Genomic DNA, 142,641 nt, shown 5'->3' with positions numbered 1-142,641 from the left:
ATGCTGAAAGAAAACTTGACTCAAATGTGTACACATCCTCAAAGCAAGAAGATGATTTTCCAATGCAAGAGTTACAGGTGTTGCAGTCACAGGCATCTCTTGAGTCATCAACCCAAAGAGTATCTGAGGGGAAAGTTAATGCTCAAGAAACAACTTACAAGGTGACAAAGGCAGATGACAGATATTCTCAGAGTGTAATCAGAAGTAATTCCTGTCTTGAAGATCAAGTTGTTGGAATTGCTCTGCAAGGGTCAGAAAAAGAAGAAAGCATAGTTGGTTCAGTGACTCAACTTAACCAGCAAGTTAGCCAAATCAATAATGCTGCAACCCTTGATCTTAAGAAGACAACTAATTTAATACAAACTCCACCAATAAGGTTAAATACTAAAGATGTAAACCAGCAGCACTCGCTTATACGGAAGGTACATGAAGCCAAGGTCCAGGAGCAGCATGATCAAATAGTTAACGCCTCATCCCAGATTCAAATTCCAAATCATGCTTTAGGGCACGGCCATCAGGCACCGCTTCCTAACACACAGGTCCTTTTAGATTCTGCCTGTGATTTACAGATTCTTCAGCAGTCAATCCTTCAAGCAGGTTTAGGACAAGTAAAGGCGTCTTTACAAGTCCAGCGTGTTCAGAGCCCCCAACAAATAGTGCATCCTTTTCTTCAGATGGATGGTCATATTATTCCAAGCAATGGCGATCATTCTCAGCAGCAACTCCATCCTCAAAATTCTGAAATTATGAAAATAGACATGTCTGAATCTTCAAAACCATTACAACAACATCTAACAACAAAGGGCCATTTTAGTGAAACAAATCAACATGAGTCAAAGAATCAGTTTGTTTCTCTTGGATCAATGTGTTTCCCTGAGGCAATGCTTCTCAGTGATGAAAGAAATATTTTATCAAATGTAGATGATATCCTAGCAGCTACCGCAGCAGCTTGTGGGGTTACACCTTCCGATTTTTCTAAATCAGCTTCAAATGAAACTATGCAGGCTGTTGAAGGTGGTGATTCTAAATCTCATTTTCAGCAGTCATTAGATGTCAGGCATGTGACTTCAGACTTTAACTCCATCACAACTACAGTAGGAAAGCCACAGAATATAAATGATATTTCCTTAAATGGAAATCAGGTTACTGTAAACCTTTCACCAATACCTACCCTTCAGTCAAAAGTAACTCTTGAACAACAGCGCATTGAAACACCTGGTCAAAATATGCCAACCAAACCAAATTCAGCAGTAGCTGGAGCAAGTCACGAAGTCCAGGAGCAGAGTTCTGGCCCATTCAAGAAACAGTCTGCTACCAATCATGAATCTGAAGAAGACAGTGAAGTTCCTGTTGATAGCACGTTAAACAGTAACAGAAACCAAGAGTTTGCTTCTAGCAGTAGAAGTTTAAGTGGAGAGAGTGCTGCATCGGAGAGTGAGTTCACCTTAGGCGGTGATGACAGTGGTGTGTCAGTGAACCCACCTCGGAGTGCACTTGCACTGTTGTCCATGGCCCAGCCTGGGGATGTAATCAGTGTCAAGACTGAAGAAGAAAACCAAGACTTAACACATTTTAACCTTCAAAAGAAAAAGGCTAAAGGAAAAGGACAAAATAAAGAGGAAGAGAGCAGTAATCAGAAACAGCTGAAAAGACCTTCCCATAGCAAACGCCAGAATCCGAGAGGAACAGATCTATATTTACCATACACATCTCCCTCCTCAGAAAGCTGCCATGATGGTTATCAGCATCAGGAGAAAATGAGACAGAAGATCAAAGAGGTAGAGGAAAAACAGCCAGAAGTCAAAACAGGATTTATTGCTTCTTTCTTAGATTTTCTGAAATCTGGACCTAAACAGCAGTTTTCCACTCTGGCTGTCCGAATGCCTAACAGGACCAAACGACCAGGGACCCAGATTGGTCGTACATTTTGCCCACCACCACTTCCAAAGAGCTCATTGTCTACAATACCCTTGCCTATAGTGTCTGAAACTGGAGCTAACAGTCCATCAGAAAAAGCTGACAACGAACTTAAAAACATGGAACATTTATCTTCATTTTCATCTGATGAAGAGGATCCTGGAGTATGCAATAATGATATGTATAAAAGTATCTCTACTCCCTTAACTGCTTTGGATGCTACTTCTGATAAAAAGAAGAAAACAGGTAAAGTGTTAAAATTTAGATTCACAACTATGACTTTTCTATTTTTAAGTTTTATAGCCTAAAGCAGATCTGCAAATGAATTTTCAGTATAAAATGTGTATTATGTCTTGTCTATAGGAAAGTTCTGGATTTCAGGCTCAATGATTCTAGCTTTTCTTGACTTTTTGCCATGGATAGCTCAATTTACACAGTATGTTATCCAGGTGCCTCTGGTCTGAGATATTTGGAAGTAGGTAGGGATATGAGGCATTGTATTCTGGGCCCAATTGTAAACCTATCATATTTCTCGGGTTGCCAATTTTACTCACCTATTAACATTTTACTATTAAATATGGTTATATTTTGTGCAACATTTACATTAATACAATCAAGATAAAATTTTTAGATTTTATGCTGGCTCCAACTATCTAAATATTTGGGTATGTGTTGGTTAACAGAGGAAATGTTTTAATAAGCATTGCCTTATATAAATAATTAACATGTAACTATAAAAGTTACTATTTTAAGGAACATGCCAAGGAAAATTTATAGCAATTATATAGCTACCACCTACCAGAGGAACTGGTAGCAATATTGTGAGATATGCATCATTAATTCCAATTATACAGTTAATGAAGCTGAGACGAAATGAATTGTGTTACTCCTTACACCTAGCAAATGGCAGAACTGGAATCTGAACCCAGCCATTTCTGACCTAGGGCTTCTCTGCTATGCTTGTTGCTATAAGTCAGTGAAGTTTTTTGAGTTAAACTTTGTTTTGCAATGTACTTCTCAACTTCTTTCTGGACTTGAGACTACCTTTAAGTACTAAAGTGATACAAAACAACTGGTATCCCGAATAATCTAGCATAAATGTCCGAAAATACGTTTCTAAAGAATTTTCATTCTTTAGGGAAATTGGCCTAAGGGAAAGTTAGTCTTAGATCCAAGACCTATGGATGTCCAAATTCAGAATGCTTGCCAATTATTATTATATTGCCTCTTGTGTGCCCAGAACAAGCCTTTTTAAAAATCTCTCTTCTAAAATTTGAATCTTAATCTAGTTTCTTCCAGATAATTATTAACTCCTTTTAGTTACAATCATCATTACCACAGTTCTTACTGTTAGGTCTTTGAAGATCTGTTTGTCTTTGTGTTTCTTGTTTCCTCATCTGCAAGAAGTTACTGCTTGATCTGTTACAACAGACTTCTCATTAGAATCTTTGTCTCCAGCCTGTGGAGTCCATCTTCCATATTGTCACCAGTTTTGTCTTTATAGAAAAAGAAAATTGAGTGTTACTTGTGCTTCAAAGCACATTTGTGCTTCATGGGGGAAAAGATCACAGGAAAAAATTTTCCCTTTTCCTTTTTTACTCTCTCTTTCCTTCTGTGACAACTGAATTTCTCATTGTTTCTTCAACATATGACCTACTTTCACAGTTGTGAGTCTTTGAACAGACTTTTTTCTACCTAAACTGCTCTGTTCTCCATAGTTTATTTAAAGTTTTATTTATTTATTTGTAATGCAGAGTTAGAGAGAGAGAATGAGAGAGACCTTCCTTCTGCTGGTTCACTCCCTAAAATGGTCGCAGTGGGGCTGCATCAGGCACAAATCAGGAGCTTCTTCCTGGTCTCCCACATAGGTGCAGGGAACATAGTACTTGGGCCATCTTCCACCGCTTTCCCAGGCATATTAGCAGAGAACTGGTTTGGAAGTGGAGCATCCAGACTTGAACGAGAACCCATATAGTATAATGGCATAGCAGGTAGCAGCTTAGCCCAATATGCCACAGCACCAGCCCCTTTATTTTTTAATCCAGCTGATTAAAGACTACTATCAATGTCATTTTGGGTATGTTGCTCCAGGGAGAATTGATGTTCAGTTGCCACAACCTTTAAATGTTATGAAGACATTCACTTTTGTGTATAATTTCACTTACATTTGTATAAATTTCATTAAATAATGAGTTTCTTTAGGTCAGTAGTGAACAGTTATGGTAAAAAAATTTGGGCTTTGAGGCTGGTGCTATGGCACAGTGGGTTTAGCTACTGTTTGCAGTGCTGGCATCCCATGGGGTTGCTGGTTGGAGTCCTGGCTGCTCCACTTCCAATGCAGCCTCCTGCTAATGTGTCTGGGAAAACAGATGAAGATGACCCAAGTGTTTAGGCCTCTGCACTCACATGGGAGACCCAGATGAAACTCCTGGCTGTGGCCATTTTGATTAGCCATTTGATTAGCCAATGGATAGACGCTCTCTCTTTCTTTGCCTCTTCCTCTCTGTAACTCTGCCTTTCAAATAAATAAATAAATAATTTTAAAAATTTTGTGGCTTTGTAGAGGCAGGTGTTGGCACAGTCTTTAAGATGCTACGTGGTGGTGTGGGCATTCTGGTGCAGTAGGTTAAGCTAGCTCTTGTGACATCCACATCCCATATGAGCACTGGTTCAAATCCCGGTTGCTCCAATTCCAATCCAGCTCCCTACTAATGTGCCTGGGAAGGCAGAGGGTCCCACCCATGTGAAAACTCAGATGAAGCTCCTGGTTCCTGGCTTCAGTCTGTCCCAGCCCAAGCCATGGCAGCCATTTAGTGAGTGAACCAGTGGATGGAATATCAATCTCTTTCTCTCTCTCTCTCTCTCTCTCTCTCTCTCTCTGTCTCTCTCTGTGTCTCATTCTACCTTCCAGATAAATAAATAAATCTTAAAAACGAATCGGTTTGGTTTCATTCACAGTGAGTGGTGAATTTCTTCAAAATGGAGGTGAAACTAAAGGGGAGCACTCAGCTTCCACGTAAGGGTACCATAGGTGTATAAGGCAAACTCTTGATGATACAGATGACCGAAATTCAGATCTCAAAAATGGAAGAAAACCAAAAAATCTTCTTTCTTTTCCATTTGTTTGAGCTCTATGGATAAAATACACTTGGAAAATGTTGAAAGCTTAAAAAATGTGGGCCACAAATATAAGAGTCCTACAGTCTGTTTTCTGTGTTTTTTGAAGAGCTTTTATTTTGAAATTTAAAGCTTAGGTTTTGATTTTATTTTGAGCTTGTAGCTCCTTGGAGTAGATGTAGTGCTACAGCCTGGCCCAGCCTTGGCTGTTGCAGGCATTTGGGGAATGGACCAGAAGATGGAGGATCTCTGTCTTTCTGTCACTCTGCTTTCAAGTAGGTGAAAACAAACAAACAAACATTTTAAAATGTTGTAGCTCTTTGCCTCTGAAATACATTTGGAGTTATGGGATGCTATAAGAATTTAGCATCTTCTTCCAAAATGGATATTTGGTTATTTAATCACTGTTTATTATTCAATCTATTTCTCTACTGTGTGACTGAAATGTTATCTTTGGTAATTAAATTCTCACTTATTGGAATGTGTATGGATTCTGTTCTTTTCCATTTGTCTAGTTATCTGTTCTGTATTTGACAGTGTAATTTGTAGTATATTAAGTCTTCCATAACTTTTTTAAAGATTTATTTTACTTATTTGAAAGGCAGAGAGAGAGAGAGAGAGAGAGAGAGAACTTCCATTTGCTGGATCACTATCCAAATGGCCACAATGGCCAGGGCTGGGCCAGACTGAAACCAGAAGCCTGGAGCTTCTTCTGGGTCTCCTACATGGGTGCAGGGGCCCAAGGAATCAGGCCATCTTTCGTGGCTTTTCCATGAGTCTTAGCAGGGAGCTGGATGGGAGGTGGAGCATCCAGGACTCGAACTGGCACCCATATGGGATGCCAGCATTGTAGGCAACAGCTTAACCTGCTAAGCCCCTGTAATTGTGTGTGTGTGTGTGTGTGTGTTTTAAGATTTATTTATTAAGATTTATTTATTTGAAAGAGAAAGAGGGAAAGATACAGAGAGAACCTTCCATCTGCTGGTTCACTCCCCAAATAGACACAATGGCCATGGCTGGGCCAGGCTGAAGCCAGGAGCCCAAAGCTTCTTCCAGGCCTCCAATGTGGGTGCAGGGTCCCAAGCACTTGGACCGTCTTCAGCTTTTCCAGGTGCAATAGCAAGGAGCTGGATTGAAAGTGGAGTAGCCAGATCTCAAACTGGTACCCATATGGGATGCCACAATGCTGGCATACCCTCTCTGTAACTCTGCCTTTTAGTGGTTCTTTTTTGTTATTGTTCTTGGATTTCTTTCCAGATAGATTTAGAATCAGCATGTTTGATTCTGTTAACCATCTCTGGAGGGTTATTATAAAATTTAGAATTTAATAGATGGACTATTAATGGTATATGAATAAGGTGTAGGGAAACTGAAAGCATTGCCTTAAACCTAGTAGCAGCTGGTGGGGGGGTGGGGTGTGTAGAGGTATCTTCCCTCTGCTGGTTCCCTTCCCAGATGTCCCACGGCAGCCAGGGCTGGGCTATAGCCAGGATCTGAGGAGTCAGTCTGCTACATGAGTAGCAAGGACCTAAGTACCGGAGCCGTCCCCTGCTTCCTTCTAGCAATAAGCTGGAATGGAAAACAACCAGCACTTGAACTCAAGCACATTGATAGGGCTTCACAAGCTACAGGACCAGATGCCTGCCCCTAATTTCTACTTTAGTCTTAATTCTTTCCCCTATCTCCTTTGGGCTTAATTTAATATTTTCTTTCTGGCTTCTTGAGTTTAGTACTTAGTTTATTTTTGTGTTTTCTGACTAATATAGCCTTTAATCTCTTAAGTTTCCCTTTTTTGTACCACACTGCTGCCATATCCCACTGGTTTTAGTGCTCTTAATTGTTCTAAATGGCTTTTCATTGATTTTATTTTCTTTTTAGCCTGAGAGTTATAAAGAATGACCAGGTTTTTGTTTTTTGTTTGTTTGTTTGTTTTTCTGGCCCTGTTGTATTGTGTCCAGGTAATATGTCCACTTTTTGAAATTTAGGGAAATTTTGTTAGTGATTTGGTAAATGGTCACATTTTTGCTTTTTAAGATTTATTTATTTGAAAGGCAGCGCGGGGACTGGTGCTGTTGTGTAGTAGGTTAGGCCTCTACCTGCTGTGCCAGTATCCTATATGAACACAGTTCGAGTCCTGGCAGCTCCACACCAATGGCCTGGGAAAGCATCAGAGGATGGCCCATGTGCTTGGGCTCCTGCACCCATATGGAACACCCAGAAGAAGCTCCTGGCTTGCTATCAGCCCAACTCTGGCCATTGCGGCCATCTGGGGAGTGAACCAGTGGATGGAAGATCTCTCAGTCTCTGTCTCTCCCCTTCTCTCTCTATAACTCTGCCTTTTGAATAAATCTTGAAAGAAATAAAAAGAGAGGAAGGAAGGGTGGGAGGGCGAGAGTGAGGTGGGGAGGAAGAGAGAGAAGGAAGGGAGGGAGGGAGAATGGGAGGGAAGGAGGGTGAAAGAGATAGGGAGAGACAGATAAAGAGATCTTCTGTCCACTGGTTTACTTTCCAAATGGCTGCAATAGCCAGGGGTGGCCCAGGTCAAAACCAGGAGTCAGGAACTCCATCCTGGTCTCTCTCGTGGGTGGCAGGGGCCCTCACACCTGGGCCATCTTCCACTGCCTTAGACAGCATTAGCAAGGACCTGGATCAGAAGTGGAGCATCTGGAACTCGCACTGGTACTTGGATATGGGATAATCAAATTGCAAGCCATGTTTTAACCTGCTGCGTCATAGTGCAGGCCCCAGTGGTCAATTTTTATAAATACTCCATGAGTATCTAATTGCTAATAGATTTTATTTGCTAATTTTTAGACCCTTTATATCTTTTCCTTTGTTAGTGTAATATGTGACATTTGGTTACATAAGAAAATGTTATGTGCATTTTGGAGGTATATAACATACCTGAAATTTACTTTACAGTACCCCAGCAAATATAAAAGGCAAGATAGATGAAATAAGAGTATCACAATGTGTGTGGTTGTTAGTGCTGATAGTGGAACGTGAGGGTTGTTATTCTCTACTTTTTGTATATTTAAAATTTTATAATTATAAAAAGGTTTTAAAAATTCTCTTTATTCCTTATTTATTTTTAGATTGCTTGATCTGTTGATTCCTGAGAAAGGTGTGTTAAAGTTTCCCACTATATTTTGTTTTTTTTCTAATACTGTTTACTTGACACTTTTGAACTCATGAAAATAAATGCATAATATTTTCATAAAGTTAAATTTCCTTGTAGAGTAATAAAGTTTCTCTTTTTCCCATTTAATGGTTTCTGGTTCTAATATTGCCTTACTAATTTTGTTGTTAGCATTATTTTAGTATATTTTCCTTATCTGCTATTTCGGAACATACTTTCTTGTGAAATAATAGCATGAAAAAAAATTCATGAAGAAAAATATGGAAAATTTCCATGAATTTGAAAATACACAATTATTTAAGCCATATTCCCTGACCATAATATAGTGATTTCGTAAGAGAAGGAAGAAAAAAAAAAAAAACACAAAGAAAACACATTCTAAATAAAAGGAAACAAAAAATGAAAAAATAAACCAAATTATTCCAAAATTATTGGAATGGATAATGCAGCCTTATATTGGAATCATTGGGATATGGCCAGAGTATAGTACAAAGAAGAAAATTTGGGGCATTAAATGCCATTCATTGGATAGCAAGAAAGTACAGAATTAAATCGAGTATTAAATTAATGCCAACTTAAAACCTTTAGAGCTAACTACTAACTAACTTGGTAGTAATCACTTCCTTTTCTTTTATAATTTTATCATCTGTGTATGCATTTCTAAACACTAAACTTTAGTTCGGTGGGTTTTAAAACTTCTTCTCAAGGGTATCATGTAGTAGGTTTTTTCTTTTTTTTTTTTTTTTAAGATTTTATTTATTTATTTGAAAGTTAGAGTTACAGACAGTGAGAGATAGAGACAAAGAGAAAGGTCTTCCTTTTGTTGGTTCACTCCCCAAATGGCTGCAATGGCTGGAGCATGCCGATCTGGAGCCAGGAGCCAGGAGCTTCTTCCGGGTTTCCCACGCGGGTGCAGGGGCTCAAGGACGTGGGCCATCCTCCACTGCTTTCCCAGGCCATAGCAGAGAGCTGGATTGGAAGAGAAGCAGCTGGGACTAGAACCGGCGCCCACATGGGATGTCAGCACTGCAGGCAGAAGATTAACCTACTGTGCCACGGCGCTGGCCTGGATATCATGTAGTATTGATACATTTTCCCTCTGCTAATTTGGAAGCTATACATTCTTTTAAATAAACATTTGCTTAGTAACTTTTTATCTGGAAAGTTTTCATACACAAAGGTAGAGATTGTTGTAATGAAACCAACTCAAGCATTATACAGATTTAATAACCCTCAGTGCATGGTCAGTTTTCTGTCATTCATGTCTCTTTCTGCTCTCATATCCCCTGATTATTTTAATGAAATATTTTCTGTTCTTTCCCTGGTCATGATAGAAATTATAATATTCATTTTCATTTTCTAAAAGTCTGTCTTCCTCTTCCTGGGTAGTATGGATTTTTGAATGCTGGAACTCCATTAACATTTGTTTAGATTTACTTATATATTTACCACTCTATCCATTTAAAAGGCAGAGTTCCAAAGAGTGGGGGAGAGACAAGAGAGAGAGACTTTCCATCTGCTGGTTCAATCTCAAATGGCCCCAATGGCCAGGGCTGGACCAGGCTGAAGCCAGGAGCCATGAAGCTTCCTCTGGGTCTCCCATGTGGGTGCAGGGGCCCCAGCACTTGGGCCATCTGCTGCTTTCTCAGGTGCATTAGCAGGGAGCTTGGTGTGAAGTAAAGCAGCGGGGACCTGAACTGGGTTGCCTGGCATCGCAGGAAGTGGCTTAACCTGCTATCTGCTACAGTGCTGGCCCCATCAGCCCTTTATTCATCCTTGTACCTCATATCTTCTCTTTCGGCTTATTTTGTGTCCGACTGAAGTCTGCCCTTTAGTTTCCTTATCTGAGGGTCTCCTGATGGTGCTATTTCTTTTAAATAGCCAGATACCCTGTAATTAACTGCATATACGTTCATAGTACTCACATCTGCCTGTTATATTGATCCCTTAATCATTACATAGTGCCCTTCTTTGTCTCTTCTAACAGTTTTTGTGTTAAAGTCTGTTTTGTCTGATATTAGGATGGCTATACCAGCTCTTTTTTGGTTTCATGGAATGTCTTTCCACCCTTTTACTTTCAGTCTGCTTGTATCTTTGTTGGTGAGATGTGTTTCTTGTGGGAAGCAGATAGGTGGCTCTTGTTTTTTCAATCCATTTGGCCAGTCTGTATCTTGTAACTGTAGAGTTGAGGCCATTTACATTCAAGTTGACTATTGATAAGTAACAGCTTGGCCCTGCCATTTTCCCATGAATATTCTTATTTACTTTGGATTTCTTTTATACTTTTACTGGGGGATTTTCTGCCTTCATGTTCTTTCATGATGATGGCTTGCTTTCTGTCTGTGTAGCATGTCCTTTAGCATCTTTTGTAAGGCTGGATGAGTGGTGACGAATTCTTTCAATTTCTGTTTGCTATTGAAGGTCTTTATTTCACCTTCATTCATAAATGAGAGCTTTGCAGAATACAGTATTCTGGGTTGACAGTTTTATTTTTTTCTCTTATGACTTGGACTGTATCTTGCCATTCCCTTCCCACCTGTATGGTTTCTGATGAGAAGTCAGCTGTGAGTCTAATTGGAGATTCCTCTGAAAATAATCTGGTGTTTCTGTTGTGCACATTTTATAATCTTTATGATTTACTGTGGAAAGTTTGACTACAAGGTGACATGGTGAAGATCTTTACTGGTCATGTCTGTTTGGAGTTCTATTGCTTCCTCTACTTGAACATTCCTTTCTCCAAATTAGGGAAGTATTGGGTCGTTTGATAGTATCCCATAGATATCCAAGACTGTTTTCCACTTTATTCAAGGTTTATTTATTTATTTATTTTTGGTCTGATGGAATGATCCAGAGATTTGTCATCTTATTCAGATATTCTTTCGTCTACCTCACCAAGTCTGTTTTTAAGGCTTTCCACTGAATTTTTTATTGGATCTATTGAATTCTTCATTTCTAATATTTTGATTTCTCTTTAAAATCTCAATATCATGGGAAAAATTTTCATTTATATCATGTATGGTTTTCTGTAGTTCATGGATTTGCTTTTGAGTAATCCTGTGATTATTTTTTTGAATTCCATTTCCAGTATTTGCTCAATATCTTCATCCTCACATTCTAATATTGAAATGTTATTATGTTTCTTTGTGGGGGGTCATGGTATCTTCCTTATTCTTGTTTCTTGGATTTCTGCATCTATTTTAGGCATTTGTAGAATTAATTGTGTTTTTTTATTCCTCTGATGGCTTTCATCTTTATCTGCGCCTCTGTGCCTTAGTGGAATTTCTGCACTTTTGGTGTGGTGGGTGTGGCAGGCAGCTCTGGTCAGTGAGTATTCAGGGTAACACCCAAGTTGGATGTGGTAGTCCTCTGGTTGACAGGATGGAGAGGAATGGTCACCTCTGTTGGTGCAACCACCCCGTTACTTCCAAGCTGAGGAATGCCCAGGTGTTAGCCCCCAGTGTGTTCAACACGCATCCACTGCACAAATGAACTGCACAAATGATCTGCACAGTCCTTCCTGTGAGCACAGTTCCCTCTGCTCTGAGCTGCTGTATGCAGCTGGATCTCAAGAGTGTTCAGCAGCACTCGCTGGTTGTCCAAAAACCGAAAAACCTCATGCATAATATTTTCTCCTTCTCAGCACGGGCCTCTCATTGTCAAGGAATGCGAGAGGGACCACTCTGCCCTGCTAGCCTGTGTCCCCAGGGAGATTGAGGTTTTCCCAGAGCCACTGCCATAGTGTGTTTTGTCCCACTGTATCGAGCCCAATCCTCCCAGCCAGACTCAAAGTCAGTGGGGAATGCAGGTTTTTCTCTCTGGTGAAATCCCTGGATCACAGGCACACACAATACCTGCTGGCCGCAGCCCTGCTCGCTTCATGGTTGTGCTGTGTGTACAAGAGTCCCTGAAAGTGGCACTTGCCTTCCGCAGGGATGACTCCCTCTCCCCGCCTGTTCGTTGCCAGGTAGGTGTAGCTGGCATGGTGGTTACCCCTGTTGGCTGCGTGGAGAGTGTCCCCAATAGTTGGTGGGTATGCACGCGCACAAGAGCTGGAGCAGCTGCTACCTACTTATGTCAAAAAATTGTGCCAGCCCTCCCACGCTGGCCATGGTCACTGTTGATGAGGGGATAAGGGGAGAGATAGATTGCACTGCTTTTTTATTTTTTTCCCCTCAGGGTTTGCAATGCCCTACTGCCCTGAGGGATCCAGGCCAGGCTCAAAAATAGTGCAGTCCGCTAGGCTTTCCCTCCAGCTCTGACTTCAGTTTGTTTGCCAAAGGTGCTTTTCGCAGATCCAAGCTGCTGAGGCCTTTATTGTTTCCTCGCTCGTTGCTGCCAGTCTGCACTGCCACACAGGTCTGGGCCGTTTCCACTGCTTTTGCAGGACCTCCCACCGCAGTTTCCCCTACAGCTTTGCCTTGAGAGTGGGCTTTCCCCACTTTTTGTTCTATTAATTTTGCTGAGCCTGGATCAGACTGCCATCTTGGAACCCCCTGTATTTCATTTTAATTTTAATTTATCTAATGATATGTTGAGTGGTCTTTAAGGTTTTTATTGATCATGTCTTCTATCTTCTTTGGAAAAATGTCCTGATCCTTTACTCAGTTTCAAAAGTGGGTAATCTCTTTATAATACTGACTATAAGAAATCTTTGTATATTCTTGATACAGGTCTCTGGAAGATACAAGATTTTTAAATAAACATGTCCCATTCTACAGATTATCTTGGCACTTTCTTGATTGCATCAGTTGCAACAAAACGTTTTCGTTTTTGATGGAGTCCAGTTTACTTTTCTTCTGTTACTTATGCCTTTGGTGGCATATCTAAAACTGTGACTTATCCCAAGGTCACAAGATTTAAAACCATTTTGGGGCCAGCACCATGGCATGTTAAGCACCATGGTTAAGCCTCTGCCTGCAGCACCAGTATCCTATACTGGTGCCAGTTTGAGCCCCAGCTGCTTCATTTCCACCCAGCTCCCTGCTAATAGCCTGGAAAAGCAGCAGAAGATGGTCCAAGTGTTTCAGCCCCTGCACACACTTGCGAGACCCAGAAGAAGCTCTGGCTTTGGATCAGCCCAGCCCTGGCCATTTTGGCCATTTCAAGAGTGAACCAGTGGATGGAAGACCTTTCTGTCTGTCTTTCTCTCTCTTTCTCTCTCTCTCTGTAATTCTGCCTCTCAGATAAATAAATAAATCTTTAATGCTATGTTTTCTTATAGTTTTAGCCTTTACATTTTATATCTATAATCCGGTTTCAGTTAATTTTTGTGTAGAATCTAAGTTTGGGCTCTAACTTCATTGTTTTATAGGCAGCTGTCCATTATCTCAGCACATTTGTTGGTAAAACTGTTCTATTCCCATTGAATGGTTTTCGCACCTTTTATAAAACAGTAATTTGATTACAAATATAGAAATTTACTTATAGACTTTCATTCTCTATTAATCTATGTATATCTGTGTCAGTATCACAGTATCATCTTGATCACTATAGTATTATATACAGTAAATTTTGAAATTGAGAAGTGTGAGTCTTCCAACTTTGTTCTTTTTTCAAGATTGTTGTGCCTACTCTGGGTCTCTCATTTCCATGTGAATCTTAGGATCAATTTGTCATTTAATGAGAATATGTGCCTAGAACTTTTGTAGTGACTGGGTTGGAACTGTAGACCAATTTGGGAAGTATTACCATCTTAACAGTATTGAATCTTCTGTCCATGAACATAGGATATTTTTCCAGTTATATTAACATTCTTTAATTTCTTTGAGCAATGTCTTCAGGTTTTTACAGTATAAGTTTTGTGCTTCTATTGTTAAATTTATTCCTAAGTATTTTTTAATTTCTAATGCTATTGTAAATTGGATTGTGTTCCTAATTTCATTTTTGGATTTTTCACTGCAAGCATATTTTTTATATTTATATTGTACCCTGCAGTCTTGCTAAACTCTTGTATTCCAATAGCTCTCTAGTAGATTTCATAGCACTTTTTTATATATAAGATCACATCATGTGCAAATAATTTTACTTTCTTCAGACGACCTTCCTAGGAGGAAAGCATCCAGTTTTTCACTATTAAATATGATGTAAGCTGTGAGTATTTTCTAGATGTCCTTGATGAGGTTTGAATTAAGTTCCCATTTATATTTATGTTGTTGAATTATTTTATCTTGAAAGGGTACTGATTTTGCCAAATGCTTTTTCTGTACCTGTTGTGATGATCCTGTGGTTTTATACTTTGTTGTGTTAATATAATATAGCACATTAATTTTCAGATATTAAAATTACCTTGCATTGTTAAGATAAATCCCACTTGGTCATTTTTATGATTCTTTTTATATGTTGGTAGGTTTACTTATATTTTCTTGAGGATTTTTGTCTTCCTATTAAAAATTTTTGATGTGTAATTTTCTCATGACATGTTTATCTGGTTTTGGTATTGAAATAATACTAGCCTCATAGACTACTCCTATTTTTGGAGTTTATAAAGTACTATCATTCTTATTTAACCATTCATAGAATTTACTTGTGAAGCCATTGGACCTGTACTTCTCTTTATGGGATGCTTTTTGATTACTTAATTCTGTTTACTTGATACAAGTCTATTTACATTTTCCATTTCTCCCTAAGTCCTTTTTTGTAATTTGTATCTTAGAATTTGTCCATTTTTTCAAGTTACTGTTGTCATGTAGTTTTTCACAGTATTGTTTTATAATCCTCTCTATTTTGGAAGCTTCTAGTACTGTTTCAGAATATTTGGAGAGTGCTTTCCTTTCCTATATCTGCTCAACTTGTCTCTCTCTCTCTCTCTCTCTCTCTCTCTCTCTCTCTTTTTTTTCTTAGATTTATTTGAAAGGTAGAGATACAGAAAGAGAGGGAGAGAGATCTTCCATCCACTGGCTCACTCCCCAAATGGCCAGGCCTGAGCCAGACCTCCTTCAGGTTTCCCACATGGGTGCAGCAGCCCAAGCACTTGGGCCATCTTCCACTGCCTTCCCAGGTGCATTAGCAGTGAGCTGGATCCCAAGTGGAGCAGCTGGGACTCAAATCTATACCCACATGGGATGCCGACACTGCAGATGGAGGCTTAACCTGCGCCACAGCTCTGGCCCCTCAACTTTTCGTGTTTTAATAATTACTCACCATTAGTTTGCTGACCCTTATAATCTTTTTTATATCTCCATTTTTTGAAAAAATGTTTGTTCTATTGGAGCTATAGGGAAAGGTATGTAGACAGATGTTTGCAGTCTACTTGTCACCGAAGTTCAATTCTCACATCTTTTGAGTCTTGGAAATTAACAGCCATTTTAATTTCTTCCTGTGGTTTTGACTGTTTCAATCAATTTGATTGTAAAAATTAAAAATATTTTTAAGATTTTATTTATTTGAAAGGCAGAGTTGCAGAGAGGCAGAGGGGGACAGAGAGAGAGAGAGAGAGACAGAGGAGAGAGAGAAAAAAAGAGAGAGATGTCTTCCATCCACTGGTTCACTCCCTAGGTGGCCTCAACAGCTGGAGCTGTCCTGATCCAAAGCCAGGAGCCAGGTACTTCCAGGTTTCCCACGTGGTGGCAGGGGCCTAAGGACTTGGGCCATCTTCCACTGCTTTCCTGGGCCATAGCAGAGAGCTGGAAGTGAAGCAGCTGGGACTCGAACCAGCGCCCAGATGGGATGTCAGCACTGCAGGTGGCAGCTTTACCCAGTGTTCCATAGCGCTCTACCCAATAATCAAATCTTTTTAAGCTGTTGAGATTTTACTCAAAATAAGTAAATGTCTATTTGTATTTCTGATTTGTATTTGCTTACTTTATTTTCAGAAACCCTACAAATGGGAACTACTAGCCCAACTGCCAATACTACTGGTACTGCTACTAATTCATCCACCACTGTGGGTACAGGTAAACAAGAATCTCTCCACTCTACTTCTTCTGCAATAAATATCCTGGAGAATACAAGCACTATGGATCCCTCCAAGTCCATTGAAGTTGATGGGCTTCCTTCAGACCAGTTTGCAAAAGGACAAGACACTGTTGCCATAGAAGGTTTCACTGACGAAGAAAACGTTGAAAGTGGAGGAGAAGGCCAATACAGAGAGCGTGATGAATTTGTGGTAAAGATAGAAGACATAGAGACTTTTAAGGTGATGTGAATATTCTCAGGTGTGAAGTTCCTATGACAGCCTTCATGTTGACTTCAGCAGCATGTATCTAGCTTGTATTACAAAAAGTTCTATTTTATAATTATCCTACAATATAAGTATTTGGTAACATCAATCCAGTAGATGTTTTGAAACAAGAAGTAATTGAAAATAATTTTAACTTTGTCTTAATTTTGTGTATTTCCAACTAGTCAGTTGCATTTGGGTATTAGTAATTACAGAAGTTTTGAAATGTGAATTCTTTGGGGGCCAGTGCCATGGCTCACTAGGTTAATCTTCTGCCTGCAGTGCCGGCATCCCATGTGGGTGCCGGGTTCTAGACCCAGTTGCTCCTCTTCCACTCCAGCTCTCTGCCATGGCCCACGAGGGAACTGGAGGATGGCCCAGGTGCTTGGGTGCCTGCACCGCATGGGAGACCAGGAAGAAGCACCTGGTTCCTGGCTTCGGATCGGTGTAGCTCTGGCCATAGCGGCCATTTGGGGAGTGAACCATTGGAAGGAAGACCTTTATCTCTCTCTATCTCACTGTCTAACTCTACCTGTCAAATTAAAAAAAAAAAAAAAGGAAATGTGAATGAAAGGCTCATAATTAGGAGGTAGGAAAAAATGATCTTTATAAAATTTAAAAATGTAAAGAATTAAAGTCAGACTGTTATGTAAGGTAGAATTAGACTTACTTTCGTAATTTCAAATTATAGAACCAGTAGTAGAATGTTGTAATTTCATACAAAGTTTCAGCTGTATTTAACTTAATCTATTTTCAAGTTCTTGTTTGCTTGCTTTTGCCCTTTTTTCCAATTAGGGTAGAGAGAAGGCATTTAAAATTACACTGAAGAACATAACATTCAAATTATCTGTTCCTACCATTCACAAGTAATTACTACTAATACCTTAACATTTTTTTCTGATCTTCTAAAATATATGCATACTCATAAAATTGCTTTAATCACAAATGAAAAAAGCATTAGCAAATCATTTTCCAGTAGTTTATCCTTACAAAAGGGTAATTGGCTACTTTGTGTGTTAATGAGCTCACTGTTTCTGGAAGAATTTAAACAGACTATGGCAACCTAACTAGCTTTTAGGGATCATTAGAAAAGTTCGCCTAGAGGTAAGAGATAAATTGGGCTGTGTAGATCTTTAAGATTTCATTTAGCTCTAAGAGCCTATTAATCTAAAATATAATGCTAGTTTTTATAAGTATAATTAATTCTCCTTATTACAGGAGGCTTTAAAAACAGGAAAAGAACCCCCAGCTATTTGGAAAGTACAAAAAGCTTTATTACAGAAATTTGTTCCTGAAATTCGAGATGGACAAAGAGAATTTGCTGCCACAAATAGTGTAAGTAAAATAATTGTTTACATTAGTCTTTCTATATTTTGACAGTGATCCTGAGGACATACAGAATGACTTAAATGAATTACAGAGTACATAATACTCAGACAGTCTGATTTTAAAATAATAGGTAATACCAGCTATTTAAGATTTAATTACTTTATACTGTTACTTTTTTTATATAAAGGAAAAGTGTTCCAATGAACTGACTCAGGTTCATTTATTCTACTAGTCAGATATTCTGATTTTCCAGGAGAATCACAAAAATTACTCTTTGATACTTAGATAGATAGCTGTTCAGTAGCTTTGAATAAGTATCTGTCGAATGAGATTGCTTCTATGTATTGTGTGGGCTTATAGTCAGAAATAAGTCGGGGATCATTTTAATTCAGGGTGAAATTAACCTGACTAGAACTATATTTTAGAAAAGGATGGCTATGTAAAAGTGGAGCAATAAAGTAACATGTACAGATTATATAATTATGTAATTCAAAGTATTTCTTTCCATAGTATCTTGGTTATTTTGGTGATGCAAAGACTAAATACAAAAGGATATATGTGAAGTTCATTGAAAATGCAAACAAAAAGGAATATGTCAGAGTGTGTTCCAAAAAGCCAAGAAATAAACCTTCACAAACTATCAGGTATTCGATTTTGTATGTAATATTTTTGTATATGTAAAGGCTTACTATTGTCAGTGTCATTGTACAAAGAATTGTATCAGTTGAAGAGCCCAGGGTTGTGTTGTTTGCTTGTTTAGTAAATACAAGTCTGAAAATTCAGTGCCTGGTGCAGTGACTCCTCTTAAAGGAACATGATGTGAACTATGGAGACTGTGACTGTCCATGACAGGATAAGATTCCCTTTTATTTCCCTGAGTCCTTTTGGTGTCATCCTAACAAATTAGTGAAAAAAACCCTGAATTTTAGAATTTAAAGTTTTGAGTCCAGCTCTTCATGACATAGAGAAGATAATTTTTCTAAAGCCCTGTTTTTCATCCATTAGAGAGAAATACAAATGCAGTGTAATGTTTAAAATGAGATAATTTTTAAACAGAAATGATGAGACTTGTACATCACTAGAAAAGTGTACAAAAGAACAATCATTTATTAGTGTGACTGGGTTGTCTACAGCATGAATCTAGACAAGTGACCTGACCCGGGGATCTGCATGGGAGAGCAAGTGTGACCCTAGATATTTTCAATCTAATACTGGACAAGCCTAGTTTAATTAAGACTCCACCTGTTAGAAGCAGCTCACATTATTTTTCGTGATGGGATTTTACCCACTCAGATCTTCAGACACTTTAGAACAAATCTTGAGTGGCTCAAGATAAGATGTCTCTGGATTTCTACATCAAAACCTGGAACCATCAGAGCTTATAAGCACTTCGGAGGGCCATTCTGATGTGACTGAAAAGGGTTTATCACCTCTTACTTCCCTAAGCCCACAGATCATGTGTTGTACAGCCTCTATACTCTCTGGAAAATGAGTCCATAAAGGAAGAAGAGGAATGTGAGAGAGAGCTGAATATTGAATGCCAGTGGTTAAAGAATATATTTCCAGAAAATGTTAGAAAAATCACTATTGGGATATATAGTGCTTCATTTTGGAAGTCCCTTATGATAGTAATTAAACTTTTCTTTCCCAGTGATTCTATTTTATTTTAGTTTGACAGGATTTCAGTATGTTAATGAAGTTTGTTTATAACATTGCAGAACTGTTCAGGCTAAGCCAAGTAGTAGCAGTAAAGCTTCTGATCCTCCAACAACAAAAACTACAACTACAAAAGCCCCTTCCATGAAACCCAAAGTTAAACAGCCAAAAGTAAAGGCTGAGCCGCCACCAAAGAAAAGGAAGAAATGGAAAGAAGAGTTTTCATCATCCCAGTCTGACTCATCTCCTGAGGTCCATTCTAATAGTAGTGATGATGAGGGTGAGTTCTCTATGAAATGCCGACCTTGATCACTTTGGATCGTCTACATGAATGGAGAGGAGCAGTGGTGCTGACAATTCAGTTTAGTTTTCAGGGGATTTATCTACCTAATGAGTTCTGATTAGGCTTTATGAGAATACGTTCACATGCCTAAACATCAGCTGTAACAGAGTTGGCCCACACATACAGCCTTTTAAAATGAAAAAGCAAAATTCACCTCTGTGACTTCACCTCTTTAGATCAGAAAGTGTTAGAAGAGATTTGTATTTTGAAATTTTGGAGTCTGTGTTTATGTAAGAAGAAAAGAGTAAACAAGCCTAAGAAGCAGCAACTCAAACTGTAATTAATACAGCATAGTAACAAAATAATGGATTCTAATGTATATATTTAATATGTAATACTGTACTTGCACTCTGCCACTAGCCAGCTTTGTACCCTAGAGTAAGGGAGACAGCAATTCTGTTCCTTGTTTTTCTTTTTTACGAAATGAGAAGTTTGTAATAGATCATGAGTTGTCATGTCTTTTGATCTTCGAATCCTTTACAATTTTAAAAACTGTTGAACAGCATAGAAAGCAGTTATGTATCTGTTAAATAGAAATTAAAAGTGAGATAGTTGTAAAGTACAAGAATATGCCAGTACATATTCCATTAGCCTTCAAAGCATGGTATGTGATACATGCAAGAAATTCCAAGCAGTTCAGTAATCAAGTGCTTCAGAGTTTGACGAACTCTGACTGACCTGTGGCTCTCACCTATTTTTGTAAATAATGTTCTTTTGGCACAGAGTCTCATAATTTCATTTATATATTTCTGTCTAGTTGTTTTCCCACTACAGAGGCACATTTGAGTAGTTGCTACAAAAATCATGTGACAAATAAAGTCTGAAATAGTCACCATCTTGCTCTTTCCAGAAAAAGCTTGTTAACTGTACCCTATTATTCTGGAGCATAAAATTGAAGATGGGAAAAAAAAACTAAAGTATTGGGGGTGATCGGCGCTGTGACACAGTAGGTTAATCCTCCACCTGCAGCACCAGCATATCATAGGGGCACCAGTTCTGGTCCCAGCTGCTCTTCTTTTTTTTTTTTTTTTTTTTTTTTTGACAGAGTGGACAGTGAGAGAGACAGACAGAGAGAAAGGTCTTCCTTTTCCGTTGGTTCACCCTGCAATGGCCGCTGATCCGAAGCCCGGAGCCAAGTACTTCTCCTGCTCTCCCATGCAGGTGCAGGGCCCAAGCACTTGGGCCATCCTCCACTGCACTCCCGGGCCACAGCAGAAAGCTGGCCTGGAAGAGGAGCAACCAGGACAGAATCTGGTGCCCCGACTGGAACTAGAACCCGGTGTGCCGGTGCTGCAGGCAGAGGATTAGCCTGTTGAGCCCCGGCGCTGGCCAGCTGCTCTTCTTCTAATCCAGCTCTATGCTATGGTCTGGAAAAGCAGTAGAAAATGGCCCAAGTCCTTGGGCCCCTGCACCCACGTTGGAGACTCAGAAGAAGCTCCTGGCTCCTGGCTTTGGTCGGCGCAGCTCCGGCTCTTGCAGCCAACTGGGGAGTGAACCATCAGATGGAAGACCTCTCTCTCTCTCTCTCTCTCTGCCTCTCCTCTCTTTGTGTAACTCTGGCTTTCAAATAAATAAATAAATCTTAAAAAAACAAAAAGTATACACAGCAGTTACGATGTTATTGAAGTGCCTGGGTTTGAGTCCCTCCTCGACTTCCAATTCAGCCTCCTGCTAGTGCACAGCCCAGGAAGCAGCAAGTGATGGCTCAAGCACTTGGGACCCTGACACACATGTGGGTGATCCAGATTGAGTTCCTGGCTTCCTGGCTTTGACCCCACTCAGACCTGGTTGTTGCTGGCATTTGGAGAGAGAATCAGCAGATGGAAGATCTCTGTGTGTATCTCTCTTGTCTCTGTCTATCTCCCTCCCTCTTTCTTTTTTCTCTCTTTTTGCCTTTCAAATAAATAAAAACTATACTCACTGGGGTGTGGGCATTTGTCTAATGGTTGAGATACCAGTTGGGATGCCCACATCTCATTATTGGAGTGCCTGGATTCAAGTCTTGGCTCTGCTCCCAATTCCAGCTTCTTCTCACCATGTATCCTCGCAGGTAAGAGGTAATGGTACAAACAGCTAGGTCCCTGGCATGCATGTGGGAAACCTGCATTGCATTCTCAGCTCCCAACTTTGGCCTGGTCCAGCCCCAGTCTTTGTGGGCATTTGGGAAATAAACCTGCAGATGGGGAAGCTTGTCTCTCTCTTTCTCTCTGCCCCTCCATCTATGTGTGTTTCTCTCTGTCTCTCAACTAAATAATTGTTAAAAGTATGCACACCAGAATTTGTATGGAAATTTGGTGCTACTTAAGTAGGTATTAAAGGCCTTATTTAATTTTTGCAGTTAGCAGTCCTGCCTACTGCTTTAGAGTAGAAGTAGAGCAGCTGGGACACAAGCTGATACCCACACGGATGCCAGAACTGCAGGTGGCGGCTCTACCTCCCATACCACGGCACCGGCCCCATTTTTTTTTTTAAAGATTAATTAATTTATTTGAAAGGTGGAATTACAGAGTGGGAGAGGCAGAGAGAGAAGGAGAGAGAGGTCTTCATCCTCTGGTTCATTCCCCAAATAGCCACAACGGCTGGCGCTGAGCTGATCCAAAGCCAGGAGCTTCTTTCAGGTCTCTCACATGAGTGTAGGAGCCTAAGCACTTGGACTATCTTTTGCTGCTTTCGCAGATGCATAAGCCAAGAGCTGGAACAGAATTGGAGCACCTGGGACTTAAACCGTGCCCATATGGGGTGCCAGCACTGTAGACGGCAGCTTAACCCGGTATGCCACAGTGCCGACCCCAATAAATTTTTCTTTATTGGTAGCCTGAGTCACTGGAAGGTGTCAACAGTAGTTAAAGTATTTTTAATGCTCTTTAAAAGGCAAATAAATATTGATAATAAACAAAGATTTCTAGGCTGGCAGTTTTCAAACTTTCTGTTTGAAGTCCTTATAGTCTTCAGATGTATTGAGAGTTCCAAGTACTTTTCTTTATGTGGGCTAAATCTATAACTATTTACCAAATAACAATCAAAACAGATTATAAAATTATCTATTTAAGATGAATCCATTCTTTAGTTTTTTAGGAAACTGGTACCATCTCAAGTATTAAAGTGATCATGTGGATAGGATTAAGTGTCAAAGGGATTAAATAAATAATAAGACCAAGTTTCTGGTAATAACAATAGATAGAATTAAAAAGAAGTGAATGTTCCAACACGGGAAGCAGTCCGCACTGCAGACTCCTAGAATGGCAGTTGCTTTAAGTAGCACTCTAACCTCAGAATCAGCCCTTAAGGCATCCTGGTCTAGCTGAAAAGCCCATGAGCCCATGAGAGCATTTCAGGCATGGAAAGCCAAGATACTGTGGCAAAAAATGTCCTATATGAAGAAACTCTGAGGGTGAGACCCCAGTAGAAAGAACTGGTCATCAAAGAAGGAGGTACTTTTCTCTGAAGGGAGGAGAGAACTTCTACTTATCTTATGACCTTTTCTAAATATTCTCAGAATTTGTGGCTTCAAAAGGCTCCCATAGCCTAGACAGCTATGTCAAGAGCCTCAGGTGTTCACTGACATCATACATAAGAGTGTTATTTGTTAACAACAGGAGTCACTGTGTACTAATTTCTCATGCAGGATCTGTCCTCAGTGAGTTGTATTATGAGAGTTAACAGTAAAAGTTGTTCTCAAAGATTTATTTCATTTTAATGTATTTAGTGGAACATATTATTATATCTCACAAGTTTTATTTTTTTAAAGATTTATTCATTCTGAATAATACTAATGTATAGTATGTTTATACTACTTATTCTTTCGTCTGTTGATAGAAACTTGGATTTCTTCTACCTTTAGGCTATTGAGAATTATCTGTTGTAGTGAACATTGACAGGCAAGCATGTAAATGTCCATTTTTAGCTCTTTTGGATATATATCTAGTTGAATTATTTAGCTCTTTGAGGAACCACTATGCTGTTTTTCATAGTGGTTGAACAATTTTATATTTCTACCAGCAATGCATGAGGATTCTAATTTCTCCACATCCTTGCTAACATTTGTTATTTTAGTTTTTAAAAAATACTTCATTATAACCACTCTATTCTGCATGATGTGGTATCTCATTGTGGTTTTGATTTGCATTTCCTGAATGACTTAATAATGATTTTTTAACATTTTCCATGTGCTTTCTGGCTTTTTGTTATCTTTGGAAAAAACTATTCAAATGCATTTCCAGTTTTTGATTGGATTGTTTGTTCTTTTGTTGTTAATTGTAGAAATTCATTATGTGTTCTGGATATTAAATCTTTATCAGATACATGATTCTTTTAAAGATTTATTTATTTATTTGAAAGGCAGTTACAGAGAGGCAGAGAGAGAAAGGGAGAAAGGGAGGTCCTTCATCTGCTGGCTTATTCCCCAAATGGCCGAAGTGGCCAGAACTGAGCCAATTCAAAGCCACGAGCTGGGAGCTTCTTCTGGGTTTCCCATGTGTTTGCAGAGGCCCAAGGACTTGGACCATCTTCTACTGCTTTCCCAGGCTACAGCAGAGAGCTGGATCAGAAGAGGAGCAGCCAGGACTTGAACTGGCTCCCATATGGGATGCCAGTATTGAAGGTGGTGGCTTTACCTGCTGCATTACAGCACTGGCCCCCCAGATACATGATTTTGAAATTACTTTTTTTCATTCTTTAGGTTGCCCCTTACTTACTTTAAAAAAAAAAAGATTTGTTCATTTATTTGAAACACAGAGTTAACAGAGAGAGAGAGAGAGAGAGAGAGAGGTTTCCCATCTGCTGGTTTACTCCCCAGATGGCTGCAATAGCCGGAGCTGGACTGATCTGAAGCCAGGAGCCAGGAGCTTCTTCCAGGTCTCCCACATGAGTGCAGGGACTCAAGGACTTGGGTCATCATCTACTGCTTTCCCAAGCCATAGCAGATTGCTGGATCGGAAGTGGAGCAGCCAGGACTCAAACCAGTGCCCATATGGGATGCCAGTATTGCAGGTGGCAGCTTTACCTACTACACCATTGTGCTGGCCCCTTCACTTTCTTATATACACAGAAGTTTTAAATTCTGATGAAGTGCAGTATTTTTTGCTTATGCTTTTGTGGTCATAGAATATAATGGCAGATCCAAGATCATGAAGATTTATCCCTATATTTTCTTTTCTTTTTTTTAAAAGATGTATTTATTTACTTGAGAGGCATAGTTACAGAGAGAGACAGACAGAGAAGACATGAACTAGCGTCCATTTGGGATGCCAGTGCTGCAGGTGGATGTTTAACCTACTCTGCCACTGTGCTGACCCCATCCCTCTATTTTCTTTGAAGGGTTTTATGGTTTTTAGCTCTTATTTTCAGGTCATATGTTTCATTGTACAGTATCAAAAAACAACATTATTGCCACCGCTGATCTCATCAGTAAAGTTGGGAAACTATCAAGCTCATGAGGGAAGGGGGAATAACAGTTTTCCAGAGTTCTAATTTTGAACTTAAAACATTAGATTTTACTATTGGCAATAAGTATTGTAAGATGTTTTCCTTGAGGTGACAGGTTCACTTCACTGATTTTAAAGAATGTCTGGAGTATACCCAAGTCTGAATAGACATAGTGTATCTGGAAGTCATTCCTTAAAATAAAAGAGGTAGTTAGTTCAACTAGGAAAAGTACATGGATGTCTTCCTGGTGGTAATCATAACTCTACTGGTTTCATCACATGTGAAAAAGACATCCCAAGAATAGAGATTTGGATTAGGTGTTTATAAAGAGTAGAGACTTAATGGAGATCATTTTACTACCTCATCAAGGTCTGTCTTTATATTTTTAAATTTATGTACATTTATTTGCAGGTTAAAGAAACACAAAGCTTGCATTTCCATCTGCTGGTCCACTCCCCAGATGCCCATAACAGCTGGGGCTGAGCCAGGCCACAGCCAGGAGCCTGGAACTCAATCCCGATCTCCCATGTCAGAGACCTGAGTACTTAAGCTGCCTCTCCAGTACATGCTGCCTTTCAGGGTGTGCATTAGCAGGAACCTAGATTGGAATTGAAGCCAGGATTTGAACTTAGGCACTGTGATATTAGATGCTGGGGTCCTAAGCAACATCTTAGCCACTTTGTCACATTCCTGTCCAAAGCACTATTCAGTGCAAATGACCGTTTTTCTTTCTGCAAATCATAGCAAAGTGTATGAATCATTACTCATGCAGTTTTGTGTCACTGCCTTGCTTCATACTAAGGCACCAGTAATTTTACCCAGTAATACTTTTGTAAATATCAATAGTGGAAAAGATAATATTGCATGTTAATATCATGAAAGTAGTTTTGACATCAAAAATCATTCAAAGGAGTCTAGACCAAACTGTAACAACTGTTACCAAACAGTGTGATGATAGTTTTCTATGTGAATGGCAAAAATGTCAAAATTAAGGGATCCTTAAAAATGCATTTTTAAATTTATTTATTTATTTGAGCCAGCACTGTGGCATAATACGTTAGGCCTCCTCGTGCAATGCAAGTCCCAGTGCTCCACTTCTGATCCAGCTCTCTGCTTATGGCCTGGGAATGCAGTGGAAGATAGTCCAAGTCCTTGGGCTCCTGCACCCCTAGAAGAAGCTCCTGGCTCTGGGCCGATTGGCCCAGCTCCAGCCTTGGTCATTTGGAGAGTTAACCAGCAGATGGAAGACTGACCTCTCTCTCTTTCTCTCTCTCTGCCTCTGTCTTTCTGTAACTCTGCCTTTCAAGTAAACAAAAATAGATATTAAAAAATATCTGTTTTAGAGACAGATAAGCCTAGAGAGCAGGAGCTCCCATCCACTGTTTCACTCCTCAAATGCAGACACCACAATGACCAGAGCAAAAGCTGGGAGCCAGGAGAGCCATCCGGGTCTCCCACGCGTGTAGTAAGGACCAGATTTCTTGAGCCATGCATCACTGCTGCCTCCCAGGGTCTTGTATTGGCAGGGAGCTAGACCCAGAAGCCAGGGCTACATATTGAACATAAGTGTTCTAGTGGGATGTAGGAGTCTTACCCACTAGGCTACATGACTGCTTTGAGATAAACTTTTAATCTTACAGGTTTTTTTGCCTTGAGAAATTCTTGTTTATTTTATTTGAAAGGCGGAGGAACAGAATGAGAAAGATCTTCCATCTGCTGGTTGACTGCGCCAAATGTCCCCTCCTCCAAATCTTGTCGTTTTTGCCATTAAGTTTGAGTGAAATTCCATCTGTGCATGAGCTATGTTTACATTTTAAAATCTTTTAACATGTATCATGAGAGTTTTAAGTGTAGAAATAAAAAAAATGGGGCTGATTCTGTGGTGTAGTGGTCTAAGCCCATGCCTTGTGGCACCAGCATCCCATATGGGCACCGGTTCTAGTCCTGGCTGCTCCTCTTCCCATCCAGCTCTCTGCTATGGCCTGGGAAAGCAGTAGAAGATGGCGCAAGTGCTTGGGCCCCTGTACCCACATGGGAAACCTGGAAGAAGCTCCTGGCTCCTGTCTTTGGATCAGCCCAGCTCCGGCTGTTGCGCCCATTTGGGGAGTTAACCAGCAGATGGAAGACCTCTCTTTCCCTCTCTGTCTATAAGTCTGCCTCTCAAATAAATAAATAAAAATCTTTGAAAAGAAAAAATAGAGATATTTGTGTATTAGGTCATATATTGAATGTCCTGTGGGTTCTTTATTACTTAAACAGAGAGAAACCATCAAAACTAGCATAGCATGACCTAGCCATGAAGTGGACTAGGGGAATAAAAATGGGTACCTACCCAGCCTACATTCCAGATGCTGGGCTGGCTGGGCCGGCTGGGCTTCCTAATCACCCAAGAAACCTTTGTAATGTTTAATTCTAAATATTTATTTACTTACTTGAGAGGCAGAGTTACAGACAGAGAGGGGAGAGAGAGAGATCATCTTCCATCTGCTGGTTCACACCCCAAATGACTGCAGTGTTTGGAACTGGACCAGGCTGAAGTCAGGAGCCTTGAACTCCATCCAAGTCTCCCATGTGGGTGCAGGGACCCAAGGACATGGACCATCCTCTGCTGCCTTCCCAGGAGCAGCTAGCACTTAGACCAGCACTCATGTGGGATGCTGGCATCTTACACTAAACTATTTTGTCACGATGCCAGGCGCTGAAGTCTAATCTTAAGCTTCTTTACCACTATGACCCAACTATCACTACCACCACCAGAAATTCTGTTTCATTGAATATAGCAATCTGGTTCTTTATTGTGTAAAGCTCTCCTCCAGTGCCTGTGACATGCAAACCAGCTTTGAGAATGTCTGTCCATGGTGCTTTTAAAGGTAGAATGAGAAAGCCATGAATTTGAAGAAATTGTATTTATAACCTTTCATCTGTTTACTGGCTCTTGTTAAAGTTGTCAATAAGAAAATTTAGTATTTTACCTCTTCTTCCTCCCAGAATTTGATCCGCCAGCCCCCTTTGTCACTCGTTTTTTGAACACAAGAGCAATGAAGGAAACCTTTAAGAGTTACATGGAGTTGCTTGTTAGCATTGCTTTGGATCCTGACACCATGCAAGCCTTAGAGAAGAGCAATGGTACAGTCTGCTAAATAATGCTTACTTGGTAGCACTTTCTTGATTTCTTTTTTTAACTCTCATCTGTTATGTATTTTTTATACAACATATACTTCTAAATTGTCAGTTAAATTCTCAGTGGTATAATTCTAGAAAATGGTCATGTTTTCATGCAGTTTCTGAATATACAAGCAGCTGTATATTAAATTATCTTTTTATGGCTTTCTATTCATGAGATAATTATGTTACTATTTTCTTTCAGTTCTACAAGTTATATCTTCCTCATAGTATTTTACTGAATGTATGAATTACATGAAAGTCCATATGTCAGCATATTTTCTCATCATTGGAAAAATGGATGAGATAATAATGGTATTAAGAGTAAAATTATATATGTATTTTTAGTAAAAGATAACATTACAAAGAAATTGTAATCTAATAATATTCTAATAATATATGCACTGGGTTATACCAATTAATATTATTCCTTTTTCTCTTCCTTTTTAAATTTTTCCTTATAGCAAAATAGGGTTAAATTGATATATGAAATAAGCTGTTAATTCATAGATCTGATCTCCAAGGTCTTCTAATTTCTAGTCCAGGGCTTTTCTCACTGTATAGTCCAAGACGCTGAGCTACATACCAGTCACCTTATGGAGTCCTGTGGAGCTTTCCAGCGTCTTCCAGCACATGGGCAATTACCTAGTCTAAAACATTTATTTCGTAGACTGAGGTTCAAAGAGATTTGATGTGTTTCTTCAAGTTAGGAATAAGTAGAAGTAGATGATTAAACCCAGTTCATGCCCCTGGTCAGCATTTTTGCTAATAATTGTTTTCTCTCACAATCAGAACTCAGTATCTTTGTCTATATTAGTCATCTTGGGATAGTTGTGTTTTGAAGGATTTTTCTTGGTTTCTTATCAGTGTTTTCTGGTTTTTTCCATTTAATATAAAGGGGTCATATTTAGATTACATTTCAAAGTAATTCATCAATGTTTAAAACTTATTTCGTGAATTGAAAATATAGTATTTGAATAAACTACCAGGTGTGCTTCAGCAGTCTTAGTGTTGCTCACTTTGTACTTTTTCTTCAATTAGAAGAGGTAGCATTCCCAGTTTACTGTGCTTGTACATGTGTATTTCAAATACTGTAAACATTTACTTTATTCAGCTCTGAAGTTTGAATCCTAGATTCTGAGGATGTTATATATATTTTCAGAAAGGTCATTGAAGGCAATTAGTATTATAAAGTATAATACTGTACTGATAATAAATAGATTAATAGCCAAAAAATTTTGAGTAGGCATATTTGTCATGCTACTCAGTATTCTATAAAATTTTATAATGTTAGACTAATTTGGAGTCTGAGACACTGCTGTTATTCAGATTGTTCGGATGAGTGGATAAGGTCTGGAGAACTCAGGCAGCGGTCCAGTGCTCATATAGCTGCCATCTGATGGTTCCAAAAATGTAGATAAAATCCACTCCTAATTTAGAACCCAGAATTTTTGATTTTAGTATAGAACAGGTCCTGTAATCCTATTAAGCTACCTCCTTCTCACTTTCTAAACCTACCTTTTCAGGTTTGTTTAGAAAGTTTCTTGTCCAGTTTTTTGCAAACAGTACTTTATGAAGCCAGTGAATTTAATATTATGTAACATATACATGCTGTGAGAAAAAGTTGTATTTTTAACAAGTATGTTTATCCTGTTAAATTATAATGTGGTTTCAGATGAACTACTTTTACCTCATATGAAAAAAATAGATGGCATGCTAAACGATAACCGAAAGAGACTGCTTTTGAATCTTCATTTGGATCAGCCATTCAAGGTATTTTCTTTAAGTGATGTATTTATGAAACTCATGGTGATAATCATAGTCTTAAGTAAAATAGGAAGTACAGTAGTCATTCTTACTAATAAAGATTTGTTCACTAACAAAAAATTGGGTTTTACTCATAGTGAGTCTGTTTACTTTGTCTTTTAGTGTTAACCATGTGCTTTTCTCTGCTTAAATTCATTTTTTAGGCATTTATATTTATCTAGTACTTTTTTTTTTTAAAGATTTATTTATTTATTTGAAAGGCAGAGTTACACAGAGGTAGCGAGAGAGAAGAAGAGGTCTACCATCTATTGGTTCACTCCCTAGATGGCCACAGTGGCCGGACCTGTGCCAATCCGAAGACAGGAGCTACTTCCGAATCTCCTGCATGGGTGCAGAGGCCCAAGGACTTGGGCCATCTTCTACTGCTTCCGCAGGCCATAGCAGAGAGCTGGATCAGAAGTGGAGCATCTGGGACTCTAACCAGTGCCCATATGGGATGCTGGCACTGCAGGCAGCAGCTTTACCCGCTATGCCAAAGTGCCGGCCCCTATCTAGTACTTTTCTATAAAATAATTTCAAGGGGTAGGCATTTAGGATAACAGTTAAGACTCCTGTTAAGATTCCCACATTCTGGGGCCAGCGTTGTGGCATGGCAGCTTAAACTGCCTCCAGCATCAGCATCCCATATGAATGCCACTAGTTTGAGTCCTAGCTACTCACTTTCCAATCCAGCTCCTTGCTAATGTGCCTGGGAAGGCAGTGGAAGATGGCCCAAGTACTTAGCCACTGCCACCCACATGGTAGACCCAGATGGAGTTCGACAATCCTGGCTTTGGCCTGGCTTGGTCCAGCCCTGACTTTTTGCAGCCATTTGCAGAGTGAACCAGCGGATGGAAGATCTCTCTCTCCCTCTCTGTCTCACCCAGTTTGGCCACTCAAATAAGTAGATTTTTTTAAAGATTTGTCTATTTATTTGAAAATCAAAGTTACAGAGAGAGAGATCTTTCATTCACAGGTTCACTCCCCAGATGGCCAAACTTGCAAGGGCTAAGCCAGACCAAAGCCAGGAGCCAGGAACTTCATCTAGGTCTCCCACGTGGGTGGCAGGGGCCCAAACACTTGGGCCAACCTCTGCTGCTTTTCCCTGGCCACTAGCAAGGAGCTGGATTAGAAGTGAAGCAGCCAGTACATGAACCAGCACCTGTGTGGGATGCCAGCAACACAAGTGGTGACTTTACCCACTGTGCTACAATGCTGGAAATAAATGAATCTTAAAAACAATGCCTGGGTTCAATATCTGTTTTCTGCTAATTATACCCTGAGGGGCAGCAGGTGATGGATTGGTCTCTGCCACTCATGGGGGATCTGGATTGAGTTCTAGTCTCCCAGCTTTAGCCTGGCCCACCCTCTGCTGTTTTGAGTATGGGAGTTCGCTCTTTCACTCTCTTGCTCTCGCTCTTGCTCTCACTGCCTTCTGAAATTAATAATTTAAGAATAAATAAATTCCAAATGCATTCTACAAGTACTTTTTTTTTTTTTTTTTTTGACAGGCAGAGTGGACAGTGAGAGAGAGAGACAGAGAGAAAGGTCTTCCTTTGCCGTTGGTTCACCCTCCAATGGCCGCCATGGCTGGCGCGCTGCGGCCGGCGCAGCGGGCTGATCCGATGGCAGGAGGCAGGTACTTATCCTGGTCTCCCATGGGGTGCAGGGCCCAAGCACTTGGGCCATCCTCCACTGCACTCCCTGGCCACAGCAGAGAGCTGGCCTGGAAGAGGGGCAACCGGGACAGAATCCGGCGCCCCAACCGGGACTAGAACCCGGTGTGCCGGTGCCGCAAGGCGGAGGATTAGCCTAGTGAGCCGCGGTGCCGGCCTTACAAGTACTTTCTTTAAATGACTGTATTCTGATATTGTTTTTGTCTTGAACTTTTAAAAAAAATGTTAACTTTAAATAAAATTAGTCTTTTCTTAGCATAGTTGTAAAAATTCCCTTTCTTTACCTTATTTATCCAATACCTGGGAGGAAAACTCATTTTCCCTCGGATGGTTGGAGATCTGTACATTATGCTATCTTGGTAATATAAATAGGTTTTTATATTTCCAGAAATGTAAAATAAAAAGCTAGTCAAATAAGTGGTTTAAAAAGAATCTGGCTTTTTTTATTCAGAGTTTACCATCATCATATCTAGAATCGTTTGATGATTATATCTACCTTGGAAACATTTCTACCTATGGTGACAATATCCATATACCTTTTGCATATCCTATTTTGTAAACTCCATTGCAAAAATTAATGTTGACTCCATTTTAAGTAAGCGAAAATGTAGGCTTTGAAATTGAATCTGGGGCCGGCGCTGTGACGCAGAGGTTTAAAGTCCTGGCCTGAAGCACCGGCATCCCATATGGGCACCGGTTCTAGTCTCAGCTGCTCCTCTTCCGATCCAGCTTTCCACTATGGCTTGGGAAAGCAGTAGAAGACAGCCCAAATCCTTGGGCCCCTGCACCTGTGTGGGAGACCCAGAAGAAGCTCCTGGCTCCTGGCTTTGGATCGGCACAACTCTGGCCATTGAAGCCATTTGGGGAGTGAACCAGCGAATGGAAGACCTCTCTCTCTGTCTTTACCTCTCTCTGTAACTCTGTCAAATAAATAAAAAATAAATCTTTAAAAAAAAAAACAAATTGAATAAAAAGTTAATTGGCACTAAAATACTGTAGTAGTCAAGTATGAGAAGTCTTCATAAAGTTCATTAAAAATGCACATTATCTTTTTAAGGTTTATTTATTTGAAAATCAGCATTATATATAGAGAGATTTTCCTTCTGGTTTATTCCCCCAGATGGCTGCAACAGCCAGGGTTGGGCCACAGAGCCAAGGAGCAAGAAGCTTCATCTGAGTCTTCCTTGTGGGTGCAGGACCCAAGCACTTGGGTCATCTTCTGTTGCTTTTCCTAGGCCATTAGCAGGGGGCTGGATCAGAAGTGGAATAGCTGGGACTCAAACCCATGCCTATATGGGATGCCAATATCACAGGTGGCGGCTTTACCTGCTTTTGCCACGACGCTAGCCCCAAAAATGCACATTATCTTTTAATTCCATTTTTTCATGAACTTTCTCAAATACCCTTGAATTCTTCACTGCCATGCACTTGCAGGGAAGAAAAGTCAGAAGCTAGTGAGAAGCCTCATGCTGAGAATACTCCTAGGCCAGTGTGTTCCTGTTCAACTCCTGCCTTCAACTACAATATTCTTTTGAGAAATACCGTATTTTTTGGAAACAAATGACTTTAGATACATTTTTTATTTTTTTATTTTTATTTTTTTATTATTTTTTTTGACAGGCAGAGTGGACAGTGAGAGAGAGAGACAGAGAGAAAGGTCTTCCTTTGCCGTTGGTTCACCCTCCAATGGCCGCCGCGGCCGGCGCGCTGCGGCCGGCGCACCGCGCTGATCCGATGGCAGGAGCCAGGAGCCAGGTGCTTTTCCTGGTCTCCCATGGGGTGCAGGGCCCAAGCACTTGGGCCATCCTCCACTGCACTCCCTGGCCACAGCAGAGAGCTGGCCTGGAAGAGGGGCAACCGGGACAGAATCCGGCACCCCGACCAGGACTAGAACCCGGTGTGCCGGCGCCGCTAGGCGGAGGATTAGCCCAGTGAGCTGCGGCGCTGGCCTTTAGATACATTTTTTAAAAGACTTACTGAATGTTAGAAATTACCTCTTCAGGGTAATTATTTTATTTTATTATTTTTAAAGATTTGTTTATTTATTTGCAAATCACAGTTACACAGAGAGAAGAGAGGCAGAGAGAGAGAGAGGTCTTCCATCTGATGGTTTACTCCCCAACTGGGCGCAACAGCTGGAGCTGGGCTAAATCGAAGCCAGGAGTCAGGAGCCTCTTCTAGGTCTCTCACGCAGGTGCGGGGGCCTGAGGACTTGGGCCATCTTCCACTGCTTTCCCAGGCAATAGCAGAGAGCTGAATTGGAAATGGAGCAGCCGGGTCTTGAACCAGCACCCATATGGGATGCTGGCACTTCAGGTTAGGGTGTTAATCCGCTGGGCTACAGTGCCAGCCCCCGGGGTAATTATTTTAGAAATGTCAAAACTGTTTTCTAATATCTTGTGAGGGAGTCTTCAAAAAAGTTCATGGAAAATGTGTATTATGAAAAAAAATGATGCATGAATAATCCAAATTCTATTGCACAAAAATTAACGCATCTTTTGTTTTACATGAACTTTTCAAAGTACTTCATATTACAATAAAACCATTAGTTGGAATTAAATCAGCTCAGTACATGCTTATAGCTTATGCAAGGTAACAGCTGAAAAGTTAATTTTCATAGAAAAAAGCAAGACTTCTAAGTTTGTGATTATTAATTTTATAATTTTCATGTAATATACTTTCCATTTCAAAATCAGTTCACACAAGTATTAGAAGTTAGGATGATTTGAAGTAAAATATTACTAGTGGTAGCTTTAAGATATTCCATTCCTTAGATATAATTAACACTGCTTCCCATGATGATCTTGGTAATTTGGGGAGTGAGTCCTGAATATGCTTTTTGTTTTTTTTTTTTTTTTTTTTTTTTTTTTTTTTTTTTGACAGGCAGAGTGGACAGTGAGAGAGACAGACAGAGAGAAAGGTCTTCCTTTTTGCCGTTGGTTCACCCTCCAATGGCCGCCGCGCTGCGGCCGGCGCACCGCACCGATCTGATGGCAGGAGCCAGGAGCCAGGTGCTTTTCCTGGTCTCCCATGGGGTGCAGGGCCCAAGCACCTGGGCCATCCTCCACTGCACTCCCGGGCCACAGCAGAGGGCTGGCCTGGAAGAGGGGCAACCGGGACAGAATCCGGCGCCCCGACCGGGACTAGAACCCGGTGTGCCGGCGCCGCTAGGCGGAGGATTAGCCTAGTGAGCCGCGGCGCCGGCCAGCTTTTTGTTTTTTAAGGTTTATTTATTTATGGGGCTAGCGCTATGGCATACTGGGTTAAGCCATAGCTTAACCTTAACCTCTAGTTGTGGTGCTGGCCTCACATGTGGGTGCTGTTTCAAGTCCCAGCTGCTCTACTTCCCATCCAGCTCTCTGCTAATGATTCAGGAAAGCAGTGGAGGATGACCCAAGTGCCCAACCCTGTGCCCACGTGAAATACCCAGAGGAGACTACTGACTCTTGGCTTCAGATCGGCCCAGCTCCTGCTGTTGCAGCCATCTGGGGAGTGAACCAGCAGATGGAACACCTCTCAGTCTGTAACTCTGCCTTTCAAATAAATAAATGAATCTTTCAAAAAAAAGATTTATTTATTTGAAAGGCAGAGTGACAGGGAGAGGCAGAAAGATCTTCCATCTGCTAGTTTCCTCTCTAAATGCCTGCATAGCTGGGACAGAGCTGGTCCAAAGCCAGGAGCCAGGAGCCAGGAACTTCATCTGGGACTCCCATGTGGATGTCAGGAACCCAAGTGCTTGAACCATCACCTGCTGCCTTTCCAGGCACATTAGCAGGAAGCTCGATCAGAAGCAGAGTGGACTTAAACCAGCGCTCCAATATGGGATGCAGGTGTCCCAGCAGATGCTTATCCTGCTGCCCCATAGCACCTACCCCTCCTGAAGCCTTTTGAGGATAGCGATGCTCTGTCTTCCTCCAAAATTCATGTCCTTCAGATTATCTTTAGCATCTAGCTCTCATTTTAAAGAGTCACATTTTCTCCTTTATTCCCACTGAAATTGGTCTTGCCACACGGCCACTGTATAACCAGTGGTAGCTACCCTGTGGTTGTGGTCTGAAGACTATCAGGCTCTCAAGATTTTATGTCACAAGTGCTTTCCCTGTAGTCAAAATGCAAGAAAAATAGTGAAGCCAGAGAAGCACTACAGTTCTTGTTTTCATCTCTCCTCATCTTCATGCAGGATAAAATGAGCTTGTTAGAGCAGAGCTTGTCCACGTGGCCATGTGTATTGACAGTAGTTCAGTTGGCAGCACTTAGAAGATACTTATATTTGGCTCTCTTTCCCCTGCCTTGAAGTCATAGAGGCATTTCTAGAAAGAACTCTTCCTTGTTCAGGAATCTGCATAGAGTGGTATATTGTTGCTTAAACAAGCAGGACATGAGGTTGGCCTAGATTCAAGGGATGGGGAAATAGATTTCACATCTGATGGGAAAATTTGAAAAGAATTTGAGCCAACCCACTTCCTGTGCATTGGCCACACACACAGGTACATGGGCATAAGTATATATTTACCACAGTCTGTCAGTACTGCTGCATGCGGGTATATGTGTTTATAGAAATTCTAAATGACTGGCCAGAGTTTAGGTTAGTGTTCTTCTGATATCAATTACTTTGTCTCACTGTTTTAAAGAATGCTTTGGAAAGTTTTCCTGAACTAACAATAATAACTCGAGACTCTAAAGCAAAAAGTGGAGGATCTGTTATTTCTAAAATCAAAATGAATGGCAAAGCTTACAATAAAAAAACTTTAAGGACTTCTAAAACGACCACTAAATCTGCCCAAGTAAGTATATATTGATTAATGTAAGTATCCCTTTGCCAGTTGTCACTATACTTCTCACTGAAAGCATTGAAACAAATGCTGTCCTGTGTTGCTAACGAGCGAGTCTTCCCAGGCAGGAATGAGCTGCTCTGCTACAGAGCAGGGACTGCCTGTGACTGTTTGCTCCAGTGACTTGTGCAGCATCTGGTTTATCGTAAACACACACAGGTTTCTTAAATGGACTAATAAGGAAGGAAATCATCTCACATTTCTATTTATATGTTTATATAATCAGTTTTTAATTGGCAAATACAAATGTGCGTGTTTATCTTGTTCAACATGTTGTTTTGAATTAAGTATATATTATGGAATGGCTAAATACCTGTATGTAGTCTTGTCATTGGATACACATGCATACATATGGGTGCACACATATCCCATAAGAAGATTCCATATTGATTTCATATCTGCAAGGTCAGTAAAATTGGTATTTGTTATCTTCAAACATAGTATAAATTGTTATACCTTCTCTAAAGTGTTTGGCAGTATAGCTACTCCATATCAAAAATACATTCTGGGATGGTGCCGCGGCTCAATAGGCTAATTCTCCGCCTGCGTCGCCAGCACCCCGGGTTCTAGTCTCAGTTGGGGCGCCGGATTCTGTCCCGCTTGCTCCTCTTCCAGTCCAGCTCTCTGCTGTGGCCCGGGATGGCCCAAGTGCTTGGGTCCTGCACCCACATAGGAGACCAGGAGAAGCACCTGGCTCCTGCTTCGGATCAGCGTGGTGTGCCGGCCACAGTGCGCCAGCTGCATTGGCCACTGCGGGGTGAACCAACAGCAAAGGAAGACCTTTCTCTCTGTCTCTCTCTCTTTCACTGTCCACTCTGCCTGTCCAAAAAAAAAAAAAAAAAAAAAAACATTCTGTGGAAACACATTCACGATGCATAAGAATGTATCCCTTTGTTTATTACACAGTTTTTAAGTGCTAGGGATACAACAATGAAAACCAATCAAAACTGCTGCCTTCATATAATTTATATCCAAGTGGATAGAAAGAGACCATATGTAATAATATGGAAAGATAACCAAGCTGCAGTTAGGTCAAAAAAAAGCTGAAAAAAGAAAAGTTGCAGGATAATATGTGTAATATGAATATTAGTCATTTTCATGATTGAGGTTGACACTTTTTATCTAGTATTTTCCTAGACGTATTCTTATCTTACATGCTCCAAGAAATACATCTACATCTTTTTTTTATAGGAGTTTGCTGTTGATCCAGAGAAAATACAGTTGTATTCTTTGTATCATTCACTCCATCATTATAAATATCATGTTTATCTGATATGTAAAGATGAGGTAATTGCTTTTCATTTATTTTTAAAAGAAACGTTTTTTTGAACTTTAAGGAGACTAGTATTTGTGAATGGTTTAAAGAGAATTGATGTAAATTGTATGTGTGTGTATTTTGCCATTTTTTCCTATAAATAATGACTGGAAGACTTATTGTTTATTCTCAGTCTTTCTGCTATGATTGTGCTCAGATTAGTCGAAGTCTTACCACCTATTGAGCTGTAATTGGTAATGTGTTTAAGCTGACAGTACTTGCTTCACGTTACCATAGTACATGATGCTTTTAATCCTCCTCTAATTCGTTGCTCTCACTGCTTTGAAAACTCAAGGTCTTATCACTGGAATGGCCTTTTTCCACTTAATTGCAGAGAAATGGAGATCTCTATTTTGGCATGAGGAAATGAAAGTTACATTTTAATTGTAAATTTTAAGTTCAGAAATTATATAGGACAAAGTACTACCTGTGGATGGGATATAAGGATTAGCTTCCTCAGACAGGTTAAATGACCAAAGCAAGTACTCTTCTATTTGAGTAGCACTATCACCTTTTTATTAAAAAGGATTCTGTTGGTCCCAAGATATATCTGATATGTGAGACAATTGTCTGGTATGAAAATATGTTCATAAACCTAACCTCTGTATAGCAAAGGAGAAAGTAAAGACAGTGAATCAAAATATATTGACTACTTTTACCATGCTCTGAAATGCAGAATTGACCCCAAAATTTGTCAGTTGCTGCTTAACACAATTGGAAGAAACTGAGAAAGTTTGAAGCACTTTTGTAGCCTTTCTCTGCCCCAGTGGAGCCAAAGGTAACAGGGTTAGGTTCAACAACATTTATCTGATTTAATCTCTATGGATGGAATTAAGACAAAAAGATCAATATTTTTAGGTGAATTAATTCTCATTTCATTCAAGACATACAAAAAAAAAATAAGCCCCCGTGAAGAGCTTAAGTTATTGCTAATATGGCAATTTTCTTTATTTTAGATTTCTTCTGTGCAGAAAAAAAATGAAGATTTAGGACAGGAGGAAATTGTTCAACTTTGTATGAAAAATGTAAAATGGGTGGAGGACCTATTTGAAAAATTTGGAGAACTTCTAAATCATGTACAGCAGAAATGTTCCTAACATTTCTACAAAAACCCCATCTTTTTTATAGCACTAATGAAATGGCGGAGGGGGGTGGTCAGAGATAATCAAGTGTCAAGCAGTGGTCTCCTGCAGGCATGGAGCTGTCATCGGGACCCCTGCTAAGGGACAGTGGTGCTGCTAAGGAAATCAGTCCTTTGGAAATGGACCTGAATCCCACCACATTTTTATCCTAATGATTTTTCTATTTTGTAAACAGTTGGGTAACTGAGTTTTATTTTCAGAAATGTTTTTTGACAAATGATGAAGCATGCACTAAATATAATTTTTTTTAATTGCTAGAGAAATAACACTTAAGTAACTTGATTTTTTTTTTATGGCTCTGGCTAAACACCAGAATGGAAGAGAGGTGGCAGAAAGCAAATGTTTGTATTCATGTCTGGCCACAAACCGAAACTAGTATACATTATGTAGACAGATCTGGTGTGATGTAACATCCTGTAGGAGAGTATCATCTACTTAAAATATAAAATTCAGAAACTGTCTTCTGCTTTATGGACTCCTTTACTCTTAACATGTTCAGGAAACTGGATGTGGAATTGGTGCAATTCTGTGACTGCTTTTTGTGTCAAATTATATTGTGATGAAAAATCAATGACATACTATTTTCCCTATCTTGAAGAAAAGTATTTTTGTTTATACTGTGTTTTTTCCTTTGGAAAAATTTCAATTGTACATTTTATTTTACTAATAGTTGTATTTTTCACAAGGAAAACATTGTGGTTATAAGTATGTTCTCTGTATCTGTACTACGCTTCATTATTTTCAGTAAATTTTATTTAGTTATATGTTGAATTTCTATTGTGGATTTTATCTACATCTGTTCATTCAGATTTTCTCCAGTGTTATCCAGAATATGCATTCAGTACTAGAATTAGTTCAGCTTTATAAATGGGGTTGTGTTAAACACTGCAGTTTTCTAATTCATAAAATAAATTTCTTGCTAAACTAGCACTTGATTAACTGATTCGCCAAAAGTCTAACTTTGTGATAAATTTTGAAAACTAAAATGGATAATTAGACTATGCAGTGTTAAACACAGTTCTTCCCTAACTCTTAGAACTGGAAGTGATAGAATTCTCTTTTTGGTGCCTTTTCAACCTTTATACACACTATTGTAGTTTTCTTAAGTTTAATGACTAGTAGCATTTCAAGTAGTTTAGCTGAGACAGTGAATGTATTAGGTTCAACATGACCTGGTGTTTTATTTGTGTTTGCCAACAGGATGCCTTATTTGTTTGTGAAAAAGATCTACTAGTGTCATTCTAAACTATCTCCTTTTTTAGGATTCTAAAGAACTTGTTAAACATCATACTTTTGTTTATTTTACCACCATTTAGTGCCTTAAGTCCTATTAGGAAAGCAGTGTTACTGCTTACTGCCCAAATATGACATGCTTATATGGATATTGGTATTGCTTTTTTGAGTTAAGAAGCCTGTTTCTCATACTTAAAAGTATTGGTAAAATAGCAAAAAAACTGAAGGTAACATGGGACTTAATTTAAGAATAAAATATTTGCATGATACCATTGGGTGAAAAATGAGTATTTGAGTTAGATTTACATATTTATTTCTAGTGGTTTTCTTATTAAAAGCAATAATCCTTAATACTTGTACTTGCCATTAAACAAGGTACTCACTAATGGAAGTTTCTCTCAAGGGTAAAATTTTCCATTTCTGAAAGTTTTTTAAAACCTATTTGGGCAGCTTATTTTGAAAACAAAAGTAACCTATTAGATTTATTTTGCCTAACTCTATGAGAGGTGCAGAGAATATCAACAATGGGATCATCATGAAATTAATTTTGTAAGTGGAGAAGAGTAGGAAGCAGCCATAATTCTTTGATGGTATTGACTCTGGACAGGATTGGTTTCTTTCATTTCCAAAGTGAAGAGTAGGGAATTATATTTCCTAATGTCATGTTGTAAGTATACATCTTTGCATTGCTCCCCAGCTTACTTTCCTGAATCATGGATGATTTAAATATTTTTGAAAGTTGCCTTGTGTATAGATAACTTTAAAGTAGATTTTGAAATCATAGCCACATTTTCTACATGACAGGTCCCATGGAAAGCAAAGACATTTCCTTAAAGTTAGTCTTGTTTCCCATAGCAAATAATGATTTCCTTTTGAAGTGCAGTTACCCTCTAAACTGTTTACAGTTGTGTTCATTTTAGTTGGCAAAACAAGTGTTTTCATAATATGGGAGGCCAAGTCCTATTGTACTGCCTTGTAGAGGCCCTGTTGGTTAAATGCATAATCATCTCTCGTTTGATCCATACAGCATAGGTGAAAATATCGACCTCAGGCCTTAGAGAAAAGTGGGACTATTTTAACAACCATGCTTGAGTCCTCTCCTTGTATGAAATTAAGTGAATACCTAGCTGGTTAGCATTTACATTCCTTACCAGGGAGCTTGAAATTTATAATATAGAAATAACTTTAGGTTGTAGATAGGAATAAAGAGGTAAATAAAGCACATGTTACCACAACCCAGGAAAATATTTTTGAGAAAGATTGGATTTTCCTACCTATAAAGATTGGAAATCATGAAATGTAAAAAATCAGTTTGTGATGATGTTTATCACTAGTTCAGATGAGCGGTTGGAGAAGGGGCCTGGCCTCCTTGTTGTTTTCACTATAACCTAATTCCCACTTATTTGATCCTTTAATGGAGTCATAAATTTATAATAATTTATGGATCATCACAGTAAGTCAACACTAGAAACTACCCATTTTCTATTACAGTCTCAAATAGCAAACATTGTTAAAGTGTAAAAAAATCTTATTTTAAAATGGCTTAGAAATTTGTCAGTTTACTTTTTAAAATTCTAAAGTTATTTAACTTTCTTAAATGTAAAAATAAAAATATATAGATGACTCATTCATTGGACTGTTTTCAAATATTTCTTCACATTCCTTAAAGTGTAATTTTCCTCTTACAATACATATTTATTTTCTTTAAAGCAGCTATATTCCTACCCATGACTTTGAAGATAGACCCACAGAAACCAATATAGCAGCAGGCATATGAAGCAACTTTTCCAAAAGTTGCTTGAGATGTGTATGTAAGTTGTGAGTTTTATTGTATTTGTAGAATACAAATTTGTTTTAAACTGTATTTTGAACTGTTTCATGAAAATGCTTTTCAAATAGAGTGAAATATCCCAGGATAATTGCTTCTGTGTCAGTTGTACTTGACACAGTAACTGCACAAATGAACAATGTACACTATGGGTTGTACATTAACTTCTGTGTACAACTTTTGGCATCTGTGTTCACAAATGCATGTTTTTACAAATCACTTTTATTTATAAGTGACAATAATTGAAGTTAAGGATATAAAGAAACCTGCATTTGTAGTCCAGAGTTTTTAATTGGTCCATAATACAATGTATGGAAATGTGAAAGACAATTTTGTATATTTGTTTGCTACTAACTCAGATTATTAAAATGAAAACAGTTTTTTAAACAACAAAATGAGAATGGGGTTTTTTTGGCTTTGTTTTTTTAAGAATTGAAAAATGAATTTCTACATAGCTAAAAGCATCATCATGTTATAGATACTTCACACAACACACATCATGTTATGGATTATTAGAGTTGTTAGGTACAAATGATATGGGGCTTGACTCTTTATTTGTTCTTTTGTAATTTGTTTTCGTTACACGGTTAGAAAATCTTCAGTGCAATCAATGATCTCCATCAAGAAATATTTAACATCTCTGTTTTCTCTGGTTACTGAGACTACTGTTCATTTTAGTATTTTCCACATATTTTAGAAAATCATTATTCTTATTATCCGTATTGCAAATCTGAATGATAGCACTTAACACTGCACTGTTTTGTAACATCTTGCTGCTCTGGTTCTTTTAGTACCTTTTTAAATGTACTTTGTATCTCAGAGAGGCTCTCTGAGCTCAGTTACGTAACTTGCCCCATCTCCAAGAAAATGTGCAAAAGAATATGTCTACTCTTGTTTTCAAAATAGAAATATTTTGTTATGAGAAAAACAATAAGGCTACTCTTGTTTGTTGCTGGGGGAAAAAAAAAACTGTGGGAAAGTTTAAAGAAAAAGATATAAAACACTCTGTACTAGGTCTTGATGTAGGCCTAAAACATGCTGTTTCATTTCCCAGTATGGTATAAGTCACGGATTTGGTATTAGATGGCCCCTTTAGTCCACTGCGGCTTCTTAAAAATTCCTAGATTTCAGAGATACTCACATTTCAATGAAAATAAAAAGCACATTCCAAAGTGAAATCAAAATGATCTGGGTTGTTGATCATTTTAAGTTATGTATATATCTGTTCTTCAGCTAGGATGAATAATTTAGAGCTGCCTGGTTTCAAATGAAAGGAAGATACAATTACCTGTCAGTCTTGTTAAACCTGATCTATTGTGTGACATTAATCGGAGGTCTGGAAATTGCTTTGCAAAAATCACTCGTGTTTTAATGTGTATTTTACCCGTGAAGCTTGATGTTTGTTGATTTCACTCAAATTAAATCTAGGTCTTCTTTGAGTTTTAGTCCTTAAAAGTATTTAGAATAAGGAAAGCAACAACAAAAATCATTTTAACATAGAATAATAAAGGACATGATAGAAATGTTTCTCTAAAACTGTAACCAGAATTATTGTTACCTTCTCATCTTCACAGCCTTTCTGTGGTTTTCCATTATTTTTAACCCAGTTATCACAGTTTACAAAGAAATAGTCGCCTTTAACTTTCTTGTCCTTCTTTTTGCCTGCTGTGGCCCAGTCTTGGGGACCGCCTTTAGGTTTTAATCCTTTAGACCAGATTAGCTGCCCTTGATTCTTACAGCGTAGCATTCACCATATTTTGGTGTAGTTGAGTAATTAGGGGTCTCTCCTGCTGCATCCTGTTATCTGATGATAGGACCCATGTCTGTTTTGCTCACCATTGCATTTCTGGCACCTCTACAATATCTGGAACATATTATATTTTCATTAAATATTTGGTGAATGGTCACGTGAAAGAAAAGTTACAGGGAATATTAAAAAGATAAAGACAGCAAAGTATAGATTTCGCAGTAAAGACACAGCTAACCCTAATGAGAAGTAGTAATTGCAACATTAGAAGAAAGTGAATATACTGAGAGTTTGTATAGTATCAAAAATTGTTGGTATTTTTTGAAAAAGTGAACAGCAGTAGCCATTTCTTATTTTTTTGACAGGCAGAGTTAGACAGTGAGAGAGAGAGAGAAAGGTCTTCCTTTTCCATTGGTTCACCCCCCAAATGGCCACTATGGCTGGCATGCTGTGCCAATCCAAAGCCAGGAGCCAGGTGCTTCCTCCTGGTCTCCCATGTGGGTGCAGGGCCCAAGGACTTGGGTCATCCTCCACTGCCCCCTGGGCTACAGCAGAGAGCTGGACTGGAAGAGGAGCTACTGGGACAAAATCTGGTGCCCCAACTGGGACTAGAACCTGGGGTGCCAGCGCCACAGGTGGAGGATTAGCCTAGTGAGCCTTGGCGCCATCCTAGCCATCATTTTTTAATTTTGTCCTCACACACAGAGATAAACATTCCTGTGTCTTTGAGGCTTGAGATTCTCCAACACAGAATGATGGAGGGAGGGAAGAAATTCCTGGTAAACATTTTAAAATGTTTGTTACATTCCTTCATTGTGAGTGGAGTAACCCAGTAGAGGGGTTTATTTATTTGGGAAGTTCATTGAAGTAGTAAGGATTCAGCTGAGCCTCAGGCTAGGAGACTTGACAGATCTACATGAGAAAGAAGGCAAAACACTTAAGTTTGTGGTCAGGAGAATGGTGTCTGTTTCAGTTCTACCACTAAACTAACTCTGTCCTCAGGCATAACATTTGGAACCTAATCTGATTTTATTTTCTTAAGATTCATTTATTTGAAAGGAAGAGACAGATCTACCATGCCCTGGTTCACTCCCCTAATGGCTATAATAGCCAGGACTGGGCCAGGCTGAAGCCAGGACCTTAGGAGCTTCTTCAGGGTCTCCCACAGCTCAATCACTTGAGCTCTTCCCCTGCTTTCCCAGGTGCATTGGCAGGGAGCTGGATCTGAATTGGAGCAGCAGAGGCTTGAACCAGTGCCTGTATGGATTCCGGCATTGCAGGCAACGGTGTAGGCTGCTATGCCACAATGCTGGCCCCTGAATCTATTTTCTTATCCTGAAGGTGAAGTAAGAAACAAAGTCTTTTGAAGCTGTTACTGTTCTTTGATCCTAGATGGACTAGAATGCTGAGAGCAGAGTGGTTCTATCTGGAAGCACCAGATGAGCAGAGTAGCAGAGTAGTGAAAATGGAAAGGTCTTAGCATAGTTCTACTTCTTGCGAGACTGAGTTCAAGACCAATTCAGTCATGTTGTGCACACACGCGCTCCCCTCCTCAGCAGTGCTTCCTTCCTCATGGGACACCAATATAATATTAGAACCACATCAGCATCTATTATGAAATGCTTAGGATCTGTATCCAGAGCCTTCATTCTTCTCCAGCAGCACAATAGGCTCCTAGTAGGTTTGTGTTCAATAGATTAGTAAATGTATAAATGAGAGTGTTTCAAGCTTGGCCTCTTAGGTGGTTCAGAATGCCCTCTTGTCAGTGGTATGTTCCATGCTTCTTTCTTGTATGTTTGTATGTGGGCTTTTTTTTTTTTTTTTTTTTTGGAAAGGCAGAGTTAGGAGAGAGAGAAAGATCTTCCACCTGTTGGTTCACTCCCCAAACGGCCACAACAGTTGGAGCTGGGCTGATCCAAAGTCAGGAGTTTCTTCCTGGTCTCCCATGTGGGTGCAGGAGCCCAAGGACTTGGTCCATCCTCTGTTGCTTTCCCAGGCCATAGTAGAGAGCTGGATTGGAAGTGGAGCAGCTGGGACATGAACCAGTGCCCATATGGGACACCAGCACTACAGGCCGTGGCATTAACCCGCTGAGCCACAGTGCTGCCCTCCCCTCGCTTTCTGTCTTTAAAATGTCTCCGACAAAAAAAAAATGTCTCCAACAATAGCCATCCTTTTCTTGTCATTCTTAGTTCTCATTGTGCTTGCTTTTCAACAGACTGGAATCCATTCTCATTTAATTATCATATTTAGCTTCCATCCAATCTGTGGATGTGAATTGGCCACAGGTTCTTTGAGCAATGAAAGAGAGAATTAAAAATACTAGTAGCAGCCTAACAGAAAGAACCTGGCTATAGAAGTCGAGAAGTAGGATTTTTCACAGCAGATACTAATGTAAGTACATTAACATTATCACAGGAGTTTGCAAATAATTCGCTATTTAAAAGATTATATATTAAAGCATCATTCAAAATCATTGCAAAGGAAGAACTTGACTTTTAAATCTGCCCATACTGCTCATGAGCAAGTACAGCATTCAAATGAGAAATATGAGAAGTCACCCCTGATGGATACAGCTGACCACTATTCTGCTCACGCTTCTATAACAAAACATAGACTGGTGGCTTAAGCAACAGAGATTTTCTCACAGTTCTGGAGGTGGAAGATCTTAGATCAAGGGCAACAAAGTTGGTTTCTGGTGAAGTTTCTCTTTCCTGGCTTGCAAACAACTGTATTCTCACTGCCCTTACATAGAACAAGTATTAACAGTTAGTACTGGGCATTTGGGGAATGAGCTAGTGGATGGAAGATCTCTTTCTCTGCCTTTCAAACAGATTAAATAACTAAATAAAAATTAAAGCAAAAGTTAGGGTTAAAAAATACACTATTTGTAAGTCAGTTGGTTATATTTCTGTATCCTCACCAAAACGTGTGAATGTGACCTTATTTTGAAATAGGATCTTGGGGCCGGCGCCATGGTGCAGGGCCTCAATGCCCTGGCCTGGAGGCCAGCATCCCATATGGGCGCCAGTTTGAGACCTGGCTGCTCCAATTCCAATCCTGTTCTCTGTTATGGCCTGGGAAAGCAGTACAAGATGGCCCAAGGGCCCAAGTCCTTGGGCCCCTGTACCCGCGTGGGAGACCTGGAAGAAGCTTCTGGCTCTTGGCTTTGGATTGGCGCAGCTCCAGCCGTTGCGGCCAACAGGGCAGTGAAAATCATCAGATGGAAGACCTCTCTCTCTCTCTCTCTCTCTCTCTGCCTGCCTCTCCTCTCTCTGTGTAACTGAATAAATAAATAAATAAATCTTTCTTAAAAAAAGAAAAAATTTAAAAAAAGGATCTTAATGCTTTTTCTGCATTTATTGAGATGGTATGATTTTATTTTATTATAGTAGTTTTTTAGAAGATTTTGAAATTATACAAATGTATGGGATACAGTGTGACAATCTTATACACATATATAATGTGTAATGTTCAAGTTAGGTCTGCATTCCATTCAAATTTCTTTCATTTTTATTTATTTATTTATTTTTGACAGGCAGAGTGGACAGTGAGAGAGAGAGAGACAGAGAGAAAGGTCTTCCTTTGCCGTTGGTTCACCCCTCCAATGGCCACTGTGGCCAGCGTGCTACGGCGGGCACACCGCGCTGATCCAAAGGCAGGAGCCAGGTACTTATCCTGATCTCCCATGGGGTGCAGGGCCCAAGCACTTGGGCCATCCTCCACTGCACTCCCGGGCCACAGCAGAGAGCTGGCCTGGAAGAGGGGCAACTGGGACAGAATCCAGCGCCCCGACCGGGACTAAGCAGAGGATTAGCCTGTTGAGCCGCGGGGCCGGCCTTTCATTATTTTTTTACTTAAGTTTTTTGTTTGCTTCTTTTAGCAACTGCTCTAGAGTTTACCATACACATCTTAGTAGAAGCAGCTTCAGATTTAAATGAACTTAATTCTGGTAATACACAGAAATGTTACCCTTATATAGCTCCAATCACCTTCCCTGTTTGTGATATTCTTGCTATACATATTACATCTCTATGTAACAAAGCCAACAACACTTGTTATAATTATTACATTATCATTTGTAGCTATTTTCTGAGCCCAACAGTGTGGCTTCCAAATACCTCCTCTGTGTTGTTTGTAACAAATTTCACCTACATTTCTGTATGTTGCAGGCCCAGGAATACATTATATACATATTATCTTACACAAATGCTTTTAAAGTCATTAACAAAAAAGATAAAGTACTCATACTGTCTTTCAAAAGTACATAATTGCCTTATGTACTTCTTGGTGTGAAACTGAATTATCATCTGGTGTCACTTGCTTTCAGCCTGAAGAACTTTCTTTATTATTTTTTGTTTATGTGACAAAGTGCACTTCACCTTCATTTTTCAAGGGTGGCTTTTCTGGATATAGGACTCTCAGTTGGCAAGGTACTTGAGTATTTTGAATACAATGTCCCACTGCTTTCTGGCCTTGATTTTTCTGCTGAAAATCCAACTGTTCCTCTTACTGGACAAGTCATTTTCTCATGCTGCTTTTAAGAACTGCTTGCGTTGGACTTGGAGCGCCTTTACCCTGATACGTCTATCTGTGCATCCCTTTGTTTATCCCACTTGGAGTTCACTGACTTTTCTAGACATGTAGGTTACTATTGTTTTTCAGTAACTTTAGGAAGTTTCCCTCCATTATTTCTTCAAAGGATACTTTTCCTGCTCCTCTCTTTCCTTCCGTTTTTCCATTTCATATGTGTTGCTGTGCTTATCCCATACGAGGCAGGGGTGCAGCTTAGGGGTTAAGATGCCTGCATTGTCTCCCTCAGTGCTGCCTGTGGAGGTGGCAAACATCTGCTCGGCGCCGTGGTCACCCTCAGGTCCCTTGGGAAGCCCAGGATCATCAAAAAGAGGGCCACGAAGTTCATCCAGTACCAGTCAGATCTGTGTGTCAAGATTAAGTGTAGGCCAGCCCGCGGCTCACTAGGCTAATCCTCCGCCTTGTGGCGCTGGCACACCGGGTTCTAGTCTGGGTCGGGGCACCGGATTCTGTCCCGGTTGCCCCTCTTCCAGGCCAGCTCTCTGCTTGGGCCCTGCACCCCATGGGAGACCAGGATAAGTACCTGGCTCCTGCCATCGGATCAGCGCGGTGCACCGGCTGCGGTGGCCATTGGAGGGTGAACCAATGGCAAAGGAAGACCTTTCTCTCTGTCTCTCTCTCTCTCTCTCACTGTCCACTCTGCCTGTCAAAAAAAAAAAAAAAAAGATTAAGTGTAACCGGTGGAAATCCAAGACGCCATGGAGAATTTCAAGGGCCAGATCTCGGTGCCCAGCACTGATTATGAGAGCAAAAAGAAAACAAAGTACACGCTGCCCAGTGGACTCTAGAAATCTCTAGTATATGATGTCAAGGAGCTGGAGGTACTGCTCATTCCAACTCTGATTCCAGCTTCCTGCTAATGTAAACCTTGGGAGGCAGTGGTTATGGCTCTGATAATCAAGTTTTTGCCATCATGTGTGAGACTGGGTTGAGTTCCCAGCTCTCAGTTTTAGCCCGGCCCAGCCCTGGCCATTGCACCCATTTGGGGAGTTAGCCAGTGGATGGAAGATCTCCCTCGCCCTCTCCCTCTCTCTGTAAATCTGCCTTTCAAATGAATAAATCAGTATTTAAAAAGTAAAAGGCAACCTATAGAATAAGAGAAAATGCCATAAATCTGATAAGGAGTTAATATCTAAAATATATTAAGAAATACACCTCAGCAACAATAAAAATAAAGGACCTGAATAAAAGAAGATATAGAGGGGCTGGTGCTGTGGCGTAGTGGGTAAAGCTGCCCAGTCTACAGTGCCAGCATCCCATATGGGCACCAGTTTGCATCCCAACTGTTCCACTTTCAATCCAGCTCTCTGCTATGGCCTCAGAAAGCAGTATAAGATGGCCCAAGTCCTTGGGTCCCTGCACCCACATGGGAAGACCCAGAGGAAGCTCCTGGCTCTCGGCTGCAGATCGGCACAGCTCCAGCCATTGCAGTCACCTGGGGAGTGAACCAGCGGATGGAAGACCTCTCTCTCTTTGCCTCTTGTCTGATTTTCAAATAATATATATATATATATATATATATATATATATAAATCGCCAGCAAGCATCCAAAAAGATACTTAACATCACCAATCATTAAAGAAATGTAAATCCAAACAACCATGACATGCCACCTCACACCCATTAGGATGGCCACTACGATAAAAGAAAAAAAGAACAAGCATTGGCCAAGACAGGGAGAAACCAGAACTTTTCTGCATCGCTGGTGGGAATGGAAAATGTCATGGCTACTGTGGGAAACTATGAAAGTTCCTAAAACAGCATAGAATTATGGCCCAGTAATCTCACTTTGGGGTACATATATTCCAAAGATAGGAATGCAGATCTCAAAGATATGCACATCTATAGCCAAAAAGTACAAGCAGCCTAAATTCCCACTGACAGAGTTATAGATAGAAAATATTTTATATCTATTTTTCAGCCTTTAAGAATAAAATGCTGTCAAATGCCACAGCATGGATGAACCTTGAGGACAGTAAGCTAAAGGAAAGCATGTGGCACAGCAGTTAGGAATCCACTTGGGATTCCCGCATCCCATACTGGAGTGTGTGGGTTCAAGTCCCTGCTCTACTCATGCAAGTTTCCTGCTAACGGCAGACCTGGGAGACAGCAGGTGATGGCTCAAGTAATTGGGTCCCTGCCTTCCATGTGGGAGACCTGAATTGAGTTCCAAGCTCCTGGCTTTCCTCAGGCATTTGAGAAGTGAACCAGTAGAAGAAAGAGTGTTCTCTGTCTCTCTAACACTTTTCTGCCTCTCAAAGTAAAAAACTGAAGTCTTTGTATTGTGCCCCTACCTCCCTGAGTTAATGACCATGACTATCACATTTAAAAGTTATTGAGTTTAATACTTGTGCACATTGATGTATAAGTTGAATTATTTGAAGATTCTTTTTTTTTTTTTTTAAGGATTTACTTATTTATTTGAAAGAGTAACAGAGCAAGAGGGAGAGCAAGCTTCCATCCACTGGTTCACTGCCCAGATGGCTACAATGACCAGGTCTGGGCCTGGCTGAAACCAGGAGCTTTATCCAGGTCTCCCACGTAGGTGGCAGGGGCCCATGCAGTTGGGCCATCTGCTGCTTTTCCCAAGCCATTAGGAAGGTGCTGGATACGAAGTAGGGCAGCCAAGATATGATCCTGCACCCATATGGGATGTCAAGGTTATAGGCAGTGGTTTTAGCTGCTATGCCACAATGCTGGTGTACCTTTCTAATTTTTTTGACATTGACTTGTTTGTAAAGCAGAGTTACAGAGAGGGGGGAGACAGACCATCCGTCCACTGATTGACACCCTAGATGGCTGCAATGACCAGGATGGTCCCGGCCCAAGCCAGGAGCTTTATCTGGGTCTCCCACATGGGTACAGGGGCCAAAACACCTGGACCATTTTCCACTGCTTTTCCCATGTGCATTAGCAGGGAGCTGGATGGAAGTGGAGCAGCCGGGACATGAACTGGCACCCATATGGTATAGGGCATGGCAGGTGGTAGCTTTAGCTGCTACACTACAATTTCAGCCCCTTGACACTCACTTTAAAATTGTGGTTACCTTCACAATCCACAGTTGCCTGAACTAGAAATACTAGGAATCATCTTTGACTCTTTGCTTTCCTTCTCTGACCAATCACATCTAATCATTTTCCTAGCTCTATACATTCCCCAAGCACAATGCACATCAATTAGGTGATGAAGAAAAGTATGTAGAAAGAATGATGGAAGGAATCTTTTAACTTTCCCTTTGTTTTGCCCTCTAATTTTCTTTTTTTAAAAAATTTGCTTATTTGAAAGGCAGAGTTACAGAGAAGCAGAGACAGAGAGAGAGGTCTTCCATCAGCTGGTTCACTCCCCAAATGGCCACAACGGCCAGAGCTGTGCTGATCAGGAGCCAGGAGCTGCTTCTGGGTCTCCCACGTGGGTGCAGGGGCCCAAGGACTTGAACCATCTTCTGCTGCTTTCCCAGGCCACAGCAGAGAGCTGGATTGGAAGTAGTGCAGCCGGGTCTCAAACCAGCACCCATATGGGATGTTGACATTGCTTTACCAGTTATGCCACAGCGCCAGCCCCCTCATTTTCTTTCAGTAGAGACTAACAGTACTGGTTTAGACTTGAGTCCTCCTCATCTGTTTCTTTTTTCTTCACTGATCTCTTTGTAGACTGACCTCCCAATCTAATCTGCACACTTTCATCAGAATTTGGCTTCTTTGATTACCGAAGACCACTCATCATGTGGCCCAGCGTATGTTTCTTACCCATCCTCCCATCAGCTCTCCATCCCTGCACTGGGGACCCTACTCTGCAGCCACACAGAAGTTGTAACTGTTGAGAATGCATTCACACTCTCACTGAGCATCTTCTTCTGTCAGCTGAGAATTCCTCCACTTCCTCTTCTTTTAATTCTCAAGTTTAACACAGCTCTACAAGGAAGACGTCCTGTACTTCAGAAAATTCATAGCAGGATGGGTGTTGTGGCACAGAATCAGGCCACTGAATGGGATGCCTGGATCTTGTGTCAGGGAGCGAGTCCACGGCACAGCTTCTCCCCTCCTGAATCAGCTTCCTTCTGAGGCATCTGGGGGTCCACGGTGATGGTTCGAGTGCTTGGGGCCCCGCCACCCACATGGGAGACCTAGATGGAGTTGTGCGTTTCTGGCTTCAGCCTGGCTCAGCCCTGGCTGCTGTGGCCATTTAAGAAGTGTACCAGTGAATGAAAGATTAATATTTTCTCTCTCTCCCTCCCCCCCACTTTCTGCCTTTCAAGTAGATAAAAATAAACAAACATTGAAAAATTAGGGGCCAGTGTTGTGCAGTGGGTTAAGCTGCCACCTGCAACACTGGCATCTCATATGGGTAGTGAATTGAGTTCCGGCTGTTCCACTTCTGATCCAGTGCCTTGCTAACGCACCTGGAAAAGCAGCACAAGATGGCCTAAGTACTTGGGCCCCTGCACCACATGAGACCCAGATGGAGTTCCAAGCTTCTGGCTTTGGCCTGGCCCAGCCTCAGCCATTTGGGGAGTGAATCATCAGATGGAGGGTTTCTGTCTGTCTCTCCCTTTCTCTGTAGCTCTGTATTTCAAATAAATAAAATTTTTTAATTAAAAGATTAGTTTATTTTTGTACAAAAAATTTGAAATCCATGCATAATTTTTTTTATTTTTTTTATTTTTTGACAGGCAGAGTGGACAGTGAGAGAGAGAGACAGAGAGAAAGGTCTTCCTTTGCCGTTGGTTCACCCTCCAATGGCCGCCGTGGCCGGCGCGCTGCGGCCGGCGCACCGCGCTGATCCGATGGCAGGAGCCAGGAGCCAGGTGCTTTTCCTGGTCTCCCATGGGGTGCAGGGCCCAAGCACTTGGGCCATCCTCCACTGCACTCCCTGGCCACAGCAGAGAGCTGGCCTGGAAGAGGGGCAACCGGGACAGAATCCGGCGCCCCGACCGGGACTAGAACCCGGTGTGCCGGCGCCGCTAGGCGGAGGATTAGCCCAGTGAGCCGCGGCGCCGGCCGCATAATTTTTTCATAATACACATTTTTATAAAACTTTTGAAGAAGTACCCTCATATTTGGAGTAGAAGTGGAACCAAACAAAAAGTTGGAAAACTGTGTACTATGGTTTGAATATGGTGTCAGTATGTCCCCCAAGGATTCCTGTGTTGAAATGTAATCCCCACTGTGAGGCATTAAGAGGGTAGAAACATAATCCAACTATGATTTTTTAAAAATATTTGTTTATTTTATTTGAAAGACAAGGTTACAGAGACAGAGAGAGATCTTCCATCTGCTGGTTCACTCCTTAAATGGCTGAGGCTGGGTCAGTCCAAAGTTCGGAGCTTCTTCTGGGTCTCCCATATGAGTGGAGGGGCCCAAGCACTTGGGCCACCCTCTGCTGCTTTCCAGGTCATTAGCAGGGAGTTGTTTGGGAGGCGGGGCAGCTGAGACTTGAACCAGGCCTATATGGGATGCTAGCATCACAGGTGGTGACTTTACCCGCTATGCCACAATGCCAGCCCCGACTGGTGTTTAGAGATGAGGCCATGGAGTCAGTGCTGTGACGAAGCGGGTAAGGCCGCTGCCTAAAGTGCTGGCATCCCATATGGGAACCGGTGCAAGACTCAGCTGCTCCACTTCTGATCCAGCTCTGATATGGCCTGGGAAAACAGTAGAAGATGGCTCAAGTCCTTGGGTCCCTGCACCCGCATGGGAGACCCAAAAGAAGCTCATGGCTCCTGGTTCCTGGTTCCTGGCTTTAGATTGGCACAGCTCTGGTCATTGCGGCCATCTGGGGAGTGAATCAGCAGATGGAAGCCTTCTCTTTCTCTCTGCCTCTCCTCTCTGTGTGTGATTCTGACCTTCAAATAAATAAATAAAATCTTAAAAAAAAAAAAAAGAGAGAGAGAGAGAGAGAGAGAGAGAGATGAGGCCTTTGGGAAGTAATCAGAATAAGCTAAGATAATCCTCCACCTTGCGGCGCCGGCACACCGGGTTCTAGTCCCGGTCGGGGCGCCGGATTCTGTCCCGGTTGCCCCTCTTCCAGGCCAGCTCTCTGCTATGGCCAGGGAGTGCAGTGGAGGATGGCCCAGGTGCTTGGGCCCTGCACCCCATGGGAGACCAGGAAAAAGCACCTGGATCCTGGCTCCTGCCATCGGATCAGCGCGGTGCGCCGGCTGCAGCGGCGGCCATTGGAGGGTGAACCAACGGCAAAGGAAGACCTTTCTCTCTCTGTCTCTCTCTCTCACTGTCCACTCTGCCTGTCAAAAATAAAAAAAAAAAAAAAAAAAAAAAAAAAAGAATAAGCTAAGAAAATGAGGGTGGAGCTTCCATGGCTGGATACTGTTGGCTTTGTGAGAGACCAGAAGAGACACACACTCCCTGTCTTTTGCCATGTGATAACCTGTGCTGCCTTGGGGCTCCAGAACCATGAACCAAAATAATCCTTTTCTTATAAAATTACCCAGCCTCAAGTATTTCATTATAACAATGAGAAATGGACTAATGTATTCTGGTATAGAGGTTTCATTAAGCATAATGAGCAGGAAGACTCATTGGTGTAAGTTCTATGACCAGCAGGTAAAGTCATATAAATTTATACCAATGAATTCTCCTATTAAATATTTGAGAGAAGGTAGTTCATAACAACGTATTATGTGGAGACACAAAGAAGATATGTTTTCCCTATTTTTAAGCATAATTAGACTTGAATAGACCTCTTTTAGGAGTAATAAAAAAAGAAGTAAATGGAACCTGAGACTCTTTTGCAGTGCAAATAAAATAAGCTGGTAGCAAAGAGGAAACTGCTTTTCAGCCTTCATTCATGAAAGACTCACTGAGTTCCTACCATATGCCGGATGCTGTTCTAGGTTAGGTTTATGTCAATGGATCTTGACCGTAGGAGGATTATGCTGGGGGAGGAGCAGGAAGACAGTAGATGGTTTGTTTGTTTGATTTTATTTTATCTGAAAGCCAGAATGAGAGAGAGAGAGAGAGAGAGAGAGAGAGACATCATCTATTTGCTGGTTCACTCCGCAAATGTCTGCAACAGCTATGGCTGGGCCAGGCTGAATCCAGGAGCCAAGAACTCTATCCAGGTCTCCTAAATGGGTGGCAGTGACTCAATTTCAGTTCACAATTGATCACACTGATAGGTCTAAGAGTCAAAGGGATCACACAAACAAGACTAGTGTCTGCTAATACTAACTGATAGAATCAAAAAGGGAGAGAACGATCCAACAAGGGAAGCGGGATACACAGCAGACTCATAGAATGGCAGATGTCCTAAACAGCACTCTGGCCTCAGCCCTTAAGGCATTGGGATCTGGCTGAAGAGCCCAAGAGAGTATTTTAGGCATGGAAAGCCAAGACACTCTGGCAAAAACAAAAACAAAAACAAACAAACAAAAAAACACCTAAATGAAAGATCTCTGAGTGAAATCCCAGTAGAAAGCACGGGGCCATCAAAGAAGGAGGTACCTTTTGCTGAAGGGAGGAGAGAATTTCCACTTTGACTATGACCTTGTCTGAATAAGATTGAAGTCGGCGAACTCAAAAGGCTTCCATAGGCTTGGCAACTCATGACTAGAGCCTAGGGAGATTACTGACGCCATAAACAAGAGTGTCAAATTGTCAAGTCAACAACAGGAGTCACTGTGTACTTACTTCTCATGTGGGATCTCTGTCCTTAATGTGTTGTCCAATGTGAATTAATGCTATAACTAGTACTCAAACAGTAGTTTTTCTTTTTATTTTTTTTTGACAGGCAGAGTGGACAGTGAGAGAGAGACAGAGAAAGGTCTTACCTTTGCTGTTGGTTCACCCTCCAATGGCTGCCGCGGCTGGTGCACTGCAGCCGGTGCATCGCGCTGATCCGAAGGCAGGAGCCAGGTACTTATCCTGGTCTCTCATGGGGTGCAGGGCCCAAGCACTTGGGCCATCCTCCACTGCACTCCCTGGTCACAGCAGAGAGCTGGCCTGGAAGAGGGGCAACCGGGACAGAATCCGGCGCCCCGACAGGGACTAGAACCCGGGGTGCCGGCGCCGCAAGGTGGAGGATTAGCCTAGTGAGCTACGGCGCCGACCCTCAAACAGTATTTTACACTTTATGTTCTGTGTGGATGCAAACTGATGAAATCTTTACTTAATATATACTAAATCAATCTTCTGTATATAAAGATAATTGAAAATGAAAAAAAATGTATAATACAAAAGCAAGCTATTTCAATATACAACTTTCAAATTAGGAGGTAGAGAACAGCTTTATCCACACTGGGGTAAATAATGTTAAACCCTTCTCATTACCATATAGACCACATATTCCTTTAAAAAAAAATGAAAGAGATATGGGGGCCAGCGCTGTGGCTCAACAGGTAAAGCCATCATCTGCAGCTCCAGCATCCCATATGGTTGCTGTTTCGAGCTCTGGCTGCTCTAGTTCCAATCCAGCTCCCTGCAGATGCACCTGGGAAAACAGTGGAAGATGGCCCAAATCCTTGGGCTCCAGGACCCACGTGGAAGACCCAGAAGAAGCTCCTGGCTCCTGGCTTCAGATCCTCCCTGCTCTGGCTTTTGTAGTCATTTGAGGAGTGAACCAGCAGATGGAAGATTCATATTCTCTCTCTCCTCTCTCTCCTCTTACTCTGTAACTCTTTCTTTCAAATAAATAAATCTTTTTAAAAAAAGGTAGGGATATCAAATTTGGAAAAGAGAAAAAGACTATTATAAGGAAGACCCAGAGTGCTACCAGGTAGCAGTGAAAGCTGGGGGTTACAGTTGCCGTATTTAAATAGGATGACTAAGGATGCCCTCACTGAAAAGGCGATATGATCAGGATTTGAAGAAAATGAGAAAGCTAACTCTGTGTTTAGAGAAGAGCATTTCAGGTAAAGCAGCTCTACAGAGACTTGGACAGGAATGTGCCTGGCACGTTAATGACCGGCGAGGAAGCTAGTGTGGTTGGAAGAGAACGGTGAAAGGGTGGAGTGGTAGGAAACCATTGCCAAGTTTTGAATCAAGGAGTGCCATATATGATTTCCACTTCAAAGACTGATGTTGCTACTTTGTTTGAAGACTGAAAAGGGTGAAGGCAAAGAATGAAACAAGGAGACCAGTTAGGAAGCTGGTGCAGAAATCCAGATAGAGACAATAGGGATTCAGGTCAGGATACTAGGAATGGAAGTAATGAGACATGGTCAGGTTCTGGCATAATTTGAAAACACAGTGAAAAGATTTGCAGTCAAGGATGACTCCAAAACTTAGGGCCTAAGCTGCTCGAGTTGATTTTGCCATTAATTGAGTTCCAGAAAATGCTGATCAGATCTTGAGTAGGAAGATCAGGAGTACAGTTTTAGACATGTTACGTTTGGGATGCCCACAGGACATCCAAGTAGAAATGCAGAGTAAGCAGCAGGATAAATGAGGTTGAAAATAAAGAAAAGTTTAGAGTAGAAATATAATCTGGGAGTCCTCAAATAGTTTTTAAAACCATGACACTGACAGCTGGTGTTGTGGTTTAGCAATTTAAGCTGCCGCCTTCAAGGCTGACATCCCATATGGGTGCCAGTTTGAGGCTCCTCCACTTCCGATTCAGCTCCCTGGTAATACACCTGGGAAAGCAGTGGAAAATGGCCCGAGTCCTTGGGTCCTTACACCCACATGGGAGACCTGGAGGAAGCTCCTTCCTGGCTCCTGGCTTTAGCCTGGCCCAGCCCTGGCTGTGGTAGTCATTTGGGGAGCGAACCAGTGGATGGAAGATTCTCTCTCTCTCTTTCTCTCTCTGCCTGTGTCTCTCTCTATGCCTTTCAAATAAATAAAATAAATCTATTTTTTAAAAAAGCAAAGCACTTAAGACTAAATGTGATTACTGAGGGGGAAAATAATAGAAAAAAGGACAAAGGACTAAGCTCTGGCACTTCCACATTGCTAGGCAGGGAGAAGCAGAGAGAGCAGAGAATGAAGGCTCAGGAATAACAACAGAGACAGAGAAATGTTCCTTATCCTGTTCTGGAAGCCAGGACCTCAGCTCTGTGTTTGGTGGCTATCAACCAAGGCTATTCTGGACTGGATGTTGACTCTTGGGTAGTATATTAACTCAAACTCTCTTTTTTTTTAAATAGAGAAACCAAATACTTATGAATATAACAAATTTTTATAATTTAAAAAATCATTTTTTTAGATTCTGTACATATTATTTTGGAAGACAAAGAAAAAGCTATACCCATTTTGTAGGGGAGAACAACTCCATTGATAAAAGAGAAAATGGTTAATCAACCCAAACTCTAGAGATCTTAATATTACAACAATGGCCATAGTTTATCTCTACTTAAGTTTACCAGCCCAAAATTGTCACATGACTTTACTACAGATATTATGATGTTCTAAATATTTGTCATGGAATGTATTAGTCATTAATTAATTAAACATATGGAAAGTAGAATAAAATGACCCATTAATGTATTTCATTAGTCCATGAGAAGGGTCATTGTTGATTTGTCATTTACTTAAAAGACAAAAGGGGACAAATGGGGATAACTGGAACATTTCTACAAAGTACTTATGGTAAACATGATTTATTCTAGTTTTTCCATAATTCCCATAGCCTCTAATAAGGAAACTTTAAAAGTCCTGCTCTTTTGAAATCATATAAAGGGGAATTTCTTATTAAGACTAATTTATTCTTCAGTCATCTCTGATTTCAATATCTAAGCAAAGGACACAGAAATTTACCTTAATATTTTCTGGTTTGATGTAAAGAAAACTTAGAGTATCTTTATATCAAATATACTACATATAGCTAAAATTACATACTTGAAATACTTTTTATCAAGGCCTACTGCATCTAAAATAAATACTTGATTCAGGCATTCACAAAAATTAAGAACTGACTATGAACCAGTTTCAAAACTAAGTAATAGGAGCAATGAAGAGAAAAGATGAAAATCCCTCCCCCCATCTAGGGAGCTACACTGTATGGAAAAAATACTTCCAGGTAAAAGGGAACTTTGTGTAGTACTAGAGGACTCCTCCTCAAAACATGCTTCTCTGAAATGGTAGTCATCACGAGTGCCTGTTAAAAACGATGAAGATTTCTGTCTTTCGTCATACTGGGGAGGAAAAAAAGATGAAGTCCCAGGGACTCTTCCTAAGAAGCAGTAAATCAGAGCATGGGGTGGGAGAAAGGGATCTGCATGATTTTAAAAGTTTATCTGGGAGCCGGCGCCGCAGCTCACTAGGCTAATCCTCCAGCTAGCAGCGCCGGCACACCAGGTTCTAGTCCCGGTCAGGGCGCCAGATTCTGTCCCGGTTGCCCCTCTTCCAGGCCAGCTCTCTGCTATGGCCCGGGAGTGCAGTGGAGGATGGCCCAAGTACTTGGGCCCTGCACTCCAGGGGAGACCAGGAGAAGCACCTGGCTCCTGCCATCGGATCAGCGCAGTGCGCCAGCCACAGCGCGGCGGCCATTGGAGGGTGAACCAATGGTAAAAGGAAGACCTTTCTCTCTGTCTCTCTCTCTCACTGCCCACTCTGCCTGTTAAAAAAAAAAAAGGTTAATCTGGGGCCGCCACTGTGACATAGCCGATAAAGCCACCATCTACAACGCCAGCATCCCACATGGGCATTGGTTTGAGTCCTGGCTGCTCTTTTTCTGATCCAGTTCTCTGCTGTGGCCTGGGAAGGCACTGGAGGATGGCCCAAGTCCTCCTGTACCCATGTGGGAGACCTGGAAGAAGCTCCTGGCTCCTGGCTTCAGATCAGCGCAGCTCTGGCTGTTTCTGCCATGTGGGGAGTGAACCAGCCGATGGAAGGCCTCTTTCTCTCTCTACTCTCTCTGTCTCTGCCTCTCTGTAACTCTATCTTTCAAATGGATAGATAAATCTTTAAAGAAAAGTTGATTATTTTTTTTCTTTAATTTGAAAGAGAGAATCTTCTATCAACAGATTCACTTCCTAAATGCCTGCAACAGCTGGGGCTGAGCCAGACTGAAGGCAGGAACCAGGAACTCCATTCAGGTTTCCCTTGTGGGTGACAGGGACCAAAGTACTCGAGTCATTACCTGCTGCCTCCTAGGGTGTGCATTAGCAGGAAGCTGGATCAGAAGCAGAAGTGGACCTCCATCCCAAGCATTCTGATATGGAGTGTGGTTGTCTTCACCACGGAGCCTCTTTAGAATACGTTTTTAGAGTATACGTAAAGTTGTCATAGGCCCAGGGTCCTTGGGAACCTCTAAAAGGCCATTATGAGGTCATGTAAATCTAAATTATCTTTTAAATTTTGAGCATGGATTTAAGCCTGTTGAAATGCACTCATTTGAATAGATATTAATCTATACTAAATATGCAAAATATCTGAGAAAAATCTTTCTTAAGAGACAGAAAAGGTATTTTTAATGTGTGATACTTAATCTTTAAGCTTTCAAGGCTTTGCAATAGCCTAAATAGAGAAAACAATTTATAAGCCTTTTTTTTTATATATAGTAACCAATCATCTGGGAAAGTGAGGATACAGACTTTCCCAAACAAAGCTCGGGTTTCTAAACAAGAGGTAGATTACCTGGGATATGTTCTAACCCCAGGAAAGCATGCTCTTTCAGTCAACAGAAAGGAAGCTGTTCTACACATACGGTCACAACAGACTAAAAAGCAGCTAAGGATATTTCTGGGAATGACAGGATTCTATGGAACATGAATTCCAGGATTTGGATTCCAAATTTTGCATGAAGCTTTAAAAGGCCCTGACACAGACACACTGTGCTGGACAGGGGAGCTACAAAAGTTGTTCCAAAGAATTAAGGAGCTTTTAACAGAAGCTCCTACATTGGGAATCCCTGATGGCAGGATTCTATGGAATATGGATTCCAGGATTTGGATTCCAAGCCTTTATATGAAGCTTTAAAAGGCCCTGATCCAGACACCCTGTGCTGGACAGGGGAGCTACAAAAAGTGATCCAAAGAATTAAAGAGCTTTTAACAGAAGCTCCAACGTTAGGAATTCCTCAGCAAGCCATTCATAGAAAGATCCCCTCAGATCAGCTGCAGCTTAAATGGCAGGGGCCTTATCAGGTGCTACTGAGCCAGCTACCTCACTACAATTAGGGTTAACCTTCTACCTCCTAAGTCTTCACAGGTGAACTCCAAAGACAGGCCTGATTATTCTGGTGAGCCAATTGAAGGTCGTAAGTACCTCTTCAAAAACAAAAAGATAATTAAAGCTTTAGCTTTTGTCACATCAAGACTGCTGCATCTTAAGGCAGGCATGCTGTACCTGCCTCTTTGATTATCTCTGGGAGCTGTTATTGACAAAAAACTCCTAAATGGGTTCATCTATTATGATTCTCTCTGCTCAAGCTAAATGAGTTTATAATCTACAAAAGGGTAGCCTATCACCACCCACTATCTGGGAGTCTGTAAGATATATTCTTTCCATCTTAAGGGGCACTTGCAATTGATTTTGTTCCAATTTTGCTTATGCTAATTAGCAATCTTGTATGTTTCAGAACTCAAAAACTTCTGAGAATAACTGACCATGCAGGGCACACAGCCATTGGTGGTGACCAAAAATTCTCCAGCTCATAAAGCAAATTCATTACATGAGATAGGCGGAGACTTCCAGACCCAGTACAGGCAGGGCCTGTGCTATGCCCCTAGTGAGCAGGAAGCAGCTATAGAAGATATGGTGATACTACACCCTTCAGCATCCCTTAAGATGAAGGTCTGGAGGCTCTGAGGGGGGAATGATACAGGTAAGCAGATAGGATCAAATAGATTAGGTTTGTGAGCTGGAAGACCACACCTCCTGTGTGATCTCATGTCCATGGCCCCACCTGTATGCCCACCTGCCAATCAGACTGTGTAACTACTCCCACTCTGGGAGTAAATAAAAGGCATGGAACAAGGTGGGCCCTTCCCTTGTTGCCCCATAATTGTGTGGCTTTTCAGCCGCCCGCTCTCTCCTTTCTGGCCTGCATGCTTGCTCCACATGGCTTGTGGCCTGCTCTCTGTCTTTGCTTTGCTGCTGCTCATAAACATACGCTTGTTCCACATGCCTCACTCCTGCTCTCTGCCTGGTATGGACCCAGCTTAGCTTCTAGACCTCTCTTTCTTCCCTAAATAAAGCCCTCACTTTCCTGCACATTTCTCTCACTGAATAAATAGCTTAAAAATTTAAAAAACAAAACAAAAGAAAATCATCATTTGGAGGAGTCAGCCTTGGAGCAAGCATTTGGCTTAGTGGTTAAGACCCTGGTTAAGGGGCCGGCGCTGTGGCATAGCAGGTAAAGCCGCTGCCTGCAGAGCTGGCATCCCATATGGGTGCCAATTCAAGTCCTGGCTGCCCACTTCCAATCCAGCCCTCTGCTATGGCCTAGGAAAGCAGTGGAAGATGGCCCAAGTCCTTGTGTGCCTGTACCCATGTGGCAGACCCAGAAGAAGCTCCTGGCTCCTGGCTTTGGATTGGCTCAGCCTCACCCTTTGTGGCCATTTGGGGAATGAACCAGCAGAGGGAAGACTCTCTCTCTCTCTCTCTCTCTCTCTCTCTCTCTCTGCCTCTCTGTAACTCTGCCTTTCAAATAAATAAATAAATCTTTTTAAAAATAACAAAGTTAAAAATAAACTACAAAAGATTTTCTTGCCCATCACTATCTTATATTGCCAGAGAGGCTGGAAGTGTTGTGGGGCGGTTTTCTATGTGGGTTTAGGATTATCTCACAACTGACTAGTGAATCATAAACTTTCTGTTTCCTATTGACTGGTTTATACCAGTTGGAAATCAGACAAGTTTTTCCCATACTCTGTTAGGTAAGAAGTCAGATATGAGCTTATGTGTCTGTGACAAAGGCCTAAAGAGAAGACCTCTATGTCCAGCATTTGCATCTGCATCTCAGAGTCATCCCGATAAACGTTTCAGGGGCAGCCCAGTATTTGCATCCTGCCCTGCCCCCTTCTACCTGATAACCTGCCAGGTGGGGGTCCCCACTCCTTCTGCCTGACAATCTTCCACAATCTTCCAGATGCAGCCCAGTATCTGCATTTCAAATACCCTGCTCCGGATCCTGATTCCCCAGGGGGTCTTGTTCATCCTTCCTCTACACCAAGGACTGTGCCAGCTAGGCTTCCTCCTATCTGATACCTTCAGGGGAAAACTCAGATAGGAGCTTCTTAATATTTACATCCATAAAGTCCTTTGTTTCAGGAGGAGATGTGTGAAGACAAAGACCCATCTCCTTAACACCCCCCCACCCCACCCCCACGCCTCAACTGGACTGCGAGCTCAGCCCTCTGCCTCTCTGCTGAGCCATCCACCTGGCCTGGTCAGGTGTATTCTCCACTCAACCATGTAACCTCACTCTTCCCCCAGTCCAGCAACTGGGCACTCTCTCTCAGGTTCTGTCTGGAGAGATGCCCATCCATTCTTATGGATGTCCCTGCCCTAATAAACCTTGCTATTTTACTTTCCACTACTCTCTGTCTCATGCCTGAATTCTTTCTTGTTCGAAGACAAGAACCCTGCCATTCTCTGGTAACATAACCATAATAAAGACTTGACAAACTTGTTTGAGAAATTATCAATAAGAGTGATTTTAAAGCACACAATAAGTGAAAAAAAAAGTGCAAAAAATACAACCTGGGTTCTTGCTGCCAATAGTTAAATAGTACAGAAGGGGGTAGGGGGCAAGGACAAAGGAAGAAAGGTACACAGAAGGCTATGCAGCTGGATAAATTAGGAAGGGATGAAAGAAATTTGCTTTCGTTTATAACTTGCCTGTGATATACGTTATGAGAGGATTATTTTTAGAAATTTAGAAAATTTTTATCAGATTATTCTAAACATTAGAATTTTTAAAAATTAAAAAGTATGAAGTTGGAGACCAGCGCTGTGGCATAGTAGGCTAAGCCTGCAGTACCGGCATTCCATATAGGCACTGGTTCTAGTCCCAGCTGCTCCTCTTCTGATCCAACTTCCTGCTAAGGCACCTGGGAAAGTGCTTGGGCCCCTGCACCCATATGGGAGACCCGAAGGAAGCTCCTGGCTCCTGGCTTCAGATCAGCCCAGCTCTAGCTATGGCAGCCATTTGAGGAATGAACCAGCAGATGGAAAACCTTTCTCTCTGTCTCTCCCTCTCTGTCTGTATGCTACCTCTGAAGTAAATAAATAAAATTTTTTTTAAAAAGTATGAAGTTGGGGCCAGCATTGTGGTTGGGTGGGTAAGGCTGACTGTGATGCTGGCACCCCATTATGGGAGCCGGTTCAAGTCCTGGCTGTTACACTTTCAGATCCAGCTCCCTGATAATGCTTCTGGGAAAGCAACAGAGGATGGCCCAAGTGTGGGTTCCTGCACCCACATTGGAGACCCAGAGGAAGCTCCTGGCTCCTGGCTTCAGTTTGGCCATTGTGACCATTTGAGGAGATAGAAGATGGAAGATCTCTCTCTGTTTTTCCCTCCCTTTCAGTTACTCTGTTTTCAAATAAATAAACACTTTTTTTTAAATGATGCTTTAAAAAAAAAACCCTCCATTTTGGTGCTGGCATTGTGCCACAGCTGGTTAAACAGCCATCTGGGATGCTGGCATCCCATATCAGAGTGCTGGCTGAAATTCTGGCTGCTCCGCTTCTGACCCAGCTCCCTGGTACTACACCTGGGAAAGCAGTGGAAGACAGTTCAAGTACTTGAGCCCCTGCCACCCATGTGGGAGACCCACACTGAGTTCCAGGCTCCTGGCCTGGCCCAGCCCTTGCTGTTGTGGCCATTGGGGAATGCATCAGTGGATAGATCTGCATCTCTGCCTCAAATAAATAAAATAACACTCTGTATTTTGATGAGGACAATCAAAGTATCTACTATATGCCCAATAGTGCACAGATGCTGGGGGAAAAAATCCAGTTTTGTTAGGTAATTGATTATGTGTGTGTAGAATATCAGTGTGACCTGGGACTGAACAGTGATGCACTGGATAAGCACCACAAGTGGTCAGAGAAAGAATGTATCAGGAAACATGGTGTGGAAAAATCAGTCCAAGAGTAGGAAGTGGGTTACGCCTCCGGGGTGTATGGAATGCAGACCGGTAGGAAAGAGAGTTCCAGCATTCCAGATGAAGTAGACAAATATTGCATGAACTATTGAAAAATCCTTGGAAAAACTATATAAAGTACCTACGTGATCACTCAGGCCACCTCCCTTTCTCAGAAGACCACGTGTTAGCATTTGTGAAGATTTTTTTGACTGAAAGAGGATCAGCTTTTTCACCCTCCCAAGTAGGGAGGGTAGATCTGGGTGTGCATTCAGCTATGCAGCATGGGGAGAGTTAAGGGAACTGGTGTGCTGTACTGGTTGCCTGGAATGAGTCCTAAGTTACAGCTTATCTCTCTGAGTAGTAGCCAGCTGAGAAAAAGAAAGGAAATTTCTTGAACAAATTTGATGTTGGGTTTTCCTACCACCAGGGGGAGAAAACACATAAAAATTCCTAACTCCGGAGCAGCAACTGTCCCCCCACATGGCACCCACTAAACCCAGGTTCTTAGGGCCATGGCTTCTTAGTTTGTATTTTCTGAAACCACACATAGGAGCTTTGTCCAATAAGCTAAGGAATGAACTCCCACTTAAACATCATTCTAATTTATACACAGCTCACACAGCATCCTCCTAAGAAGACATTTATTATATGTACCGAAGGTTGAAAATGATTGCAAAATTCCCAAACTTACAAAAAATGGCCAAGTATTTTGCAATGGTATTACTGGTCTCTTAGAGAGCTCTCGGTTTCAGATGTACCCCTGCATTTCCTGTCTCAACTTCCCAAGAAACCAGGATGCTCCCAATTAACAGCCCTCCCCCTCTGCACCAACTCCCCCCCACCCCCAAGCCAGGTCTCTACCCACCAGCCTCAGAGTTACTTCCGAGGCAGTGCAGAGGCCCTGTGCACACAGCCCCCTGGTCTTTGGTCGTAACCTCTAGGCTTTGCTCTTCTGGCCAGATAAGGATTTATTTGTTCTTTACAGAGAAGGATGCATGAAAACCTTGCAGTATTGGCGCCTAGTTGCAGTGGGTTAATCCACCACCTGCTGCGCCGGCATCCCATGTGGGTTAATCCACCGCAGGCTGCTCCTCTTCCAATCCAGCTCTCTGCTGTGGCCTGGGAAAGCAGCAGAAGATGGTTCAAGTCCTTGGGCCCCTGCACCCACGTGGGAGACCCAGAAGAAGCTCCTGGCTCCTGGCTTCAGATCAGTGCAGCTCCGGTCCTTGCGGCCATTTGCAGAGTGAACCAACAGAAGAAAGGCCTTTCTCTCTGTTTCTCCCTCTCACTGTCTCTAATAAATAAATAAAAATCTTTTAAAAATTATATATAAAAAAAGAAAACCTTGCAGTATTTATTACCATGACATAATTTGAAGGATCTACATTCCAAAGTACAATTTACTAAATGCTTAAGGTAATCCCTCATTAAAAACCAACCAACACACAGAAAGAAAAAAAAAAAAAGACTTCGTGTGTTTTTTGCCAACCCTTGGTACGACTGCTTCCCATACTGGAGTTCTGGGTCCAGGTCCTGGCTCCACTTAGGTCCAGATTCTTGCTCACGTACATCCTGGGAAGCAGCAGATGCCACCCACGTGGGAGATGCTGAGCCTGGCTTCCTTCTGCTTGGCCCAGCACCAGCTGTTGTGGGCACTTGGGGAATGAATCACTGGAAAATCTCTGTCTCTCTCTCTCTGCCTTTCAAATAAAACGAAAGTAAATAAAAATTGTAAAAACATCTTCACACACACAGATACACACACACACACACACACACACACACACCTCCTAGCGGGTTCCAATTCTGCTCCCCGCCTCACAGGTGAGGACACAGAGGCACACAGGGCTGAGTAGCTTGCCTGGGTCCAGGGAGGCGGTTTGAACCCAGCGGGGCTGAGTCGCCGGCTGCGTGGCTGTCTGGGCGGATGTCAGGGCCCTGCCCAGTAAAATACCTTTCACCTGCTCTGGGTTCCGGTCGTGACCTGCCTGAGGTATTCAGAGGGGCAGGGGCTGCAGGCTGCGAGGTGCCCGGGAGCACGTGACCGGCGGCGGGGCGGGGCCTGCAGAGAGCCCCGCCCCTTGCCAGTTAACAGGCGGCGGAGGCGCGGGCGCGCGCAGTTCGCTTGTGGCCCTGGTGGGCGGACTTGGCGTCGGGGCAGCGAGGGCCATGGCCACAGTCCGGGAGAAGGCGGCCGCGCTGGACTTCTCGGCTGGCCACAGCCCCGCGCAGAGGCCTCCAGGTGGGTATCAAGGACTCTCTCCCGGGGCGGCGCGGGGCGGGCTGGGGGCGCGCGCTGTGGTCCTCGTGGGGGGCGGGCCGGGTGGGGGGCGTTCGGTGGCCGCCGCCCGGAACGGTCGGCTCGGCGAGCCTGGCCCCGCTGCGGCCACTCGGACCGCGTTCCCCTCGGGCTGCGGCCCCTGCCGCCCGCGCAGCCCAGCTTTTCCCGAAGCCACCCAGACTGGAAGGTGGCCGCGCGGTGGGCCGTGCGCCCGCTGCGTGCCGGGCTCCGGCTGCGCGCGGGGACCGCTGACAGCGCGAGGATACCTGGAGCGTGCATGGTTCTCGGCCCGGCCGCACACCTTGCCCGCGCAGCGTGGCTCGTGGCCGAGTGCCTCTTCGCTTTGTTCGGGACTCCTGCTGGGAGAGAGGTTTCTGTTCCGTGAGTTACCCTTGGCAGGGACTTGGCCGAAAGATGTTCATTGACTGAATAAGCAGATTTCGGCCAGGAGAAGTTTCTGGCTTTTTTTTTTTTTTTTTTAATAGTTAAATGACATCAGGAGAGAAGTTGGTGAATATCACTACTGGCTAATCATACCTTTGGGGGGCAGTTCGTTTGGGATCTTGGCCTCTTCAAATGTTCAGACGGTTCTAAAATGCTGATCCTAGCGTATCTACAACTCACTAAATAGGGGACTCAGATGGCTGTTAAGATGCCCAGATAACTCTGGGCTTTTTTTTTTTTTGCCCTTTGGATGAGTTACAACATTGTCCTCTTTCTGGAGCTGCAGTGGGGCGGGACAAAAGCCTATAAAACACCAACCAGTAAAACAGTGATTCCTTCCTCCAGGTCAAATGGGTGCATCTCTCCGCCCCACTCTTGTGTCTAACTTACTAATTATTGTTCCTTTTAATTTTCAAAATGCTAATGATAAGTTGGGACAGAGAGGCAATTTTCATTTGTACTTTTCTAAGATCATAATACTGACTGTCTTCTGCTTCCATGTATAAGACTCCGGGAAGCACTTTTGAGGCCATTGCCTTGATTGCTATTGTGAAGAGAAGAGAAATACTGAAACATTTGGGAATGTTGAAAGCCAAATGCTATGGAAAGCAGTTCTGAGAAGTCTTCCGGCTCTCTCTTCCTGAAAGCAGAAAATTCCCAAATTTCACCTGATGAAAACCTGGCCGTTTGTCTCCTCGGTCAGCTGAAATACCAATTTGGGGCTTTGGGCGTTTGTGAACAAGTTCTGAGAAGGGATACAGGAATGTGTTTTTAAAAATTAAGAAGATGCCTCTCAGGAGACTTGGAGTGCTAGTTATCGGATTTGAATGAGGAGGAGACCGCTGTGGACTTTACGCCAGGTGCAGTGGGCAGAGGGGCCCAGTGTGTGTGCTCGCTTGTTTGGCGTGGTGCAGCTGGCCCTACCTGTTGGCGTTTGGTAAACCCTCTTCCACCGTTAGTTTGCCTGTGACAGTCCTAGTGAACAGAGCGATGGCAGCCAACGGTTCTTGGTTCCTTGCCATTCTTGTTCTGTGTGCTCTGGCAAACAGCTTTGCGCTTCTCTTTCACCACTGCTTAGTAATTCTTCCATACTTTAAAGGGGTTACCATGACACGAGACGTGCTTTTGATGAAGAAATACGGTCAAGATGGCAACCTTTAGCCAATCCTTTGAAGACACTTGTCTTTGGACAAGAAAGCAGTGTGTTATCCTGTTATCCTTTTATACTGTAACCTAATTCTTTGAATTTGCCTGGTGTCACTTTTCCAGAGAGCTCAAAGTGCTTCCCGTATGCTGTCTCATTAATCTGTATGGACTACTGCAGGGGCCAATGCTGGCTTTGGTTGATCATTATCTTAATATTTTAAAATGGTTCTTGTGAGTAGATTTATGTATTTCACCTGCCAGCAGCCATCTCTTCAGAGGCAATCTCGGCTTCGCCATGTCTGTAAAGCCAAACAGGAAGAAAATAAACTTTGAACTACCAAAACCAACATGCAGTAAAAGTGTTGCAATGTTGGCATTGGAAGCAGAGGAAGTAACTGCTGCCCAGTTTTTTTGGTTTTTTTTTTTTTTTTTTTTTAAGATTTATTTTACTTATTTGAAGAGTTACATAGAGAGGTAGAGCCGGGGAGGGGGGTGGAGAGAGGGAGGTGTCTTCCATCCGCTGGTTCACTCCCCAAATGGCTGCAACGACCAGAGCTGAGCTGATCCGAAGCCAGGAGCCTGCAGCTTTTTCCAGGTCTCCCACATGGGTGCAGGGGCCCAAGCATCCAGGCCATCTTCTACCAGGACATAGCAGAGAGCTGGATTGGAAGTGGAGCAGCCAGGACTTGAACTGGTGCCCATAAGGGATGCCAGTGCTGCAGACCAGGGCTTTAACCCACTGCGCTGCAGCGCTGGCCCCGACGCTGCCCAGTTTTAACACCCCAAACACAATTACCTTTATATTTATTTTCATGAGGTTTCAGTTACTGCCCATAATACAGTCCTTTTCCTTTGTTTTGAATTCCCGTGAATAATGTTTTAAAACCTCCTCTGAGAAAATATTTCTTAATCCTAAAGAGTACAGGATTTATAGATTTGTTTTCTGATGAAAAGTTAAATTGTCGGCCGGCGCCGCGGCTCAATAGGCTAATCCTCTGCCTGCGGCGCCGGCACACTGAGTTCTAGTCCCGGTCGGGGCGCCGATTCTGTCCCGGTTACCCCTCTTCCAGGCCAGCTCTCTGCTGTGGCCCGGGAGTGCAGTGGAGGATGGCCCAAATGCTTGGACCCTGCACCCGCATGGGAGACCAGGAGAAACACCTGGCTCCTGGCTTCAGATCAGCGTGGTGCGCCAGCCGCAGCACCCATTGCGGGGTGAACCAACGGTAAAGGAAGACCTTTCTCTCTGTTTTTCTCTCACTGTCCACTCTGCCTGTCAAAAAAATAAAATAAAAAAGAAAAGTTAAATTGTCTAGTGTGTGTCACATCTTGTCTTCATCTGCTAGTGGTCTTTGAATTTCTTTCATGGGGTGACATCACCATCCAGGTGGTAGGAGTAGGTAAAGGATAAACTGAGTTCAGGGCAAGAAGAAGAAAGATATCTCCCGTTCTTTTTTACTTTTGAAACTAAAAATTTTAGAATAGATTCTGTTTACATGAAGTCATGAGGTTAGCACATGAAGTTCTCATGTGCCCTACAGTTCTCATTATGTTAGTGCAGTCCATTTGTCAGCATATGAACCAGTATTGATACATGGTTATTAACTGAAGTCTATACTCAGATCTCTTTGGTTTTTGCCCCTTCCTCTTTCTATTCTAGGATCCTATTCGGGATATGACATTGCTTTGAGTTGTGACTCCTTGGCCTCTTCCAGACTGCGACAGTTCCCCCTTTGTTTTTAGTTACACACCTGTTAATTACTGCTAGCTATACATTCCTCACAATAGCATAGAACTAGGGTTAGTTCTCTTTTGCAACAGAGAAGTTAGGCAGTTTTGGGTCCATCATTTACTAATAATGGAAAAAGTGGAACCCAGGTTGCTGAGACTTTTGAATCCACGTGTTTTCTACTTTTTGTGTTCATAGCACCATTACTGTGCCCGCTGCATTAACAAAAGTTTCATGTCTGAACAGTATTCAACCCAAGGCTTCTCAACCTCAGCCTTGTTGACATTATCTTTGTTTTAGGGGCCACCTTTTGCATTGCAGGATGTTTGGTAGCATCTCTGTCCTCTACCCATAGATGCCAGTAGCACCTATACCCTGTGACAACAGAAACGTCTTCAGATATGCCCCTTGGAGGGTAAAATTGCCTACTGAGAACCACTGTTAACCCTTCTTTAATCATGTTTTTTAATAGTTAGCAGTAATCTCCACTGATATTGATTAACCAATTGTATTCTGTTGCAATCTGTAAAGCAGTTAAATAATTTGAACCTCTGAACTGTGAGGAGATTTGGAAGGGATAAGGCACTAACATACTGTTTTTTCAAGATTTATGGAAAATCAAGAGTTACCTAGATTCTGCTGGTGCCGCGGCTCAATAGGCTAATCCTCCGCCTTGCGGCGCCGGCACCCCGGGTTCTAGTCCTGATCGGGGCACCGGATTCTGTCCCAGTTGCCCCTCTTCCAGGCCAGCTCTTTGCTATGGCCAGGGAGTGCAGTGGAGGATGGCCCAGGTGCTTGGGCCCTGCACCCGCATGGGAGACCGGGAGAAGCACCTGGCTCCTGGCTTCGGATCAGCACGATGCACCGGCCTCAACATGCCTGCCACAGTGGCCATTGGAGGGTGAACCAACGGCAAAAAGGAAGACCTTTCTCTCTGTCTCTCTCTCTCTCGCTATCCACTCTGCCTGTTAAAAAAAAAAAAAAAAAAAAAAAAAAAAATTTGTGGGGAACCACAAAATACCTCGAATAGAGGTATTTTAATAGACAAAAAAAAAAAAAAAAAAAAAAGTTACCTAGATTCTTTGAAGAATTTAAAGCCTGATAAAGAAAACAAATGTGTTGTGAGCTGGCGTTGTGATACAGTGAGATAAGTTGTCTCCTGTGACATGAGCACCCCATGTTGGAGTGTGGGTTTGAGTCCTGGCTGCTCTGCTTCCCACCCAGCACCCTGCTGATGGACCTAGGAAAGCAGTGGAGGATGGCCCATGAGGAGACCAGGGTGGAGTTCCTGGCTCCTGGCTTTGGCCTGGACCAGCCCCAGTCATTGCAACCATTTGGGGAGTGAACCACGATGGAAGATCTCTCTCACACTCTGCCTATCAAATAAATAAATAAATATTTTAAAAGTGTATTTTAACAATTCTGTGTGTTTACATTAAGATCTAATTTTATAATGTGTATTGATCTACTTTGAAGGGTTAAATCTCACTACTGAAATGACTATAGAATTATTTTATCCTGGGGCTGGCACTGTGGTGTAGTGGGTTAAGCCACCTCCCTCCCTCCCTCTCCCCTCCTCCTCTCTTCTCTCTGTCTCTTTATTTTGTTCTGTCAAAAGATGTGGTTATTTTATTTGAAGGGCAAACTTATAGAAAGAGATCTTCCATCCTCTGGTTCATTCCTCAAATGGCCGCAATGGCAATTTCTGATCCAGGTCAAAACCAGAAACCTGGAACTCCATCCAGGTTTCCCACGTAGATGACAGGGGCTCAAGCACTTGGGCCATCCCAGCACTGCTTTCCTAGGCTCATTAGCAGGGAGCTGGATAGGAAGTAGAGCAGCTAGGATTCAAACAAGCACTGTGATATGGGATGCCAAGAGTGGCAGCTTAGCATCCTGTGCCACAGCACTGGCCCTTCAGTGCCCATTTCTAAAAGAAGGATATGGCTTTAGTTTTCAAATTCCTGTACTCGGCAGTTTCGACCTGAGGCCATAGAATTCAACTGTTTGCTCAGTAGCTGAAGAAACCAACTCACAGAGGTTAGGGCTCTTACTCAGGGTTTCATAGCTGGTATCTAGACACTTTAATTCCTTTGCTTATGATGCTTTTAAAAAACAGCTGGATAAATGTGAATAAGGAAGCATCAAAATGTAGATGATGATGACTTTTAAAGAGTTGTCCTGCTCATATGTAAGTGAGGTTTGAGGACAAGCTCCAGCTTCTATTCTGATTGCTAGACATACAAAGCAATCCTTGTAGACTCCTGATCTCTTAAATCCTGTGTAGAAATCACAATAAGTCATCTTCCTGGGCTGTGTTCTCTATCAGTGTTCAGTTAGATGATGATAAGTAGGTTTGAAACCAGCATGTGGGGGATCTGCGTTCAGTTGGTGAAGTCAGCATTAAATAAACAGGTTGTCCTGGTGTGCACTTTGGCACGTTTACTTGTCAAGTCTAGGGTCCATTATGTATTAAAGATTCTGTATAGACATGAGCAAGTTTGAGACTGTGGGTGGTGATGCTTGAGGGGAAATATCCCAGGATGCAATGGTTGGGAATTAATGGTCAGTGAGAACAGAGGAGACCTGAGAGGGCTGAATTCTGTCATGCCTGGAGGACTCTGGAAACATTATGTGGCTCACAGGTGCCTACTCTCCTGCTCTAACCTGCTCTTTAATCTTTTATACAGTGTTAGCCAACCTGCAAAACTTCCTGATTTCCCACATTTCTGCAGCAAATTGATATGGGGAAATGTATTCTTTACCTCTTAATTCACCTATAAAGACTAGCCTTTCCCATATCATTGAGACTGTTTGTCCTCTCCTCTCGCCCCTGTTCAGTTGTCCTATTAAATCTCAAATTAATAGGTGACTCAGCCTTATTGTCTAGGTTTTGTGTGCTGACCTACTTGTAGCTCAAGTGTTATGGCTATGGGTTACTGCATCTGTAACATTATCACTAGCCTGGAAGTGTATTTCATTGGTACCTAAAGGGAATCTGGTCTCTACAAGGTTGAGTCTTACACATCTTTTCTTTCCCTGCCCCTGTGTACTGTGGATAGTATTTATATACAGTTCACGGGCTGGCATTGTGGCATAGTGAGTTGGGCCACCTGCACTACCAGCGTCCCATATGGGCACTGGTTTGAATCCAGGCTGCTCTACCTCTCATCCAGCTCCTGCTAATGTATCTGGGAAAAACAGCTTATGATAAAAATAGAAAAAAAGCTATATACAAAATTTATGATATCCCACCTTATTTTAAGAATCATGACTACTAAGTGTTTTTGAATAGCTTAACTGAGAGTTCACAAATCTTAGAGGTTTTCATTATGTTTCTTCCGTGTCTCCCACATGGGTGCAGGGTCCCAAGGACTTGGGCCATCTTCCACTGCTTTCCCAGGCCATAGCAGAAAGCTGGATTGGAAGTGGAGCAGCTGGGACTTGAACCGGTGCCCATATGGGGTGCCAGCACTACAGGCCACAGTTTCACCTGCTATGCCACAGTGCTGGCCCCTTATTCTTCATAATTCAATTTTTGAAGCTGTTCACATATATTTTGGAGACTGGCAACAATTTTTTTGTTTAGTACTTCCTTATGAAATATCTTTAATTTTGACAAAAAACATTTCAAACATCATAATGATAAGTGATAAATTATCCACCTATTATTGGTATTGGAAATATACAAATAATCAGTAAAGGGCTTTGTGTATGTATGTACTATTAATTTTCACGGTAAAGATGTCAAAATTGCTAGCAGCTAAAAAATATCTCTTCCTGTCTCAACTCTACCTTTTAAATAAATATCTTAAGAAATTATGCTATGAGTGGATACAATGGAATGGTTCAATAAACACTCCTTATGTTTATTGAAACACAAGAGGTGAATTCCAAGTGACCCACTTAAAATCCCTGGTTCTAGTGCAGTCAGAGTTTTCATTCCTTACGAAATTTTTCTTAAATCATAATACATTCTATGTATATAAAAGTAGGAAAGTAATTTCAAGTAGCCATTTCTTCTGTGTGTGTGTGTGTGTGTGTTTCTTTTAAGTTTATTTGAAATGGAGAGAGAGGGCCGGTGCTGTGGCATCACAGGTTAAGTTGCTGCCTGCAATGCCAGCATCTCATATGGACGCTTCACTTTGGATCTGGCTCCCTGCTAATGTGCCTGGAAAAGCAGCGGAGGATGGCCCAAGTCCTTGCGCCCCTGCACTCATGAAGAAGACCCAGATGAAGCTCCTAGCTCCTGGCTTCAGCCTTGCCCAACCCTGGCTGTTGCCACCATCTGTGGAGTGAACCAGTGGATGGATGATCTTTCTCTCCTTCTCTTCCTCCCCACCCCCAGAACTCTGCCTTTCAAATAAATAAATCTTAAAAAACAAAGGTGGGGGGGATCTTGATCTACTGGTTCACTCCCAGATATCCCACCACAGTCAGGACCAGGCTGAAGCCAGGAGCTTGGGACTCTCAATCTGGGTCACCTCCATCGTGTGGCAGGCACCCAGCGACTTGAGCCGTGACCTGGTGCCTCCCAAGATGCATATTAGTAGAAGGCTGGACTGGAGTGGAGCAGACACTGTGGTTACGTGGCATCACAAGTGGTGTCTTAACTGCCGCACCAGAAGTCTGCCCCAACAGTTTCTTTAACTATCATTACTCCTATCCTTTTATTGCACTGATGAGTACTGTTGAAGGAAGATGTATCTCGCGTTGCCTTGAAGTAGTAACTTCTTAACTTCTTTGCCAAAATATCCCAAAAGTAAAAGAACTAATGTGCCTAACAAAAAATGGGGACTCAAGACTACTGAATTTTCTGAGGATGATTAATAAGTGCAACACGGAAAAAGGCATATGCTGTTTATGTAAAGACAGGGAGAGTACAGCTGCCAGCTCCCAAGCTGGTAGCTAGACCCGGTTCCCTTGGCTTACTAAAACCCAGCGCCCATTTCTTTCCACCTGATCATTTTTCCTTCTTTGTAGTTTTGCCATCAGTTTATTACAATATACAAAATACGATAGGAAATTGTTGAAAGCTTGTTTTTGTTTTGTGTTTGGCTAAAATCTTGCTTTGTGTGCCCACTCTGTCTTTGTAATAAGTCATCCTATTGAACATAAACCAAATTGTTGCTTTATCCTGCTTTAAAAGTACTTAATTTTGGCTGGCACTGTGGCTCAATAGGCTAATCCTCCGCCTTGTGGCGCCGGCACACTGGGTTCTAGCCCTGGTCGGGGCACCGGATTCTGTCCCTGTTGCCCCTCTTCCAGGCCAGCTCTCTGCTGTGACCCGGAAGTGCAGTGGAGGATGGCCCAAGTGCTCGGGCCCTGCCACCCACATGGGAGACCAGGAGGAAGCACCTGGCTCCTGGCTTCAGATCAGCGCGATGCACCAGCCACAGCGCGCTGGCCGCGGTGGCCATTGGAGGGTGAACCAACAGCAAAAGGAAGACCTTTCTCTCTGTCTCTCTCTCTGTCTACTCTGCCTGTCAAAAAAAAAAAAAAAAAAGTACTTAATTTTAAAGCCTAAATAATAGGAAGCTTAAATATACTAATTTATTCCAGCAACCAATGTGTATGTGTTTCTGACTGATAAATGCTTTGAACTCATATAGACCACAAACCCAACATGGGTACTGTCTCTTTCAGTGTAATATCTGGAAGTTACATGTAACCTCTTTGGGTCTGTTTTTTGTTTTAAAGATTTATTTATTTTAAAAGTCAGAGTTACAGAGATAGTTACAGAGAGAGAGATTCTCCATCCTCTAATTCACTCTCCAAATGGCTACAATGGCCCAGCCAAAGCCAGGCAATTCATCCAGCTCTCCCATGTGGGTGCAGGGACCCAGGCACTGCTGCTTTCCCAGGCACAGTAACAGGGAGCTGGATCAGAAGTGGAGCAGCGGGGAACCGAACCAACACCCATATGGGAAGCATCGCAGGCGGCAGCTTTACCTGCTGTGCCACAGTGCCAGCCCGTGAATCTGTTTTTAATCTCTCAAATAGAGGTGATATCTACTTCATTGAACTGCTAGTGAAAATTAGATAATTTATGCAAGGCGCTAACAGAGTTCCTTGAACAAAACTCATAGCTGCCACCAGGCTCCACGTGACGTGTCCTTTCCCCTGCCTTCTCAGATCCCAGCTCCACTCCCTGCTCGCTCTCACTTCCTCCTCGTGCTTCCTGCTGGCCTCCTTCAGCTCTGGCAGGCACACCTCACATCAGGGCTTCGCTCTTTCTGTTCTCTGTCCTTTCCCTAGGCTCCTACACAGCGTGTGCTCGTTTCGCTCCAGTTGCCACTGAGATACGACCTCGCCGGAGAGGGCTTTCCTGACATCCGTTTAAGACAGCATTCGCTTCCTTACCCTGCTTTTTCCTTTTAGCATTAATCAAACGCAGCACTGCCTGTGTCCTCTCACAGAACCTACATCCGTGAGAACAGGTACTTTATTTTGTAAACTGTTCTGTTGTAGCACTTTTAACAGTGTTTGGCACATGGTTGGAACTAAGTTTTTAATTGCTATTAATAGCAATATCTTACTTTGCCTTCATGATTGTTCCTTATTAATATCTTTGAAAATTGCTAATTTTCTTGCCTAAGTACTGTTTAGACCATCTAACAAGGTAGTAATGAACAAGGCAGTAATGCTCAGTTTCTCTGCAATTTTTCTCCTTCAAGGTTTCAGTGTGGCCCAGAAGCCATTTGGAGCCACCTATGTGTGGAGCAGCATTATAAACACCCTTCAAACACAGGTGGAGGTGAAAAAACGAAGGCACCATTTAAAACGACATAATGACTGCTTTGTTGGTTCAGAAGCTGTGGATGTCATTTATTCTCACCTAATTCAGAATAAGTATTTTGGTGACGTAGATATTCCTCGGGCCAAAGTGGTGCGAGTGTGTCAAGCACTTATGGACTACAAAGTATTTGAAGCAGTTCCAACCAAAGTCTTTGGAAAAGACAAAAAACCTACATTTGAAGACAGTAGTTGCAGCCTGTATAGATTCACAACGATACCTGACCAGGACCGTCAGTTAGGCAAAGAAAACAAGCTGTGCTCACCTTCCGGGTTAGTATGTGACATTAGATTATCATGGGAATGTCAGCAGGATTTTTTTTTTTTTTATGAGGTGTTGACTGGCATTGTATTTTTAAGCAGTATGTTTGGCAAATCCTAGACTTGTTCATTTTAAAATTATAAGTTTATTTTATTTATTTATTTATTTATTTTTTGACAGGCAGAGTAGACAGTGAGAGAGAGAGACAGAGAGAAAGGTCTTTGCTTTGCCGTTGGTTCACCCTCCAGTGGCCGCTGCGGCCAGCGCGCTATGGCCGGCGTACCGCGCTGATCCAAAGGCAGGAGCCAGGTGCTTCCTCCTGGTCTCCCATGGGGTGCAGGGCCCAAGGACCTGGGCCATCCTCCACTGCACTCCTGGGCCACAGTAGAGAGCTGGCCTGGAAGAGGGGCAACCAGGACAGAATCTGGTGCCCCGACCAGGACTAGAACCCGGTGTGCTGGCGCCACAAGGCGGAGGATTAGCCTGTTGAGCCGCGGCGCCGGCCATAAGTTTATTTTTTTAAGTGCAACAATTTTTAATATTTTGCCACATTCACTTAAAATGTAGAGGTTAGCTACATACACCTAATTACTACTTTTTCTTGAAATCGGTTAATCTCACAAGTGAGGGACTCATGATCATAACATGGGGAAGAATATATAATATACATTGTGTGATTCAGCAAAACAGGTTTTGTAACTGTATACCAAGTGGTATGGCATCCACACAGTTTTTATACTCTCTGTAAATTAATTTTCTCAAATAAGAGAAAATGTGATATTTGTCCTGGGTCTGGCTTATTTCACTTCGCAGAATGATTTCCGGTTTCATCCATTTTGTTCCAGATGGCATTTTGTTCATATTTTATATGTAACAGAAACAACCAGCAAACTTTGATATTTCTGCTTCGGGTTATAGTTACAGTACAAAATAGGGATTCACACTCATGGGGAGGGCGTTTAGCGCAGTAGTGAAGATGCCAGCATTCCCTAGTGGACTCCTGATTTGAGTCCTGGCTATTCCACTTCTGATCCAGCTTCCCGCTAAAGCACACTGTGGGAGGCAGCAGGTGATAGTTCAATAAATTGGGTCCCTGCCACCCATGTCAGAGACCCAGGCTTAGTTTCTGTCTCCTGGCTTTGACCTGGCCCAGCCCCGACTGTTACAGGACTTAAAGGAGTAAGCCAGTGGATGGGAGATCTCTGTCTCACCATTTCTTTCTCTCTGGCTTTCAAATCAGTAAAATCATAAAGAATTGACACACAAAGCAGCATGAGAGCGGGGGAGGGTACAGACAGGCAGGGGGAGAGCCCTGTCACGGGTCATCTCTAGGATCCACCAAGTGGCAGATGAGAAGTGTGAAAGGCGTGTGGGAGCCAGAATGTAGAGGGCCTCATGTGACATCCTACGGGATTGATGAGTCTTCATAATTTGTAACACACGTTGGGGAGGCTACAGAAAGAATTTAAACATGATGAGATTGTACAAGGAGCCTTCAAAAAGTACATGTAGAATGTATCATGAAGAAACTATGCATGGATTTCAAGATTTTTATACAAAAATAATGTTTAAATTCCATTTTCTATGAACTTTTTTTAAGTCCCCGTGAGTGTTAGGTCAATCTGGCAGTTGCGTGGAGCCTGCTGGGGAGCGCTGGGTAGGGATCTGTTACAATACCGCCGGCTGCAGAAGTGAGGGCTGAACTAAGCTGCCTGGGGGGCAGGGGAGTCATTCCAGGGGACACTGGGGAGCCAGCATTGTGGGCAGCAGCAGGTGAAATGGATGTGGGTGGTGAGAACGTTGTGGACTTTGTTATTTATCATGAAATACTCCTCAAACAACTTGAGCTTTTCCCGTTTTCTCAGCTACACTGTGCAGAGGGGACAATGTAATACAGACCTGACCTGAAGTTCTAGAGTATTTCCCTTTGAATATTTTTTTTAAATGTTTGCTTATTTTCATCAACTTGAAAGGCAGAGCAAAGAGAGAGAGCTCTTCCTTCCATTGGTTCACTCCCCAAGTGCCTATGACAGCCAGGGCTGGGCCAGGCCAAAGGTCTCCCACTGGGTGGCAGGGGCGCAAGATTGTCACTCATCATCTGCCGCCTCCCAAGGGATACATTATGATACATTATCCCTCCCAAGGGATTCATTAGGAACTGGATGAGAGCTGAGTAGGCAGGACTGGAAGAGGTACTTGGATAATGGGTGCAGGTGTCCGAAGTAGCAGCTTAATCTGCTGAGCCACAGTACCCACCTCACCTTCAAATATGTTCTCATTCTTTGAAGAATACGGAATCTGCCTCTCCATACAGGAAGCAGATATGAGGATAAGGGCATGGGGAACACTTTCAGATGCATTTGTATATGTATTTTGTATATGTATTTGAAACCCCTGGGACCAGATACATTTAGGAATTTGTAACTCTGCAGAGTTTAAAGAGGTTATTTTGGGGGCCGATGCTGTTTCACAGTAGATTAATCCTCCTCCTGTGGCACCGGCATCCTATGTGGGCTCCAGTTCTTGTCCTGGCTGCTCCTCTTCTGATCCAGCTCTCTGTTATGGCCTGGGAAAGCAGTAGAAGATGGCTCAAGTCCTTGGGCCCTTGCTCCTGGTTTTGGATCAGCTCAGCTCTGGCCATGGCTGCCGTTTTGGGGGGTGAACCAGCAGATGGAAGACCTTTCTCTGCATTTCTCCCTCTCTCTGTCTGTAACTCTACCTCTCAAATAAATAAACAAAATCTTTAAAAAAGGTAATTTTGTACATAGATCATTCGCAGGTAAACGATTATAGATCTATATTTGAAAATGAGAACTATCCAGCAAAGAATGCCCCAGAAATAGATATAACTAATAAAACAGTAAGCGTAATCAAGTTTTACTTATGTTTTAAAATTGGTGACTAAAATTTGGTCACTGAATTACTTAAATCTAAATATTTATAGGGTCAGTGTTGCGGTTTAGTGGGTAAAGCTGCCACTTGCGACACCGGCATCCTGTATCAGTGCCGATTCATGTCCCGGCTGCCCCACTTCCCATCCAACTCCCTGCTAATGGCCTGGGAAAGCACCAGAGGATTGCTCAAGTCCCTGGACCCCTGCCACTCACGTAGGAGGTCTGGAGGAAGTTCCTGGCTTTAGCCAGTGAATCAGTGGATAGAAAAGATCTCTGTCTGTCTCACCTGCTCTCTCTGTAACTCTAACTTTCAAGTGAATATATCTTTTAAAAACAATTCACATGACATAAAATTCATACTTAAAAAAATATCTAAATGGGGGCCAGCATTGTGACACAGTGGGTAAGGCCAGTGATTGCAACGCTGGCATCTCGTATGGGCATGGGTTCCTGTCCTGGCTGCTCCACTTCCCATCTAGCTCCTTGCTAATGGTCTGGGAAAAGCAGCAGAAGATGGCACAAGTGTTTTGGCTCCTGCAACCACACCCACACAGGAGACTCAGTTTAAGCTCCTGGCTTCAGCCTGGCTCTTTTGGCCCTCTGGAAGGTGAACCAGTGGATGAAGGATCTCTCTCTCTGTGTCTCTGTCTCTCTCTTTCTTCATCTCTCTCTGCCTCTCTTCCCCTCCCTCTCTCCTTCCCTCCCTCCCCTCTCTCGCTCCCTCCCTCTCCTTTCTCTCTTTCCAACTCTTGACTTTCAAATAAATCTTTAAAAAATAAAAATTAAGAAATCTAAATATTGAAAGGAGAATTTATTTACGCTATGTTTATTTAGACTTGAGAAAAAAGGTGTGGAGTGTTTTTATATTTTATTACACTCAGAATTTGTATTTGTTATGTTTTTGTTTGGAAAGACATAAATATTCTAGAAACTATTAGATCTCAAGTACTAAAATATTTCTGTGGCTATATTAATAAACAATAACTTATAAGAAATTTATTTTAGGAATGCAAATGCATTATTTAAGTCACCTGATCCCAAATCAACCAGTCTGGAGGATTTGTGGGAAAATCTGAGTTTGAAGCCTGCTAACTCCCCTCATGTAAATCTCTCTGCAACCTTGTCTCCACAAGGTAAGCTAAAGATGCACAAAGTGAGGAACAGAAGACTTGACTTCAAATAAAATTATTTAAAAGTTTTCAGTCTTAACCTTTACTAGAGCTTACATATTCCAAGTGCGGAGAAAGAGCACACTATGTATTAGAGCTGTTTCTATTAAGTTTTAACAGAAGTCCATTATCTTTAACAAACGCATCAGTGTTAGAACTCTGGAACACTGACTTTTGTCCTATCAGCTGGCAGAGGTTCAAAACTGAACTGTTTGGCGTGCAGATTTTTTTACTTAATCTGTTCTCAGATATTTCTCTCCCTAAGTTTTATTAGGTTAAAGAAAAATTTGAAAATTACATTAAAACATGAAGAGAATCTGTGTGCTCCTCCTTGTGTGTGGCGGTAGAATGCAGCTCAGTGACTCTCATTCCCCCTCCTTCCTCTGTGCCACTGTGGAAACCCTGAGTGACTACCCTGCAGCCAGGCATTTCAAACCAGCCCTTAGATTGAATGGATCATTCTTTCTTCCAGACTCCTTATTAACATGTTATATGACTTGATCTCTTATCTCTGCCAGATTGCTTTATACAGTACAGAGAATGAAAAGAATTCCTGTTGTCCAAAGTCTGTTCTCCTACACTTTAAACAAATCTTGGATTGTTTTACTTTGTTGGAAGAAAGCAGTTCATAAAGTTAACTTGTTCTTTTTGGTGTTGGAGGATGGGGACACCCAAACTTATTAGCTTAGACCTGTCTAGATAAATATTGTTGTGAACATGTAATATTTATTCCTACTTTTCACCTCCTCATTTTTCCTGTGTAGTTATTAATGAAGTATGGCAAGAAGAAACAATTGCACGGCTACTACAACTTGTGGATCTTCCACTTCTTGACTCCTTACTCAGACAGCAAGAGGTTGTGCCTAAAGTTCCCCAACCCAAGAGGCAGCCTGACGTGATCAACAGCAGTAACTACCTAGATCGAGCGATCCTCAAGGCTTACAGCGACTCTCAGTATGTGGAAGTGCATGTAATAATCAGTATGTTTGCAGGAAGATTATAAATAATGGCTTTAAGATAATCTTTTGAATTCTACTTTCCCTAGGATCAAATATGCATTGCCATTTGGTATAATCAGTATTTGAGAAAGAACACAATTAGTTAAAGTTAGGAAATAGTTTAAATTTCATTGCTTTTCCTATCATTTTTGTTTCACATGTTCACTTGCACATCAGGTAAAGTGATTATGCACCATCTTAGTTAAAATGTAAGACTGTCAGGTGTCTTCTGAAGATTTCTCAAAGGGACCAAGAACAAAATTAACCAATTAGGGGGTCAGTGTCAGTGGCACAGAAGGTTAAGTTGCACGGGGTGCCAGCATCCCATATGGGCAGGGGTTTGAGTCACAGCTGCTTCACTTCTGATCTGGCTCCCTGCTAATGGGCCTGGGGAAGCAGTGGAAGATGGTCCACGGCCCCAAGTTCTTGGGCCCTTGCCACCCACGTGGGAGACCCAGATGGAGTGTTTTTTTTTTTTTTTTTAAGTTGTTATTTTATTTATTTGAAAGACAGAGTCACAGATAGAGCCAGGGGTGGGGGGGGGGGTGGGTCCCCAAATGACAGCAATGACCAGAACTGAGCTGATCCAAAGCCAGGAGCATGGAGCTTCTTCTGGGTCTCCCACACAGTTGCAGGGGCCCAAGAAATTGGGGCCATCCTCCACTGCTTTCCCAGGCCACAGCAGAGAGCTGGATTGGAAGTGGAGTAGCCAGGACTTGAGCTGGCGCCCATATGGGATGCCAGCACTGCAGGCCAGGGCTTTAACCCACTGCACCACAGTGCCCCCCCCCCCATGGAGTTATAGGCTCCTGGCTTCAGCCTGGCTCAGCCTTAGCTGTTGCAGCCATTTGGGGAGTGAACCAATAGATGGAAAATCTGTGTCTTTCCTTTCTAAGTCTACCTTTCAAATAAAATAAATCTTAGTGGTTTTTTTAAATATAGTTAAAAAATTCTTGGAGTCCTTTTAACTACATATGCTTTTATACTCTTCTAGAATGCCTGTTAAATACATCATTTTAAATTAACTAGTTTTATGAAAGTAAGGGTCTCTCACATCTAGCTGCCATTCTACTAAATATGAATCTTACAGTTTGAAGATGAAACTTCAGGTGCTACAGAAATTAAGATTTTCCCCCCTTCGGAATAGTTCCATATTTCTCATAACTTTGAAACTCATCTCCTAAGTAATATTATGAAAGGTTAACATAGGGGCCCATTCTGTGGTGCAGTGGGTTAAGCTGCCATCTGCAGCACGGGCATCCTGGCTGCTCTACTTCTGGTCCAACTCTCTGCTCATCACCTGGGAAAGCAATGGGAGATGGCACAAGTCCATGGACTCCTGCACACATGTATGAGACCTGGAAGAAGCTCCTGGCTTCAGCCTGGCCCAGCCCTGGCTGTGGCATTTGGGGAGTGAACCAGTGGATGGACAATAACACACTCACACACACTTTCTCTCTCTCTCTCTCTGCCTTCTCTGTAACTCTGACTTTCAAATACATAAATATTTTAGGAAACAAAGTTAAAATAAGTCCTTATATTTTCTAGTTTATTTAACTTTTAATTATCTTGCTTTAGCAAATAATGTTCCACCCGCTTTAAGGAGATAGAAATGTTTGAAAGGAAAGTGACGTGCATTTTCAGTACTTCACTAGGGCTGCACTAAAGTGAACTATTAATATGCTAGCTGAATGCCAAGATGTAGCTGAAAACCTTATATGAAAAAGCAAATCCCAACATAGTTGTTCAAGTCTGCTCACATAATAGGAGGGTTATTCTACAAGAGTTTAAGTTACTTTTCTACAACCTAAAGTAACATCTGAAGACATTTTTAAGTATCTTAATTTTCACATACAGAGTCTGTATGTCACAGTGAAGGTCATCCAGCCCCATCTTACTACAAAGCCAATGAGGCTCGTGCCAGCGAGGGAATGACTTGCCTGGGATACTCATTTGGGTCGTGCAGAAGTAGTTGTCCTGAGTCCACGGCAGTAGAAGACACTGTTTTTAAACTGTATATATTAACAAATTGAATATTAAGAGCTAGCCATTTTATTTCTTGTAGCATTTTTGTAAAGTTACTCAGCTGCCATTTGACTAGACACGGTAGTTGATATTTAATTATTTTGAGACTTTTATCTTCCTCTGTTAGAGATGACAGTGAGAGATCATAGATCACACACATCCTCTGAAGAAGCAACCTTGTGTTGCAGAAATACTGGCCTAGGAATCAGACCTGGGTCCTGGTCCTGCCTGGGGCCCGAGCAAGTGACTTCCAGCTTCCGGATGTCCTTTTTGATGTCTGAATTGTAATGGATAGTTTTCTGTTTCAGCAAAAAAGAAAACGTAGCCAAATTGAATTTTCTATCTTTGATATGTGATCTAGCTATATATTAGAATGCTTATATATGGCCTAGTAGTTAAGATGGTGGTTGGGAGTGCTGGGGTTTGATTCCTGGCTCTAGCTCCTGATTCCAGCACTTGCTAATGCAGACCTTGTGAGGCAGTGGTAAGGCCCACCAAGTATTTATGGGAGACCTGGGTTGAGTCTAAGCTCTCGAGGGTATTTGGGGAGTGAGCTAACAAATGGGAGATGTCTGTCTAATTAAAAAAATAGATAAACTGGGGGCTGGTGCCGTGGCACTGAAGGGTAAAGCCTCGGCATGCAGCACACCAGCATCCCATATCAGTGTCAGTTCAGGTCCCCGCTGTCCCACTTCTAGTCCAGCTCCCTACTAATGTTCCTGGGAAAGCTGCAGAAGATGGGCCCTGCACCCACGTGGGAGGCCCAGAAGAAGCGTCTGGCTTCAGAGCTCCTGGCTCCTGGGTCAGCTCCAGCCGTTGCAGCCATTTGGGGAGTGAACCAGTGGATGGAAGACCTCTCTCTATTTCTGTCTATGCCTCTCTCTGTAACTCTTTCAAATAAATAAAATCTTTAAAAATTTAAAAAATTTTAATTAAGCATATCTTTACATGGATAGGCAGTTATCCTGGTGGCAAGCTTGAAATAGTAAATTACTGGTATTATGTTTGTTATTCCCTGCTTTATAAAGTAATCCTCCATTCTCTGTCTCACACAGGGAAGATGAATGGCTCTCTGCAGCGATCGACTGCTTGGAATACTTTCCAGACCATTTGGTGGTGGACATAAGCAGAAACTTCCCTGAGCAACCAGACAGCACAGACATGGTGAAGAGACTTCTGTTTGATGCCATTGGCAAATATTACAGTAGTAGGAAGCCTCTGTTAAATCATTTATCTGATGTTCATAATGGAATTGCAGAACTCTTAGGTAAGTGAGATCCTACCAGAGAGAATGTATCTTTTGGAGGAAATAGGAAAAGGTTAATTTTCCTCAACAGTAACAAAAAGAGCATTCATTACTTGAAGCCAGGAGTGGACCTGGATTAATCCATAGAAAGAATGCTTACTCCAAAATCTCTTTCGTTCATTTGGAAAGAGGCTTTAGTGAGCTCTGAAGTATGCAGAAATTTCTGGTTGCAACAGGAAAACACTCATTCATTGGAAGCCTAAACTGAGAGCAGCAATCTTTTTTGGTTTTAAGATTTACTTATTTGAAAGTTGGAGTTCAAAAGGGAAAGACACATAGTCCACATGCTGGTTCACTCCCCAAATGGCCCAAAGGCCAAGGGTGGGCCAGGCCAAAGCGAGGAACCAGGAGTTTCATCCAGGTCTCCTATGTGGGTGGAAGGGGCCCAAACACTTGGGTTGCCTTCTGCTTTCTCAGGCACATTAACAGAGAGCTGGATTGGAAGTGGGGCAGCCAGGACTTGAGCCAGTGCCCAAATGGGATGGAGGTGCTGCAGGTGGCAGCCTTACCCTCTATGCCATGCCGCCGGCCCCAGCAATTCTTTAGAGGAATGACCAGCACTAGCACCATGGCCCTTTCAGTCTCGAAGATGGCAGACATTCTGCTTTGTCCCTTCATCAGTGAGCCAGACATTCCACTTGGGCTGTTTAAAAAATTGGAAGTATCAGAAAATTCCTGTTTTTCTGAGGCAGAGATGGATAATCAGCATCTGCACATAGCATATTGAATTAATGAAAAATACAGGCTGGGGAATGTATCCTCAAAGCCAAGAGTTAGATTTAATGACCTAAGATACTGTGTTACAAGAATTTAGGCAATTAGTTGCCAACTGGAGAACAGGCTCTCTTTATGGTATGGGTCATTCATTGTAATTCCTAGTCTTGTTTTGGTTTTGGAAACAATTTTGAATAAATGTACTGTATGGTTTAAGCTACAACTTGAGTTTTATTCCCTTTAATATAGTCATGTTTGGTCAATTAAAAGCAGTTTTTTCTTTTGGCCAAAGTGAATGGGAAGACAGAAATAGCACTAGAAGCTACTCAGCTCTTTCTAAAGCTTTTGGATTCCCAAAGCAGAGAAGAATTTAGACGACTACTGTATTTCATGGCTGTTGCAGCACATCCTTCTGAATTGAAATTACAGAAAGAAGTAAGTCTTTTGTTTAAATGTTAATTGTATTGAGTATCTTTAGTACTCACAGGACCCATGTGTCAGATTATCCCATCTTTTTCAAGTATGCTGAAATGGAGAATAGCTATTAATAGTCCCTTTTCTATTAAAGGAAATAAACCTTAAGTCTTCTGAATACATAGTACACAGTGTGTTTTATTTTTATAGAGTGACAACCGAATGGTTGTGAAAAGGATATTCTCAAAAGCCATTGTTGACAACAAAAACTTATCCAAAGGCAAAACTGATCTTCTGGTACTCTTTCTAATGGATCATCAGAAAGATGTTTTTAAGGTATGCTAAATTTAACCACCTACAGGGTTAAATTTATTAGATTGCCAGATTGAAATGCATTTGAATAATGTCCTATGTCCCTTCTTTTTCTTAAGATTCCTGGAACCTTACATAAAATTGTCAGTGTTAAGCTTATGGCCATACAGAAGGGAAGAGACCCAAATAAAGATGCAGGTAAACTGAGAAATACTATTTTCAAAAGACAGATTCTTAGTGTTTATTTAAAGTATTTTGCTGTAAGCGTTTGCACTTCAATTTTAACTGAATTCTAAACATTCTCTCAGAGTTATACAAACTTAGCACAGAGCCTGTTTCATAAAGCAGCATGACCAGGCTTAGAGAAAATCAGCAGTGTTCATTTCTTCAATTCATCTTACAAAGTGGGAAAGAAAAACAAATATTAAAATATTGTTTGACTTTTGTTAAAGGAGCAGTGTCATTAAGTGAACTTTTCTACTTTTACATTTTAAGGATATATTTATTGCCAGAGAATTGATCAAAGTGACTATTTCAACAGCACACAGAAATCGACGAAAGACGAGCTCTTGAACTTACTAAAAACTATTGATGAGGACTCAAAACTGTCTGCCAAAGAGAAAAAAAAGCTGCTAGGTCAGTTCTATAAGTGTCACCCAGACATCTTTATTGAGTATTTTGGAGACTGAGTTTCTAATGTTTGTATATAAGTTGTGTATTTTAAGAATAAATAATGTATCTTAAAGATCCAATCATATTTGTAAGCTTGGAATTTCTAAATATGAAACTGTACCTAATAAAAATTCTTTTTATAATCTTATGTGTCAAAAACTGAGTGTTATTAAGATGACATATTGCTGTTGCATATTGTCCACTGTGTTCAGTGCTTTATAGAACATGATAGGAATTTAGATGACCTGTACTGTTTACATAAGAAAGTATTAGATAATAAGGAAGTCTATTACATATTATAAGGAGTGTCATTTGTATTTTGAAAAGTACTTAAAGATGCAAGGTAAGAAACTTATGCTATGACAGGAAAGCAGTGACAGATGGCCCAAGTGTTTGGGCCCCTGCACCCACATGGGAGACCCAAAGGAAGCTCTTGGCTCCTCCTGGCTTTGGATCTCCCCAGCTCTCGCCATCATGGCCATTTGGGGAGTGAACCAATGGATAGAAAACTGTTCTGTCTCTCTCTCTCTCTCTCTCTCTCTCTCTCTCTCTAACTCTTCCTCTCAAATTAAAAAAAAAAAAAAAAAATTGGGACCAGTGTTCAGCGGGTTAAAGCCCTGGCCTGAAGCACTGGCATCCTATATGGGCGCCAGTTCTAGTCCCACTGCTCCTCTTTGGATCCAGCTCTCTACTATGGCCTGGGATAGCAGAAGATGGCCCAGTCCTTGGCCCCTGCACCCACGTGGGAGACCCAGAAGCTCTTGGCTCCTGGCTTCGGATCAGTGCAGCTCTGGCAGTTGCGACCATCTGGGGAGTGAACTAGTGGATGGAAGACCTCTCTTTCTGTCTCTACCTCTCTGTGTAACTCTGTCTTTCAAATAAATAAAATAAATCTTTAAAAATAAAGAAACTTAGGCTATGATAAAATGAATCTTAATCTTTTTAAAGATTTATTTATTTGAAAGTCGGAGTTATACAGAGAAGGAGAGGCAGAGAGAGAGAGAGAGAGAGATAGGTCTTCCATTTGCTGTTTCACTCCCCAAATGGCCACAATGGCTGGAGCTGTGCTGATCTAAAGCCAGGAGCTTCCTCCAGGTCTCCCATGTGGGTGCAGGGGCCCAAGGACTTGGGCCATCTACTGCTTTCCCAGGCCATAGCAGAGAGCTGGATCAGAAGTGGAGCAGCCAAGTCTCGAACCGGTGTGCATATGGGATGCTGGCACTGCAGACATCCACTACACCAAAGCGCCGGCCCCAAATGAATCTGTTAATTACCATGAATTGTAGATAAGTCAGAAATCAGACTTCTAATGCTTCTGAAACTTCATCTGTTTAAGCTTATTGTGGAAAATTTCAAGTGTATATGAAAGTGGGGATAATGGGATATCCCAGGTACCCATACTGACAGTTGTGAACTCACAGCCAATCTTGTTTAATCTGTTCCCCACCCAATCCTTGCTACCATCCCAGTGACGTATCACTTCCTGAATAAAATTTCAGTGTGTATTTCTGAAAGGACATTTAATACATTGACAATATCCTTATGAGTCATACAAAAACAGTTTTTTAGAATCAAGTATGCAATTAGTGTTCAAATATTCTGATGATCTCAGATGATTGAGTTTATTCAAATAGACATCCAAATAAATTGGAATTGTTAGTGTGCTTCTTAAAGTCTTTAAAATCTGTAGGTTCATCTCTCTCTCCCCACCCTCTTTTCTCTACTCCTTGTCCCTCTTTGCTAGTCGCTATTGATGAATTTCCTATATTCGTGATTTTGCTAATTTTAAGTTTGGGCTATCCTTTATTGTATTCCATTGTGCCCTAAACTTGTAAATGGGTCATTAGAGCCAAAGTTTTAAACAAGTTTTAAACTTTTTATTTATTTGAAAGGCAAACACAGAGATCTGTTATCTGCTGGTTCATTCCATAAATGCCTATAACACCTGGGGTTGGGCCAGATTGAAGCTAGGAGCCAGGAACTCAGTCTGAGTCTCTTATGTGGCCAGCAGTGACTCAAGTACATGAGGCATCACCTTCTGCTTCCTGGTGCACATTGGCAGGAAGTTGGCATTGGGAGTAAGCGTGCACTTGAACCCAGGCACTCTGGGTTGTGATGCAGTCTTATCTGTTACACTAAATACCCCTCGCCCTCTCCTAACACATTTTAATCAAGTTAATGATTATTTTGGAATGAGTGCACACTGAAGGTACATTTGGTAAACAATATAATACAGCTTAAAATACAATTACAACTTGAAATTGTTCAGCCTTACAGCAAAACCAAAAGGTAAGCAAATGAGATTGAATTTTAGCCATTTTTTTTTTCAAATTATATATTTGAAGAGCAGAGCCATGGGGAGACAGGGAGAGGAGGAGAAATCTTTTATCTGCTGGCTCACTCCCCACATGGCTGCAGTAGCCAGGTGTAGACCAGGCTGCAGCCGGGACTCTGGAACTCCAACCTGGTGTGTCATGTGATTTGCACAGTGCATTAGTAAGGAGCTGGGTTAGAAGTGGAGCACCTGGGACTCCCAGCACTCTGATACAGGATGCTGGCATCATAGATAGGTAACTTAACCTGCTGAGCTACAACATTGGCCCCCTGAATTTTATCTTTTTTCTCTTTTAGAGAACTTACTTTACACCTGTTACACCACATAGCATGTTTTAAACATTGGCATAGAGGTACAAAGTTTATTAGAAACAATATATACTATTACTTAGTCTTCAAATATTATTGTACTTCAATTTTCATAAGCTGACAAAGCATTCATAAAATCATCTGCAGACTAGTTCTAGCAGACAAATATCACTTTGAAAGAGTTACAGAGGGAGAGTCAGATCTTCCATGTGCTGGTCACTTCCCAAATGGCCACAACAGCCAGTGCTGTGTCAGGCTGAAACCAGGAACTTGGAGCTTCATCCAGTGGGTCAGGGCCAAGTTTGGGCTACCTTGCACTGCCACTCATTAGCAGGGAACTGGATCAGAAGTGGAGCACCAGGACTTGAACTGTTGCCGATCTGTGATACTGGCACCACAGGCAGTAGATCAACCTGCCATGCCATAATGCCAGCCCCAAAATGACATTTTTAAGTAGACGTGACTTCTAAATTGACGAGGTCTGTTTTGCAATGATTTCTTGTATGAGTGGTAACGGTGCAGCTGGAGGCTTCTTGCACCTTTGCGTGTTGAGAACCAGCAATAGGGGTGAACTTGTGATTTTTGAGTCTACTGCTCTTGCTGCCTGCAGATGTCAGGCCAGGCATCTCCCTGTGTTTGTCCACTGAGTGTCAGGATTTCTTCCAATAGCTTTTTGTTTGTTTTTTAAAAAACACTTATTTAAAAGAGTTAGAGATCTTCCACCAGCTGATTAATTCCCTCCAAACGGCTGCAACAGCCGAGGCTGGACCAGGCCAGAGCCAGACACTTGGCACTCCACCTGGGATTCACACATTGGTGGCGGGAGCCCAGGTACCTGGGCCATCCTCTGTTGCCTTCCCACGTGTGTTACCAAGAACCTGGATTAGAAGTAGAGTAGGCGGGACTTGAACTGGTGCTTATATGGGATGCTGGCATGTCATGTTGTGGCTTAACGCACTGTGCTGTAACACTGACCCCTTCTGATAACTTTATGGAATGAATAAGAATAACCTCAAGGAATGTGTGCATGGAATCTTCATCAACCCAGTAAGAATACAGGACTCTGAAAACCCCCACAGTTCTGTCCAGATTGTTTCTTTGCAGCACACTGAAGGCATGTAGACTTCAGCCGCCTAACACCATGATGGACAGGCTTGCTGTGGGTCGCACCCTTAGGAAATGTGTGCTATGGACACCACAGTGCACATGGGTTCTACATACACATGCCTTGCTTGGCCTTGTGTCCCAGGTCCTACATACACATGCCTTGCGTGGCCTTGTGTCCCAGGTCCTACATACACATGCCTTGCGTGGCCTTGTGTCCCAGGTCCTACATACACATGCCTTGCGTGGCCTTGTGTCCCAGGTCCTACATACACATCACCTTGCTTGGCCTTGTGTCCCAGGTCCTACATACACATAACCTTGCTTGGCCTTGTGTCCCAGTCTGCATGCTTTGTCAGGTGGGAGGGAGTCCTGTGGAGCACAGACAGCTGGCAGTACTGTTAGCAGTGGACCTTTAGGAGCAAGGGTGTCACATCTGACTGCTCCTTTCTCCTCAGCTCCTGGATGTACTTGTATGCACCCATCCTGGTGCCCGGCACACTGAATTTTAACTATTTTAACAGACTATTACTGAGAAGTAGGGAAAGAAGTTATGTATCCAAATACTTGCATATCAATGACCTTTTTTCTCAACTATAACGGATGCTCACTAGTCTTTAAATGAAACTTAAGGACTAACATCTGTACTGTATATATGATACCAATTTGCCTAATTAAACAGAATATCAGGTTTTTTACATAGGTAAGATGGGAAAGTCCCTCTCTACAATGAGGCAAGAGAATAGTTCATGATTTAGTTGTATATAGGGAGTTTTCAGAAATAAGCTGCTGATCTCTGCTGTGGCCAGGGAGTGCAGTGGAGGATGGCCCAGGTGCTTGGGCCCTGCACCCCATGGGAGACCAGGATAAGTACCTGGCTCCTGCCATCGGATCAGCGCAGTGTGCCGGCCGCAGCGCACCGGCTGCAGCGCACCGGCCGCGGCGGCCGTTGGAGGGTGAACCAACAGCAAAGGAAGACCTTTCTCTCTCTCTCTCTCTCTCACTGTCCACTCTGCCTGTCAAAAAAAAAAATAATAAAAAATAAGCTGCTGAAACTGGTAAGACCAATCAAGTAGGCAGAGCAGCTATATGCTGTCTGATCTGCAATCCGGATTTTGCACATAATTGAGTAGCATAATTATTTGGCAACCAAAACTCTAACACCTTCAGGGGAAAGCAGAACTAATTGGTTAGTTATGTTCATGCCTCTAGAAGGCGCAACATTCTACTAGAACAGTTTCATGGAAAATATGCTAGTAGCATGACAGTTTACCTAACTTCATTAGAATAAAATTTTAAGAAGAATTGCACATGTTCACTGCAGGCATCAGGAAGGTTTGAAACCAGGTCTAGTGCTACCCTGAATACCTTGAGTAGACTTCCTGGATCACTAGAACGGTGAATTACCGGCTGCTGTAGGCCCTCATGCATCTAGGACACCTTCTTGGGGACCCATCCCTGTGTATACTTGTATACCTCATACCTGAGTGATTCTTGAGCCTTGCTCCCACCCTAACAGTGGATAAGAGTAGGTCCCTGGTCCAAGGGCAGCCTCCCTGTAGGCTGCCAAGACTGCAAAATGAGCTTGGCCAGTTGAATTCTGTAGAGGTATGTCTAAAGCATGAGGGCATAGCGAGTAAGAAAATCCAACCTTGGGCCAGCTGTGGCTTAGCAGGTAAAGCCACCACCTGCAGTGTCAGCACCACATATGGGTGCTGGTTCAAGTCCTGGCTGTTTCATTTCTGATCCAGCTCTCTGCTATGGCCTGGGAAAGCAGTAGAAGATGGCCCAAGTCCTTGGGCCCCCGCACCTGCGTAGGAGACCTGGAAGAAGCTCCTGGCTTTGGATCAGCCCAGCTCCAGCCATTGGGGCCATTTGGGGAGTGAACCAGTGGATGGAAGACCTTTGTCTCTCCCTCTCTTTGTAACTCTACCTCTCAAATAAAGAAATAAATCTTAAAAACAACAACAACAACAACAAACCTTCAAAGTAGAGGGAGGAGTGGAATAGACTATAGGGAGAAGCAGCGATGTGATGAAAGAGAGCCCTGTGTTCCAGGAAGGCAACAGGCTGGGAGCTGAGCCCCGGAGCAGCTGCGTCTTTCTCCTTCCAAGTCCAGCAGCCTTGCAGTGCACTCCCTTTCAATTGAGCAATTGGAGTTTCCAGTCCCTGCAGCCAATGATGAAAGGAACATGTGTCAATGTATTTAAAAGAAACAGGTTTCAAACACCCAAAGCTTACAGGTTAATCATTCCAAATTAAATCAGTAGTTTTGGTATGGTCACAGCATCCTCTCCAAGAGAAACTTGGGTTTTATTAATCCATTGATCCCAATGAGTGAAACCTGGTGATACTAATCCTTCAAGGAAGGTAGAGGACTCCTACTCTGAGAGGCATGGATGGAGCTGTAGCCGGGTTGCAGACTAGAACACCTGGTAAGGTTTTACGCCTTCTTGTGTGGCATCACCCCATCCCCACCCCGGATTTGGGATGGATAGTTTTAGAACCACTGTCCCCCAGATTCTAAGATGTTGTTAGCATTAACAAACACTAATTTGGAGACTTTGTGCTGCGAAGTCTGTACTCAGTGAGAACTGAGTGTCTTCTTTGAGGATCTCAGCTGTTCCAGTTGAACATCTTCAGGGTTTGGGGATTTTTCTCTCCTAAAGGGAATCTTCATCTGAGAATGTGTGTGTGTTTAAGGGGACATTCTTACATGCTAATTGATAAATGGTTTGAGGGTGCTGTATTGCACTCAACCAGTAATACTTGAGGAATAACTACCTACATATCTATTTAGAAAGTAAGAGTGTTTGCAAGCACTAATTCTCCCTTATCTGTTTTGTGCTAATTAATTAAGTGTAATGGGCTGTAGGTAGGAGACTTCATTTTAAGGCGTAATTACAAATGCACCGTTAGCAAGACTCACATACCTTGCACTTTTTAAGAACGGGTACAGGGGCAAACTATCAGTGTAGTTTGGAAAAAGCCCAACAGTCACGGCCCCGGCTCGGGGGCCGAGGCTACCAACTGGGCTTCCCTTGTCCGGGTTCACCGGGAGAACGCTGATCCTTTCTGGAACGCTCTGAGCGCTCACCGCGTGGGAACTGTCCACACCCGGAGGAGCCCTTAGGCGACGCTTACCTCCGGCCTGCGGGCGTTTCAGAGCTGAAGTCTTAATCTTCCAACAGACAACGGGCAGCAGCCCAAGAAATGACTCAAAACCCAAACCAAGTCAGCCGCTGAGGCTTGACTGTCCGCGTGGTGGGCGTACCTTTAACCACCCAAACCAAGGCACAGGAATAAACTTTGGGTAGTGACAGGGATGACGGAATATTTAAATTTCAAAGCCCAGGCGGGGAAGGTTTTGATCACCATTGCGCCCGAAGAGCCTTTCCTTTTCCCGCCCTCTCTCCCTTGCGTCCCTCTCAGGTCGCTGGCAGCTGCCGCGCTGCCCGCCTTTCCGTACAGAACCATGGCGCCGCCCAGCTGCGAGCCGCCCGCCTTTCCGTACAAAAACATGGCGCTTCCCTGAGCGGAGCAGGCGCCGCCGGGATAAGTGCTACCTCCCCGCTTCCCGACGCTCGAGAGCAGCCCCTTTGGCTGTTGCCCACTGGAAGCGGGCAGGGAGAACCGCCCGCAGCGCGGCGAGGGATGCGGCCTCTGAGGGGCCGAGGCTGAACCGCCCCTGCCCCCCGCGCATCGCTCCCGCCTCTGTGCCGCGGCGCCCGCCCCTCGCGCTGATTCGCGGCGGGAGAGGCAGCAGGGAGAACGGCGACTCCGCGACAGGTGAGGGGAGCGGGCGCGGAGGCTGGCGGGGCCCGCACGGGAGGCGCGAGGGCGCAGGCACAGGCATTTGTTTGTTTTTCCCCGTCGGGTCGGGCCCGGGCGATGCCAGGCGGGGGCGAGGAAGAGGCAGGGACGCCGGGCGGGTGGAGCCCACCTCTCGAGGCCGCCCTCCGGGCACGCCCGGCTTCCCTCGCCCGCGGCCGGCCCGGCCACTCCCTCGCTGCCCAAACAGTTGTTTACAACGGAATCTGGAGGTGGGGGGAGCGGCACTGAGGGCCGCCGGAAGCGACTCCCCGCGCCGCGGGACGGAGCCCCTTTCTCTGGCGGGGAGCCCCTGGGGTGCAGCGTGGGCCCGCGTGCGGCTCCCACAGATGCCGGTCCTCCCCGCAGGTGCGAGGATCCCGGCACCCTCGGCTCCGTCTGTGGGCTTGTTCGGGGTTGCTGAGTGAGTGAGCGAGCGAGCGCAGTGTGAGCAGGTGAATGGTTCCTGTGGCCCCGGCATCTCGTTCGTTACCATTTGCGGAGAGCCGTTGGGTGCCCGGCCCCGCGTTGGCTCTTTCCCCATACCGAGGCGGTAGGTGGGCTGGCTCCATTGTACAGACGGGAGACCCCCAAAGTGCGCGGCTCGCAGGGGGCCAGGGGTGGCTGCGGCCAGCGTCCAGCGCTCCCCAACGCAGTGGCATCCCGGATGACACAGGGATTCGACGCTGCAGCCAAACTAAGTGGGGATCTACCTGGGGGAGTTCACCTGTGCGTGTGCCGTAGGTGTGGGGAATGTGGTTGGTCCTGGCTTGCAGGAAGCTAAAAAAGCCGGGTGAAGAGTTCTTACAGAGCTGAAAGTGACACGTTTGCCGTCGGCCGTCTCCCACTTTTGTCACTTAGCCAGTGAAGTGCCCCTCCCCCCTTCCCTACTTTTTTTTTTTTTTTTTTTTTTTAAATTGAGTGAAATCCGACTCCTTTCAAAGACCAGCTCAAGTGTCATCTTTTCCGGGAAGATTTTCCCATACTCCTTCCAGGCAGGATTAGTTTCTCCCTCTGCTATTCCTAAGATCCCGAACCGTTTCAAAATGCCACCCTTAGTGCTTAAGTTTTATTATGGTTCCTTGTAAGCACGAATACCTCCCTTTGTAGACTATTTTCATCTTTCTAGTCTTACTCAAATGAGCATATTTTGAATTGAATTTAAGGCAGTGATCGTGCGGGATCCCTAGTAACGGGAGGTTTAGCAGCGCGGGTGGGGGTGGGGGTGGTGATGAAGTATCCCGGCGGAGATAGGACTTGAATTTTAAAAGGATGGGGTTAGTGTACTCAGCTGAGCTTTAGAGACCTAGAACTCTTGCCTTTCCCCTTCCCTGCGCACGATGAATTACTTCATCCGTTCTGGGCTGCTTCTCATCATGTGAGGAAGATAAAATTAGGAGTGTTTGTGTTTGTCCTTTCTTATGGAATATGCTGGTTACTGTTAGCCTTTGGCTCTTGGAGCATTTCCAAACCCTTAATAGGATTTAGAGCTGAGGAGATGGGTGTTGGAAGGTAAAATGATACTGGAAGGAGGGAATGAATTAAAATAACCTTCCTGTTAGTAATAAAGGCCTGAAAAATTTCAGTTCCAGTAACTTTGTTCTATTGAATGGAGATCCCTAAAATCTCAGATAATTGTATCAAGTGATTCCTGTCAAATGTGTAGAAGAGTCTGGCAGGCCTCCCTGGAGCAGTCAACATTTCTTTTGATCCCTTGACTATCTCTCGGGTGTGTAATAGAGCCTAATTAGTGTATATGGATGTGTTTTAGGATCTTCAGGTGCTGCCAGTACAAATGCTAATTATTTTCAGTATTGTTAATGCAGAAACATTGTGTCTTCTTCCTTGATGAGAAACACCCTAGGAATAGAAAACCTGGGGCGGGGGGTGGAGGGGGCTGTGGCTTTAATGAAAGGATTTTGTGTAATTCAGAGAGCTTTATTGGGTGCACTCTGCTGAGCTGCTGCTCCGGAACCCCGCATACCAAATCAGAGTGCCTGGGATCAAGTACTGCTTCTGCTTCGGATCCAGCTTCCTGCTGATGTACCTAGGAGAGGCAGCAGATGATGACCTAAGTGCTTGGGTCCTGGCTTTGACCTGGTCCAGCGCTGGCTGTTGCATCTGGGAAGTGAACCAGCAGATGGAAGATCCTCTCTAACCCCATCCCCACCCCACCCCCGCCTTTCTAATAAATCTTAAAAAAAAAAAAAAAGCCCTTGAATAACTGCAAACCTAAGTGTCAGGTGTCAATCCTATACCAATCACCTGAAAGAATGAAAACTCCACCCAATCACAAGTATTTAAGTTACTTGCAACTTCTTACTTTATTTGCCATGTTTTCCTATTGTCTGGCAATGAGTTAATGAAAATATTTGCCCCATACATTTCTCTTAAATGCTGCATAAGAGTCTACAGTCCTGCCGACGCCGCGGCTCACTAGGCTAATCCTCCGCCTTGCGGTGCCGGCACACTGGGTTCTAGTCCCGGTCGGGGCGCCGGATTCTGTCCTGGTTGCCCCTCTTCCAGTCCAGCTCTCTGCTGTGGCCCGGGAGTGCAGTGGAGGATGGCCCAAGCACTTGGGCCCTGCACCCCATGGGAGACCAGGAGAAGCACCTGGATCCTGGCTTCAGATCAGTGTGGTGTGGCGGCCATTGGAGGGTGAACCAACGGCAAAAGGAAGACCTTCTCTCTGTCTGTCTCTCTCTCACTCTCCACTCTGCCTGTCAAAAAAAAAAAAAAAAGTCTACAGTCCTGATTGTTATCACCAGATACCTTATCCACATGATAGAGTCAGGAAATCAGCTCTACAGCTCTGTGTATTCACTTGGAAGCCTGATTAAAAGCATTATATCCAAGGAGTTTCCCTATCAGCGCTCAGGAACAAAATTCAAAAACTTAAGATTGAATCGCTTCCTTTTTTTAAACTAAAAGCAAGCAGTTTATAATGTCACCTTCTAATAATTTCAGGCCCTGATTCTTGTGACATGGTACTTGGGCCTGGGTCAGAAATATCCCAACTTAACACTATCAGAGCTCCACAAATTTGATAAATCACGGGTGTTGCTTTTCAAGTGTCTGTTTAATCATTGAAGTGCAGTATTTTTTTTTTTTTTTGGACAGGCAGAATGGACAGTGAGAGAGAGAGACAGAGAGAAAGGTCGGCGCACCGCGCTGATCCGATGGCAGGAGCCAGGTGCTTCTCCTGGTCTCCCATGGGGTGCAGGGCCCAAGTGCTTGGGCCATCCTCCACTGTACTCCCTGGCCAGAGCAGAGAGCTGGACTGGAAGAGGGGCAACCAGGACAGAATCCGGCGCCCCGACAGGGACTAGAACCCGGTGTGCCGGCGCAAGGCGGAGGATTAGCCTAGTGAGCCACGGCGCCGGCCTGAAGTGCAGTATTAAAGCTGAGTAAGATCTTAGCAAGTCCATTTATTTTTTAAGATTTATTTATTTATTTGAAAGGCAGAGTTAGAGGCAGACAGTGAGGTCTTCCGTCTGCTGGTTCACTCCCCTGTTATCCACAACGACTGGCACTGCACTGATCCAAAGGCAGGAGCCAGGATCTTCTTCTGGATCTCCCACGTGGGTGCAGGGGCCCAAGCACTTGGACCATCTTCTGCTTTCCCAGGCCATAGCAGAGAGCTGGATGGGAAGTGGAACAGCCAGGACTCGAACTGGGCCTTTACCTGCTATGCCACAGTGACGACCCCAGTCCATTTATTTTATAGGTGAGAAAACCGAAATCCGAAAAGATGAAGGATTTGTGCAGAATCACACTGCTAGTTGCAACAGAGCTAGAACTCTTGGTTCATTGTTTTTTCTTTCCTAGGAAAGCATTCAAACTGAACTGAGAATGTCTGAAAACCTTGACAAGTCCAGTGTAAAAGAAGCAGGAAAATCAACATCGAGTGATCCTGAGCGAGGCCTTGCAGATGCTGCGGAACGTTCTGATGAAGCTTTGCAGGACAAAGCCAAGTCGGACTCCCCCAGCCCCCACAGGGTGCGCAGACCTCACTGTAAGCAAATTTGGCTTTGCTTAGAAGCAGCGTCGGCGTCGCTTCTCAGATTACTTTTTCATTTTACTTTTTAACAGATTCAGTATGATTTATAGGTACAAGTCTAAACATGATAAAACCGCCCTCCCTCCCTACCACCCTCCTAACTTTTTTTTTTTTTTTTCAGTTTTTGAGATAACTTATTTTAAACTTACATCACAGTAAAAAGGCTTAGTGCTTCACGGAATAAGAAGTTTAACAAGTAAAAAGCAAAAAGACCCTTGTTTAGTGGGAATATTACAATGGCTATAAACAATGAAATTGGATAGAAAAATGACCATTTCACCCATATATAGTTTTTCGTCAATTATTCATTGTTTCTTTCAATGAAATCGAACCAATGACAGTATAGCATCTGAATATATCTTGTGTGGTTACAAGATAATTAAGTTCATTTAAACTTAAAGCCATTTCCTCTCAACAGTTTATACACAGGATTAATTTTATGCAGATGGAATGCAAATAATCAGGCTTTCTTGTGCATGTGGCCCTGAGCTAGGGTTTAATACTACTTGTGCGGTAGCATTGTCAATAATCAGCATTGCACTGTGGCACAGCGGGTTAAGCCACTGCCTGACACTGACATATATTGGAGTGCTGGTTTGTGTCTTGGCTGCTCCACTTCCATCTAACTTCTGCTGATGTGCCTTGGAAGGCAGTGGAAAATGACCCAAATACTTGGACCCCTGCCGCCCATGTGGGAGACCCAGCTGAAGTTTCTGGCTCTTGGCTTGATCCTGGCCTAGCCCTGGCCATTGTAGCCATCAGGGGAGTGAACCAATAGATGGACAATCTCTGTTAATCTGCTTTTTAAATAAATAAATCTTTTTTTTTTTTTTTTTTTTTGACAGGCAGAGTGGACAGTGAGAGAAAGAGACAGAGAGAAAGGTCTTCCTTTTTGCCATTGGTTCACCCTCCAATGGCCGCCACGGCCGCCACGCTGCGCTGATCCGAAGCCAGGAGCTTCTCCTGGTCTACCATGGGGTGCAGGGCCCAAGGACTTGGGCCATCCTCCACTGCACTCCCGGGCCACAGCAGACAGCTGGCCTGGAAGAGGGGCAACCAGGACAGAATCCGGCACCCTGACCGGGACTAGAACCTGGTGTGCCAGCGCTGCTAGGTGGAGGATTAGCCTGTTGAGCCACGGTGCTGGCTAAATAAATAAATCTTAAAAAAAAAGAAAAAAAAGAAAAAAAAGGCAGCAGTTGCTCAAATGGCAGCCTAGTTGCTTGTGGTTTTTCAATTGCATGAGAAATTAAGATTTTAGAATAATGTCCAGAATGTTTGTGTCTCCAGTCTCAGTAACACTGTAATTTTTCTGAAGTGCTCTGAGAAACAAGAGGGTGGCGTATAAATTGCAGGTTTAATTAATAGTATTTGAAAAGGGGAAAGCAATTCCGGCCAGGGTTGTGCTTGTGCAGGTTAAAAATAAAAAGTGAGTGAGTTCGCCACACCCTAACTTCACTGCCCGGGGGCCTGGTTCCCGTGAGATTGAGAGCATTCTGTTTGCTGCCTGTGTTTGGCGGAGTCATTTCAGATCCCTGGCAGGGAGCAAGTCTAGTAGATGAAAGGATGGCAGTTTCTGCGCATACTCCCAGCAATGCCCTGACTTATTCACGTCTTTTATTGAGAATGTTTTTTGAAGTGAGTCCAAAAATGAGAGTTTTAAGAGGGAGTGTCATAGTCTAAGAACGTCAGTGTTGATGCTGTCTTTTTAAAGTGTGGGTGATCAGTAATTTTACATATTTGGCAGAAGTGCAAAGGTTTTGGGGTTTGAGGTGTGTTTCTTCCAGAATGATCAAAACCCTTTCCAGCTAATTTATTAGTCAATATACTATTATTTTTTTTTTTTTTTTTTGACAGGCAGAGTGGACAGTGAGAGAGAGAGAGACAGTGAAAGGTCTTCCTTGCCGTTGGTTCACCCTCCAATGGCTGCCGCGGCCAGCACACCACGCTGATCCGATGGCAGGAGCCAGGTACTTATCCTGGTCTCCCATGGGGTGCAGGGCCCAAGCACTTGGGCCATCCTCCACTGCACTCCCGGGCCACAGCAGAGAGCTGGCCTGGAAGAGGGGCAACTGGGACAGACAGAATCCAGCGCCCCGACCGGGACTAGAACCTGGTGTGCCGGCGCCGCAAGGCGGAGGATTAGCCTAGTGAGCCGTGGTGCCGGCTAGTCAATATACTTTTACAGCAAACATTAATGGGTCCTATTTTATTGTGGCTTATTATCAGGTAGGTTTGATAAAATAATAGGTCACATTATCTCTAGGGAAACATGCTGGAAGCACGTCATGCATTTATTAGGCCTTCTCTCCAATATGCAAGAAATCGTCTGTTTTCCCACCTTTAAAACAAGGAAAATACGTCTGTCTCTTCAGGTGGTTTTGTTACCAGAGATGACCGAGACAGAGCTTCTTGTCCCCTCCTTAAAAGAATTACAGAAATGAGACACAGATTGGCAAAGTTTACTGAAGAGTACACCAGACAGGCTGGGGTGACTCAGCAAGATACTGAGTGCCCAGTCTGCATTTAGACTGGGGCTTGCAGGGGTATGGGATCCACTTCTTCCTTCTTTTGCTTCTTCCCCTTCCCTCTTCTGGAATATTGCTGGGCAAAGTGTTTTTGGGACATGAAATTCCTCCTGAGGCTTTGACAGACCGAATAGCCCGCTTGCTGCTAGGCCTGGGATGTTTCCGGGGGTGGGGCTGGGACCCCCCCGCCCCCCCCCGCCATGGTTATTGGACATGGGCAGTACTTCTGATGTGTACATACTGGGCTGCTTCCAAAGCATTGCTTCTAAGGTTGCTATGTTCCTTCCCACACGAACTTCTTATCTTTTCCCTTAGCCCCTTTTCACACACACAGGCTAATATCTACCTTCCTACCTAACAGTTTTAAAAATTAAATGAATTCATGCAACATGCTCAGAGCAGTGCATTAGTTGTTATTACTCCTATTAATGTATGGCATCTGTTGCATCTCATGGTGCCAGGATTGATTGTTCAAATGTGGGTGTGTATGGCTGACCTAGTAGTTTTATTCCCTTCTGTTTCTGATAAAAGAGGCCTTTTGGTTTAGGTGTTTAGTTGTTCTTTGCTTGATGGCCTTGCCTTTGGTGTTCTGTGAGTTGACAGCATGACTCCAAATTAGTGTCAACTCAGTACTTGTCTGTATTGTCTGAAACTGTGTAGTTATGCTCTTAAGGCAGGAGTCCCTATTCTGGGACCTGTGATCAAGTTTTAAGGGATCCTGGAACTGCAAAAAAGTGCATCAGCATTTGTGTGTATATACTTTTTTGGGTGGGGGGCTCTGGAAGCTTTTTTTATTTTTCTTTCTTTTTTTTTTTTTTTTTTTTTTTTTTTTTTTTTTTTTGACAGAGTGGACAGAGAGAGAGAGAGACAGAGAGAAAGGTCTTCCTTTGCTGTTGGTTCACCTTCCAATGGCCGCCGCGGCCGGTGCGCTGCGGCCGGCACACCGCGCTGATCCGATGGCAGGAGCCAGGTGCTTCTCCTGGTCTCCCATGGGGTGCAGGGCCCAAGCACTTGGGCCATCCTCCGCTGCACTCCCGTGCCACAGCAGAGAGCTGGCCTGGAAGAGGGGCACCGGATTCTGTCCCGGTTGCCGGCGCAGCAAGGCGGAGGATTAGCCTAGTGAGCCGTGGCGCCGGCCAAGGAAGCTTTCTTTACATTTTCATGAAGGTCTGCTGTGGTCTAAGTGTGTTTTGACCCCAAGGGTTTTCATGTGCGGAAGCCTTGGTGTCCTCTGTAGTGGTACTGAGGTGGTGGAACCTGTAAAAGATGAAGCCTAGGTCCACGGGTGCATTGCATTCAGATGGGATTAGCGCTTTCGTGGGAACCCTGGTTAGTTCCTGTGAGCATGGGTTATAAAAGAGCAAGCCTGGCTGCGGAATCCATCTCTGGCTTCCTGTCTCGTCATTTGATCTCTTTTATGCCTACTCTTGCCAATGTGATGCCATCTGCTGAGAGGCCCTCATTAGAGCAGAGCAGATTCTGGCTCCATGCTCTTGAATCTCCAAAACTGTGTACTGAATAAAAATATTTTCTTTGTAAAATAGCCAGCCTCGGGTATTTTGTTTTAGCAATGCCAACAGACTAATAAAGGGCCCATATCAAAGTGATGTTTAAAATTAAAATCCTATTTTATCTTTAGTAAACTTAGTTTTTTTATATCTAAGAAATATTTGTTTAATCCAAGATCACAAAGACTTTTATCTGTATTTTCTTCTAGAAATCTTAGTCTTTGTCTTTTTTTTTTTTTTAAGATTTATTTATTTGAAAGGCAAAGAGAGAGGTCTTCCATCTGCTGGTTCACTCCTCAAATGGCTGCAATGGCTGGAGCTGGACTGATCTGAAACCAGGAGCCAGGAGTTTTATCTGGGTCTACCATGTGGGTGTAGGGGCCCAAGGAGTTGGGCCATCTTCTACTTCTTTCCCAGGCCATAGCAGAGAGCTGGATCGGATGTGGAGCAACCGACACTTGAACCGTTGCCCACGTGGGTTGCTGGCACTACGGGCAGCGGCTTTACCCACTACACTACAGTGCTATCCCCAGAAATATAGTCTTGACTCATATTTAGGCCTGTGATCCATTCTTTCACATTTAGATAATCTAATTATTATTGGCACTATGTGATTAAAAAAAAAAATCAAACTGCCCTAGCCTCATTGACCACACACTAAAGTACATATGTGTGTACTTTTTTCTGCTCTGCCAATTGCTCTATATGTTTATCCTCATGCCAAAACCAGTCTTGATTATTGTCCTTTTAAACAAATCTTGAAATCAGTTAGTGGGGCTGGTGCTGCGGCATAGCAGGTAAAGCCACTGCCTGCAGTGCCAGCATCCCATAGGGGCACCAGTTCAAGTTCTGGCTGCTCCACTTCTGATCCAGCTCTCTGTTGTGGCCTGGGAAAGCAGTAGAAGATGGCCCAAGTGCTGCACCCACATGGGAGACCTGCAAAAAGTTCCTGGCTCCTGGCTTCAGATTGGTGCAATTCCGGCCATTGTGGCCACCTGGGGAGTGAACCAGTGGATGGAAGAGTTTTCTCTCTCTCTGCCTCTGCCTCTTTGTAGCTCTGCCTTTCAAAAAAAGTAAATAAATAAATCTTTATTGAACAAAGAGAAATCTGTTAGTGTAAGTACTCTAATTTTATTATTTTTCAAAATACTTTCATATTTCCATAGAATCAACTTGGCAATTTTTTTGGGAAAAAAAAAAAAAAAGATGCATTTATTTGAAAGAGTTACAGGGAGGGAGGGAGGGACAGAGAGAAAGGTCTTCCAGCCACTGGTTCACTCCCCAAATGGCTACAATGGCCAGGGTGGGGCCAGGTCAAAGCCCGGAGTCAGGAGCTTCATCTCAAGCTCCCACATTAGTGGAGGGGCCCAAGCACTTGGGCCATCCTCTGCTGCTTTCCCAAGCACATTAGAAGGGAGCTGGATCAGAAATGGAGCAGCTGGGACTCAAACTGGTGCCCGTGTGGGATGCCGGTGTCATAGGTGGCAGCTTAACCACTGTGCCACAACGCTGGCCCCAGTTTGGCAATTTCAAGAGAAACATGCTGGGATTTTTTTTTTCTTTAAATAATCATTTGGATTTTACTTTTCTTCTCTTAAAGTTTTTCATCTGCTTAAAAGAGTGAGCGTCATCTGGTTAACTCCCCAAATGCTTTTAACAGCCAGGACTGGGCCAAGCTGAAGCCAAGAGCCTGGAACTCCATCTAGGTCTCCCACGTTAGATTGCAGGACCCCAGCTCTTCAGCTGTTATCTACTGCCTTGCAGGATATGTTAGCAGAAAGCTAGATCAGCTCAAACCAGCACTCCAGCATGGGATGCAGGGGTCCCAAGTTGTGACTTAACCCATTGAGTCACATCTACCCCAACCTGCTGGAATTTTAATTGAGATTGTGTTTAATCTATAGATTGATTTGGGAAATGTTGACATCTTGATAATGAGACTTGAAAAGATATCTGGGCTCTGATTATGCGTATTTATTTCACCAGTACTCACAAAGCCCATTTTACTTGTGTATCCATCTTGTATTCTTATTAATATTCTCTGGAAATGTTGAGATAAATTTTGTGAAGAGGAATTTTGAGAGTTTTCCCAGCTTCCCCTTATGTGACCAAATAAAGATTTTTACCAGACAGGATATGACCAGCTCTTAGATTTGGTTCCTTTTTTGTGTGTGTGTGAGCAAAAGAAGAGTAGAAGGAAAAGGAAAACAACTTGTCACTAATCCAAGATCCTTTTTATTTTTAAAAGATTTATTTGTTTTATTTGAAAATCAGAATTATAGCGAGAGTGAGAAACAGAGATCTTCTATCCACTGGTTCACTCCCCAGATAGCTGCAACAGCCAGGGCAGGGCTAGGCCAAAGCCAGGAGCTTCATCCAAGTCTCCCACTTGGGTGACAGGAGCCAAGCACTTGGGCCATTTTTTGATGCTTTTCCTAGGCCTTTAGCTGAAGTGGAGCAGCCAGGACATGAACCAGCACCCCTATGGGATGCTAGCATCACAGGCATTGGCTTTACCTGCTATGCCAGCCCCCCAAAATATCTTTAACCATTAAATCCTGTGCAGACTGGTGATATTGCTTATCTCTTTTTTTTGACAGGCAGAGTGGATAGTGAGAGAGAGAGACAGAGAGAAAGGTCTTCCTTTTGCCATTGGTTCACCCTCCAATGGCCGCCACGGCTGGCGCGCCATTGGAGGGTGAACCAAAGGCAAAAGGAAAAAAATAAAAAAAAAAATACTGAATGTTTCCCTTTTTTCCATTTAGGACAAATAGGAGGCAAGAGTTAGAACATAAGCTTTCCACTTACTAAGGAAATGATAATCTTCTTATTTTTTATTTTTTAAAAGATTTTATTTATTTGAGAGGTGGAATGAGAGACAGAGGGAGAGACAGAAATGTCTTCTACCTGCTGGTTCACTCCCCAAATGGCCGCAATGGCTGGAGCTGAGCCGATCCAAAACCAGGAGCCAGGAGCTTCTAGGTCTCCCACGGGTTATAGGGGCCCAAGGAATTGGGCCATCTTCTGCTGCTTTCCCAGGCCATAGCAGAGAGCTGGATTGGAAGAGAAGCAGCCAGGACTTGAACTGTTGCCCATATGGGATGCCAGCAACACAGGTGGAGGATTAACCTGCGCCACAGCGTGGCCCCAAGGGAAATGATAATCTGTAACTAGAGTGTATCGAAGCCTCAATTTACTGTAATCATTTTGCATTTAGTGAAAAGCTTAGTGAAAATCAGATGTTTCAAAAATTATAAATGATCTCTGCTTTTAGGCTTCTAACTTAAAAAAAAAAATGAAGATGAAATAGGTAAGATTCTGTAGCTGTTTGAAAATGCCGGAAGATTTCAACAGAAGGCAGAATATTTCCTGGAATAAAAACTGATGCTTTCTCCCTATTTTTGGAGAAATTTTACTCTATGGGAGGGAATCTCTTACACTGGGTTTGTGTTGCAGCCAGCCCTGCTCGATTTGTGACAGTAGAAGAACTTGTAGAGACAGCGAAGGGAGTCACTAACATGGCTCTAGCCCATGAAATTGTAGTAAATGGAGACTTTCGGATTCAACCAGCTGAACTACCAGAAGACAGGTAAGGTGACTGCTTAGTTGTCTTGTTCATTAGATCACTAGCATTTCCCACTTCTGGAAATGTTTCCTTCAGTCAATAACACTATATTCCAGTAAGTTTTTCCTTTTGTACATTATTGCTTAAAAAAAAAAAAAAAAAGTTCCTATCCTAGGAATTCCTTAGGTTTGAAAGTGAATCACTGATCCATCAAAATGCAAATACACACGGTCTGGAAGTCAGTGAAAGTCTTTCATGTCAGCTTTTCCTTACTTGATGGGATTTAACTGCCTCTTGTGTTTTCATTGCATAGTTTCATTAGTTTTTTTTGTAACTCTCAGATAGTTACAAAGTCAGATGTTGTTGGTTTACTTGCATCTTTCACCAGATTGTAAATCCCACAAAGGCAAGGACTATGGCTTATTCTTTGTATCCCTCATGCCTACAGCCATCAGGTTGTTTTTTTTTTTAATTTTTCCTATAGTTATTTTTTTTTTCAGATTTATTAACTTGAAAGGCAGAGTTAGAGGGAGAGGCAGAGAGACTTTTCATTCGCTAGTTTATTTCCCAAATGGCTGTAACAGCCAGGGCTAGGCCAGGCCGAAGCCAAGAGCTAGGAGCTTTATTTGGGTCTCCCATGTGGGTACAGAGGTTCAAGTATTTGGGCCATCTTCCACTGCTTTCCCAGGTGCATTGGCAGGGAGCTGGATCATAAGTGGAGTAGCCAGGACTCCAAGTGGTACCCATGTGGGATGCTGGTGCTGTAGATGGAGGCTTAACAGGTTACACCATAGTGCCAGTTCCCAGAGTTATTTTATTTATTTGAAAGAGTGATAGAGGAAGGGAGATGGGAAGAGAGAGAGATTACATTTACTGGTTCACTTCCCAAGTGACCACAATGTCTGAGGTTGGGCTAAGCTGAAACCAGGAGCCTACAATTCCATCCAGATCTCCCACATAGGTGGCAGGGGCCCAAGGTCTTGGACCATCCTCTGCTGCCTTTCCAGGTACATTAGTAGGGAGCTGGACTGGAGGTGGACAGCCAGGACTCCAACTGGCAATCACGGGAAGCTGGCATCACAAATGGTGGCAGTTAACCCACTGTGCACAGTGTTGACACCTAATTTTCTGTTTTTATTTAATCTAAAACTGCTGATTGTAAGATACACCCTTTAAAAGTATTGTCGTGAGAATTGCCCATTGTAATCTTATTGTTACAAGAAGAAACATTGCCCATTATAATCATTGCCCAGTGGCACATTAAGAAAGATCCAGGGGCCAGTTTTGTGGCACAGTGGGTTAAGCCACCACCTGTGATGCTGGTATCCCATATGAGTGCCAGTTTGAGTCCTGGCTACTCCACTTCTGACCCACTGCCACCCATGTGGGAGACCTGAATGAAGCTCCTGTCTTTGGGCTGGCCCAGCCCCAGCCTTTGTAGCCATTTGGTGGGTGAACCAGTGGGTGGAAGATGTCTCTATCTAACTCTGCTTTTCAAATAAGTAGGTATTTATTTATTTGGGAGCACCACAGAGGGAGAGACAGAGAAAAAGGTCTTCCATCTGCTGGTCTATTCCCCAAATGGCTGCAATGGCCAGGAGCCTCTTCTGAGTCTCCCACGAGGATACAGGGGCCAAGCGTCTGGGCCATCTTCTACTGCTCTCCCAGGCCATAGCAGAGAGCTGGGTTGGAAGAGGGGCAGCTGGGACCAGAACTAGTGCCCATATGGGATGCTGGTGCCATAGGCGGAGAATTAACCTACTGAGCCACAGCACCAGGCCCAATAAGTAGATCTTTAAAAACAAAGCAAAACAAAGGAAAGTAAGTTGCAGAGATGTTAAAATGTGAAAAAATATAGTTGGTTTTAGATTGAGGAAGTGTGGGTGGGAGGTGCCCTTCTTTCAGCAGTTCACTGACATCAGAACTCCGGAGTAGGGGCAGGTGCTGTGGTGCAGCAGGTTAAGCCATCACTGCAGTGCCAGCGTCCTATATAGGTGCCAGTTCACATCCCAGCTGCGCTACTTCTTACCCAGCTCCCTGCTAATGCACATGAGAAGCAGAAGATGGCCAAGTGCTTGGGCCCCTGTACTCACGTGGGAGACCCAGATGGGGTTCTTGGCTCCTGGTTTCAGCCTGGCCCAGCCTTGGTAGTTGTAGCTATTTGGGGGAGGGAATCAGTAGATGGAAGATCTCTGTCTCTCCATCTCTCCCTCTCTTTCTCTTTAACTCTGGCCTTTAAATAATAAATAAGTCTTTTTTTTTTTTTTTTTTTTTTTTTTTTTTTAAATAACAACTCTGGAGTGGAAGCCTCTTATTTTCTTGGCCTGCTCCTCATGCCAGTGGATGTGTCAGACCCTGTGGCAAGGAGGAAGAGGCTGGGTGGATCAGGGCTCTCCTGTTGATAGGAAAAGAACAGTTTTCTGTGGAGTCAGGAAGTAGACATGCCTTAATGTCCTGTTAGGCAGCATTTGATGATGTGCAGCCCCAGCTGTTAAGTGAGCCTGGGAAAGCTTCACTCTGGCAATGGGGATTGGAACTGCCATGCTGGGCTGATTAGATCCTGATCTAATGACTTAGTTTCACAGGCAGAGTATCTTGTTGCCCTGAAAAACACTGGTTTCTCTTACCAAAATATACATATGCCTGCTGGGATGGCAGGCTATCCCTTCTCCCATGGGAGGCTTCTAAATTGAACTTTACAAGTATTTGTTATATTACTTAAAAAAAAAAAAGACTTATTTAATTTAAAGGCAGAGTACAGAGAGGCAGAGGCAGAGAAAGGTTTTCCATCCATTGGTTCACTCTTAAATGGTTGTAAAGGGCAGAGCTGGGCCAATCTGAAGCCAGGAGCCTGGAGTTTCTTCCAAGTCTCCCATGCAGGTGCAGGATCCCAAGCACTTGGACCATCTTGTACTGCTTTCCCAGGTCACAGCAGGGATCTGGATCAAAAGTGGAACAGTTAGGACTCAAACCAGCGCCCATATGGAATGCCAGCACTTCAGGCAGTAGCTTTACCCACTATGCAACAGTGCCCTTTGTTACTTTTTGACAGTAATGAAGAAACATTTGTTTCACTCTCAAGACACAAGACTGGTTTAATGAGATGTTACACCTATATTTAATTGTTATATCTTTTTTTTTTTTTTTTTTTTTTTTTTTTTTTTTTGACAGGCAGAGTGGACAGTGAGAGAGAGAGACAGAGAGAAAGGTCTTCCTTTTGCCGTTGGTTCACCCTCCAATGGCCGCCGCGGCCGGCGCACCGCGCTGATCCGACGGCAGGAGCCAGGAGCCAGGTGCTTTTCCTGGTCTCCCATGGGGTGCAGGGCCCAAGCACCTGGGCCATCCTCCACTGCACTCCCTGGCCACAGCAGAGAGCTGGCCTGGAAGAGGGGCAACCGGGACAGAATCCGGCACCCCGACCGGGACTAGAACCCGGTGTGCCGGCGCCGCTAGGTGGAGGATTAGCCTAGTGAGCCGCGGCCTAGTGAGCCGGCCCTAATTGTTATATCTTGATACCTATTTAAATAAATGTCCCATGTATCTCATGGGAAATAGGATATTTTTAGGAACTAACGTCTTTCCACTTGTTACATAGCAAATAGTTTTCATCTTTTTTTGTTTTTAAGATTTATTTATTTAAAAGGCAGAGTGACAGAGGCAGAGACAGAAAAAGATATCTTCCAACCTTTGGTTCATTCCCCAAATAGCTGCAACAGTCAGGACTGGGCCAGGCTGAAGCCAAGAGTCAGGAACTCCATCTGGTCTCCCATGTGGATGCAGGGGTACAAGTACTTGGGCCATCTTCCAGTGCTTTTTCCCAGGCACATTAGCAGGGAGCTGGATCAAAAGTGGAGCAACCAGGAATTGAACCAGTGCTCTGAATCCAGCATTACAGGGTGCATCTTAACCTGCTGTGCCACAACTCTGGCCCAGTTGTCATCTTACACCTCTTAATTATAAATATCCTAAGAAATTTACTGATGTCAGGGAACTAAAAATTAACAGCTCTGCTATTTTTCAATATTATTTTTATCATATTTCACCATGACAAGCTGTTAGCTGGACTGATATTGGCTGTCCAATTAATTGGAAGTTGTACTTTCCAAGAGGTATCAATTGGGAAAAAGAAAAAACACTAAAGTATGTCAAAGTATGTCTTTGGTTTTAAATAGGCTTGGAAAATATTTTGTTGAACCAAAATTATTTTTAAGATTTCTTACCCTGATCCATAGGATTTGTGCTTTTAAAAGTGATTTGAGGCTACAATATTTTATTTAAATTTTTGGCCTGTTTTTCATTGCCTGCAGCTTGGAGAAGAAAGTGAAGGAGATTGTACATAAAGCTTTTTGGGATTGCTTGAGTGTCCAGCTAAGCGAGGACCCTCCGACATACGACCACGCCATCAAACTTGTAGGAGAGATCAAGGAGGTGAGGCACAGAGCAACTGGTCTTTTCTAATGTCAGGAACGTTAATTCCACTGCGTGGTGTGACTGTGCCGGAGACTTGAAAGAAACTGAAGGATCAAGAAGTTAAATTCCTTGCTAAAATGTGGATTAAGAGTGTCTTGGGCCTAATGCCCTGTTTTTTAAAAATGTTGAGCAAGTCGTGATAACCTGAGGGTATTATTCTTGTAAACAAAGACTAATAATAATTTTTTTTTCCAAAATGAAAGCTACTTTATTAGGAAGATTAAGTTGATTATATGCTCACTTGAGCAGTTGAATTGTCCAAGAAATTTCCTTTTTGAGACCCTTCAAGACTTAGATTACATTTATATGCAGTTGTTTTCTCAGACCTCTAACTTCAGCCCGGAGTTGAGCAGAAACACAACTTAGTTTCCCTCAGACCACTCCTGGACTCCAGGCAAAGTGCTGGACTTTGAGCCGCTGAGCAGTACTGGTACTAGTTCCCGGAGAAAGACCAGGCTGTGTCTGAAAGGTTCCTTAGACGTGGTTGCCCCCATTCCTGGCTTCCCCAGTTTCTCAGATGTTCATAATTTTTTAAACAGAATTACTTAAAGCCAACAAAAGTTACTTTATAAAATATTTGATTATTTATAAAAATTTTAAAAAGATTTATTTATTTGAAAGGCAGAGTGACAGCAAGTTCTTCCATCCGCTGGTTCATTTTCCAAATGCCTATTACAGCTGGGGCTGAACTAGACCAAAATCAGAAGCCAGGAACTTCATCAGAGTCTCCCATGTGGGTGACAGGGACCCAGGTATTTGGGTCATCATTTGCTGCCTCCCAGGCATGTTAGCAGGAAGCTGGATCAGAAATGGAGGCAGAACTGTATCCAGAGCAGACCCACATGGAATGCAGACATCCCTGGTAGCAGCTTAACCCACCGTGTCACAATGCTGGCCCATATACTTTTTTTTTTTTTTTTTTTTTTTTTTTTTAGATTTTTATTTACTTGAAACTTAGAGTTACAGAGAGGGAAAGGCAGAGAGAGAAGGAGAGAGGAAGAGGGAGAGATGTGAGTGTTATCTTCCACTGTTGGTTCACTCCCCAAATGGCCTCAGTGGTCAAGCCTGTGCCAGGCTGAGCCAGAAGCCAGGAGCTTCTTCCAGGTCTCCTTTGTGGGTACAGGGGCCCAAGCACCTGGGCCATTTTCCATGGCTTTTCCAGGCACATTAGCAGGGAGCTGGATCAAAAGTGGAGCAGCTGGAATTCGAACTGGTGCCCATGTAAGATGCCAGTGTGGCCGGTGCTGCGGCTCACTAGGCTAATCCTCCGCCTAGCGGCGCCGGCACACCGGGTTCTAGTCCCGGTCGGGGTGCCGGATTCTGTCCCGGTTGCCCCTCTTCCAGGCCAGCTCTCTGCTGTGGCCTGGGAGTGCAGTGGAGGATGGCCCAGGTGCTTGGGCCCTGCACCCGCATGGGAGACCAGGATAAGTACCTGGCTCCTGCCATCGGATCATTCGCAGTGTGCTGGCTGCGGTGGCCATTGGAGGGTGAACCAACAGCAAAAGGAAGACCTTTCTCTCTGTCTCTCTCTCTCACTGTCTACTCTGCCTGTCAAAAAAAAAAAAAAAAAAAAAAAGCCAGTGCTGCAGGTGGTGACTTATCCTGCTATGCCACAGTGCTGCCCCACCCATAAATTCCTTTTTTTTTTTTTTTAATTTTATTTACTTATCTGAGTGGTAGAGTTACCGTGAGATGGAGAGACAAAGGTCTTCTATCCGCTGATTCACTCCCTAAATGGCCACCAATGACTGGAGCTGCCAATCTGAAGCCAGGAGCTTCTTCCAGGCCTCCCACGTGGTGCAGGGGCCCAAGGACTTGGGCCATCTTCTGCTGCTTTCCCAGGGCATAGCAGAGAACTGGATCGGAAAAGGAGCAGCCAGGACTCGAACTGGCGCCCATATGGGATGTTGGCACTGCAGGTGGAGGATTAACTTACTACATCACAGCTGGTCCCTATAAATTCTTAGGATGCATTCTATTTATAATGGCAAAGCAGTGTCTTTGGAATAGAGAAGACCTGAGGTGGAAGGACTGGTTTTGTAATGCCTTTCGCAGATCAAAGAACTCTATCTGTGGAAACTGGAATGTGTGGTTGGCTCTCAGGCTTGCATTAATCCGTGTGTTTCTGTTTTCACCATGAACAGTTTTTCCTTTCATCAGGTGATTTCTACCTAGAGCTTAAATGGAAACTTAAGTAGCTATCTAAATAAGTTGTAATAAGCATGTTTTTCTGTAGATTTATTAACAAGAGCTTCAAATATGTGCAGCTTTACAGTAATAGTTGGTAAGTCCTTTTTTGATAGTTATGAATTCTTTTATGTGTAATAAAACATGTCTAAAAAACCTTGATTAAACTTAGCTGTGCTCTCTTGTAGACTCTCTTATCTTTCTTGCTGCCTGGTCACACTAGACTGAGAAACCAGATAACAGAAGTCTTGGATCTGGATCTGATAAAGCAGGAAGCAGAGAATGGGGCCCTAGACATTTCCAAGCTGGCAGGATTCATTATTGGCATGATGGGGACGCTGTGTGCACCTGCTCGAGATGAGGAAGTTAAGAAACTAAAGGACATTAAGGAAATAGTGCCCCTTTTCAGGTAGGAAAACAGTTAATAGCCCTCTGCATTCAAAATGAAGTGCCTATTTTCAGATTTAAACTTCCTGAAATCTAATGATTTATGCATTTGAAAAAAAATTTAAATATTTAAAATATAGAAAATTAGGAACAAAAGTCACCCATAGGGCCGGCGCCGTGGCTCAATAGGCTAATCCTCCACCTTGCGGCGCCGGCACACCGGGTTCTAGTCCCGGTCGGGGCGCCGGATTCTGTCCCGGTTGCCCCTCTTCCAGGCCAGCTCTCTGCTATGGCCAGGGAGTGCAGTGGAGGATGGCCCAGGTGCTTGGGCCCTGCACCCCATGGGAGACCAGGAAAAGCACCTGGCTCCTGGCTCCTGCCATCGGATCAGCGCGGTGCGCCGGCTGCAGCGGCGGCCATTGGAGGGTGAACCAGCGGCAAAGGAAGACCTTTCTCTCTCTGTCTCTCTCTCACTGTCCACTCTGCCTGTCAAAAAAACAAAAAAACAAAAAAAACAAAAGTCACCCATAATTTTACTGCATAATCACAATTGTCATTATGATATATTCTTAAAAATTATTTATTTAAAAGGCACAGACAGGGGTCAGTGCTGTGGGGTAGTGGGCAAAGCCGCCACCCATAGTACCAGCATCCCATGTGGGCTCTGGTTTGAGTCCCAGCTGCTCCACCTCCAATCCAGCTTTCTGCTATGGCCTGGGAGGGCAGCAGAGGATGGCCCAAGTCCTTGGGCCCCTGCTCCCATATAGGAGGCCCAGAAGAAGCTCCAGGCTCCTGGCTTCTGATCGGTGCATCTCCAGCTGTTGTGGCCATTTGGGGAGTGAACCAGTGTATGGAAAACCTTTCTCTCTGCCTGTGCCTCTGCCTCTCTGTAACTCTGCCTTTCAAATAAACAAATCCTCAAAAATAAATAAATGGCACATAGACGCACACGCACACGCATGCACACAGAGCAAGAGCAAGAGTTCTTCCATCTACTGGTTTGCTCTCTAAATGCCCACAACAGTTGAGATTGGGCCAGGTCAAAGCCAGGAGCCTAGAACTCAGTTCGATTCTCCCACATGGATGGCAGGGACCCAAATAATTGAGCCCATTTATGTGTGTGTATTAGATAATATATACCATATTAATATTAATAGTTATTAACATATAAGATTTGGAAAAAATTATAGGCTTACAGACAAGTTGAAAAGCAGTACAGTCAATGTTCATATATCCTTGATGTGAATCTATCAGTTTAATATTTTGTCACATTTGCTTTATCTTTTTTATGTACTTGTATACTGTTTTTTCTATATATATACTTAAAATTCAATTTCAGTAAGATTAATAACAATAAGAACAGTTGTAACAGTCGACTGTAATAAATGTTATATGAATGTGATCTCTCCCTCTCTCTCTTTCTCTCTCTCAAATTTTCCATTTTTGGCCTGTAGTTCACTGTGGGTAACTGAGACCTTAGAAAGCAAAACTATGGGTAAGGGGGAAGTGTTTGAGTCAACTTTTTATTACTATAAAAATACCTGAGGCAACCTAACTTTATGAAGAAAAAGGTTTATTTTGGCTCGAGGTCTAGGGGCCTCATCTGGCAGTGGCCTTGTTGCTGGCAGAGTTCTGAGATGGCACAGGACATCATGTGGCAGGATCCAGGAAGCATGCGTGTCTGTCTGTGTGTGGTTTCTTAGCCACCAGGATTTAGTCATGTGGGCCCCACCCTAGCCACCTTGTCCAGTTTAATCACTTTCCAAAGTCCTCACCTGAAAACACATTAATTGGATTCTTGTGCCATTAGCATCAGACTTTGAGGACTAAACCCCTGAGTGCAAGGGGGACAAATTTTCAAACCAAAGCAGATGGGGCATGACTACTACAGCTTCACAAAATGTTACCATTAGGGCAGCTGGTTAATCTGTACTGTATTATCTTACAACTCCATGTAAATACATTTGTACACTTATTTCAATAATGCTTTCAATAAGTAGGTGAAATGAGTAGGGATAGTGTTAACAGAAGTCAGGCCTGCTGGTCCCGTTGGTCTTAGGTTCGGCCCAACATTCAGACTTGCAGGACTGCCCTGGGCCACAGGTTTGGCTCTGTCTCTTCCACGGCTTGCCCCTGGGCAGCCTGAAACATTCACCAGACAGCTCGGGGATGAGAGGAGCCTGACAGAAGGGTGCAGACTCACCTGGCTTCAGGAGCCAAGGTGTTGTATTACAGCTCTATAACCTGGCTTCCAGGGTTCCCGTAAGGGACATAAACATTTATATAAGTTATCCCACACGGGGAAGTCCAAAGTGTAGTGTCCCAGCCGGTATTTGTGGTTTGTTATTTCTTTCATTCCAGATGCAATTTGTGAGCTAGATATTTCTTTTCCCATAAAGGAATTGCTCAGCACCATTTTGATATATACACTTTTATCTGTTTATAGGAAAGCAAAGCTAAGCAGTTAACCAGACATCAAATCTTCAGGCATAATCATATCACTCCTTACCCATATTAGTATAAAAATTATGGACACTTGATCACAGTTATATATATTTAAAATTAAATATGTAGAAGACTAAAAAGTTAATATGGACTATGTTAATATGAGTAGGTAGGGTTTGGTGCTATCCTCAGGTTCAGGCGTCCTCTGAGGGTCTTGGACAGCTCCCCATGAACTTGGGGGGACTACTGTAATATCACAGCCAACATACTGACATTGCTGCAAACCATTCATCTTATTTAGATTTCCCTTTTCACTTGTACTCATTTGTTTATTTGTGTATTTAGCTTTTATACAATTTTACTTGTTTAAACTTGTATTTCAACACAATAGGGATGTTTTGCATTGCCCTTTTTTTTAAAAAAAATATTTTTTAAAAGATTATTTGAGAGGCAGAGTTACAGAGTGAAGGAGAGACACAGAGAAAGGTCTTCCATCTGCTGGTTCACTCCCCAAATGGCAGCCACTGCCGGAGCTGAGCCGATCCGAAGCCAGGCATTTCTTCTAAGTCTCCCACATGGGCGCAGGGGCCCAAGCTCTTGGGCCATCTTCCACTGCCTTTCCAGGCCATTAGCAGAGAGCTAGATTGGAAGAGGAGCCACAGGGATATGAACTAGTGCCCATATGGGATGCCCATGCCATGAGGCTTAACCAGCTACAACCACAGCACTAGCCCCTATTTATTTTTTAAATTAAATTTTCCTTTTTCTTTAAAGATTTATTTATTTGAAAGGTAGAGTTACAGAGAGGAAGAGGGGCAGAGACAAGTCTTCCATCTGCTGATTCATACCCCAAGTGGCCGTAATAGCCAGGGTTGGGACCTACTGAAGCCAGGAGCCAAGAGCTTCATCCAGATCTCCCACATGGATGCAAGGGCCCCAAGGATCTGGGCGCATTGGTAGGAAGCTGGATCAGAAGCGGAATAGCTGAGATTCGAACAAGGGCCCATATGGGATACTGGCACTGCAGATGGCAGCTTAACTCACTACGCCACAGTGGCAGCCCCCCAAAAAGATTATTTGAAAGGCAGTTATAGAGAGAAGGAGGCAGAGAGAGATCTTCAATCCACTGGTTCCCTCCCCCCAAAATGGCCACAGCAGCCAGACTTGGGCTAGGCTGAAGCCAGCAGCCTGGAACTCTGTCCAGGTCTCCCATGTGTGCTACTTTTCCAAACGCATTAACAGGGAGCTGGATTGGAAGAGGAGTAGCAGGTACTCCATCTGGTACCCATATGGGATGCTGGCATTGCAGATGATGGGCTTAATCCATGGCACCACAATGCTGGCTCCTGCATTACCCTTTTATATTGTTTTTTAAACCTCAAGAAAGCATTTTCTTGAAGTTTAAAGAGGTTTTTTTAAACTGTTTTCTAAACTTTAAGAAAGCTTTTTTCATGGTTGCCACATATTCATTTACATAAAGGAATTAGCTAATTCTTAAGAAAGATGGATAGATTATATATAATTTACATTTTACTACTTAACCCTCCAGTAAATATCTTTGTACACAAAACTTTTTCTTATATTTCAGGTTGTTTCCTAAATATGGGTACTTAAAATGGGGCTACTGTGTCAGAGGATATGAACAGTTTGAAGAATGTTATTGCATGTTACCAAGGCGATTTTTTATAAGTGGGCATGGATATTTGGCTTAACAGTCAAGATATCCCATCTTATCCACATCTCCTATCAGAGTGCCTGGGTTCAATTCCTACCTTGAGCTCCCTTTCCCAGCTTCTTGCTAATGTACACTCTGGGAGGCAGCAGGTGGCAGCAGGTAATAGCTCAAGTAACTGGGTTCCTGCCACCCATATGGGAGACCTGGATTCAGTTCCTGGCTCCCAGCTTTGTTCCTAACAGGCTGCAGCATGCTCTTTTCTCTCCCTCACCTCCTTTCCCTCCTTCAATATCTGTCCATCTCTGTCTTCAAAATAATTTTTTAAAAAGTTTTATAAGCAAACAAAATTTGATTTCCAGCTTTTTTTTTTTTTTTAATTATTTGAAAGACAGTTACACAGAGAGATCTTCCATCTGCTGATTCACTTCCCAAATGGCTGCAATGACTGGGGCTGGGCCAGGCCAGGCCAAAGCCAGAAACCTGGAACTCCATTTAGGTCTCCCCTGTGGGTGGCAGGGGTCCACATACTCTTCTGCTTTCCCAGGCATGTTAATAGGGAGCTGGATCAGAAATGGAGCAGCCAAGACTCAAACCAGGGCTCGTATGGAATGCCAGTACAGTAGGCAGCAGCTTAAACTGCCACACTACAACGTTGGCCCTGTTTCCAGCTTTCTTGGTGAAAGAGGACAGATGGCATATCCTCTCTCCCTTCCTCAGTACACACAAGAATGCCCTGCATTGTAAAGTTACCTCAGAGTTTAAAAACACCTCTTAAAAATGGTTTTTGCTTTGTTCATTGGGCAGGCTTTTATTGAACAGTCTTCTGTGTTAGGTGTGGTGCTGGAGCCTAAAAATAAAATGAGGAAGAGCTTAGAGTAGGGACTGGTGTTGTGGTGTAGCAGGTAATGCTGCTGCCTGCAATGAGGCAGCATCCCATCTGGGCTCTGATTTGAGTCTCGGCTGTCCACTTCCCATCCAGCTCCCTGCTAATGTGCCTGGGAAAGCAGTGAAAGATGGCCCAAGTCCTTGCATCCCCACACCCACATGGAAGACTCAGAAGAAGCTCCTGGCTTCAGCCTGGCCTAGACACAGCTGTTGACCAACTGGGGAGTGAACTAGCGGATGGAAAATCTCTCTGTAATTCTGCCTTTCAAATAGATGAAAAAAATCTTTAAAAAAAGCTTAGAGTCTAACAAAGTTAAATGAGGAAGTCCTTAAAGGAGAATCCTCCGAGAGAAATAGAATGAACTCCAGTTCCACCATAAAGAAGGAAGACACTGGGAAGACCACAGCAATTCGGGAGAAGATTTGGGAGTAGCAGAGGGAGGGCCACAGGGTATGGATGGAGAAGGGTTTGAATAACCCTCAGTCTGTGTATCCTTTCCCATACTTTGGGCCCTTCCACTTATTCTGTCACGTAGTGTACAGTCGGTCCCAAAGGGCATCAGGGGACTTTGGAGTCCATTTGATCCTGTTCCTGCTTCTGCATAAGACCATGACTACACTTGCACATTAGGTTCTTAAAGCCTGCAGATAGGTGCTTAGCAGATCTTGACACGTGACAAGGTTTTGGTATGTGACGACAGCAGGATCAAAGTTGGGTCCTTGACATCAGGTCAGGTGAACTAGCTCCCAGCCTCACCTTCCGGTCCTTCCTCTGTGGCTGCCATGAGGGCTGGCGCCGAGCGAGAGACAAGTGAGGTTCTGGGCTAGAAAGGCAGCAGAGGAAGCTGCATTTGCTTCAGGGCAAGCAACAAGGATACGGGGATAGAGGACAGCTTCAGAGTTCTCAGGCTTTTCACATTGTTGTTTAAATGTCTTTTTCCTAAATTTGTTTTTCTTAGTACTTTCTTTTTTCAAAGTTTTCTTGCTGTCTTTTCTGAAACGAAAAGATGGTTTCAAATCAGCTTACCTTTCTCCTCTGAAACCATAATTCCAAAAATACCTGTTTCTAATTCCCGTCACCCATCTCCTCTAAAACCACATTGCTGAAAATACCTGGTTCTAAATCCTCTCCTCCCTTTCAGGGCAATATTTTCTGTGCTGGACCTGATGAAAGTGGACATGGCGAACTTTGCTGTCAGCAGCATTCGACCGCACCTCATGCAGCAATCAGTTGAGTATGAAAGGAAGAAGTTTCAAGAGCTTTTGGAGAAGCAGCCAAGTATGTTCAGAGCTTTGTGGAGCTCCTTGGTTGTCTGTGTTTTTTTTTTCATTTAAGTTGCTGTAGCTGCTTTTTTTTTTTTTTTTTTTTTTTTTTTTTTATTTTATTTTATTTGAAAGGCAGATACAGAGAGAGAGAAGGGGAGAAAGAGAAAGACAATGAGCTTCTATCTGGTTCACCCCCCAGATGGCTGCAACAGCCAGGGCTGGGCCAGGCTGAAGCCAAGAGCTTCTTCTGGGTCTCCCACATGGGTAGCAGGGGCCCAAGCACTTGCACCATCCTCTGCTGCTTTCCCAGGCACATTAGCAGGGAGCTGGATCAGAAGTGGAGCAGCTGGAACACGAACAGGGCCCATATGACATGTTGGCACTGCAGGCAGAGGCTTAACCTTCTATGCCACAGTGCCGGGCCCTTAACGGTACTGTTTTTTGTTTGTTTTTTGTTTTGTTTTGACAGGCAGAGTGGATAGTGAGAGAGAGAGACAGAGAGAAAGGTCTTCCTTTTGCCGTTGGTTCACCCTCCAATGGCCGCCACACTATGCTGATCCGAAGGCAGGAGCCAAGTGCTTCTTCTGGTCTTCCCTGAGGTGCAGGGCCCAAGCACTTGGGCCATCCTCCACTGCCTTCTCGGGCCACAGCAGAGAGCTGGCCTGGAAGAGGGGCAGCCAGGAAAGAATCCAGCACCCCGACCGGGACTAGAACCCGGTGTGCCGGCGCTGCTAGGTGGAGGATTAGCCTATTGAGCCGCGGCGCCGGCTAGTGTTTTCTTAATGGTAGTGTTTTCAAAAGAAAACTAAAATTCGGTGTGAGAATAGTCTAAGTTGAGGAAGGAAAAGTATAACATGTTAGGACTACAGTTAGAGCTGTGAAGCATTTGAAAAGAAAATTTAACTGACAGGAAGAACAATGGGGGATATGAGAACAGAAATGAAAGAACATGGGAGTGCTAATTTAAATAGTTAATGAAAATGCCAGTTTAAGGTAAATTGTATCCTTGTTATTTATTTTTTTAAAGATTTATTTACGGGGGTTGGCACTATCGTACAGCAGGTAAAACTGCTGCCTATAATGCCAGCATCCCATATGAGCATCGGTTTGAGACCTGGCTCTTCCACTTCCAGTCCAGCTCCTTGCTAATGTGCCTGGGAAAGCAGCATAAGATGGTCCAAGTGCTTGGGCCCCTGCACCCATTTGGGAGATCAAGAAGAAGCTCCTGGCTTCGGCCTGACCCAACCCTAGCCATTCTGGCCATTTAAGGAGTGAACCAGCGGATGGAAGATCTCTCTCTCTCTCTCTGTCCTTTCTTTCTCTGTAACTTTGCCTTTCAAATACATAAATGCTTAAAAAAAGATTTATATACTTATTTATTTCAAAGGCAGAGTGTCCGAGAGAAAGGTCTGGGCCAGGCTAAAACCAGGAAACAGGAACTCCATCCTGGTGTCTCACATGGATGGCAAGGGCTCAAGTACTTGAGCCATTTTCTGCTACTTTTCCAGGCACATTAACAGGAAGCTGGATTGGAAGCAGAGCAGCCAGAACTTGAACCAGCACTCTGATATGGGATGCCAGCAATGCAAGTGGCAGTTTAATCTGCTGTACCATAATGCTGGCCCCTCTTGGTCTTTTTAAAAATGACAAACTTCATGTCAATTCTGTATGCATAGATCTTTCACACCCAGGAAAAGTCTCATTTCATGAACCTATAGAATCTGAAACTATGTTGTATTTATAGGGTGCTATTTTTGGTCTCTGCATTGGCAGCTGATGTTCTGGGTAAATTTTAGGCTTCAGATGGAGTTTATTGTGAATTCATTTAGCCTCTGACTTTGCTGGTAACAAGACACAGATAGCAGCCTCTGGATAGATCCTGTTACCTGACCAGATTTGAGGCTTCAGTGCCAAGAGCAGTTGAGTCACCCAGCCCCAGACAGAGAAGTCTGAGGTGGTGCTGGGCCCAGGTGGAGTCTGGAAAGAGCAGATCGGAAGCAGCAGCAGCACCGGGAGACTGGCTGACGGTTCCAGGCTTGCACCGAGGGCTGTGCGTGCCTTGTCATTCATAATCCTGATGCAGCAAGCCCATGAGTTTAGCGCTGTTTTTTAAGTCTGACAGATATGGGAAACAGGTTTTGAGAGACCTTTGACCCGGATTGATTGAGCACACTCTGAACCAGTGACCAGTGTCATAGAGATTGAGGGTCCTGGGGGCACAGTTTTACAGGCCGAGGAGTCTTTTTTTTTTTTTTTTTTTAAAGATTTATTTATTTATTTGAAAGTCAGAATTACACAGAGAAGGAGAGGCAGAGAGAGACAGATATCTTCCAACTTCTGGTTCATTCCCCCAAATGGCTGCAACAGTCAGGACTGGACCAGGCAGGGGCCGGGGGCCAGGAGCTTCATCCATGTCTCCCACATGGATGCAGGGGCTCAAAGACATGGGCCATCTTCTACTGCTTTCTCAGGTAGATCAACAGAGAGGCAGATTGGAAGTGGAGGAGCTGGGACTCTGACCGGCACCCACATGGGACGCTGGAGCTGCAGATAGCAGATTAATCCGCTGCCCCACAGCACAATCGTCTGCCCACTGGGTTTTAAAGAGGAGAGCATTGGCAGAGCTGCAGCACCTGCCGGGACCCAGCAGATCACTCTTTGCTAAGCTAACTTGCACAAGATCTCCTTATTCTTTCTCTACACCCCTCAGAGTGCCCGCTGCACTAATCAGTTTAGAAAAGTAGAGAGAGTGTGAGGGCTGATGGGAGCCAGCTCCACATGCTGAGTTACACGCCAGGTACCGTGAGGCCAGAAGTGCACAAGACCGGTAGATGAAGATTAGACAAGAGAAGGCCTCACGATCAGCATAGTGGAGACTTGCCTCAGGGACCTTTGAGCTGGTATCTCATCCCGCCTGAGTCCAGCCGTCACCAGAGCCCTCAGCCGTGTCTCCTGTAGTGGTCAGGATGGGCGAAGGGAAGGGAATGACAGTTTGTTTACACCTGGCAGGTGGCCAGGCCTGGCCAGGTGCCACGTCCCAGTGTTCATGATCGCATTTAATCTGCACAGGGGCCTGTGAGGCAGGTGTTGTAAATGTCTTCAGATCAGGAATTCAGTAATCAGGTTAGGACTTGCCTGAGGTTACACAGCTGGGGATTGCAGCGCCGTGGTTTGAACGGAGTACTTCTCCGTCCGAAGTTCATACTCCATCCTGTGTCACACTGCCTAGGGGTCACGGTAAGAGTCACAGCTTTGTTTTTCTCAGATTCCCTGGACTTTGTCACACAGTGGCTAGAAGAAGCCTCAGATGACCTTATGACTCAGAAGCGTAAGTCTGCGCTGCCAGCCGGGGAAGAGGTGGCCGGCTCTAGGGACACCCCCGTGCTGAGTCCTGTCGCTGTCCAGAACTACGCATACCTGAAGCTTCTGAAATGGGACCACCTCCGGAGACCTTTCCCTGAAGTAGGTGCTCCTGTGCGCGCACTCACGCTTCTTGCTGTGCCGCTGATCTTCTTTAAAAGAATACCTTGTTTTCCGGTAAAATTCACGTCACAGACAATTCTCTTTTTAAGTGGACAACTTAGTAGTTTTTAGTGTATCTGCCAAATACGCAAACATTATCACCATTTAATTTAGAGCATTTTCACCACCCCAAAACGGACTTCTGTACCCATTAGCATTTCCAGTCCCTTCCCTCCTCCCTCCAGCCCCTGGTAACCACTCAGCTGTTTTCCCATCTCTGTGGATTTGCCTATTTTGGATATTTTATGTAAATAGAATCCCAACATATTGGCCTTTGATGTCCAGCTTTTTTCACTGGAGATAATATTCATCCATGTTCTCTTAGGTACCTCTACTTTATTTATTTTTTATTGTATTTTTAAAAAGATTTTATTTATTTAAAAGGCAGAGCTACAGAGAGGCAGAGAGAGAGAGAGAGGTCTAAAATCTTCTGATTTACTCACCAAATGGCTACAATAGCTGGAGCTGAACTGATCCAAAGCCAAGAACTAGGAGCTTCCTCTGGGTCTTCCATGTGGGTGCCTGGGCCCCAGCACCTGGGCCATCTTCTGCTGCTTTCCCAGGCCATAGCAGAGAGCTGGATTGGAAGTGGAGCAGCTGGGACTCGAACCAGCACCCATATGGGATGCTGGCACTGCAGGTGCTTTACCTGCTGGGCCACAGTGCTGACCCCTATTGTATTTTTATGGTGGTAAAATACACAGAACATAAAATATACCCTTTTGATCATTTTAAGTGTACAATTCAGTGGTGGTAAGTACATTCATATTGTTGTTCAGTCATCACCCTCTCCATTTCCTATCATCCCAAACTGTGAAACTCTACCTGTCATACCATAATTTCAGAGTCCCACCAATACCCTGGCCCCTGGAACCCTGACTACTGTAGTACCCTCATCGAAGTGAATCATACCCCGTTCTTTTGTGTTTGGCTTCTTTCATTTAGCATCATGTCTTTGAGGTTCAGCCTTGGTGTATTATGCATAAGCATTTTCTTCATTTTTAAGGCTGAATATTGTATTCCACTGGGTGAACAGGACACATTTTATTTCTTCATTCATCAACTGATGAACACACGGGTTGCTTCCACCTTCAGCTGTTTTGAGTTATGCTTCTGAATGAACATTCATGTACGAGTTTTTATGTGCACAGAGGATTAGAATTGCTGGGCTACGTGGCGTCTTTAACGTGCTGAGGAGCTGCCAAGTTTTCCCAAAGCAATTGCATCATTTCACAGTCCCACCAGCAATGCCTGATGCTTGCAGTTTGTGCCACTGATTTGTATCCTGTCTTAAAGCCACAGTAGTGGCGTTGCTTTATAGCGCTGTTAGAGGAGCTTCCTTGCCTTCCAGCTGAGCACACTTTTGTCTTCTGATGTTTTCCCGGTGACTACCTGTCCTGCAGACCTGTTTCAGAGCATGCCTACCAAGAGGGCTCCCACTTTGTCTGTAAATGGCTGTTGGGGTGTATGGACATCCCCACCCCATTTTCTCGGGCACTTAAGCTCCTTATCTCTAGCCACAGATCCTGCTACTTCTCTAAATATCTCTCTCAAAAGTTCCTGATTTTTCCTTTCAAGATGCTGTAAGTTTAGGTTTCATCTCCCACCTCCGAGTCCCCTGCTTTGTGCAGGAGCAGGCTCTGCAGGGGTGTGGCCTGCTGGGGAGTGTGTGCCTGCCTTTCTGTATGTCAGGTGGCGGGCTTTCTGCTGGTGGGACAAGCCAGCCTGACGCGTCCCTGAAGGAACCGTAGCTAAGTGGTACCTTTCCCCAGGGCCGGAGCTCTGCTCTTGGAGCTGAGCCTTGGAGAGCTTTTGCTCAGTTACAGGATATTCTTGGGAGAGCAGAGGGAAGTACAAGAGCTCAGGTGGGGAGTCCCTTGAGGCCTGTCTGTTCACCAGCAGAGCACCCACAGTCTTCAGAGGTAACTGTCACTTCTCAGAAGAATTCTGGGCTGTGGTCCCAGTTGCCACTGTCCTGATTTGGTGCGCCGCAGCCTTTCACTGCAAGACTGACCCTGGGTTATTTGATGAACCAGTGAAAGCTCTTGCGCCACGTTCACCCTCACTGTGCCCGGGGGCTGCCTCTAACCCTGCAGAGCTGTTGTGCTTTCCTGGCGGCTCTGGGTTGTCGAATGTCCATCCTCTCCCATTCCCTTTCCTTCTCCTTAGCAGCTCCTGAGAGCCTCCTTTCGCTGGCACTGCCCACCCCCTCGCCCCGCCCCCACCAGCACAGTGCACCTGCTGTCCTGCTTTGCTGGGGGCCCGGGGAGCTTTGCCACAGCACTTGGAGCAGTCCTGGACAGTGTCGGACAAGTTGGCGCCCTGGCGCTGCTCCTTGTTCCTCTTGCCCCTGGTGACACAGATCTCAATGATCGAACGCTGGCCCTGCAGGCCGCTGTGCACTTTCACAGCAGTCCTGCAAAGTAGGAGGAGCCCAGCAGGATCGGCTGCCGTTAGAGCTTTCGGAGCTGGGGTCTCTCCCCAGGGCTGCCCCGTGCTCTTCATGAACATGAATCCTGCATCCTTCCTGAGGAAGAAGGGGCACCCAAGTGGTTCACCTGTGACTCCCAGTAACTGAAAATCCCCAGGGGAGCGGCAGGGGCCGGCTTGGCACTGTGGCCCAGCGCCCCCTGCTGGCCAGCCCAAGCCCCCGCTGAGCCAAGGCCCTGTGTGTTGCAGACAGTGCTGATGGACCAGGCCCGCTTCCAAGAGCTGCAGCTCCAGCTGGAGCACCTGACCGTGCTGGGAGCTGTGTTGCTGGTCACATTCAGCATGGCAGCCCCAGGAATTTCCAGCCAGGCCGACTTTGCGAGGAAACTCAAGACGATGGTGAAGATTCTGCTAACCGATATGCACCTGCCGTAAGTGACTGAGAGCCTTTAATGGATGGGGGGTGAGGTTGGGGGTGGGGGCAGACAGCCGACTGGGGTGGGAGTGTCTCCAGGAGCTGAGAGGGAGGCCTGCTGCCTAATTATTCACAGGAGGAGCCCATGGCAGATGTTCAGGCCAGGAAGCTGCAAGTGTGCCTGAGGCCCTTGGACGGTGCAGCCTGGGCTGTCACCTGTGTCCCCCACAGCTGCTAGAACTTCTCCTTCAAAGCTACCAGTGAGAGAGGCCGTGTCCAAGGTTTCTCTGGGGGTCTGGCCCTGTGCTCCACCCTGTGCCCTGGCACTCAGGGGCTGGCACAGGGTTGTTTCCAGCAGTGAGTCCAGGGCGTGTTGTCCTATCCAAGGATCTGGACCCAGAACAGAGACAGCAACCTTCTCAGAACTCTGGACAGCAGGAGGGCTCCCCACAGCTGGAAGGGAGTCTGGGCCCCAGGGGATCATAGTGGCAATGCTTTTTTAACGTTTGGATTTTAGTTTTCGTTGTTATTCTTTATTTTAAAACAGTTCAGATGCTAAAGTGTTTCAAAAAGTCAAAAGGAACAAAAGAGCATCTGGTGGAAACTGTCTCACAGCCACCAGGCTCCGGGCTTCTTGGGTGTCCTGCCCGGGGCTATCTTGGGACAGACTCCAGTGAGCGCCAGGCCTGCTTCCTGGCGCCCAGGCCCACCGAGCTCTGGGAACGGAAGCCCCCCAGGCGGGCCCGAGGGGAGGGGCGTGGGCGGCGCCAGGAGGGGCTACCAGGAGGGGCTACCGGGCTGCTTGTTCATCAGCCTGCTCTCTCCGGCTTCCCCTTCCCTTCCCAGCTCCTTCCAGCTGAGGGATGCCCTGACCACCATCGGGGAGAAGGTCTGCCTGGAGGTGAGCAGCTGCCTCGCCCTGTGTGGGGCCGCCCCCTGCACCCCGGACAAGGAGACAGCGCTCAAGGGCCACATCCAGGCACTGGCCAGTGCCGATGAGCCGGTCCGCAGGCTCATGGGTACGTGTGTGAGTGGTAAGGGGGCGGCGGGCGGGGACTGTGTCCCTGAGGCGACTAGTGCTGGTGGTGGGGGGCGGCCTGGGACCCCGAGGGAGCTGACGTGGGGGTCCCAGCGCCCACCGTGCGGCTCGGCAGGCCTGGCTGGGAAGCGGTGGGTCAGACGTCAAAAGAAGGAAAGGAATAAAGAGGGGCCTGCGCTGTGGCACAGCGGGTAAAGCCACTGCTGCCTACGGTGTGGGTGTCTCATTTGGGCACGGGTCCAAAACCCGGCTTCCCATCCAGCTCTCAGCTATCCCTGGGAAAGCAATAGAAGAAGGCCCAAGTGCTTGAGCCCCTGCACCCAAGTTGGGAGACCTTGAAGAAGCTCCTGGCTCCTAGCTTCAGATTGGTGCAGCTCCAGCCGTTGTAGCCAATTGAAGAGTGAACCAATGGATGGAAGATCTCTCTCTCTCTCTCTCTCTCTCTCTCTCTCTCTCTCTCTCTCATTCTCTCTCATTCTCTCTCATTCTCTCTCTGTGTAACTCTGACTTTCTTTCCTTTTTTATTATTATTTGACAGGCAGAGTTAGAGACAGAGAGAAAGGTCTTCCTTCTGTTGGTTCATTCTCCAGATGGCTGCTACGGCCGGCACTGCGCCAATCCAAAACCAGGAGCCAGGTGCTTCCTCCTGGTCTCCCATGAGGGTGCTGGGTCCAAGCACTTGGGCCATCCTCCTGCCCTCCTGGGCCACAGCAGAGAGCTGGACTGGAAGAGGAGCAACTGGGACTAGAACCCGGCGCCCACATGGGATGCCGGCGCTGCAGGCGGAGGATTAACCAAGTGAGCCACAGTGCCAGCCCCAATTCTGACTTTCAAATAAATAAATCTTTAAAAAAAAAAAAAAAAAAGAAGGAAGGAAGGAATAAGGAAGGAGTGGGGAGGTCAGGATGGGAAGTATCACTGTACACCCAGGTCTATATATATGAAATACACAAAATTTGTTCCCCCTTTGTAAATAAAAGTTATTTTTTAAAAAAGCACAAGTGCCATCATAAATGTAAGGTCAGAGAAAAGGAGTGTGTGTTCATATTTAATGTGATATAAATAATTTCCTTCTTTATAGATTCTTAGAAGCAAGCTTTCTGAAAATATACCAGGAGGAAAAGCAATTGTAACCTGTAACAAAATAAGCAAAGTGCCATCAAGCATAGTGGGAGGTGGCTTTGAGCCATAGTTTGTAATTAGCCTTACTTCATATCAGGATGAGTTAGTAATCTGCCCATTAGTAATCTCTTGAGTTTTGAAAAAAAAGATGACTGAGCATGGATGTATTTTTTTCAAGAAGCTCTTTTTTCAAGAAAATTTTATTTTAAGGTGAACAGATGCCATGTATTTCATATATAAAGCCCTTTTGCCAGTTGGCTAACAGTTTATTTGTTGAAACTACAAAAATACTTAACTCATCAAAACAGTGCTGCTGAATGCATTAATATATAAAGGTATCAGATTGTTCATAATAAAAGTGATTCCAGGCTCCTGCTCATGTGCACCTTGGGAGGCAGCAGGTGACGGTTCAAGTAGTTGTGTCCCTGCCGCTCATATGGGGCACCTGGATTGAGTGTCTGGCTCCCAGCTTCAGCCTGGCCCAGCTCTAGCCGTTACGGTCGTTTGGGGGAGTGAACCGCAGCTGGAAGCTTTCTCGCTGTTTCTCTCTCAAATAATTTTTTTAAAATTCTATATTAGCTGCTACTTTTCACCTTCACAATAGTGACACTGCAGATGAAAAGTTCCATTAATTAGCTTGACTTAATCATTCTGTAATATATGCTTATTTTAAAACATGCGCACTGTGAATATATGCAGTCATTTGTCAGTTATACCTGAGAAAAGCTTAAGAGGAATTCTGTTTTATGGGTGATCAAGGAGCACAGTGTTTACTTTTTAAAATTCAGATTAAAATCTTTAGCCTGACTTAATTATGTTTTTTCCCCCCAAAGAAACTTAAGGAGTACAAATTCCATAAGTACAACTTTAGAAATATAGTGATTCTTTCCACCACACCTGCCCTCCCACACCAACTCCCACCACACCACCTCTTCTCTCTCCCATTCCCAGTCCCATTCTCCATTAAGATTCCATTTTCAATTAACTTTATACATAGAAGATCAACTCTATACTAAGTAAAGATTTCAACAGTTTGCACACACACACACACACACACACACACAAACAGAACAAGTTTTACAGTTAATTCTTTTTTTTTTTTTTTTTGACAGGCAGAGTGGACAGTGAGAGAGAGAGACAGAGAGAAAGGTCTTCCTTTGCCGTTGGTTCACCCACCAATGGCCGCCGCGGCCGGCGCGCTGCGGCCAGCGCACTGCGCTGATCCGATGGCAGGAGCCAGGAGCCAGGTGCTTTTCCTGGTCTCCCATGGGGTGCAGGGCCCAAGCACTTGGGCCATCCTCCACTGCACTCCCTGGCCACAGCAGAGAGCTGGCCTGGAAGAGGGGCAACCGGGACAGAATCCGGCACCCCGACCGGGACTAGAACCCGGTGTGCCGGCGCCGCAAGGCGGAGGATTAGCCTAGTGAGCCGCGGCGCCGGCCACAGTTAATTCTTATAATACAACTCATTGAGGACAGAGTTCCTGCATGGGAAGTAAGTGCACAGTGACTCCTGTTGTTAACTTAACAGCGATCACCCGAAGCTCTTGACGTGAGCTGCCTTTTGAATCCACAGTCTCCATCAGTATTTAGACAAGGCCATTAGCAAGTGGACGTTCTCTCCTCCCTTCAGAGAAAAGTACATGCTTCTTTGACCCCTTCTTTCCACTGGGGTCTCATTCACAGATCCTTTATGTAGGACATTTTTTGCCACAATGTCCTGGCTTTCCATGCTGGAAATGCTCTTGTGGGCTTTTCAGCCAGACCAGCATGCCTTAAGAGCTGATTCTGAGATCAGAGTACTATTTAAAGCGATGGTCATTCTATGAGTCTGCTGTGTGGACTGCTTTCCAAGTTGGAACATTCTCTCCTTTTTAATTCTATCTATTATTTTTATCAGACACTTGATCCTATTTACATGATGACTTGAACACTTAATCCTATCTGTATGTTCACTTTAACATTTAATATGATCACTTTAACACTTAAGATGGTATTTTTACCACCCAGCTTAATGGGATTTGGGATCCCATGGTAAGTTTGTTTTATTTTATTTTATTTATTTTTTAACAGGTAGAGTTAGACAGTGAGAGGGAGAAAGATGGAGAGAAAAGGTCTTCCTTTTTCTGTTGGTTCATCCCCCAAGTGGCTGCTACGGCCGGTGCACGGGCCAATCCAAAGCCAGGAGCCAGGTGCTTCCTCCTGGTCTCCCATGCGGGTGCAGGGCCCAAGCACTTGGGCCATCCTCCACTGCCTTCCCGGGCCACAGCAGAGAGCTGGCCTGGAAGAGGGGCAACCGGGACAGAATCCTGTGCCCCGACCGGGACTAGAACCCAGGGTGCTGGCGCTGCAGGCGGAGGATTAGCCTAGTGAGCTGCGGCGCTGGCCCCATGGTAAGTTTATAAACTGTACCTTTAGGAGTAAGTCTGCAGGAATGTATGCGGAACTATATAGCTTTGCAGTTACAGGCTTCCTCTTCCCTCTCTTATTTCCACTCTTTATTTTTCACTGAGATCAATTTCAGTTGACTTTAGACACATATGATTAACTCTGATAAGTAAAGAATTCAACAAATAGTATGAAGGAAAATGTTTCCTTGACAGTCAAGACAAGGACTGTTCAACTCATTGCTTTTCAAAGTGTCAATTTCACTTCTATGGATTTTCTTTTAGGTGCTCTATTATCACAGATCAGGGAGAACATATGATATCTGACCCTTTGGGACTGGCTTATTTCACTAAGTATGATGTTTTCCAGATTCATCCATTTTGTTGCAAATGACTGGATTTCATTTTTTTTAACTGTTGTGTAGTATTCCATAGTGCACATATTCCATAGTTTCTTTATCCAGTTTTTGGTTGACATTTAGGTTGATTCCATGTCTTAGCTATTGTGAATTGAGCTACAGTAAACATGGGGGTTCAGATAACTTTTATTTGCTGATTTCATTTCCCTTGGGTAAATTCCCAAAGTGGGATGTCTGGGTCATATGATAAGTCCATATTCAGATTTCTGAGGTATCCCCATCCCCATACTGAGAACGTTTACATTCTTACCAACAGTGGATTAGGGTATCTTTTTTTCCACCTTCTCGCCAGCATTTATTGTTTGTTGATTTCTGTTTGAAAGCCATTCTTACTGGAGTGAGGTGAAGCCTCAATTTGATTTGATTTGTATTTCCCTGACAGCTAGTGATCCCAAACATTTTTTTATGTGTCTGTTGGCCATTTGGATTTTTTCTTTTGAAAAATATCTGTTTAAGACCTTTGCCCATTTCTTATCTGCATTGTTTGTTTTGTTGTTGTGGAGTTTCTTGATCTCCGTATATATTCTGGTTATTAATCCTTTATCAGTTGCATAGTTTGCAAATAATTTCTCCCATTCTGTTGGCTGCTTCTTCACCTTCCTGAGTGTTTCTTTTGCAGTAAAGAAGCTTTCTCAATTTGGTGTAATCCCATTTGTTAATTTTGGCTTTGATTGCCTGTGCCTCTGGGGTCAGGGTTTCCCCAGTGTTCTCTAATAATTTGATGGTATCAGGTCACAGATTTAAGTCTTTAATCCATTTTGAATGGATTTTTATGTGAGGTATAAGGTAGGAGTCCTGCTTCATACTCCTGCCTGTGGAAATCCAGTTTTCCCGGCACCATTTGTTGAAGAGACTGTCCTTGCTCTAGGGATTGGTTTTAGTTCCTTGGTCAAAATAAGTTGGTTATAGATGCTTGGGTTGACTTCTGTCATTTATATTCTGTTCCGTTGGTCTATCCATCTGTTTTTCTATCAATATAGGCTGTTTTGATTATAACTGCCTTGTAATATGCGTTGAAATTTAGTATTGCAATGCCTCAGGCTTCGTTTTTGTTATATAAGATTGCTTTAGCTATTCAAAGTATTCTGTGTTTCCATATGAATTTCACCATCATTTTTTCTAGATCTGAGAAGAATGGCTTTGGTATTTTGATTGGTATTGCATTGAATCTGTAAATTGCTTTCAAAAGAATGGACATTTTGATGATCCTTCTAATCCAAGAAATGAAAGATTTTGCAATTTTTTTGTATCTTTTTTTTCTTTCTTTAGTGTTTTGTAATTCTCATTGTAGAGAACTTTGACATCCTTGGTTAAATTTATTCCAAGATACTTGATTTTGTTTGTAGCTATTGTGAACGGGATTGATTTTAGAAGTTCTTTCTCAGCTGTGGCATCGTCTGTGTATACAAAGGCTGTGGATTTTTCTGCACTGATTTTATACCCTGCTACTTTACCAAATTCTTCTATGAGTTTCAATAGTCTGTTGGTGGAGTCTTTTGGATCCCCTATATATAGAATCATGTCATCTGCAAATAGGGATAGTTTGACTTTCTCGTTCCAGGTTTGTATCCCTTTGATTTCTTTTTCTTTCCTAATGGCTCTGGCTAAAACTTCCAGGACTATATTGAATAGCAATGGTGAGAGTGGCTATCATTGTCTGGTTCTGGATCTCAGTGGGATTGTTTCCAACTTGTCCCCATTCAATAGGATGCTGGGTGTGGGTTTCTCATAAATTGCCTTGATTGTGTTGAGGAATGTCCCTTCCATACCCAATTTGCTTAGAGCTTTCATCATGCAGGAGTGTTGTATTTTATCAAATGCTTTCAATCTATTGAGATAATTATGTGATTTTTGTTCTTCAGTTTTTTAATGTGATGTATTACATTGATTTTGTGAATGTTGAACCATCCTTGCATAACAGGGATAAATCCCACTTGGTCTGGGTGAATGATCTTTCTGATGTATTTGGATTTGATTGGCTAGAATTTTTTTGAGGATTTTTGCATCTATGTTCAATAGGGAAATTGGTCTGTAGTTCTCTTTCACTGTTGCATCTTTTTTGGGTTTAGGAATTAAGGTGATGCTGGCTTCATAGGAAGAATTTGGGAGGATTCCCCCCTTTCAGTTATTTTGAATAGCTTGAGAAGAATTGGAGTTAGTTCTTCTTTAAATGTCTGGTAGAATTCAGCAGTGCAGCCATTTGGTCCCGAACTTTTCTTTGTTGGGAGGGCCTTTATTACTGATTCCATTTCCATCTTGATAATTGGTCTGTTTAGGTTTTCTGTATCTTCATGGCTCAATTTAGGTAGGTTGTATGTGTTCAGGAATCCATTTCTTTTAGGTGTCCCAGTAGGCTAGCATACAGCTCTTCATATGTAATTTCTGATAATTCTTTTGATTTCTTTGGTATCTGTTGTTACACTTCCTTTTTCATCTCTAATTTTATTGATTTGGGTCTTCTTTTTTTGGTTAGTTGGACCAATGGGGTATCATTTTTTTTTTTTTTTTTTTCAGAAAACCAGCTCTTCGTTTTACTGATCTTTTGTATTGTTTGTTTGTTTGTTTCAATGTTGTTGATTTCTTCTCTTTTTAATTATTTCCTTTCTCCTATTTTTGGGTTTGGTTTGCTGTTTTTCTAAATCATGGAGATACATTCATAGCTCATTTTTTTGGTGCCTTTCCAATTTCTTGATGTAGGCACTAATTGCTATAAACTTTCCTCTTACCACTGCTTTTGCTGTATCCCTTAAGTTTTGCTATGTTGTATTGTCATCTTCATTTGTTTCCAGAAATTTTTTGCCTTCTCTTTTGATTTTTTTCTGTGACCCACTGTTCATTCAGGAGCATGTTGTTCAGTCTCCATGTGTTTGCATATGCTCTCAGATTCCTGAGTTGCTGATTTCCAGCTTCACTGTATTGTGGTCTGTTAAGATGCATGGTATGATTTTTATTTTTTTTTAATTTGATGAGACTTCCTTTATGGCCTAGCATGTGGTCAATCCAAGAGAAAGTGCCACACACTGGAGAGAAGAATGTATATGCAATTGTAGGATGAAAATTCTATAGATATCTGTTAGGTCTGTTCTGTCCACAGTGTCAGGGCAGAGTTATAGAGAGGCAGAGACAGAGGCAGAGAGAGAGCGAGGTCTTCCATCTGCTGGTTCACCCCCAAATCAGCTGGGCTGATCTGAAGCCAGGAGCTTCTTCTGGGTCTCCCACATGGGTCCAGGGGCCCAAGGACTTGGGCCGTCTTCTGCTGCTTTCCTAGGGCTTGGCAGAGAGCTGGACTAAAAGCAGAGCAGCCAGAACTTGAACCATATGGGATGCCAGCACTGTAGGCGGTGGCTTTATCCGCTATGCCACAGTGCTGGCCTCTAAATTAAGCTGTTTTAAAGCCTACTTCCCCCTTACCCTGCACAGGTCACAGCAAGGTGAGTTGGGCTCTTGCAGATCTTACAGTATCTGGGTCTTCAAGGTTACATTCTCTGAGTTGGAAGCAAGGTGGGACGGGCTCTGTAACCAGGTCGTGGCTAACAGACTGCTCCTTGTCCTGGTGTCTTGGTTGCTTCATAATATCCAGGGTATCCAGGACAGCCCTGCAGATAAAAACCAGGCCTTGGGTGGGAATGATGCGAGGATCTCGACTTTGGAGTGAAGCTTCCAGCCTTGGGAGCCTTAGAGAGCCACACTAACTTGGGTATGGGGAGCTAGGCCCCAGCCCATTGGTAGGAAGGAAATGAATTGTTTGCACCTGAGAAGATACTCCAGGGCAGGGGTTGGGGTGTGCAGTTAAATGTCCCTATTATTTATTTATTTATTTATTTTTGACAGAGTGGATAGTGAGAGAGAGAGACAGAAAGGTCTTCCTTTGCCGTTGGTTCACCCTCCAATGGCCACCATGGCTGGCGTGCTGCAGCTGGCGCACCGCACTGATCCGATGGCAGGAGCAGGTGCTTCTCCTGGTCTCCCATGGGGTGCAGGGCCCAAGCACCTGGACCATCCTCCACTGCATTCCTGGGCCACAGCAGAGAGCTGGCCTGGAAGAGGGGCAACCGGGACAGAATCCGGCGCCCCGACCGGGACTAGAACCCGGTGTGCTGGCGCTGCTAGGTGGAGGATTAGCCTAGTGAGCCACGGCGCTGGCCCCTATTATTTCTATAATCTGCAAAAAATGTGACACGAGCAAACCTTGTTTGGCTGTTGAGGCTAACAGGAGAGTACAAATGCTTTGAGGGGAGGTGCTAAAAGAGTTAACCAGACTACTGCTCGGAGTGGGGCAGGTTTACGATGCTGGTGGCTTCTGAGGCCCTCAGGAGGCTCAGTGAAGGAAGCTCCTGGTCTTTCACGGCTTCGTGAGAAAAGGCGGATCCCCGTCAGTGGTGCTTGAGTCGTCCCTTTTTCCCCTCTTTATTGAACTTACAGTTCCTGCTGTATTTTGTCCTCCTTTTATGTGACGTCCAGCGATGATGGTTGGTCTCAATATGAGAGCAGAGCAGGTCAGCGCTCAGCTCCCCTTTCATCCATGTACACACCCCTGTGGTCCAAGTGTGTGTGTGCGGGTGTTTTGAGATTTTTTTGTTTTCAAAGAGTTACAGAGAGAGAGAGAAAGATCAATCTTCCATCTGTTGGTTCACTCCCCAGATGGCCACAAGGGCCAGGCTGAGCCAAGTTGAAGCCAGGAGCTAGGGGCATCTTCCAGATTTCCCATGGAGTGCAGGGGTCCAAGCACCTGGGCCATCTTCCACTGCTTTCCCAGGCATTAGCAGGGAGCTGGATTGGAAGTGGAGCAGCCAGGTCTCAAACCAGTGCTTATATGGGATGCCAGTGCTGCTGGTGGTGGCTTAACCTGCTATGCCACAGCTCCTGCCCCACAAATGTGTTTTGAGCTTCTCTGGGGAGCCAGTTCTCATACCAGGCATCGTGCTGGGTGCTGAGGAGAGATGATGAACAAAATAAGTGTGGTGCCTACCTTCATGAAACTGACCTGCTGGAGAGGAAGGAAAACATACAAATGGGGTGAATGTTCAGAAGCAGTGAGGTGCTGTGGGCGGCAAGGAAGAAGGGTTCGGTGAAGACATGGTGGTTAAGCTAAGAGCCAAAGCCTGTCAGAAGTCCGTATGGTTTCTGGAACAAGGAACAACTCACCACTTTCTTTCCCATCACAGAATCCCGAATCCTGACCTTCTTAGAGACCTACCTTGCCTGGGGCCATCAGAAACCGCTGCCCGCAGTACCTGGAGGGTTGGGTCCTGTTCAGAAGGAGCTGGAGGAAGTCGCTGTTAAATTTGTACGCCTGGTCAACTATAACAAGATGGTCTTCTGTCCCTACTATGATGCAATCCTCAGTAAGATCCTCATCAGGTCCTAACGTGGACACCCTGTGCTGCAGCAGTGCTACTCGCCCCTGAACACCTGTTCTCAACTCTAATGTTGCTTTGGAAAATGGCTGTGTAGTACAAGTCTATTTAATAGCTCTGACTCCAAAGGGAAGAATATCATGTATCACTGTTGAGAAATCCACTGGGTTCCACTTTGAGAGATTGTATTTACGAGTGCAAGTTGATAAATCAAAGCAGCTTCCTGTTATCCTGGTTTTGTAGGTAGCTCTCAGCTCTGAAACAGTTGGCTGCCTGTGTGTGCACTCCTTCTCCACCGTGGTTGCAGCAGCCACGGCCTCTCTCTCCTGCGGCCTGGAGTAGGTCTTTCAGACCCTCCTGCCACAGCTCCCACAGGAAGAGACCAAGCCCCGCCTTGCACAGTGGCCACCCAGTATTCTGTGTTGGGAGGGCGCCTGTGGCCTCCCTCCCACAGCACTTCCTCCCTGCCTGCCTAGCCAGGTCCTCAGAGCTCCTTTGTTCCAGAACAGAGTTATTGTTTTAAAAAGCCCGCTCTTCTCCACAGTTACTCACAACCTGAATGATAGCAGCTGTGACTTACAGGATCTTAAAAAAAAAAAGAACTTCATTGGTTTTGTTTTTTTTTCTTTTAAGCCTTGAAAGTTAGGAGGGAATTTTAGAAAATATGTATGTATGTGTATATATGTATTAATGTGAAAGGAAAAATGTGGATTTTACTGAAAAATTCACTTTGATACAAGACACAGATGTACTGATTGAATTAGACTTCTAGAAGGAATTAAAGTGTCTTCAGGGAAAATAGCCCAACCTCAACCTCAGTAATCTCTTAGATAAGGCAGTCACGGAGAATCCCTGGGTTCTCAGCAGTATTTTTCAAGGAACTCCAGTGCTCGGAACTGCTGGCGTGTCATGTGGTCCAGACAGTGATCTGGGTCTCACAGATGAGCTTTTCTGTTAAAGGCCTGTGTGTCGTGTGCGTGCAGTCCACGGGCTTTCCCCAGGGACAGTCTAGCAGGAGCACAGCCGAGGGCCCGTTGGAGTGCTCTCTAGCTGCCCAAATAGCAGGGGTAAAACCGCTGGAGGAAGCCCTTGGTGAGGGGCGTGGCCGGGCAGGACAGAGCCAGAGGGGCCCAGGGAGGGGCTGGGGGAGGAGTCCCTGCAGGCCGCCTGTGACGCCAGGCATCTTAAGTCAGTGGGTACACTGAGGGATGCGAGTTCTTCGGATACATGCGACTCTGCCCGTCGTTTAGTTGGAAACTTACGCTGCATTGTGTGGTCAAGACGTCATTAAAGCTTAGAAACAAGGACGCGACCTCCCTGGCTCCTGCAGAAGGAGAGCTCGGTGAGACGATCCGGGGGCAGCTGCACGGGGACTCGGGCAGATGCCCCTGCTGTGCGTGGGGAAGTGGCTGCACGGACCTTGGCGGGTGGCCCCACAGCAGCACTGGGCAGAGGGCAGACAGAGTGCCAGACCCAGGGCTTCTGGGGAGACCGCAGTGGTCCCAGGGCTCGTACGCAGGACTTGGATCTGATTTTGATGCGTGAACGGATGAGTGATGAACTTAGTTCTAACCCATGGTGATGGGATGCATTTAAAAAATCACTGAGTAGAGTCAGGGCATCTTCAGGGCCCAGGTAGGAGACTGGCGAGCCTGGGGCCTCTGTAAAGCGCAGACAGTGTATTCCAGGGGAGTTGTAAAGAACCAAGTCACACCTGTGCATTGTGAGTGACGTGGCTTCCGGAAGTGTTCTTTGAGGTGGGGGTCGCTGTGGGGCAACGTTGCTCCTGGTGAATGGTGACTGGGCTCCGAGCACCCAGGGATGGCCCGGCTCAGCCTCCGGGCGTCTGGGGCCTGTCCTCCCGCTCCAGGCAGGAGGACAGGAGCTTTGCTGTCACTGCAGGGGGCATCGCCACCCCCGGCCCCTCTTTGCCAGTTTCCGGAAGGCTGCTCTTCTTCCTCATGGGTCCTAGCTTGACAAGCTGGGGCCACTTGAAATCGTGAGGCAGCTCTAGTAAGCAGCTCGCAGCCTTTCTCAGGCCCCTCTACCTCAGTAGTGGACGCGCGCAGCTGGCAAGGCCAAGGGTGAAGGGGGCCGAGTTCAGAGCGCCGGCGTTCCCAGGAGCCTCTGCTGCTCCGGGAAGGTAGTGAGCTCATTTGCTTCCTGGGGTCTCAGAATTAGCAGCAGGGGCCAGGAAATCCGTGCAGTTCACTGCTCCCTCAGGAAACCTTATTAAACATCTGCTTGTATCTCGCTCCCACCCCACAGCCCTCCCTCCAAGACGAAACGTTCTTTGGAGTATACAGTAGCCTTCTTCAGAATCGAATTGATTCTGCATACTACAGAATGATTGGCTGGGACCTGCTTCCTGACGGGTTTGTGGAGACAAGTGCTTCGGCATGAAATCCTGGGTGTCCCTGGTGCAGTACCCGCCTGCCTGGGCACAGGACCGAGCCCTCAGAGCGAGGTCACTATCACCAAGCCTCTTAGACCCGACGCTTTCATGAATGAATGGATGTCTAGAGCAGTAACTGCTGCGTTGTTGGCTCTTGGTTAGGCGGATGGATTCTTAGCCTAAGTGTTTTTGTTTTTTCTTAAACTCTTTTCCTTTTAAATCTAGCTGCAAAATGTGGTTACTTATGTAACCATGTAACACGATTGTAAGTATTCTTCAGATGAGAGCCACACTGATTGGGGGTCTTACTGATTAAATGCAGTGGGTTGGGTGTATGAGAACGTGTTCTCTATGGAGAAAAGTTACCGGTAAGGTTGACTTCCTGGCCTGCAGCAAGCTCACACAGGCCAGCGGTTCTGGGAGGGCTACTCGGCGGCCGGTGTTCGTGGAGGTGCTGCGGTTCTTTTCTGCAAAGCCTTAAGATGCCTGGGAATAGAGGAGAGATTGCCGCCGCCAACCCTGCTGGTGCGTGCCAAAGGGGCCAGGCCTGGGTGCATGGTGTGCAGTGCCCTGCATATGCCCCGTTTCTGAGTACAACATTTCTTTTCCTTTTGAGGTAGGGTGGGAGGGAGGGAAGCCAGGGCTCCTACCTCCGCCACGGTGCATCCTCACGGTGGCCAGTCAGGGCTGGGCTCCCACACCCGCACACTGCGGGACCAGTCGGAACACTGCGCCTTCCAGTCGGAACATCCAGTGGCAAAGTTCCTGATTCAGAGGAAGAGCTGGGTTCAGGTCCTTTTTTCCCCTCTGTTGCCTGTCACTGGCTGTGTGATGGTGGACCAGGCGTTCTCCCTTGGGCCTTTGTATTTTCATCTATAAAATGGAGCACTATTCACTATATTGTTGCTATGGGGATTATGTTTGGTACTGGATATTAGGATCCTGTGTACATAGAGAGGGTCTGTTTATTTTATTAATAATAACGGAGAGCATGGAAGCCCCTACACGTTGATGCCCGTCCGCGTTAGGGGTGGATCCCAGGTTAGCGTCCAGGCTCCCTTCAGTCAAGCGCACTGGGAAGGTTTTCTCCCATCGTCTCCCACGGCTGTTTCCTCTCATCGCCTCCTGCAGACTTACCGTTCCTTACCACCCAGCGTTCACCTCTATAAGTAACTACAATGATCTTTGCAATTGTATTTATAGTAGATTTTTGTATTATATAATTATTTTAGTGGATACCATTTTTATTCACAGGCAACCTCACGGGTGGGGAAGGGGATAACCTTTAAGCCCAAATCAGCTCCATTTATTAACCTATTAAATGTTCACCGGTACTTTCAGAAATAGCCAGAGACCTAAAAATCAGTGTCAGAAGCCTAAACAGGCAGGGTTTTACCTAAAACTCTCCTCGTGTGGATTTCTGTTATGCCTGACTTAACTTTTGAACCTAAGAACCAGAAATACACTGTCATCCTGGTGTGACCAAGGGCACTTGCTCGAATTTGAATCAGATGTGTGATGTTAGCAGCACTGGCTAAACTTGACTCCCCGTAAGCCCAACAATTTTTAAGCTCGCTTTATCTGAACTAAACACGGAGAACTTTGAACTGCAACATCTAACTAAAACTAACCTTCAAGCTGAAGTCATACTATTGCTTTTCTCTCTTACTCGTGTTGCCTCTGCCTTTTAGAGCACTGTCCTCCTTAATGCCCACGGCAGAACTCTGGTCGTGTTCACACAGGGAAGGAAGTTTAGCAAATGGCTGGGCTGTTTTTCTTACTCCCAAAGTTTGGTAAGCTGACACTTCTGTTGAATGATTAAGATGTACTTAAATCAGTAACATGTACCTGAATTGTGTTACTTGGTGAATAACCATTTTAATGAAGTTTGCTTTGGGAATGGAAATGTAAGAAAACAGAATGTGAACCTGGTGATTTATGTATCAACTACAGGTCAACAGAGGATTATATAAAATTACTAAATAAATTCATAATTATTGACCCAGATCAATATTCTAATAAAAGTGGTGTATTTTTTTCATTATTTTTCGGTGGTACAATTTGGTTGTTCAGTTTTACATTACTAGTGGCTTATATAGTCTTTACTTTGTTAAGTGTGGCAATATGGATAGAACCTTGTTTTAAATTTAGTGATAAAGGCCAGTGTTTGACTAATTTTTGTTTAGGAAAAATTTACAGATGTCCTTGAAATTTGGTTCTAGAATCTTGGAGATGTTATCGTGGCTCTTAGAAAAGGTGAGAGTATCATTTGTCAATTTCTTTTGGTCTAGCCCATGTATAAATATATATGAGAGTCCTTTGGAATATAGGACTGATTATACCATGAGTCTGCACATTAGATTCCAAAATTCAGATGTCTAACATTATATATGTGTACGTATGTGTACACAGTTTTCTCTTGATTACATTCTAAAAAAAGTCATTTTCCATGCATGTTCC

General features: G+C 43.6%; 3 protein-coding genes and 2 long non-coding RNA genes across 22 annotated transcripts in view; 3 read left to right on the top strand and 2 right to left on the bottom strand.

Moving 5' to 3' along the window:
* Nucleotides 1–42,472, top strand: part of QSER1 (glutamine and serine rich 1) — an 88,492-nt gene extending 46,020 nt beyond the window's left edge. For 5 of the 6 annotated variants that reach the window (XM_051825482.3, XM_051825478.3, XM_051825487.3 and 2 more), the window contains 10 exons: nt 1–2,163; nt 15,985–16,307; nt 17,550–17,666; nt 18,171–18,304; nt 19,379–19,596; nt 28,072–28,209; nt 29,921–30,018; nt 36,359–36,511; nt 37,751–37,846; nt 38,831–42,472. The exon at nt 1–2,163 is cut by the window's left edge and continues 1,539 nt beyond it. In XM_051825482.3, coding sequence (XP_051681442.3) covers nt 1–2,163; nt 15,985–16,307; nt 17,550–17,666; nt 18,171–18,304; nt 19,379–19,596; nt 28,072–28,209; nt 29,921–30,018; nt 36,359–36,511; nt 37,751–37,846; nt 38,831–38,971 — 3,581 coding nt within the window. In that variant the 3' untranslated portion in view covers nt 38,972–42,472. Of the gene's footprint in view, nt 2,164–8,129; nt 8,159–15,984; nt 16,308–17,549; nt 17,667–18,170; nt 18,305–19,378; nt 19,597–28,071; nt 28,210–29,920; nt 30,019–36,358; nt 36,512–37,750; nt 37,847–38,830 lie in introns of those variants that run through there. The other variant, XR_016230481.1, reaches the window with a different exon arrangement.
* Nucleotides 42,473–66,031: 23,559 nt separating this feature from the next.
* On the bottom strand, nt 66,032–67,462 carry LOC149128347 (uncharacterized). Of its 6 annotated transcripts, none has more exons than XR_016230449.1 (3): nt 67,360–67,462; nt 66,895–67,105; nt 66,032–66,699 (listed from the first exon to the last, which is right to left on the bottom strand). It is a non-coding gene; the product is annotated as an uncharacterized LOC149128347 (long non-coding RNA). The 6 variants fall into 6 exon arrangements; XR_016230435.1 differs by lacking the exon at nt 67,360–67,462 and adding an exon at nt 67,193–67,329; XR_016230436.1 differs by lacking the exon at nt 67,360–67,462 and adding an exon at nt 67,193–67,329 and having other exon boundaries at nt 66,919–67,105.
* DEPDC7 (DEP domain containing 7) lies at nt 67,435–88,706 on the top strand. The gene is made up of 9 exons (XM_051825607.3): nt 67,435–67,647; nt 77,680–78,070; nt 81,959–82,086; nt 82,887–83,076; nt 86,201–86,412; nt 87,458–87,600; nt 87,790–87,915; nt 88,011–88,089; nt 88,387–88,706. Exons 1-9 carry the CDS (start codon nt 67,575–67,577, stop codon nt 88,578–88,580), a joined length of 1,536 nt encoding a protein of 511 aa, XP_051681567.2. The 5' UTR covers nt 67,435–67,574; the 3' UTR covers nt 88,581–88,706.
* Nucleotides 67,682–95,581, bottom strand: LOC149128346 (uncharacterized). The gene is made up of 3 exons (XR_016230466.1): nt 95,455–95,581; nt 94,293–94,479; nt 67,682–69,575 (listed from the first exon to the last, which is right to left on the bottom strand). It is a non-coding gene; the product is annotated as an uncharacterized LOC149128346 (long non-coding RNA).
* TCP11L1 (t-complex 11 like 1) lies at nt 94,566–142,188 on the top strand. 8 transcript variants are annotated; one of them, XM_089327706.1, is made up of 11 exons: nt 95,843–96,099; nt 96,490–96,673; nt 99,949–100,135; nt 107,673–107,805; nt 112,089–112,209; nt 114,627–114,847; nt 120,973–121,109; nt 124,362–124,558; nt 127,298–127,479; nt 128,310–128,482; nt 137,595–142,188. In XM_089327706.1, exons 3-11 carry the CDS (start codon nt 99,973–99,975, stop codon nt 137,795–137,797), a joined length of 1,530 nt encoding a protein of 509 aa, XP_089183832.1. In that variant the 5' UTR covers nt 95,843–96,099; nt 96,490–96,673; nt 99,949–99,972; the 3' UTR covers nt 137,798–142,188. The 8 variants fall into 8 exon arrangements, with proteins under 8 accessions (XP_089183828.1, XP_089183837.1, XP_008267767.2 ...); XM_089327702.1 differs by lacking the exons at nt 95,843–96,099; nt 96,490–96,673 and adding an exon at nt 94,566–94,745; XM_089327711.1 differs by lacking the exons at nt 96,490–96,673; nt 137,595–142,188 and adding an exon at nt 129,093–130,089 and having other exon boundaries at nt 95,840–96,099.
* Nucleotides 142,189–142,641: the final 453 nt, after the last annotated feature.

The sequence above is a fragment of the Oryctolagus cuniculus genome, chromosome 1 (genome assembly GCF_051225735.1).
Source record: "Oryctolagus cuniculus isolate XC-2025 breed Fujian yellow rabbit chromosome 1, ASM5122573v1, whole genome shotgun sequence".
In the NCBI taxonomy this organism is placed as follows: Eukaryota; Metazoa; Chordata; class Mammalia; order Lagomorpha; family Leporidae; genus Oryctolagus; species Oryctolagus cuniculus.
The sequence above is the reverse complement of the archived record's forward strand: the minus strand, read 5'-3'. Positions and strand labels throughout refer to the sequence as shown.

Coding starts and splice junctions, on each gene's coding strand:
- DEPDC7 (XM_051825607.3), top strand. CDS start 67,575: ATGGCCACAGTCCGGGAGAAGGCGGCCGCGCTGGACTTCTCGGCTGGC. Junction 86,413..87,457: donor TGGAATTGCAGAACTCTTAG/GTAAGTGAGATC, acceptor TTTTGGCCAAAG/TGAATGGGAAGACAGAAATA. Junction 88,090..88,386: donor AGACCCAAATAAAGATGCAG/GTAAACTGAGAA, acceptor TTACATTTTAAG/GATATATTTATTGCCAGAGA.
- TCP11L1 (XM_089327702.1), top strand. CDS start 99,973: ATGTCTGAAAACCTTGACAAGTCCAGTGTAAAAGAAGCAGGAAAATCA. Junction 100,136..107,672: donor CAGGGTGCGCAGACCTCACT/GTAAGCAAATTT, acceptor TTTGTGTTGCAG/CCAGCCCTGCTCGATTTGTG. Junction 112,210..114,626: donor TTGTAGGAGAGATCAAGGAG/GTGAGGCACAGA, acceptor GCTCTCTTGTAG/ACTCTCTTATCTTTCTTGCT.